The sequence below is a fragment of the Acomys minous genome, assembly GCF_964271855.1.
Source record: "Acomys minous genome assembly, chromosome: 5".
NCBI classification, from domain to species: Eukaryota; Metazoa; Chordata; class Mammalia; order Rodentia; family Muridae; genus Acomys; species Acomys minous.
The window spans coordinates 40020494-40129905 of record NC_140494.1 but is presented as its reverse complement, the minus strand read 5'-3'; the positions used below and the strand labels follow the sequence as shown (position 1 = coordinate 40129905).

The 109412-nt window shown below is 43.0% G+C and overlaps 2 protein-coding genes and 1 long non-coding RNA gene across 4 annotated transcripts; 1 reads left to right on the top strand and 2 right to left on the bottom strand.

Moving 5' to 3' along the window:
* Positions 1-14208: 14208 nt before the first annotated feature.
* ROPN1L (rhophilin associated tail protein 1 like) lies at positions 14209-28343 on the bottom strand. Its single transcript, XM_084783072.1, has 5 exons — positions 28081-28343; positions 21974-22097; positions 20699-20860; positions 16088-16263; positions 14209-14390 (listed from the first exon to the last, which is right to left on the bottom strand). Exons 1-5 carry the CDS (start codon positions 28209-28211, stop codon positions 14327-14329), a joined length of 657 nt encoding a protein of 218 aa, XP_084639198.1. The 5' UTR covers positions 28212-28343; the 3' UTR covers positions 14209-14326.
* A 76-nt stretch (positions 28344-28419) lies between these two features.
* On the top strand, positions 28420-31453 carry LOC311598161. Its single transcript, XR_014779499.1, has 2 exons — positions 28420-28472; positions 29502-31453. It is a non-coding gene; the product is annotated as an uncharacterized lncRNA (long non-coding RNA).
* On the bottom strand, positions 30695-95776 carry MARCHF6 (membrane associated ring-CH-type finger 6). Of its 2 annotated transcripts, none has more exons than XM_084783062.1 (26): positions 95572-95776; positions 77619-77715; positions 76789-76862; positions 73777-73920; positions 71245-71317; positions 69641-69809; positions 67923-68112; positions 65948-66009; positions 65159-65191; positions 63217-63268; positions 61669-61727; positions 59526-59606; positions 59208-59276; positions 59047-59121; positions 57766-57900; positions 56978-57097; positions 56529-56629; positions 54077-54214; positions 51059-51263; positions 49130-49199; positions 45425-45621; positions 42878-43012; positions 41450-41539; positions 39748-39880; positions 37251-37386; positions 30695-34069 (listed from the first exon to the last, which is right to left on the bottom strand). In XM_084783062.1, exons 1-26 carry the CDS (start codon positions 95588-95590, stop codon positions 33979-33981), a joined length of 2748 nt encoding a protein of 915 aa, XP_084639188.1. In that variant the 5' UTR covers positions 95591-95776; the 3' UTR covers positions 30695-33978. The 2 variants fall into 2 exon arrangements, with proteins under 2 accessions (XP_084639188.1, XP_084639189.1); XM_084783063.1 differs by having other exon boundaries at positions 45425-45606.
* Between the last annotated feature and the right edge of the window lie 13636 nt (positions 95777-109412).

Below are 109412 nucleotides of genomic sequence, written 5' to 3'. Positions count from 1 at the left end.
CACGTGGGCGGCTGCGTTGTTCTGTCTCCTGGCAATCAGCTGCATCTGTGTTTCCTTTGCTTCCCCGTGAGCCTGAGAGGCTGTAGTCATAGCAGCTTCGGAAACCCAGAATGTCTGTAACTAATAATATACACAGAGCATCCAAACTCACCTTGAGGCTTTCAAACGAAGTGTCTGCGAACACACCGTGTTGTAGTAAATGTTTGCGGAAGTGTACTTTGACAAAAGCCAGGCTCTGCTACACGATTATATATATTAAAAAAAATGTTTCAGAAGGTGCTGGCTGAAGATGGATCAATGGTTAAGAACAGCTGCTCAAACAACAACAGCAACAACAACAGATGCCTGCTCCTCTCGCAGAGTAGCAGAGTTTTGTTCCTGCCACCCACAGCAGGCAGTTCACAGCCACCTGTAACTCCAGCTCCACGCCCATGTCGCCCTCTGCTGGCCTCCAAGGACAAGTGCACTCATGGCAAGCCCGCACATGCACACATACACAAAATAAAACATTAAAAAATAAATAAATAAATAAATCTAGAAAAGATATTTTCAGAAGTGAAAATCTCCGGGCTATTTCTTTGTATGGAGGCAGAACTAAACTGCTTTCAATGTATCTGCTCACTCTGCTTTTTTTACAGCGAGCATGTGCGTGCTTTACTAAAAATAGTATAATCTGGCAAAGTTTTTTTTTTAAAACAACTTTTAAACCACATTTTCAAAATTTTCTTCAGTATATTTACTACTTAAAAACTTCATTTTTATAAAATGTAAGTGAACTAGTGTCAAATAGGTTATACCAGTTTTGGGGGAACAAAATAAAAACATTCATTCCAGGGCTTACTTTGAAAGCAACCCTAAAGAGAAATATCGCAGCTGGAGGCATCACAGTACCCGACTTCAAATTATATTACAGGGCCACAGGGACAAGGCTAAGATGATACTGGCATTAAAAAACAGGTCAACGAATGGAACAGAAGAGTGGACATTGAAAAGCTATGGCCACCTTCACAGAGGTAGCAAAAACATATAGTGGCAAAAGACACAAGCCATGCTGAAAAAGCTGGATAGCCACAGGCAGAAGAATAAAGCCAAATCTTGGTCTTTCATCCTGTACAAAAGTCAACTCAGAACCCAGGTGGTGGCATGGGCTGTCAATCCCAGAACGTGGGAGGCAGAGACAGGTTGATCTCTGAGTTCAAAACCAGCCTGGTCTACATAGCAAAGTTCCAGGTCAGTCAGAGATAAATAACAATACCTTGTCTCAAAAGGGGAAGAGAGAGAGAGAGAGAGAGAGAGAGAGAGAGAGAGAGAGAGATATGAAAATAAGGGGGGATGAGTTTAAAGTGGACTATGGATCTCACTTTAAAGCCTGAAGAGATAAACTTCAGTGTGCTGGGTCAGCAAGAGCTTATCGGGACCCCCACAGCATGGGAAGTAGCCGTGAGGTTGCCTTGCCTTAAAAGGCTTCTGTACAGCAGAAGAAACAATCAGCAGAGCCCACAGCCCGGGACAGGAGACTCTTCATCAACTAACTGTACACCACACAGACAGCTAATGTGCAGAGCTTAAAACCCCAGCTCAAATAACAAGGAAGCAAATGGGCCAACGCAATAAATGAAGAAATACAAATATCCAGTAACTATTTTCCAAACCTTTCATCATTTCTGGTAGTCAGGACAGAGCAAATTAAAGCTATTTTGGGATACTGCCTAATCCCAGTCAAAATGGCTATTGCCAAGAACAGATCATCAAGAGTCTGACAACGGGCTGGAGAGATGGCTCAGAGGGTGAGAGCACTGGCTGCTCTTCCCAAGGTCCTGAGTTCAATTCCTAGCAACCACATGGTGGCTCACAGCCATCTATAATGAGATCTGGTGCCCTCTTCTGGTGTGCAGGTGTACATGTGAACATAACACTGTATACATAATAAATAAATAAATCTTTTTTAAAAAGAAAAAAAGAAAAAGAAAAGAATCTGACAACAGATAACAGAAGGGTGTGAAGGAAAAGGAACCTTTGTTTACTTCTGGAATGGATGGACATTGGTACAGCTAAAGTGAAAGTCAGCTTTGAGAATGCTCAAAAATTAAAAATAGAACTATCGTTTGACCCCAGCCATTGCACCCCAAGGCATGTACCCAGAGAATTCCATATGACACTGTTAGAGACATTTGTACATTCATGTTTATTGCTGCTCCAGTCATGGCAGCAAGAAAGTGGAACCCGGCAAGGTGGCCATCTACAGTAGATGACGGGAGTGCTGCACATACACACACTGGAATGTCATCCAACTATATACGTTCGGCTATAAAGAACAATGAAGTTATGAAGCATCTGGGGAAAATGAATGGGCCTAGAAAGGATAAAATAAGCAAGGTGGCCTATCCTCAGGAAGAGAAGAACCCCGCGTTCTCCCTCATATGTGGGTCCTAGCCTAGGATGTACATACACAGCTGTGAAAAATGGTACGACTGTGGATACAGTCCAAAGGAGGCCAATGGCGGCACTATTCGACGATGAGTAAGGACGCAGGACTCATGAAGAAAGATAGAAAGTTAACATGTTCTCGTATGTTCTCCACCATACCTGTGTCTCCTCAATGGTAAGCATGTGAGGCCCAAACTCGAACTGATAGCAAGGATCAGAAAACAAACTGGGAAAGGCACAACTCTTTGACATCACAGACCCTGCCCCCAGTGACATGTCTCCTCCAGCAAGTCCATAACTCCTGAACCTATCCAAATAGTGCTATCGACGGGGGACCCAGTACTCAAATGCCCAGACTATGGGGGACATCTCAGTCACACCACCACATCTCCGACAGGCCAGCTGGGCTTTAATGGGTCCTTCTGTTACTGTCATCTGAGTGGACAGCCCTAGGCTTCCAAGACAAGGTACTAAGAAGAAAGAGAAACCACTCAACCTCGCAAGGGGACTCCATGTACCCCCACCCTGGGTTAAGTAGGTTTCTAATGTTATATTTATTCACTGTGTGTATGCTCCCATACTACAGCCTGCGTGTGGAAGTCTGTGCTCTTCTTCTACCACATGGGCTCCAGGGGTTAAACTCAGACTGTCAGGCTTGGTAGCCAGTGCCTTGACCATCTCCCTGGTCCTCACTGAGCTCCTGGGTGACAAGCTATCTGCAGATGCAGCAACAGAGAAAATAATATATTCCCCGGGCACACGCCTCTTCCTTCTGCCAGTCCTTTACCCTGTGACAGCATCTTTATTTTCCTTGAGGCTCCCCTAACTCCCACTGAATAAAAAAGAAGTGATCCTATTTGGAATGAGCACTCTAAGAGGGACCCGTCTGTCTTCTGCAGAGCCCACTGAAGATGAAGGCTGAGTTCACCAGCCCAGTGCTGTGGCTCTGACACGATTTGTGCCCCCAAAGGTACTGGGAAGAAGTAGATATTTGAGGGCTTGTTCTGTAAAATATTTTGGGAGCCTGGACCCTTATGTTTCCCACCCTTGACCCCTCATTCCTATTTCTCCTCCAGTCTCTCCAGGTCCTTCCTGGCTGGCCACATGACCTCCGGCCATGGTGACTTGAATGACCCCTGAAGCTATAAGCCGAAATAAATCTTCACTGCGGTGTGTCAGCGGCATTGCCTCAGCAACCAGAGTCAGAAAACAATCTGTGAGTTGGTCCTGTGGAACCTTCTAGAACAGTCTACTGGCTTCTGTGCATACATGAGTCACGCAGGGGTCTTTCGATGGGCAAATTCTACATTTCTAGTGATCTGGCTCAGGAGTGGTGGTTTGAAATGACGACAATCCTCCACAGTTGATCCCATGGACCAACCTAATTTAGAAAATCCTTCAAAATCTCTTGGTGGTTCTAGACCAAGCCAAGTTAACAATAAAAAGTGAACCACCACAGGCTGTGTTCCCAGAGGAGTCTAGGGATTTTTCTAGAACAGAAAGGTAGCCTGGATAATTTTACCTACAGCTACCTCCAACCTCCTTAACAGTGGGTCTAGAAAAAAATTTTTAATTAATGAAAGAATCTATCAATCAAGATATATGTTTGTGTACTTTGTAGCTCTAGGGGACAATCAAAGAAAACGAAAAACGAAAACTCAGCAGAAGTGGCTACATTTGCTTATGGCTAATTACAGCCAATTCATTCATTTATTTCTCTTGGAGACAGTTGGGAAGCTCTATTTTTAGCACTTTCCCTGCTCAGGCTAGGATGTCTTTCTCTAGTTGGTAATTCTAGCCTCGCCTGCAAGTCGAATCATACATCCACCCTGAGGAATTAGTGTGGGCAGAGGTGAGCACTGGATTACAGTGTCCCCTCGCCTTCTGCAAATTTGTAACCAGCCAGAACCTTGCATATGGCCCCACTTGCAAGTCTTTGCAGGTGTGGTTAAGATGGGGTGATGTGAGTAAGGTGGGCATCCTTACCAGGACTATCTGGCTAAAGATAAAGGCTCTGTGAAGAAGGAGGTGGGGATTTAAGTCATGTATCCACGACACAAAGACGACTAAGGGTCGCCAGAGGCCAGCAGAAGCTGGAAGAATCAGGAAAGGGGAGGTCTTCCTTGTGGCCTTGGAAGGAAGTGTGCTCAGTCAACACCCAATCTGGACTTCCAGTCTCAGTGATGTCTCAAGGCTAAGCCTATGTCTAACCTGAGGTACTCGGGTATGGCTGCCCCAAGAGGCTGAAGCAGAACAGGAACAGCACTGAGGGGCTGAGGGCTCAGAGGGAGCTCCAGAGGCTGTGACTGAGCAGTCACACTGTTCATCGTCCCGGTGCTGACAGCTTCTTCCCCTCTATAGCAGCAGATGCACAGTCATGGCAGAGTCTGTGCGAACTGCAGATAGTCACCAGCTAGACGCAGCTTCCCAGAAGCGGCCTTGTCTCCTCCACTTCCACCAGGCCTTCACAACGCATAGCCATGAAGTCGGCATAAGCCAGGTCTCTGTGGTCGTCCCCAGCCTGGATGGCCAGGCAAGCCACACACTGCTGACCACGCTCTGGAAGAGAATCACCTGGGCAGGCTGATGGAAGGCCCCAGTGATGGGGCACTATGGGCAGCTCCTGTCTGACCAGGGTCCCCTTAGCAGTGGGCTCCCTCTCAGGATTGGTACCGAGAATGTCACAGATGCGTCCTCTTCCTGGAGCAGAGTAGCAGATGCCTTCTGTCATTCGTTTCTAGGAGACTGATCAACTGAGCACCCCATGTCCTCAGGTCCTGTGAGCACCCAGCCAAGCCCAATCCTTTCTTGATGGCTGCACGACTGTTGCCCCGCATTATGCCGTGCACAGTTGTGTTGTTTGGTGTGAATGAGAGGAACAGGATCTAGCTCCCAGGGGAAGGCGTAGAGCCACCAAGATGGCGCCTGGGACCAGCAGTGCTCAGACGTTATTATGTTGGGAGACATCTCTAAAAAGTTAAAGAGCATCCAGGTCAGTTGTATAAAGTTCATGGGGTGGGAGGGAAGTGTAGACAGTGAGCAAACAATGATTTATATATATATTTAAATAACTGAAACGGTGAAGCACAAAGCTTAATTATATATATATGTATATGTATATGTATATGTATATGTATATGTATATGTATATGTATATGTATATATATACATACAGTGTTGAACAATAAAGGTTTTCTTAGATTTGTTTTTATAGTATGTGCATAAGTACTTTGCCTGTTGTGTACACGTGCACTATATAGGCACCAGTGGGTGACCCTGGAGGCCTTGTTCACTTGGAATTGAAGTGACAGATGGTTGTGATCCAGTACATAGGAAGTGGAAACTAAACCCTAGTCCATTGTGAGAGCAGTGAGCACTCTTAACGACTGAGCCATCTCTCCAGCCCCAACAATAAAATTTCACTGGGACATAGTCATGAGAGGGGCATGTGACCTGCAAAGCCTAAACTGTTTCCTGTTTGATGCTCTATAGAGAAAACTCTCTGGACTCTAGCAACCAAATTATCTGACTTTGCATCTCCAATCCACTCCTGACTGGCTTTGTAGCTTTAGATCGGTTGTCCACCACATTCTGCCTCCACTTCCCCAGCTCCAAATGGTCATGATAGTCCTATGTCAAAAATAGTTTTATGAGAATTAGGAAGATTAGCATTTTCAAACTCTAAACATGGTGCTGGAACATTGACATACCATAGACGGTGTATCAGTCAGTTCCTGTAACTGTGACAAAACACCTGAAATAACTAACTTATAAAATAAAAAGGTTTGTTTTGGCTCATGGTTTGGGGGTTCTACTCCATGACTGAGCAGACCTTTTGTTTTTAAGCTTCTGCTGGGGGCCAGAGGGCATCATCCAAGAGCATGAGGCAGAACAAAACTGCTTAATTCAAGCTAGGAACTAAAAGAGACCAAGGATGGGGTTTCACCTCCCCCTCCCCGGGGACTGAAGGGGATACCCAGTGACCTACAGTTTGGTAACGGCTTTGGCTTGGTGGCCCCATCATCTTGTTTTCACATTTTAGAATGAAGACCAATAGAGCTTGGAAAAAAAACTTTCCGTGCTGAAAAGTCGGAAGCGGTGACGAGATGAATAAAACAGTCCCTGTGCATCTGCTCGGGACTACAGAGTTTTCCTCCCACGTAACAAATTAGAAACCATCTGGAACTTGAGAAATCTGAGCTCAGGTTTCCTGAGCCTGTTTGCATATGGAGTGATGTCGGAAAGTTCAGAAAACGATGAGTCAGTTTTGAAGAACTTCTGTGCACCAAGAGGGGAGGCTGCTGGAGGTTTTCCACACGGGGGTTAGGGGTGTCAGGGGAATGAGAGCCTGAAAGGCCTGGAGATTCATAGAGCCCATCAGCTATTCTCTGGATCCATGCTAACGTCTGTCTGCAGGTGTTGCTGGGAGATTATAACACCTGTAAGAGGTGGGGCCTACTGAAGGTCTTAGGTCACTGGGGTATCCGCTTCAGCCCCTGTCGAGTTGAAGCACCATCATCGGTCTCTTTTACTTCCTAGAGGCAACAGACAGCATTTCTGAGTCTGGGTGTCAAGACATGAGTATGTGCTCTTCCTCTTCCAGCTGCTTCCTCTTCCAGCTGCTTCCTCTTCCTGTGTCTTCCTCTTCTGGCTGCTTCCCCTTGCTGTGTCTTCCTCTTCCTGTGTCTTCCTCTTCTAGCTGCTTCCTCTTGCTGTGGACTGCAACCACGGAGAGATAACAGCCCTGGGATGGCAAACAAGAGGATGGAAGTTCCTGCTTCCCTGAAGGACCCGTGGAGCACAGGAGCTCTACCATGAAGAAGCCCTTATCCACGGGTCCTAGAAAGAAAATCAATATTGTGCGCTTCAAGCCATGACATGACATCATTATAGCAGCTTAGCTTTTTGCTGTCTACACAAAGGCCATGTGTTCCTGTGTTCCACTCTCTTCTGCAGACTACAGATGAGGGCAAAGGCTGAGAGGATCCCACTTCCTAAGCCCCATACTTAGTTGTAAAGCCAGCCTCCCCCTGTGAAGACCTGTGCTCTGCCCATTGGAGATGGAGCGGTGTCTCTGAAGCTGTCCGTAGTGTGCTGTCAAGCAGTGTTTTCTCTGTGTGAACCCAGTGAGGAGAAAAGAGCTGCACAGTGAAAGGTTAATACACACTTGGTCTCCATAGGATTTGAACACTTAGCTGCTAAAAGAGAAGAGAATGTTGCTGACTGTATGGATAGATGAAAGGACTAGCCATTCTTGCAAAGACTCAAAATGGAGGCTGGAGGGAGGGAGGAGCCTACAGCCCAGGTTGTGTGGAGAGTCTGAGGATGCAGCTTAGAAATCTGCCCTCCAGGATGCCAGAGAAAGCTGCCCGGGGTACCTCCTGTAAGGTCTTCTGCCACACACACCCCTCCCACCCACCCCCACACCCATGGAGCTCTTTGGGCAGCCTCTGTCCACACAGAGTGGGCATGCCATTTCTGCATACATCTCAAACACAGTTTTATATAGCCAAGGATCAACTTTTGTTCCTTTGCCTACATTTTCTTTAGATGTTTTTAAACTTTTTTTTTTTAGACCAGTGTATGATTCTATTCAAAGTACAAAGCCATGTCTAGCACTGGATCATCAACACAACACAAGGAACAGCACAGTCAAGGTCTCAGAGAAGCAGCTGCTGTTTGGAGGACAGAGGAGGCCATGAAAGCTGTTTGAGACTGCTTGGTGACACTCTTGTGCAGCTCCAGGACCCTGGAGAGGACCTCTCAGTAAGGCAGCCCTAGGAGGGATAAATCTGATGCTTTGTATATACCCTGGTGTTGTTATAGCAATGGAAAAGGACCAATACATCTCCCCCAAGCTTGGTGAATTGTCTTCCATGAAACCTTCCTGTCAAACTCCATCCAAGGGTCCCTCACAGGCAGCCTGCTCTACACACACTTCTGATTGGAAACCAAGAAATTAATGCTTACCCCATCCTGTCACTGTCCCCTTCCCAAAAGCCACATTTCTCTTTACCTCTGATTTTGAAAGGAGGCTCCCTGGGCCTGGAGAGATGGCTCAGGGGTTAAGAGCACCTATTGCTTTTCCAGAGGTCATAAGTTCAATTCCCAGCAGCCACATGGTGGCTCCCAACCATCTATACTGTGATTTGATGCCTTCCTCTGGCCTACAGGTGTACATACAGACAGCACTATATACATAATAATAAATCTAAAAAAAAAATGTAGGCTCCCCAAGTTTATTATAGCCATGCCACCCACATCCCTATTTTAACCAAATGACTTGGACAAGGAGCTAGATCTTTATTCATAAAATGTGGATGATGGAAACCTCTTTCTGAGTGTGAGAACTCAGTGAGATGTACGGCTCTCACTTAACATACGATCTGGCCCATAACAGGTGCTAGCAAAATGCATTTTTCATCCAAGCTCAAGTGCTATCCCAACCCAAAGGCCTTCCCAGCCCCCAGGCTTCCCTGAGCAGCATCTGCCAGGCCCTAGTGTGCACTGTCTTGCCCTCCTGACCATGTCCCTGCTAACTCTACTCTGTGTTGATTGAACATGAGGTTAGGGCTGGGGTGATGGCTGGCTGCAACATGAAACTCTTCTCCATCTGAGTTGAACTGACCCCAACCCAGCACAGAATAGCACAGGACCCCTCCTCCCTCGTGGTGTGCTGGACACAACCACCCTCTACAGATCCCTAGAAGACTGGCATAACATGTCACATCGCTCAATCTAGTTCACCTGTTGGGTCTTTGGATTTCATAGAAAGACAGCAGGATGGGAGATACCAGAAATGCTGGCTAGTGTAGACTAAAGAAGGGCAAATGTGTGGGTGGGCCTGAATCAGGGGCAGATGTCTGTGGTGGTGTGAATAAAAATGCCCCCCCCCCATAGACCCATAGGGAGTGGCACTACTAGGAGGTGTGGCTTTGTTGGAAAAGGTGTGTCATGGGGGCGGCCAGGCTTTGACATCTCAGCAGCTCAAGCCAGCCCTCTTCCTGCTGCCTGCTGATCCAGATGTAGAGCTCCCAGCTCCTTCTCCAGCACCATGTCTGCCTGCCTGCATCCCACCATGATGATAATGGACTAAACCTTTGAAACTGTCAGCCAGCTGCAAACAAATGTTCTTCCTTTAGAAGAGTTGCCATGGTCATGGTGTCTCTTCACAGCAATGAAATCCTGACAAGACTGTGTCCCTGGCCTTCACTGTGGCTTGCCTTTGGTCCATCTTTGGGGAGTCCCTTTGCAATCGAGGGGAGCCAGCTGTGCAGAGAGGGATGGGAATCTGCTTGAAGGGGCACTCTTGAGGCCATTTCAGTCTTCACACACTAAGGCAGAGGATTCAGATGTGCAAGTGTCTCAAGGGCCTTTGGAGATGATTTAGACTCAAGGGGAAAAAAAAAATGACTGACTGCAAAGGACTGAAGGAGCAGAGCCAGTCTGCTCACATGATTAATTTATATATTCATCTCCATTAATTGCTAAATTGAGATAAAAATCTGAGTACATTTGAAAACCATTTGTAAGTCAGATTTTTCTCACTTTACAAGAATTCACAAGTGCACTAGCAAGTGCCAGGAAATAATAGCTGATCAGAGATTACATGATTGGACCGAAATCATTTTGGTAGCAAATGCTTCGGCCTGGGCCCCTCCTCAGCACACACCAGGTGATCTCATATTTCCAGTCATCTTTCTTACATGCCTATAAACATGTAAAAACATGTTTTTAGGCACCTATGAGAGAGAACAAAACCAACTTTTTAAAAAGAGATCAGATAGATAAATGGATGGATAAATGATAAATAAGTAGATAGAAGATGGATGGATGGATGGATAGATATAGATGACAGATAGATAGATAGATGATAGATATTGATAGGTACTCACAAAGAGACAGGCAGTCTGGCAGACAGACAGACAGACAGACAGGCCAGTTACAGAGTTAGATTGAAACCAAAAATTTACTGATTACCACAGCAGGGACAAGGACATCTGAAGTAGATTTTAAAGTAGGTTTAAAGTTCAGCTTGGGCTACAGTAAGACTGCATCCACAGCAGGCCCTGTGGGCATTGTATATCCCCCATGCCTGTGGCTCCAGAGGGGCCTATTTGGTCCTCAGGCCCCTGACAGCCTGCAGAATGCGGCCTCGCCTGGCAAATTCTCATGACTAAAATGGCAAATCTCTAGTGGACCAGGTTGCAAGGTCCTCTGTGAGGTCATAGGCCTGCATAGAGCTCCAGGCTCCTGGAAAGCCACTACAAGGAAGGCTATGTCTTCCTCACCTGGACTCTACTTTCTCATCTTCTAATACCTAACCCCCCCACTCCAGGTCTAAATATATAGCCCAGCGGGTATGAAACTCAGAATCCTCCTGCCTCTGCTTCCAAGAACTGTGAGCACAGGTGTGCACCACCCTCCATCTACCTTCCATGTTTTGCTGCTCAGGCATTTGGAGACCAGTCCCCCATCTTCCAGCACCCCAGCTCCAGGGACCGTATACCCTAGGGACCATCTTGAATCACAGAGCCCACCCAACTCAAACACTCTATCTATCCCTAAGCTTCCTTGGTGTCTCTATCCTGCTCCCATCTTTCCTTCAAGGATGGTCCTGGCTCAAGCCTATTGAGGGCTAGGATGGTCCTGGCTCAAGCCTATTGAGGGCTAGGATGGTCTGGGGTTTCTCCTAAGGCCCTGATGTGTGGAGAAGGAATTGAGAGCAGGAACGTGCTTGGTAAGGCAGTGGGGGCCTGGGGCCAGGGCCCTTGGGGAGCTGTGGTTTGATCCTGAGACCCCCCTACTCTTCCCACCTTAAGGTGCTATGGTCGTCAGTCCCACGGCTGCTGTGTGCTTGGTCTCTTTGCCTTTGAGGCATCCTGTGTTCCCTTTGTGGGACATTGATTTAGCTTCTTGCTGACTTTGTCCCATTGTATAATAGCTCTTGCTGACACACTGTCCCATTTTTTCCTTTCAGGAAATCTGTAAGATGTTGTATTTAATACACTTGCTTGCTTGAGCCATCAGCTTGTGTAAGACCACCTAATCCGAAACGTCCCTGTCTTCTCATCCCCTGACCACCTCTCTCTCTCAGGAACCTGGCACTGGGGAATGGACCACTGGTCCAGATCACAGCTCTCTTCTCCTGTCTTCCATTTCCTCGAGGTCCTTGTGGACCTGTGAGGGTGATGTGACTCCTGTATCTAGAAACTTGTCTCTTCATGCAATTGTTTGCTTTGCTATCTTACCGTCCCTGACTAAAGTTAATTGTGGGTATATTCTTAGTACATTCCCTGAAGCAGAGTCCTTCAGAGAGGAGCCCATTTTAGAAGGAAAGGGAGAAGACAGAGTGGACTGGTGCAGCCAAACGCCATGTCTGTTGGCATGCTGTCAAAGGAATCCCCAAAAGGTGGGGCGTGTGAGAGTTGCAGGGATTCAGGGCTGGAGGAAAAGAGGGAGCTAGCCATTTTTCTGAAAGGTCTAATTAGAGTTGAGGAGCATGGTATATTGGAGGGTAACACCCCCCCTGAGAGGTATGGGTACATCCTGACCCCCAGATCCCATGATTGTGGTCCTTAGGAAAAAGGGTCATAAAGAGATGACTCAGTGGGCATTGTCTCTTTGCCACCAAGTCTATAGCCTGAGTCCCATCCACAGGACCCACATGGTGGAAGGAGAGAACTGACACACGTTTGTCCCTTAATGTACACACACACACACACACACACACACACACACACACACACACACACACACAAACAAGTGTAATAATATTTTTAAAGTGTAATATAATCATTGTTATCCAGATTAGGCACTAACTTCCGTAGCAAGGAAAAACATAGAAAGGGTTCATTGATGAGGTGGGAGGCCCTGGTCACCTGAAGCGGGTCAGCAGCTGAGGACACAAGCATCATCACCTTCCTTCAAGGGGAGCACAGACACAAATAGCTTCATTTTGAACATGGGCCCTCAAATGTGTAAGGATAAATTTCTCTCATTTCCAACCGAAGTATTGAAGGGTCATTTGTTGCAGTAGCCACAGGAGACCAGTAGGGACCAGAAGATGGCCAGGCATGGCTGCTTTTCCATTCTGCTAACAAGTGCGGTTCCCATCCAAAACTACTGAGTGAATTTTAGTCCTTTGTTGATCGCTAACTCCAGGTTTGTCATTTTCTGTTACTTTAACAAAATATCCTGAGCTAGCCTTTTAGAAAAAATGTTTGGTCTCTGTTTGGGGACAGTGGTATCTGGCAGGGGTCCCCTGGCTGCGTCACAGCAAGGTAAAGCAGAGACGCATATACCGCAGTTTCATTTCACGCCTGCCATCCCAGAACCCAGGTAGCCGGTGCAAAAGGATCATGAGTGTGTGACCAGCTTGTGCTATGACAAGTCTAGTCCCTCTGACAAAACCTCTACAAGAAATGACAGTTACAGTAGCCCCAGTGCTCTGAGGAGTAACTGTGCAGCCACTGGTTATTTCTTTCAACTTAACACAAGCAAGCGCGGCCTGGGAAGCATCTCCTCAAGAGATGATGGAATTCAAGATGGCATGTCCATGGGACAGTGTCTTGATTGCATTAACTGATGTGAGAAAAATCCAGCCCAAAAGTGGGCGACAGCGTTGCCTGGGTTTGGGTAGAAAGGAGGACCTGAGTGAGCATGCTCCTGCCTGTTCCCGCTCTGCTTTGACTGGGGATGTGACTGGCTCCTTCAGTTCCATCACCTTGATGTCCTCCCTCTTGAATAGGCCACCAGCACATAGGAACACAGCTCTAGCAGCTGAGGCCATCCTGAACCCACATGCTTGAACCACCTATAAAGCAGAACAAAGCTGGGTTCTTAAAAGACAAACTTTTAAAATGAACTCGCCAGGCTTGCTGAGATGCACACCAGAGGCAGAGGCAGGAGGATGAAAGTGAGTCCCAGGCCATCCAAAGAAACAAAGACGTCCTGTGTCAAAAGAAAATAGACAACCACTCTCAGGGTCCCTACTTTATGACTTGAAGACAGAAACACACTGCTTTATACTGGTTTCCATCAGGGTCATCCCAGCTCAACCTCTGGATTCCTCTCCACTGGAAATCCCTTGGAATTGGGCACTGCATTTCTGACACCCAGGGCTCAGCTTTCCTGTGGCAATGGCTCATTATAGAGTATGAACAAACAAGCCTTGGCAGTTACACTGAGGGACCTGGCCCCTTGGCTTTCTCTCTGGAACATGAGTCATCCAGTCTCAAGTCTCAGGGATGTTTTCCAAAATGTTCGTGAAGGGCCTCATGACTGACCTGACATGGAGCCACAGAGATGGCTGTCCAAGCCTGTGCAAGTATGGAACAATCAGTCCTCTGGGTCAGGGGCTGGTGGCCACATTGGTGGTTCAACATCTACCAAACATAATGTGTCTTTTATTTTACCCAAACCTCACTCTGCTATTTCATGGGCCAGCTCTTGCTAAGTTATGGCTTTTAAAATATACACGTTTTATTCAGATTAGAACATTTTGTCCAGCTGTGAATGCTCTTGTCACAGAAAGCACAACTTCCAGGAGGAGTTTCTGCGTTGGGGAGCCACGTGTCTGTGTGTTCTTGTCCTAGGCAGGAAAAGGACTCTTAACACTTCCCTCCCACTTCCTTCCCTGCTCTCTCTAGACCAGTTTACCAAAGGTGATGATAGTGCCACTGCTACAGCCCATCCAAGACACAGTGAGAAGCAGTAATGAAGTGGCCCTGTGAGCACCTGCCCCGCTAAAGTTCCACAGAGAAGAACTCACACGTCACATGTAAGTGATTAAGACAGCTGTATTTGGTGCCAAGGTTTTCCAAAGCAGGAGTTCGACTTTAAATGTGCTCCTCTCTGTATTAGCGCTCTACTCTTCAGGCCTTCTCTTCAAGGCTTTCTATAGTGACTTTTTTGAAACGAAGAAGTCCGAAAGTCCTATCATGCCATTCTTTCTAGACTCTCTGGGTGGGAAACAGATAAGGACACTGTTAGAAACAATTTGCTTTTTACAGGAGGCCATTTAACTAGCAAGGTTACTTCAAACACTGGGTACTTGTGATGTTTCACAAGAGTACCAGCTCTGAGCAGAACTGCTCTGTTTCCTTGTACAACAATGGATGCTTATTTCCAGGTAAAACATCCCTATGACTCCTTTAATTTCAGCACTCACGAGGCAGAAGCAGAGAGATCGCTCTCTCTCTTTATTGCCCCCCTTCTCTCTCTCCTCTCTCTCTCTCTCTCTCTCTCTCTCTCTCTCTCTCTCTCTCTCTCACTCTCTCACATACATACACACACACACACACACACACACACACACACACACACACACACACACGCCCATGGCTCTCTATGCCTCAACAGCTAAGACAGATCACTGTCCACAGATATAAAGGAGGTATCAAATGTCAGAACCAAGTAGGTAGTGAGTGACTAGATGGATGGGATGTTGGGTGGAGAAATAAATTCCTAATAGGTAGACATATAAGCAATAGCTCCCTCTGTTAGAAAGAAACGGAAGGAAGAAAGAAAAGAAAGAAATGAAGAAAGAAGCCTAATTACAAGTTGATGAGGGAGGAGCAGGAGAGGCAGGCAGCCCAGGCAGCCCGCGCTCAGCTTCTGGGTGCTCACGACATGCTGCCCAGTGTTTGTGCAGTCAAAGAGCACCCACTGAAAGGTTAACGGCTATGCTTAGCCCTAGGCATACGGTTACTTGGGCAGCTTCCTTGAACCACTACAGTTGGGATTCCCAGGTGGGGACAACTGAAGATCTAGTAGGACAAGCTGAGATCTCCCGCTTGGCCATTTAGTGCCCTTACCATCAGCCAGTCCCCTTGCAGTACTAGCCTCTCTCAGTCATGCGCTCTGCCCACCTCCCCACCCTTGCCCTGCTAGCCAGCCACACACAGCAAGTCATAGACCCGTACTTTTATCTCCTGGTCACCACTTGTAGTCTGCCTTCTGTCAACGCTCCTTGGCTGCCATATTTGGCTTTGCTGTCCAGCCCCCCTCTCCTCCACACACCCATGTCCGTGTCATGGAGTCACAGTCCTCCCAGACCGAGATGACCAGAGCTCTTACGTCCACAGAGCACAAGTGAGGAACCATCTCACACGTGGCTGGAGAAAACACCAGAGCTGAGTGAAAAGCACCCGAGGGCCTTCACTCACTCTTTCCATCCTATCAGTGCCAAGAGCAAGAAGATACAGTGTAGAGGTGGCACGTGCCAGTTCCTCAGCTCAAGAAATATGTGGGTAACATGGCATCCAAGGGTTGTGGTCAGGCTGCCCACTGTGGCAGCTAGCCTCTGTTCATGTGTTGGTAGGGGTTAGTTCTATCTATGTCACTTTTTAACAAGCTATCATGAAAACTCTCTGGCGTTCCATGCTAGAATCAAGCTCTTCCTGTGACTGGACACATTTTCTCCAGCTTAAAGTCAAGGAAGATGGCATCTAAGTCCCATCCTGGCTGGCACTGAGAGGACAGGCAGAGAGGCTGCGGCTGCAGCTCTTTTGCTGAAGGTCTCTGACAGGCAGCCTCCCCCACAACATTGCTGGAATCAAGGTGAGCACCTTTGCCTTCCACCAAGAGCAAAGAGGGGTGGGTGACAGAGAGTCTTCAACTGTCAACACACCAGAAAGCCACAGAGTGTTGTACTTACGACTTCTCTCTTAAAGTGGCAAGAAAGGACTCCGTCTCTGAGGCCTGGAGTTCAGGGTCCAGCCCAGACAAGTACTGGTAGATGTAGGCAAAAGTATCAAATGGAACCCGGGCAGGCCCACCATCTGGGTCAGCAGTGAGGATCTCACAGGCGTTCTTCATGGCGGTGTTCAGAGTCTAGACAGGCAACGGGATGAGGATGGAACACACATCAGTCTGAGTCACAGCAGCAACAGAAACACAAGTGTGCTCTGTAGACATTCTTCCGAGTGTGTTCTCCACCTCAGTGAAGATCCAGGTGGATGTGTGACTTCCACAACATAAAGCAAGAAGGAAGCTCTGACCAGGATGTGACAGACTACGCATCGTGAATTCACATGGGATATCAAAATGGGAATACTGCCATAGACAGGAGAAACAGGTCACCCTTAACCATCAACTTCCTCCATGCCGATCTGGGTTTGGAGTCTAGGGCCATTTAACCATGAATTGTAGTCAGTGCAGCCCCACCAGGCCCAGAAGCATCCTCTACGCCACACTGAGGGACACAGAAAAGTGGTGCCCATCAGAGCTGCTCTGAAGAGGGCATGACCAGCAGGACAGATGGCCCTGTGTATCTGCCAACGCCCCTGCTGCTCAGTTTCTAACCTCACTCACACAGAAGGCTTCAGGCTTCTGTCCGGTCCAGGAAAATCTAGCCCTCCTCCTCAATGACCTGTGAACCTCTCTCAGACATGCCTCCTGCTTGGCTCCTCCAAGATGGCAGCCAGCCTCTACAGACACCCCCACCACCTTCCACCTGCATGCTGACTGCCATCCTCAGGACACCCTGGACCTCTCTATGCACAGCAGTTGATGAGTCATGGTCTATCTCATGAGAGCAAGGTTGCTGAGAAGCATTTATGGCCTAGCCACAAACATTTCCAATTCATCCTTGATGAAAAAGAAAAAAAAAAAGGCAAAAGTTTCTACCTTAAAAATATACCGGACTCAAGTTTCTTTTCTTTCTTGTGTATGGAAGCAGTGCGCTGTCTTAGCTAGGGTTTCCACATTGTGATAAAACACCATGACCAAAAGCAACTTGGAGAGGAAAGGGTTTGTTTTGTCTTACACTTTCAAATGTGACAGAAGCCCAGACATTTATTTCTCCAGGAGGTAGGCACTGATGCGAAGGAATGTGGGAAGTGCTCCTTACAGGAGAAAGCTCCACTGCTTTCTCAGGTGCTGTCTTATGTATGGCATGTAAGGAACACCAGTCCAGGGGTGGCACTGCCCACAGTGAGCTGGCCCTCCCATCAATCAAGAAAACACACCACAGGCAAATCTAGTGAGGCCTTTTCTCAGGTGACATTCCCTCTTCCAAAATGACTGTAGTTGTGTTAAGCTGATGTAGCACTAGCCAGCACAAGTCATCAGAATGAGCATCTACTTATCTGTCTTTTGCTACTATCTGGGAGACATCCCAGGGAGCAGATTTAAAGCTGTTTGGGTGATGTGCTGGCTGCCCTTGGTTGTCGACTTGACTACATCTGGAATTAACTGAAACCTAAGCACTTTGTACACCAGAGGGATTTTTTTTTCTTAATTAAATCATCTGAAGTGGGAATAGTGGATTTTAGTCTGGATCTTTTGAGGTGGAAAGGTCTACCTTTAATCTGGACCACTTTCAACTGGAAGCCTATATGAGGTCACGGAAGGGAGCTGGGTCTCTCTTTGCCTGCTTGCTCTTGTTCAAGCTGGCAAGTGTTGTCCTTCACTGACATTGTGGCCTACCTCTTTGGAATTCTATAGTCTACGGAAGGCCAGCTATGACATCTAGCTTTTCAGACTGAACAATTACTGACTGGATTCTTGAACTTCCAATCAGCAGACAGCCATTGTCCTTCTCTTCTTTTAGGTTCTGTTCCCTCAGAGAACCTCAGTTCTTCTGACCATAAATCATGGCTCCTAAGAGAATCTTGAGGGCAGGGCACAAGGATGTTCACTTGGCAGAAGTCAGCAATCACAGAACTTAGAATGGTCTAGGTGCCAGTTCCTCAGCACCTGAAGGGACACGACGTGAGCAGGCAGCAAGCCACCCTTCCCCACTGCTTTATGGCACTTGAACCCCAGCTCATGGTGCCATTTGAGGGGCTTGTGGCAGTTATAGGAGGTGGGAAGTATGCTTCTGAGAGGACTCAGTTTGAGCCCCAAGTCTTAGCTTCCTGGTTCTAGGATGCGTGAGCACTCAGCATCTGCCTTCCTTCCACCAGGAGCCGGCCACCGGAGCCACCATGCCTTCCTTGCCTACCATGTTGGAACAGCATCTCAAGCCATGAGCTAGCATCTGTCTTTGCTCCCTTTACTTGCTTCTTGACACTGGTGTAGCACTGGTATAGCAAAAACATCATAGCAGAAAATGAGAGGTATTCCCCAGTGATGCCTGTTGTGTCCTTAGTACACATCCAGAGTCGGGCCTGCACAGGCAGCTGGGGCACTGTCTGTGTGCTAATGACCATGTGGGAACTGGGGTACCTCCCTGCAAGCACAGCCCACACTAAAACAAAGCTCACTCTCCACACACCGTGGGGTGGGGCAAGGCAGAGCAGACCCCCATAGGGTCCACTGGGAGGAAAGGCCCAGTGCTCCCAACAGAACCAGATCCTGGGCCAGATTCTAGAGCCTATATGGTACCTGGCTCCGGAGAACTGAAGGCAAGCAGCACCGTGAGTGCCAAAAAAGACTTAGGTTAGGGGACAGGAAGGAACTGTTTGTGACCAGTGTGCTTTTTTTATGTAAATTTATTTTCTAACAACAATGTAGTTATGGCAGACGACAAGCTCCATTCTTTACAAACTGGCACCACCTAGTGTTGCTCACTGTACATAGCTTGGACTTGTTTTCATGACCGGCTGAGCCAAAATCATGAGTTACCTGGTTTCCTTTCTCATTGTTAAGATCAAATTTTCACAGCTACTTTTAGAGGCATAAGCTTATCAACATTAACTCCAAAAGTTAGATATTAAATTCTATGCTACGAAGTGGGCTGATTTGAGGGTTCCTAATGAGCCAGTGACAGTCTCTCTAAGAATCACATTGGCTTTGTCTTGAATACCCATTGGGTAGCACAGCCCCTGGGAGGACACTTGCTTCGTAAGTGTCTGGCCCTCAGCACCATGAGCCCAAAGCTGACCACACACCCAAGCATTGCTGGGCATGTGGCCACCAGCCTGACCTCTGCCTTATCCAAAGGCATAAGGCTTCCTCTACTGGAGCCCCCCTGCAACGTATTCACTCACCTGGCCAACCAAGGGCATGCATAAGTTGCAGCAGACAAAGGCACCCAGCAGCGCCACTGGAAATGAACAGATGTTTCAGGAGACAGCTCTATAGCTATCCCATCAGAAAGAGAAAACCAACTAGGATGGTGCGCTTCCTGGAGGCATGCGCGAAAGCACGCACTGAAGGCAAAGGAACAGAGAGCAAAGAGTTGGCAGGCAGGAAGGCTGGCTGGAGAGGGCACGTGCAGCTGGGGCCTTCCTGTCTGTGTTAGTACCCAGGCTTGGCAACTCTATGCACAGTAACGCTTCACAAAGTAAAACTGAGTAAGAAACGTGCACATGGACCAAAGCTAAAGAAAGGAGGGAACAGGGGCGACAGCTCGGTGGTTAAGAGCATGCACTGCCCTTCCACAGGATCTGAGTTAGAAACAAAATTCTCTCTCAAGAGGCTAACAAGTATCCTATTCTGGCCCCTGCAGGCACTTCATTCACGTTTACAACCCGCCCCACGCCCAAAAAAACACAGTTTAAAAACCAATAAAGAATTAGATAAGACCCTTTATAAAGAAAGATGAGTGGGACATTAAGGACTGTGAATTATGTACAGCTATGTCCTCAGGATTGTAAAGACTGAAGGAGCAACCTACAGTGCTTATCCAGACAGCAAGGAAGGCAGCTTCTCCTTTTGGAACCCCCTTTCTTCACTAATGCCATGTCTCCCTTCACTTAATGGCATGCTGGCATGCTGGCATGCTCAGCAGACTCTAGCCTCCCCAGGAAGCTCTGCCCACATCCCTCTCTTCCCCCCACCCCTCCAGCTCTTGCCTAAGTCCCAGGCTCACAAATACCATTCCCCCTCCCCCCAGTGAGGATCACTCAATTAATCATCTTGCGCTCTTATTCCTAAATTGTTGGAGTTATATTGTAATGACAGCAAAGTTACACTGTATCTACTAGTTATTAATACTGGACTGTAGGTCAATTGCGATGGAGTCTTATGTCTCTCCCCACAGATGAAAACTGTTACCAGCTTTTAAAATTATATTGCTCAATAAAAGAACTCACTGGTATATCCCCTTTGAAAACCTAGATAATATTCCAAGCACATGCATGTGTTTCCTCCACTGTTAACATTTTTTGAATTAAGGGGTTTTTTTTGGGGGGAGGGGTTGTTTTTTGTTTTTAATCACATAACCAAAATCTAGAAAAACAACATTGTCTCTGGGGAAAATTTTTTCCAAGAAAAAGCTAATGAGGCAGGTCAAAGTGTTTCCGTAGCTACTGAAACCCAGTCAGACACAATGTCACCGATTATGAAGTAATACCATTATGATGCCATTTGTGGTACATACCCCACCCAGGGCGCTACATCCAAGTGCCAAAAATTTTATCCACTCCATTTTGTCTTCACACGGATCCAGTTCCAGGATATTTCTGAACTTTTCTAATGGCAGGCACAGATTTTTCCACTTCTTCTCAAGATCTGATAATTCCACGTACTGTTTGTGGCTACACTGTTTAGAAAGCACAATATGACACACTCAGAAACTAAGTCAGGGAAACTAGAGTGATGCCTCTGAAGACTTAAACTTCCACCAAGGGACTATCACGAGTGCAGGAGTGAGGGCTGCACTATGTGACCGTGGACCGTGTCCACCCTGAGGATGAAAGTTGGGAATGGACACAGGGCTAGGCAAGGGTGGCTAGATGGATTATAACAACATTTAAAAAGAGACTAGGGGATGGCTCAGTGAAAAAAGTGCTTGCCACTCAAACATCCACCTAAAAAGTTGGGTATGGTAGCCTATACTTCAAAATCTAGGGTCCAGTCCTCAGGGTGTGCTAGCCTGAAGCATCATGCTCTGGGTTTAGTGAGAGGCCTGTCTCAAAACACAAGGTGGAAAGTAGTACAGGGGGTGTGTGAGGTGACTCTTCTGGCAAACACACATACCACACACGTGTACAGGCAGCCGAGCACACTCTCCTTTCTCCTCTCCTCTCCTCTCCTCTTCTCTCTCTCTCTCTCTCTCTCTCTCTCTCTCTCTCTCTCTCTCTCTCTCTCTCTCTCAAGATTTAAGAGGAAAGGAGGGGAGAAGGGGGACAGACAATAAGGAAACTATGCTCTACCCTTGCCTCCTGAAATGATCATGCAGATGTGGAGTATGTGTTTCCTACTGTCCAGAATATTTCCCGTGTAAAACTTTCTTCAAAACTAGAGCAAACGTGCTGACCTGTAATCCTAGCACTCGGGAAGCTGAGGAGGCTCACCTCAAGTTTGAGACGACCCTGGACTGTACACCAAGTTCCTGTCTCTCAAAAAACTATGAAACAAGTTTGTGGTGGTTTGTTGTGCTCTGGTTTACACACACACACACACACACACACACACACACACACACACACACAGTGAGACATAGTGGGGGGGGGCACATGCACCTGTATACACATATATATACGCACATTTATGAAATAAAAGTAAAATCTATACTAATTAGTGGGGTTCTTCCCAAGAAACAAAGTCAGATTTAAACGTGTCACGAAGGCCTGGGCACAAATGGCAGCCATCCCAATGTTGCAAGAGGCACAGCCTGGTAACTGAAGCACAGGCAGTTAAGAGGCTCACCCACCTGCTTGTGCAGCACTTTCAGGAGTCCCTGGGTCAGGCCTGTGTCATTCTTCTGCGTGGCCACAGGCATTTCGATTCTGTCCTTTACAGGAAGTGGGTCTCCTCTGGACAGGGCTGAAAAGTACCTGGAATAAGTGACATCACCAAAGAGCATCAATGCACAGGCAACACCCAAGGCTCGGGGCTGTCTGACAGCCCAGCAGATGTGGTGGGAGCGCCCAAGGCCAGCTGATGACACTGAAGTTCGGAGACCACTGCTGAGCAACGCACTGGACCTTCATTGTGCACTCTGGTTTCTCTGTCTGCAAAACAGACATGCTGATTGCTAGCTGAGGGCTGAGGGTCCTGGGAGCACCAAGTGACAGAGAACTTGGGAGGGGGAGCTAGGAGAACCTCACTGAACTATGCTTGTCTCATTGTTGGTCTCATTGTACCCTTCCTCCAAGAGCTTTGCAAATGTGAACAAAGGGAGCAGAATTTGATGTTGTTGTTACTTTGATTTTAAGAAAATATTTTTTATTATGCACATATATATTTATGTCTGTCTGTCTGTCTTTCTGCCTGTCTGTCTGTCTGTCTGTCTGTCTCTCTCTCTCTCTCTCTCTCTCTGTGTGTGTGTGTGTGTGTGTGTGTGTTACTGAGTGTGGTATGTGCATGTGAGTGCAGGTGTCCATGAATCTAGAGGTGTCAGATGCCCTGGACCTGCAGCCACAGATGGTTGTGAGCTATTCAACTAGGTGCTAGTTCAACTCAGGTTTTTTGGAAAAAGCAAGCAAACATTGTTAATGCTGACCCATATGTCAAGCACTGTTGGGAGATGGTCTGATGTATTTTGATGCTAATTAATAAAAAGTCATCCCACCTGGGCAGGGCAGATGAGAGAGGTGTGGCTGAATTCCCTAGCTGGGCCTACTGATAATACAGATAACTTAGAAACAATAAGTGGCACCCAAGACGAGGCAGGTGTCTACACTCTTAAAAATCATATTTTGTCACAGTCTGAAAGGGGGTAATAGCTCCCAGAGAGCATCCAGGAGCCAGAGCAAAGATAGCCACATATACATGGCCAGTTGGAGAGGCAGAACTAAGAGACTGGCAATTTTATAATCTGGCCTCGGAAGTAGAGTTAACTGCCTAAAACAAAAACAAAAACAAAAACAAAAACAAAAAAACTGCTATGGTCCCTCTGCAAGGCGCCATGAGAGAAGGCTCCTGGGTCTTTTTTGGCTTTGTTTTGGTGTTTATAAATTTGTTTGCAATGTGCTTAGTCATAGTCATGCTTCTCCTTACCCTCTTTAGAAAAAGTTCAGGGTGAAAGGCAGAGAGCCAAGAAATGTGAGACCAAGTTACTAGCAAATAAAAAAGGGAAAGGAACTAAACTCTTCATGGAGTTCATAACGCCTGAAATTCAGAGCTCCTTAGCTCCAAGGTGTTTGTAAAGGCTTTCTGGAAAAAAGCCCACCAGAAAGAGATAACAATAACTAAATTCCGTGGGTTGATGGGCAGGATTTCACTAACTGAAGCCTAAACTGGCACAAATGACCCAAGGCTTAGACTTTTCTGGTTTCCTTGCTTGATCTTTTGCTGAGATTTCTAAAGATTTTGGCTAAATTGAGACAAAATAGTTAAACAGGACATTAATGATACCAGCCCTTAATCCCAACACAATAGAGACAAAAACCAGGCGGAACTCCTGAGTTCGAACTTGGCCTCCACAGGTTTGACCCCCTGCTCATAAAATAAGTTGCTTATAAGAGACTGCTTAAGATTTAAACTGACATTTTTTTTGATACATTCCTTTTTCTTAACAATGAATTATATGTGCTTACTGATCTAAAAGACAGATACATATCAATATAAGGTTTATGTAAAAAAAAAAAAGATAATAAAAATGCTTTTTAAAAGGCCAGCCAATCTCCTTAAAAGGGTAAATCGGTCTAAGAAATATGTTTTGTTGGTCAAAGTAAAGACCAAGGTTGGATGGGAGCTGCATGGCTCCCACACAGAGAAGGGATGCGACAAAACCACCCACAACAAATGTAAAAAGCCAGGTACAAGATACCTACAGCCTAAGAAATATATTTTGTTGGTCAAGATGAGGACCAAGGTTAAAAGGGGAGACAGACATACAAGCTGCTTATGTAGGTACAAGATACCTACAATATACATAAACCCTAAAATAAAATGAGAATTCTATCTGATGGTTATTTAAAGCTTAATGCCTTTTTCTTCTACTCAGGGCAACCAGCTTGTTTCCCAAATGGGAGGCGTTTTCTTGGTTAACATGCAGCGGCCTGACTACATCAGGCACCATAGAGCCTAGAGAAGGACATTTAGAACTATACAATCTTGTTTTGATCCCAATATGATGATAATTGTATGTCCATTGTTAATGGTGATGTTATATTTTGTCTTTTAAAAAGGTCCAAATAAAACAGACCTAAATAAGAGAGAGACTGCTATGTCTATATGAATTCAAACTGCAGAACAAGCAGTTAACTTATATTGCTAATCCCACTACATGGGAATAGCTCTAAGGCTGGCTGAGACATGTGCATCCTGCACACCTAACACATGAATAGTTTTAAAACTGCATAATACTTGCGAGAAACTATATGTTTTCAAAAACAAAAAATAAAAAACACTGACACTGGATCAGACCTGACAGGATTCATTCTTCCAGCATGCTGAGATGCTGACATTGTGCATCTGTCATGTTCCAGCCCCAAGTGCTTTGGTTGCTGTTCCTCATCAGAGAAGGACAGCTTCAAAGAAAGCTGCTGATCCAAACTGGTCCAGCATTTCAGACTGTCCCACACAGGACTAATATTAAGCCTGGAATTTCTCAACATTTAGAGACTGGAACATGAATACTGTTCCCAGCTTGTTTAACAATGTTTAAAAAAAAATTTGGGCCCCTACAGGTATTCTTCTACCCAAATCATCTTAAAGAAACTTTAAGAGAAAGATGCCCCATCTCCCTTACGGGGGGGGGGGGGGGTTGGGTACGGTTTTGGTTGTTTTCTTGGGCTATAGATATATATCATCATTAAAAGGTATGGAGAGACGGGTTGTAAAGAAAGAAAGGGGAGTATAGAGATATGTAGGGATGATAGGACAAAAAGTAGATTATTGAATGTACTCCTCAACCAAAGGCCTTAATTGTCACTCATAAATAAGGTTAATTTTAATTCACTGATATAGAATTTTGTATATTGGTACATTAGTTTAATTTTGATACACTGAAATAGAATTCAAGTTTAATATTATTCTTTACACATTATATTTCTACTCTAATATGAGGTACTGTACACATACATGGTGTGCTTCCAATGCTCTGATAGTGTTATTTTAGACTGTTTGGGATAATTTAGTAATACAAGTCAATTGTTGATCAATTCATGGTCATGTCAAGTATAGGAATATATATGCTAGGTTTAACAGATAGGATCGTACAGATAGATTAGGTAAAATAGTTAGATAAGGTCTTCATAAAGTTCTACAGAATATGGCATTTTTAAATGTTTTTATTATTTTAAGAATTCTGTGACAATAAGACAGGTTAACTCCTGGCAGTACCCAGTCTACCACAAAGAAGTTAATGAGCATCAAAGAGCATCTCCTTGTGGAGATGGCTCTGAATGTGGCAAAACAGCCACTGGACAAAAATGTCCTCATTTCTCCCACAGACAAGATTCTGCCTAAAATGGGCAAGCTTGGATACAGGCAGGGTTGACGGCCAACCTCTACCAAGACAGGGTAAGCAAGTCCTCAATGGTTCCTGTTTCACAAGTATGTCTGTCAGATATACTGGGCCAGAAGGCTGAAGATGATATTCCAGCATTATAGAGTTTTGGGTGGCTATTCAGGCAGTAAACTTTCTCTGTCATTTTTTTTTCATTTTGGAAGCTGTTAACCTGTACTTCCTGTTTACTCAGGCAATTAAATTTATTCCTTCTCAAGTCTCTGATGGGGTTGAAGACCAGTTAGTTTTAAAATTAAACTTAGTTGTTTAGGAATTTAAAAGATACTTTTATGTCTAGATAGATAGTTTTAGGTTGATATATTTGAGCTTTGATAGATATTCAAAACTTTAGATTCACAAAGATAGAACAGATAATATTTCTTCAAAGTTGCCAAATACCTTTTGATCAGATATTATGTGTGTCTTACTTATTGGTTTTTATAATTTTTCATAACTTTACTTACTGTATATTAAAACATGGCCTTTATTTAAACAGAAAGGGGGAACTGTTGGGGGATGGTCTGATGTATTTTGATGCTATTTAATAAAAAGCCATCCCACCTGGGCAGGGCAGATGAGAGAGGTGTGGCCAAATTTTCCAGGCTTAGTGAGAGAAAGGAATCCTAGGAAGAAGAAAAAAAGACCGCCATGAGGAGGAAGGAGAAAGACTCGAGGAGGAAAGGAAGGCAGCCATGGGTTAGATGGAGGAGAAGCACATGGCCAGCATGGATGGAGAATCCAGCCCAGATGAAGAACATTAATAAGTATATGGGATTATGGATGGGAGGTGGCTTGATAGAAATTGGTAGAAGCAGATGGCATAGGATTGGGGCAGGGATCCCATACCTGCCCCACGATGGGAAGTAGTTTAGAGGCCCTGCCCCAGGTTAACTAAGGCAACTTTAAAATATAACGAGTGTCAGTGTCTTGATTGATCGCTATCCGGGCCTACTGATAATACAGATAATTTAAAAACAATACAGCACCTCAGTCCTATGGCTATTTATTCTTTTTTTTTTTTTTACAGCTGCTTTCTGAGGTATTTGACATTAAACACCTCTACATGTTCACTAGGAGGTGGCCTAGGCATACAAAGGTCATCTCTTTTCCATTTTTCTCCATCTTGCCTGGTACTTCTCCCTCAATGGTTCCTTTTTAGGACACTGAAAATGCTTACGCTGGAGTCTAAGAAGGCCCCAGAAATGGCTCAGGGCAACAGTTCAAGAGTAGTCTCCCATCAGATGTGAGAGGGGGTGGGGGTGGGGGGTGCCAGGCAGGGTCTTGGGTCACAGTCGTTGACTTGTAGCCGGGAAAATGGACGTGAAATTAAGTACCAGGGCAGCAGATGTGCATGAGCGTCACCAGAAGCGATCTAAATCTGTCGCATGGGTGGATGTGGATACGGATACTGCAGAGATCAAAAGAAACTCTCTCTCTCCTGCCTACAACGAAGACTTGGCTTCCTCTCTCTGGTTTTGTTACTGATCTGAGGAGGGCAAAGACAGCCCTAAGAGAAAACAGATGCAGAACTGTGGGGCTAAAGGTCAGGGCCCCATTTGCAACACTGTGGCTTAGCAGGATTCACACCTACTTCACAGCTGTTCCTCGTGAACAACAACAACAAATGAATCATTAAGTTCCCGAGTAAGCCCTTCAAGATAACTGTCTCCCAAGTATCATCAAATGGGCCTTGTGCTTGGTATCTGCATGGAAAGTGTCTTTGCACAATTAAGGGCTTTGATGGGGAAATTATACTGAGCCAACTGGATGGCTTCCAAATGTATCACAGGGATCCTCAGGAGAAGGCAGAGAACCCACGAGCTGTAGAAGGGCCATTACAGCGCGGTTCTAATAGCTCAAACTAGTAAGGAAGCAGCTGGCTTCTCCCCATCCGGAGCTGTTGTTTTAGAGTAAAGCCAAGTTGCTAAAATAGCCAAAAGAAACAAGTCCACCTTGGCTTTATAGTTCAGAGAAAGCAAAATTTGGCTAAAAGTAATTATTCTGGTAATTTTAAAAGAAGCAAAGAGCTCTCTTGTAAAACCAAAAGAATGAATGGTAAGATATGGTCTGGTTTTGAAGAGGGCTCATGGTGTGAAGGTTCGCTAGCTGTGAGTTGTGCTGGCTAATTTTCGTGGCTGACAGCTTTTGCACACCTCAATCTCCTAGCGAGGGGCGGCGGGGCGTGCACGAACACTTTGTTCTGGGCGGTTTCGTTTATAAACGTCCCTGTAACTTATTTTTCTAAAACTCAGCGAGGCCAAGCCACTTTTTTTTGCCGGACAGCTGGTGTGTAAGCTTTAGTCTTCAGCCACACTTAGGTGTCTGGACGCGGTAAATCGGGTGAGTTCCGGGGCGAGCCTTACCCCGCCGACCACTGCAGCACGTCCGCCGGCTGCGTGCGGATGGCAGCCTTGGTGAACTGCTTGAGGATGTCGGGCAGCTCCGGGGGGATGTGGATCTGCTGCGCGCAGAACATGGTGTCGGGCAGTGGCATCACTCTAGGCAGTGGCGGCCAGGGACGATCCAGTCGCTGTGCTGCGGTCAGAGCCGCGGGCTCCGCTTCTTACCGGCTCCTCCGCCCGCTCTAGGAACTGAAGCTAACCTCCCTGGGCGCCTGGAGCGCGCGGTTGTGACGTGCGGTATCTAGGCAACCCGAGCTGCACCGGAGCACAGCCTTGGCCAGGAAGGGGCGGACGCCCTTGTGAGTTACCAGGGACGGAGGAGAGCTACAAAACAGCTTGTTTTCCTACAACAGGTAGGTTGAGCCAGCATGGGCCCCAGGAGGTCGCAAGCTGTTGGTGCCCCCAGCTGTGGACCAGGCTCCATTTGGTCCACACGCCAACCATATGAATACACATTTACAAACTTAAAGCAGCTTTGGTAAAAACCACTCAAGTTGATAGAAAAAACAACGCCGGGCGCTAGTGGCGCACGTCTTTAATCCCAGCTCTCGGGACACAGAAGCAGGCAGATCGCTGAGTTCGAGGACAGCCTAGTCTAAGAAGCGAGTCCAGGACAGTCAAGGCTACACAGAGAAACTTTGTCTCAAAACACCAAAAAAAAAACAAAAACAAAAACAAAACAAAACAAAACAAGATCTCTCAGACACTGTTGAGGGCAGTGCTCACATATCTGGGGACTACAGAATTTTCTGATGACTTAGCAATATAATTTGTTCTAAGGTAAAAATTAGTCTTGGTATAAAGAGTAAAACAAAATGTCTAATATGTAGTTTGGTAGATTTAACTATCATTAAAACCTAAATCATGGTCTCCACTCAAAGGAATGCAACACAATCAGGTAAAATCGACATAATTAAAGCTGGATGTGGGTCTGGTACACGTAGTTTAAGCGACTCAGGCTGGGGTTCATTTGAGCTTGGGGTGACCATCTGGGCATCATTTAGTGTTTCAAAGAAGCAGCAAGCCTTCCACACCAGTACCACCAAAAAATTAGACACATGACCCATAAAGCTGAAGACTGTAAAACAATCTGGGTATGGAGGCGCCTGCTCTGTTCTTTTTATTCCTCAGAGGTTTAAATTGACAATTTAATTTTTTTCTTAAATGAATTGTATTTTGCTGTTGTACCTAAAAAAAGAAAATTTGCCTAGCCCATGACAACTTCAAAACAATAAAAACAAAAACCCCGTTTTCCTACAGAAGTTACCATTTGGGGCTTTACTTAGAATTAGTTCATTTTGCTTTTAATTTGTACTTATCTGTGGTATGAATGTTTGCTTTTCATTCTGTACCCAAAATCCAAATACTTCACATTTTTTCAGCATCTATGCACCTTTGCAAAGAATCTGTCTATATATGGGAGTGTCTGCTTTACCAAGCGCACAGACTGTGGCAAGGAACTAGCCTCTTAAGCAAAGAACAAGGGAATGTGATTCCTGAGCAAGAAGCTCTTCCAAGTGTTTCCTAAACAATAAATGAGCAGCCAGCAGAAATTATTATATAGGCAAAGAAAAAGGTACATAAGTGGCTAAGCACTGATGCCCAGGGGCCTGCGCCTTGTTGACTGTTGTGTGGTTTTAAAGGGTGCAGAGCAGCAGGGTGTGTCTGGGTGCAGTTAAGAGACCCCACTGAGGAAGCAGCAAGATCCCAAAAGCCTTCCCTTTGAGTCCTGAGTGCTGGCCCATGCCTCTTATCTTTCCTATCTCTCCCACCTGCTCTCTACTGTGGTCCTTAAAAGGGAGACATCTTCTCTAAGAGGCTAATTCCTCAGTACCCTGACACACTGACTCTCCTAATCACTGTATTTGCAATGAGCGGCTAAGGAGAAGAACCTGTTTGCTTTTCTTTCTTTCTTTCTTTCTCTTTCTTTCTTTCTTTCAAGGGTTTCCTTCCATGTAGTTTCAACTTCACAGATTAAAGATGTCTGTGGTTCAATGAGCATTTCCCCACCACTCCCAAAGTAAGTAACAATGTATTTAATTGAGTGGAGATGAGAAAAATGTTGAAAGCTTTTGGGAGGAAAAAGTGAACCTAGAAATAGAAAAATTAGAAACGACCCCTAAACTCAAAAGATTTTATCACACTAAAAGAGAAAAGCCCATGCAATCCTTTCCTTCGCTGGCAAATGGGCAATGACCTAAAATAGTTTCTGACATGGCTGTATCACAGTCTCCATCCTGAAGAGATGACATGGCGCATGGCATGAGGCTGTAGAAAGTGGGCAGTGTCAGCTAGTGGCACAAGCGGAGAGGCCTCACTCCTTCCAGCTTCAGATAACTTTTTCTTACAACTGTAAACACCTAGATGTATCTGAATTTTATTACTTTCTTTTGAGTTGGGGCCTTTCGGTTGCCCAGGCTAGCCATGAGCTTCTGGGATGCTAGCAATCCTCCTGAATGTTTCCCAGTTAGCTGGGCTACATGCATGTACTACAGTACCAGCCTCATACTTTTCATAAATTAAAAGCAATCTTATATCAAAATAAAAACAAACAAGCCCAAAAAGAAAACGAGGCTACAACTAACATTCACTTTATTCAACTCTGTTCTCTTAACTCAGAAGGCAACAAATGACCACATAAAAAAGGGAGCATTTTTTAATATATACACATAAAATTGATCTGGGTACAGGTGTTTACTGTAGAAAACTGACACCCCACACCACTAAGTGTTCTATTTCACTCCTACAACAGACACCCCTAGGCCTTAGTCACTCATTTCCATCTAAGGTACTATAGGACTGTCATGATTACAAAATGAGGCACTCATACAAACAGACAGGAATGGAAACATACATATACATGTATACTGTCTTATCTTTATATTAATGCCAAAGCTAGTGTTGGAGAGTATTTGAAAGAAGCCCTTACTCATGACAGCTGCTTAAATATTTGACACAGCAGCAATAAGCTGAAAACAAAACATCTGATTGACAGGGCAAATTAAGTGCGTGGATACAGGGCAGTTCAAGCAAAGAACTTAGAGACCCTTCACAAATGAGGTCTTTAGTAACACTTCAGTGGTACCGTATTTTCGTCTTCTCCCTTGATAATTACTGAACAGCTAAGATTCTAGAGGATTGTTTAAACAAGAACTCTGAACATCACAATGTAAAAATGAGGCATCGCAGTACCTAGCCTGATGGTCTCCATCCTGGAGAGGAGAGGAAGGAGCTAATTTGCAGCACCGTGACAAGTGCGAGAGTTCTTGCCTAACGGCACTGGTTCCTGCGCCTGCAAACACAACAGTGTAGAAATGTTCAATGCGTATTTTGTGTTTGTCTTAAAAATTCATCAGTTCAACCTAAATTTAAAAATATACTTTAATGGAGCATTTGTGCAACACAGAAACAACGCACCTAATAGATAAATTCATTAGAGAAAAGTTACTGTTACTTGTGTAAGGGGAAGAACAATCTAAGATTTCACAGTAATAACAATTATACTGAATGTTGAAATAAAAATTATATATTCACCTCTGGAATAGAGATGTCCTATCTCCTCCCCCCCCCCCCCCCGCCCCCAGAGAATAGCAGTGGGGGCTGGGACCATAACTATAACCATGGAACTTTAAGGCTAGCTACATAGAAATTTTACATTGGCATTTTCTTTAGTTTTCATCTAGACTATTAGTACTTTGCATTTAAAAATCAAACCATAATTTGTTAATGAACTACTATACATTTCAAACTGACCATTTGATAACTGATTATGTAAAACTAATCCCAAATGGTGATTTGTCTTCAAATTATAAATAATAAAGCACAAAGGTCTTTCCTAGTAAACTTCCTTGAAGACTGGGTTAGCCCAATTCAAAATGACACAGAACTCTTATCTTTAAATCCCCTCTAAAGACATGCAGCAAACAAGAACATTTTCTGGACTGAGGGTTTTAAACATTTATGATGTTGGTGAATAAACCTGTATGCCACCCTAGCAAGTGTTAGGCACTGGACAAAGCACAGCTGTAAACCCAGGAGGAATTCCTCAGTAAGAGAGCAGAGTTCCCTGCCAGTAAAATGGGGGCAAAGTTTGGTAACCTAGATGGTTTGTATTTGTTCTCAACAAAACATCTAATAAGGGTCACTTAAAATTTCAGAGGATTAATAATTTAACTTTTTGTGGTAGATCCATAAATTCTTTAAAAATTAAAAATGAAACGTAAATAATGTTTTATGCCTAATTCAGCAACATCTTTCTCCTCAAAAGAATAGGTTTTCACAGACATAGTTCGTGACAGGTGGCATTGCATTTTAAAATGCTAATTCTTTATAGAAGGACTATGTCTGAATGAAGGTGGGTTTGCTAGAAGAACCTTAGTTCACACACACAAGGGAAAGGGCTGTTACAAAGTGACAAACAGTGTTAACACTGGGTCCTGTGGCAAGCATTGTTTTTGCTTTTTAAATATAATGCTGCTTTAAAACAAAGTATTTGCTTATCACTTAGTAAATTTTAAAAAGACCAAAAACCAAAACCAAAACCAAAACAAAAACCCTCAGACCTTTCCACCTGCGGGTTTAATACTCCATGGAATTCTCTGTAGTTTAGGACAGCTTCTAGCACTACCTTACAAGACACCTGTACATTAAACACTTGGATGATGTGCAACCATCCTCATCTTTTAAATTTCAAGCGTGAAGCTTTGGCTAGGGACCCAAGCTTCTGAGTATTCAGTTCTCTGAGATCTCACAGCACTTCCCCAAAGCAACTCCTTCCTGTGGTTAAGGCCAACTCAGTCTGCTTCCTTTCAAACAAATAAAACTTGGTTTTATTTGCAGTTTACTGTAAACAAAAAGCTTTGGAAACTGGGATTCACTGGTGTACTCACTGAGCCTCAGCTGCAGCGGCTGCCAGCAAAGCAGGGTGTTCTAATCATCTTCCCTGACAGTCAGCCCCACACCACAGCCCAACACCTCGACCCGTTACAACTGGTATTGTTGGTGATGTTATCCCCTAAGATTTCTTGTCCCGCATGGCACTTTTGGCCACTGCTGACAAAAAGAAACAGAGCTGTATGGAAGGGGAGAGGACTACTGAAAATCTTCATTTGTAGTTTATCTTTCTAAGTACAGACATGCCCCTAACAAGCAGAAAAACCCCAACTCCCAATGCTGAGCACTAGGAATATTAAATTATCAAAATTAAAAATAATTTCCTCATCTAGCACACCATACTATACAATATTACAAACACAGACACATGAAAACAATTGGGCAGTAGAAAATGTACAACAACTTTGGTGTTACATGGAATAACTTCCGAAGACGACTGTCTGTGAGGCACTCTGTCCACGCCCCTTACCACAGACTCCACCGCTCACTTGGCTCCTAGTAAAGACTGACCAGCCAAGGACAGGACACAGTTACCTGGTGAGAACTGCTGGCAACACCATGAAGTGTGCTCCGCAAGAAGTCACTCAAAGTCTTGCCTATGCACTACTGCTCTGTGGCACATTTCCTGTTGAGATCACAGCAGGTCCAAAATAAAGTGACAACTAGATTTAATAAATTAATATACATTTGTTAAAGATGTACAATGCACATTCTGTTTAATCCAAGGTTTTAGGGCGTCGAGGAACTCCTATTTACACATGTACAGATCTCAGACAGCAGTGATGTCGGCAGATGCAGGGAGGAGCAGCAGTGCCAGGATGTGCTGCTCAGAATGCTGAGGACACAAGTCAAGTGCATTTAACTTATAAACACGCTGAGAGATCACAGGGAGAATCTCCAAAGTGACAAGTCCACAAAAAAGGACACAGAAAGGCAAGGAGAAGGTCAAGGAGTTGAGACAGCACTTTATTCTTGGGACGACTGTGGAGGTGGTGTGGATGGACCTTGTTTGCCAGATTTGCGCTCATAGTTCACCAGGCGCTGCCCCACAAGGTACCTAGAATGTAAAAACAGGGTGGTCACTTTGCTGCATGACTCTAGATAGGCTAGAGGGGAGTCCAGGAGGAGCACAAAGGCCAGCACCTTGGAGCAAAGTGGAGCAAGGTCTTCCATTGGGACATGGTCAGTGCTTTGTATTTGTTAGTTGCCTGCCCTACCCCTGACATTCTTACTGTTTACTAGTGGACTTTCAGGTAACCCAAGTAGTGCTATTTATCCTTGCCTCCAAGTTATCCCTGACTGGCTGAAAAAATGCCTATACACCTGGGCAAGGCAGAGTGAGGAGGTGTGGCCAAAGCTGGAAGGCTTCCAGGAGAGGAGGATCTTGGGGCGAGGAGACAAAGACCAGAGAAGGAAGAAGAGCAGGAGCGCCATAGAATAGGAAAGAGCCACGTGGGCCAGGAGGAGAATTCCAAAGTCCCACATGGAAAGAAGTGGCCCAGATGAACAACGTAAGATAGTATTTTGGAATTATACATGGGAAATAGCCCAGTTAGGAGTGATTAAAGTAGATGGCATAAAGTAGATGGCTGGGAGATAATGGAAGGTAGTTTAGGGGGTTAATATCTGCCCAGCCCCAGGTTAAAGTAAGGCTTATTCTAAAACACATAGTTATCTCTGTCTTTTATTAATTGAGAACAGGTTAGATAATACTGCCATAATAATTATAAGTATGTAATAATAAATATATTAGATACTTTAAACTTTCTACAGTAGTATTCTGTAAATTGTGGTCTGTGGGAAGGTGTAGAGCCTGGAGAGTGAACACGATGGCGAATGGTGGAGCCTCTCCTGCAGCCAGGAGGTTACAAGTCCTCATTAGTGCAGGCACAGCAAACAGATGCAGGGGATTCTCTTTTTTCATTTTCATAGGGCTCACATTTTATAAGCACCTAGTGTTGAGACTTTAGGAAGCAGACTACAAATATGTCGGGCAAAGGGCTGAGAAGTAAAAAAAAGCAGGACCTGAAAAGCTCTGGTTCTAGAGCCAAGGAACAGTGGAGGGCAAAGGTGAGGGTGAATCCATGCGAATGAACACAAGGTACTGCTAACATGCTTGGAAGAAGAGGAAAGGCAATGGTAAATAGGGTGGGCGACAGCAGTGAGGTACACGGTATTGAGACTGGAGAACTCCACAAGGAGACAGACATCATGACAGAGAAGCTGCAAAGAGGGCTCACTGAGTACGCAGATGTCCTGGGCACCAAGCCCTGGAGACAGCAGGTGACAAGGCAAAGGGCAGTATGCTGTGAGAGCTGGGCACATGTATGTGGAAGCACCTACTGGAGGCTCCAGTACAGGAGCCTCTGACTTGAGTGGTAAGACTAGTGAGAAGTGGAGTCTGCATGTGATGAGCTGTCAAGGATAGCAGCCTGGGACCTACCTCAGTTTACTTTTTTTCAGTGACACAAGAATGGCAGTGTCATGCCACATGATTATTTTGAGGACAGGTAAGCATACAAAGTCCCTATGACAAGGCTTGATGCAGCTAGCACTGGATCCTCATAGCTACCTTCTAGCCTTGACTTCTGTCTGTCATTTTTCTGTCAGTGCACAAAATCTCAAGATACCTCTCAGCTCTGCTCATGTCACTGTTTACAAGGCTTACACACCTGACTGCTTCTGTAGCCATGATCTCAGGATCTAATCCCTTTCACAGGACTAGCACTTTTCTTCAAGTTAATCATTCCTTACCCCGCTGCTCCCCAACAAAGCAGTGTTTTTTGAATCTGAGAATTTTATAAATCTCGTGATATTTTATAAGAGTATACAGAACCCTACCTAACACACATCATTACATAGATCAGGATATGTCAAGAATGTGGGCAGTAGCATGGCATTGAAAAAGCAAAGAAATAAAAAAAAATATACAGACAAAGTGATGGTAATTTGCCCAAGACCCAAATTGATTCTATGACAGAAAGAAGATTCTGAACTCAGGTGCTACTCTTTCAACCTCCCTCCGTCCGGTATCCATGTCCATGTCCCCTCTCTGCATCCTACAGATCAAACTATGCAAATGGTACACACACAGACAATACATGCTCAAGAGTGCACTGGAGTGGGAAATAAAAAGCAGGAACTAGGAGCCCAAATGTCTTTTCCTCTCTGTGACATGAAAGCAGAAAGGTGGTTACCGGCGGGAGAAGGGGATGACAGAGGGGTAAGAAGGGAAAGAAACAGAAACGATGCTTGAAAATGCTATAATGAAACAGTATTGTGTGCTAATTAAAAAACAGTAAAACTCTTAAGAGACAGGTGGACAGCGGCCCCTGAAGATGACTGGAAAGGGTAAGCACAAGGACAGGTGGGCTCTCAGAATGTGGTGCTGTTAACACCCTGGACATGACAGCTTCCAGGCAAACAGGCACATGCAGTTAGTTATAAACTGGTTTTCTTTGTAAGACATGTAAAAGCAGACAACTCAGACTTCTCTGAAGCCATGGAACTTCCAGTTTTATCCTTTCCCAGAATACCCCTATCCCCAACCAGAAACACTCCATGCACTCAATCTGTTAGCAACCCTGCTGATGCTACATCAACATTTGCCCACTAGATGAGCATTTTTCTCGTATGACTTAGCACACTGAGCACTGCGGTGGTTTGAGTAAAAATGCCCCCACAGGCACCATTAGGAGGTGTGGCTGTGTTGAGGTAGGTGTGGGTTTATTGAAGGAGGTATGCCACTAGGGGGAAGGTTTTGAGGGCTCAGATACTCAAGCCAGGCCAGTGGCTCTTCACTTCCTGCTGCCAGCAGATGGACCTAGAGCTCTCAGATTCCTCTCCAAGGCCATGTCTGCTGCTTTCCTACCACACTTCCCACCATGTCAACAATGACTAAACCTCTCAACTATAAGCCAGCCCCAATTAAGTTTTCCTTATAAGAGTTGCTGTGGTCGCCAGGCATGGTAGTGCACGCCTGTAATCCCAGCACTTGGGAGGCAGAGGCAGGTGGATCTCTGTGAGTTCGAGGCCAGCCTGGTCTACAAAGCGAGTCTAGGACAGCCAAGGCTACACAGAGAAACCCCATCTCAAAAAACAAACAAACAAACAAACAAACAAACAGAGTTACTGTGGTCATGGTGTCTCTTGACAGCAATAAAACCCTAAGACAAACACAAAACCCACAAAATGACCCAACCTTAAGAGTGGCTATATGGACAGAATTCTGGACTTACTTGTCATTTTTAATGTGTTCATAAAGGCGCTTAAACTGGCGGACCTGGAAGGACAGGATTCCCATCAGTACAACGACCATCAGTAAAAATGGGTAAATCCGCCTGTGAACTAAGTTTTGCATCTCCGCGGTAACACCTGAAAACCAAACAAAGACATTTCATTAAAGCGAAAGAAAATGGGCTAATGAGTCTATGGACTAAGAATGAGGTCTGGCCTTTCCCTAGGAAGAGGAGTCTGGGTGCAGGAGAGAAGCCCCCACAAATGCCCTGCTAGACTCACAGACTAACACCTGCTTTTCTCTTCTGTGAACTATGGGAGCACAGGTAGGTACTACAGAAATTTCACCAAATGTAAATATCCTGGATTTCACAAGCAGTCAATGGTGTCATGTATTTCACCTATGCCATCACTGAAATAATTAAATTACCCTGCTTATACAGAGCAGGCAATATGACTCATTGGTACTTGCATAGTCTGTGTGAGGCTTTAAGTTCAAATCCCAGCATTGAAAAACAAAGAACAAACAAACAACTGCGCCAACATAATGAAAGCTCTGATTAGAGGTGGCAATTGGGACAGAGCATGAACAAAGCCCTGGGTTTGATATCCAGCACCACCGCATAATACCAGGCATAACGGAACACACCTAGAACCAGAGTGGTGGTTTCATAGGAATGGCCCCCACAGACTCATGTGTTTCAATGCTTGGCCATAGGGAGTGTCTTTATTAGGAGGTGTGGCCTTGTTGGAGGAAGTGTGTCACTGGAGGCGGGGTTTGTGGTCATATGCTCAAGTTCTGCTCCGTGTGGCAGTCTCTTGCTGCCTGCAAATTACATAGAACTCTCAGCTTCTCCTCCAGCACCCTAAGTGCCTGGACATTGCCAAGCTTCCCATCATGATGCTAATGGACTAAACTTCTGAAACTAAGCTAGCCCCCAATTAAATGATTTCCTTTATAAATGTTGCCTTGGTCATGGTGTCTCATGACAACAAGAAAATCCTAAGACACCCAACAATAGGGAGACACAGGTAGGAGGATCAGTAATTCAGTTACCCTCACCTAAACAGCAAGTTTTAAAGGCAGCCCATGATCCCAAGCACAGACTATAAACAAACATGTATTTACTTTTATAGCACTCAAATGCTTCCATTTCAACTTTGATCTTGTTGAGTTGTAACTCTTCTTTTGAATGTGTTTCAGAGGAAGTAGGAGACTAAGCCTCATGGCTGGTTTACTCCAAATGTCACTCCCCTGTTGTGATGAGACTGCCCTCCAGAGCTCCAATCTTCCTCTCTTAAAATCTACAGTTTGGGGAGGATGCTCAATCTCTAGAACCTCAATTTTCTCACTTTTAAGTTGATAAAATCTTCAAATGTCTTCTAAGACATAGGGGTGGAGAGATGGGACAGACAGTAGAGGACCCGGTTCTGACCCCTGATTCCATAAAAAAAAGTTTGGCATGGTGGTCATGCTTGTAGTAGCATTGCTGCAGAGGCAGAAGCACAGATCCTTGGGGTTCCATGGCTAGCCAGCCTTGCCTAAAGCAAGCTCCAATCCAATGAAATACCTTATTTCAAAATAAGGTGAAAGTACCTTTTTGTTACCTAAGCAATGGTATTTCAAAATGCTCTTAAACACACACACACTGAAAAATAATAAACACTATGTAAAGCACCAAGCTGTGCCAATGAGTGCTGTTATTATTCACTTTACTCATTTACTACCATCACCCTTTTTATTAAACAATTTCCCCAGGCCAGGGTTATTATGCACACCTACAATCCCAGCACTCAGGAGGCAAAGGCAGGTAGATCTCTGTGAGCTTAAGGCCTGCCTGGTCTACCGAGTGAGTTCCAGGACAGTCAAGGCTACACAAAGAAACCCTGTCTTGAAAAAGAAAAACAACTAAAAAGAATTTCCCAAGAGGTACAATAAAATTTATTTTTCCCCTTTTCATTGAGAATGGATCTCAATGTGCAGTGCAAATTGGTCTCAAACTTAAGATCTTCAAGCTTCAGCCTCCCAAGTGCTGGGATTACTAGGCATGCATCCTATGACCTCACAGAGAAATTTCTATTACACATATAAACACATGGAAAGGTTTAGCTGTGGAAATCAAATCGTGATTCTTAATATCTAAACAACCATAATAATATAAAAAAGACAGGATATTCTGAACAGCCAAAATGGCAACAAACTTTAACTTTTTAAAAATCTTAGTGGGTTTTTTGTTTGTTTTTTTAAAAAATGTAATAAAAGTACTTTCTGAGGGGGTTGGAGAGATGGCTCAGCGGTTAAGAGCACTGACTGTTCTTCCAGAGGTCATGAGTTCAATTTCCAGGAACCACACGGTGGCTCACAACCATCCACAATGAGATCTGGTGTCCTCTTCTGACATGCAGCACATGCAGGCATAATACTGTATACATATTATACATATATATATATATATATATAAAAGAACTCTATGAAAGTTCCACACTAGCATCACCCACCTAATAAAGGAACCACGCCAGAAGCTATAACATACGGTACACACAGGGAAAGTAAGAGCACGGAGATCACTGGAGCTGCCAGCTTACGAATGATATAGTGAAGATCGATGTTACGAATGCCATTTGCATAAACCTGGAAGGTTAAAAAGTGCTGGTTAAAGGTGTGGGCCCCTGAATGTTCAGCAGATAAGAGTGATGGCTACCAAGAGCAGCTTGAGTTAGACCCCTGGGACCAACATGACACTAGAGAGAACTGACCCAACTTGTCCTCTGACTTTCTCATTAGTGCTTTGGCACCCAGAAAACCCTAGTTATTTTAGGGGGGAAAAAAAGCTACTATATAGTATTGTGGAAGAAAAAAAAAAAGGATCAAAGTAGGAAACATTGAAAACAGAAAACACTGTTTAACAGAGGGAAAAGACAGACTGTCCTCGTTTTCTTCTCTTGGCTTCACTCACAGCTTCTAGAAGTCAGGGCAAATGTCCAAAGGACTAACAAGCTTAAGTTTCTGAGTACATCTTCATCTAACAGAGTGACCCAAGTGCATATTACTAAGGAGCAGGCATCCCACAGCTTCTCAATCAGCCCTAATTACTGAAATTCTCATTTTCATGTCTCCTTACCCCACCACCCCCGTTCTCAAATATTGCAATAGACAAGGGGATCTCACAAATATCAACATTTCTTAGTTCCTAGCTACAAATAAACCCTATTTCTAGATTTCTTTGAAAAGGTCAGTTTCACCTGGGAGACTTTGCAGTGGAATCTTCCACTTCTGTCTTGAAAGGACATGCGGCCACAGGCACACACAGAGTGGCCTTCTGACTTACTATTTCCTGGCACCACTCTTGGTCTAAGAATCAACAGCTTAAAGGTCTAGGACTTCTCTGAATGACTCCCTCATGTGCACTGGGCAGAGAGAATTACGCCTCTGCTTTCTTTACATCTGGAAAGGGTGGATCTTCATTGCTATGACCTGTAAGATCTTACCTCTCTACCAAGTACTATTCATAGAAATATGAACAGTAAGTTTCACCAGAATGTCTGCAGTGGAAAAACAGCAAGGATCAGCTTGTCTCTACTGTAGACAAAGTTATGGGTATTTTAATTTACTGGCTAGCCTCCAGATGAATTATGAATGACTAACAAAGACCCAAGGTGATGTGAGAAACCAGGATAAGCACCACAGCGCCTTGATAAGTAGTTTTAAGTTGAAGGCAACAGAAAGCAGAACATGTAGGCAAGCACTCAATTTTTCCTTCCTCTCTTTACATAAAAGCAAGGTACAAAAGGTGGTTTACCCTCCTAACCCTTACTAAGAAGAACAAAGGTGAGTGAGAGACAACTTGAACCTTTGTAGGCCTAGAAAGGACCAGAGAAAACAACACTATTAAACTTCATCATGCACTTCCTGCTTCCCCATCCCCCCTCCCGGCTTTCAACAAGAGGGTCTAATGTGATCCAAGCTCTCCCTGAACTTGCTATATAGCTGAGGGTGACCCTGAACACATCATTTTGCTGCCTTCACATCTCAAGTGCTAACACACACACACACACACACACACACACACACACACACACACACACACACAAAGCTATATACCCACACAAATGAAAATAGCTCAGAAAAGTGGAAAAATTCCATTAGCTAAATACAACCACAACCGTTTCTGAGACTCTTTCTCTGAAATTGGCTTCTTACCTGTTCAATGACAGTTTTCAACCACCACTGAGGACCCATAAGAGTTATAGCTGCGATAATTTTGGCATGCAGCACTCCCAGTGCCCAGTCCTGTGGTGAAAGAAAAACCAAGAACATGTAACACATCTTCGGACCTCATAAATAAGTGTAACAGAAAGGCTGTTTAGTGTCGGAACAGACGCTGCCCAGGGCTAGTAACTTAGCTAAACTACTGATGGCTGATGCTGCTGGGAGACAGAGTCAGGTTCTCTTTAACAGCTAAGCCACTGCTGAGTAAAGGTCACACAGCCAAGAGTATCTGGGAAGCACATATTTGATAGACAAAAAAGATTTTTATCCCCAAAGGATGCAAGGTTGGAGGCCAGTTAGGGAAAGGGGAGTGAATCTGGGAAGAGTGGAGGGAAGGAATAAATATGATCAAAATACATTATACAAAACTCTCAAAGGACTAATAAAAAATGAGGGGGGGGGGAGATTAATAAGTAAAGGCTCAGTTTAACAAAATACTCTTGTATCTTTTAGAAACCTACATTATGAAACCTACACCATTTTCTGAAGAAAATATAGCAAAGAAAATGAATGTCATTATTTTAATCAGCCATGCTTGTTGCTTGCCCTATATTATTAGTATAGACTAAGCTAACATGTTGTAATAAGGCATTTTTGGCCTAAAGAAATTATTCCAGCCAGGCAATGGTGGCAAGCACCTTTAATCCCAGCACTTGGGAAGCAGAGACAGGAGGATCTCTCTGAGTTCAAGGACAGCATTGTCTACAGAGTGAGTTCCAGGACAGCCAGAACTACACAGAAGAGCTCTATCTTGAAAACAAACAAAAAAGAAATGATTCCAAAGGCTTGTGTTCAAGGTCAGCCATCTGTGGTTTTCCAGAGCTTGTTCTTGTTCCCAGCTCCAGACTGTTTTCCATCCCTAGTACCACTGAGAGCAGGGTCTTCCTGGTACCTCTCTCCCTTTGGCTAGCCAGTAACTATCCAGCCCTTCCCATTCCATTGGGACATTTTAAACAAGGTACGTCAGACCTCAAGACCCTACTCTGCTTGGAACCCTAAATCCTTACCATGGCATGAAATACCCCTTTCCGGTTTTTTTTTTCTTACTTTTAGTACCCATTTAGGGAGCTAAGGAACAAGTGCATCACATGGCAGATGCGTGGATCAGTTCTCTCATGTGGGTCCCGGATAGCAAGCTCAGAGCAGAGCAATGTTTTAATCCACAAAGTATGCCAAGAAAGGGATTTATGTGGCCTTTACATTTTAAAAGCAAGATAAAGGGCATTATTTCAACAAACTTAACAAGGCTTCCTAAAATAGAAAAACAATCTTCCTAAAACAACTGCATAAAATAAACTGAAACACTCAGGTCCTTTTTCTGACCCCAGAAAAATTGGCAATAATCAGATACACATTTACCTGCCACGGGTAGAAAAGAGGAGTCTGATCAAGAGGGACCCTCAGAGGAGCAACAATAACCAGCTCGAACAGGAGCCCCAGGAGCAGTGGGACCACACCGGCCAGCAGCACAGCAACTATCAAAGTCTTCATTATCTAGTAGGAAAGAAGATACAGAATCACTAGAGCACCTTTCTTTGACACAAATTCTATTCCACCTTCAGGCTTGTTTTCCTCTTTGACCTAATGCCCAACAGGGCAACCATACTATTTTAAATAACTTACACACACTCTTTTTTATGTTACACATTTCAATGGAATTTCTTTTTTTTAATGCCTATGTGACACGTAGGGGTTCACATGTGTGTACATACACACAAAAAGAGGCCAGAGGACAATCTCAACTGTCATCCCCTCGTTTGAGAAAGAGTCTTACCAGCACAGAGCTCATCCATTAAGCTAGACTGGTCAGCAGTGAGGCCCAGCAGCCTCCTGTCTCTATAATCACTGAGATTATAGGAACACATCACCACACCCAGCACGTTATGTGTGGGTCTGGGTCCTCCAGCTTGCTTGGCTGAGTCATGCCCAACCCCATGAAGTCGATTCACATGAACCATGAATGCAGAGCTCAAGCTGTAGCAAAACCTAGTATTGTTATGGATTGTTGCAATAAAAGGCGTTTCCCCTCAAAATGTCATCTATTTTATATACTACAATTAACAAAATGAAGATGATGTTTTCCTCAAAATATCCTTCTCATTACTTGACTTTTATCTACCTACAAAATTCTACCAGTTTGCCAAAACACTGGTCCCACAGCAACCTAGCTCATAAGCTTGCTTGTGAATCCTCAGGTAAACTGGCAGTTCATCTTAGCATCTAGTTAAGTTAATCCATCAAGCCAATCGGAATAGTCTGGCTTTTTGATGAAGAAATGCTGCCATCTGTTCAACACATTAGCAGCTATAGTGTATTAACAATGCATCTTTAGAATTTGAATTAAGTTATAAAATAAGAATAAATTGATACAAAGTAAAAGGAACTATAAAATACTGACAATGAAACCAGTCTTTAAAATGACCTTCGGCTCTGGTGACCTCTTTTTGAGATGCCATCAGTATATGCAACCACTCTACCATGTGACCAAACATGGTATTGATAAAACACACACTACCTCTTTTCATGGCTTTTGTGACGATATAATGAAACTACCACATAAAACTAAACTTAGCTGATTTCTTTTCTTTTTTCTTTTTCTTTTTCTTTTTTTTTTTTAGTTTTTCAAGACAGGGTTTCTCTGTGTGTATCCTGGCTGTCCTGGACTTGCTCTGTAGACCAGGTTGGCCTCAAACTCACAGAGATCCGCCTGTCTCTGCCTCCCAAGTGCTGGGATTAAAGGCGTACGCCACCCCGCCCAGCAACTTAGCTGATTTCTATATTTTGAATATAGTTAAGTGGCTCGTTACCCTGTGGGCTAAGTAGCAATTAACCCCCTCCACTCATAATCTGCAATAAGCCTCTCACTACAGACATGGATGTTTTTTGGTTTTGTTTTTAACCAAGTTACAGCACTTATTCTTTTTGGGTTTTTTCCTTTTTTTTTAAAACAACTCAATTGTTATCCCATCACTTGTATCCTCCTGTTCCTCCCTCCCTCCCGCTTTCACCCTATTCCCCTCCCCTAGGTCTAAGACTGAGGGGGACCTTCTCCCCCACTATATGTTCATAGGCTATCAAGTCTCAACGGATGTTTTCAATACATAATAAATGTACGATGATGGAAAAGTGAAATATGCTAGTCTCATTAGAATACACTACAAATACACAGGTATTACCGAGTTAACACATGGTAACAAACAGTACATGCAAATAATGTTATAAAACATTAAAAATGGTTTCAGTGCTGGATGTGGTGGTGCATGCCTTTACTCCCAGCACTCAGGGAGGCAAAGGCAGGTGGATTGCTGTGAGTTTGAAGCCAGCCTCGTCTACAAAGTCAGTCCAGGACAGCCAAGGTTACAGAGAAACCATGTCTCAAAAAACCAAAAGCAAACAAACAAAAAAATCTGTAATGTGATCTTTAAAAAAATAAATTTTAAATGGTTTCAGCATAAATATAAGAAAAAGAAAAGTACAACTCAGATACAAAACTCAGAGCTGGTTATCCAAATGACTTAGCAGAGGAGTACCCTGCTGTATTCACCAACCCAGACAACAGTATGTACAGGTCATCGTTCCACAATCAGAAAAGAACGCCCTGTATGGAATCAGGGATTTTGAGAATGACTTCCATTACTTGTGCGTTTACATCTCCAAAAGCATTTTCGGCAATTCTTAAGTATTTCATGGTGTCACTTAGCAGCACACTCTCCTGTTAGCTCTCAAGTAAGTCTGGGTACAGAACTATGGTTCTCAAGTGAAACCGAAGGCTACCATCTTAAAAGACTATGCCTTCTGATAAAAAGATAAACTCTGCTGGAAACTAGTGATACAATAAGAAAACAAATGGGAAACAGCTGTTAAAGCATTTACTACCATCAGTAAGATCAATCTACACAAACATACCATGAGGGACCACTCTTTAACCTTCTGGAAAATCACTCTGCGTCCCTGGGGCATCCAGGCCACCAGCACCGTCACGGCCCTTATGGTTAGCCAACACACATAGAGACCACAAGCAGCAGTGTACAGCTCATGGATTTTGGCAGTTCCCGTCCAAAATGACATTAACCATCGGCCAGCAAATACTGAAAATAGAAAGACTGACAAATGAGACATGTGGCTAGGTAAAGAGAACTGTAATCTTGACATTCTATAAATATTTTCACATCCAAATAAACAAAACAACCAACAACTCTTTAGGAAATAGAACTACTTGACTAAGAAAGACCCAAAACACAGGAAGTCAATGAGCTGATTATCCCAGAATTTGCATCCTGATCTGCTGCTATTCCATTTACTAATTTCTTCTGGCTTAGGAAATTATGAGCAATATTGATTTCATTATTAATTATCAACTAAAATTATTATGCTAATAGCATAAGATAGATATTTTCTATTATTTGTGCTGCCAATATTTCATCTAGGAACATTACAAACAAATTGGGTTAATTTTCTTCCAAATGATACTCATTAGCACAGAAAATTCAGCTTTTTAAAATAAAAAGTGGGGGGCCTGGAGAGATGGCTCAGAGGTTAAGAGCACCGTCTGCTCTTCCAGAGGTCCTGAGTTAAATTCCCAGCAACTACATGGTAGCTCACAACCATCTGTAATGAGATCCAGTGCCTTCTTGTGGTGGGAAGGTGCACATGCGGGCAGAACACTGTATAAAAAATAAATAAATCTTTAAAAATAAATAAATAAATAAAATAAAAAATAAAAAAGTGGGTACAATAACTTTTCAAAACACTGCATCGAAGAAAACCATGTAAACTTTCTTTTAGAAACTCAACATCAGGGGGCTGGAGAGATGGCTCAGCTGTTAAGAACACTGGCTGTTCTTCCAGAGGTCATGAGTTCAACTCCCAGCAACCACATGGTGGCTCACAACCATCTATAATGTGATCTGATGTCCTCTTCTGGCGTGCAGGTGTGCATGCAGAAAGAGCACTGCATACATAATAATAAATAAACAAATCTTTAAAAAAAAACTCAACATCAGCTGGGCGTGGTGGTCACGCCTGTAATCCCAGCAATTGGGAAGCAGAGGCAGCTGATCTCTAAGTTCAAGGCCAGCCTGGTCTTCAAAGCAAGTCCAGGCCAAATAATAATAATAATAATAATAATAATAATAATAATAATAATAATAATAATAACAACAACAACAACAACAACAACAACAAAAAATAAAAACAACTCAACATCAACATGGAAAGTAAGGCACAAACTTGAGATGTCCCTAACTAGTTTTTGTGCTTTGTGTTTTGTTGTGAGACAGGATTTCACACTATAGTCCAAAGTGGCTTCAAACTCAAAAGCTATCCTCTTGCCTGAGCACTGGGCTCAAGTGTTTGGATTGTTTGTTTTCTTTTGTTGGTTTTTCAAGATAGGATTTTTCTGTGTAGCCTTGACTGTCCTGGACTCAATTTGTAGATCAGGCTGGCCTTAAACTCACAGAGACCGCCTGCCTCTGCTGGGATTATAGGTGTGCAGAAGACAGGGGTAGCTTTTAACCCATCAGTTAGGTTGAAGCTTAGAGGCAACCTATGGGAAGAAGCAAGGCCCCACTACTACCCTTACGTGTGCACCGTTAAAGCTCTTCTGTAATGAACCGAAATTACTCTTTCTACCATGTTAGACTAGAGAGAAATGTTTAATTAACACTATTCAGTAACAATTAATTATTCATATTACTAAATTGAAGCATAAAAAGTAGTTTCTTCTCTTATTAATTTTTTGTGGCTTTTCTGTTCATTTTTGTGAGAGGGTTTGTGTATCCCTTCCTGTCCTGGAACTCTCACTGTAGACCAGGGTGGCTTCAAACTCCAAGATATTGCCCTTGAGTGCTGGGATTAAAGTGCACCACCACCACCTGGCTTTTTATTAATTTTTAAAAGTTCTGGTAAAAATATGGAAACAGAACATGAAAACCATGAGTATATTCACATTATAGCTAGGCAGTTAGCCAGCTGTGATTTGAGAAGGACGAGGCGCTTCAAGCAAAGTGTTCATGTAGCGTGCTTAGCAAGAGGACACCTGTGTCATACAAATCACCTGTACTCCCCAAGCTCACAGATCATAGAGGAAGAGGGAGTACAAAGTGTCAACCACAGCAACACAGGACCGTCACATTCACAACCCCACAGCAGCTGTTTGCTGGTACAAGATCTCCATAAGATTACGCCAATCAACTTCCAGCATGGAGTCAGAAGTTGTTCATGAGCTCCACCCCTACCCCTAACTCTGGGACTTATGGACAGCTGATGGCTACTAGGGAAAAGTCTGTTTACCTTAAGGGTTGTAGCTCCTGAGAGGCTGGCCACTGTCTACATTGGTTCTCAGCCTTCCTAATGCTGTGACCCTTTAATGTAGCTTTTCACGTTGTGGTGACCCCAACCATAAAATTATTCTGTTGCTACTTCATAACTATAGTTTTGCTAGTGTTATGAATCGTAATTAAATATCTGACATGCAATCCCCAAAGGGGTTGTGACCCACAGGTTGAGTGAGAACTGCTGTTCTAATGGAAGGCCTCACACCCAAAAAGTGCATGGGCAACACCAACTGGGCTAGATTGATTATTAAAACAACAAAAAATATTAAAGTTAACAAAAGGACCCAGTTGGGTATTAAGGAGGTAAAGAGGTATGGGAGGAGTTGGGGGAAGAATCAGTAAAATTCATCTCTTAAATTTTTATTTATTTATTACATATATATTATTCCACATATATACAATAAACTACCTATAGCAAGAATAACCATGCCACAATCAGGAATTACATAAATATTACATTCTTAGTGTTTTGGTTATTTGCATTTGACAGCCTTGAAGATAAAAAAAAAAAAAATCTTAAATTCTCCACGTAGAAATAGCAAACCTTCACCTTTTAAACAAATGAAGGTAAAAATCACAATTTCTTCAAATTAAAAAATGTTTCCTTCCTTCCTTCTTTTTAAGAAACATCACTTTAAAGTAATTTTAATGGCCAAGTGGTGGTGGCAGCACATGCCTTTAATCCTAACACTTAGGAGGCAGGGGCAAGAGGATCTCTATGAATTTGAGGCCAGCCTGGTCTATAGAGTGAGTTCCAGGACAGCTACACAGAGAAACTCTGTCTCCAAAAACAAACAAACAAACAAACAAACAAATAAACAAACAAAAAGAAAGGAAAGAAAAAGAGAAAACCTGTCTTTAAAAAAATTCAATGTAGCGGGCGTGGTGGCACACACCTTTAATCCCAGCACTCGGGAGGCAGAGGCAGGTGGATCAGTGTGAGTTCAAGGCCAGTCTGGTCTACAAAGTAAGTCCAGGACAGTCAAGGCTACACAGAGAGACCCTGTCTCAAAAAACCCAAATTTAATGCCTCAAGCTGTTCTTTCTCAGCTTTATAACTCATGGGACAAATATTTAATACAAATTTAATAATAAAATTATTAAGTTAGTATTTTAATAAAAACAATTACTCAATTCATAATGCAGTGATTAACAACTAAGAGATCAATAGTGTTTGAACTGAACAGTAAGACTATTTCCAGTTTCAACGTGATATAACCTGTTTTGAGAAAAGATTCTTAACATTTAACAGCTGAAAGCTAGGATAAACTCATACCTGGTAAAGTAAGGCAGATGAGGCTGGCAATTAGTAATGTTATGCACATGAAGACAATCAGCAGAAATATCTGCAAGACAGAACAAAGTTCATCAGTGAGTCACATGTCCTCAATGTACTCTGACACTGCTCAAAGAATGCACATAATACTCCCAGTATAAAATCTTGCCGCTGGGAACAGGCCACATCCCAAAGGAAAGAAAGCAAGAGGGGAAGGACGACAGCCTGTGGAAATAAGTGTTCATTTTCACAGGACCACAAAGCAGTGGTGCTGTTCAGTGTTCTCTGTGGTGACAGGGACAGCTTGAGCTACACTGTCCAACACAGCAGGCACAGACCACACGGCTACTGTACTCATGACACATCAAGACTGCAGTATAACAACAGATTTTCAGTTTTACTTTCATTAATCTTAACTGTAAGTACTCATAGCCAGTGGCTGGGAAGCACCAATGGAGACCCCTTTCCTAGGCTGAAAGGCAGCACTGTAGCTCATTTTCTACCTTCTCCACTTTACCCAAGACCAGGGGGCAGAGTTCTTGGTAAGAAAAAACTCAGGTAAGACTGTAGCTCTGCCTGCCAGAAAATCCCTTAGTGATTCTGTTTCTGAAGTGCCTCCGACCCCAGCAAGAGGGCCAAGTGAAGACCAGGGAAAATTAAACAGGTGCTCACCATGAGGTCTGCTTTTAAGATTCTTAAGACAAAGGAACTGAAGGAAGACCTTCTTGTTTTCTTCACCATTGTAAGCAACATTTTCGAGACTAAGCTACTGCATCAGAACAGATGTGTTTTTGAATGGGTCAAGAAGCAGGAAGCACAAAACAGTGCTGTCAACTAGTGCACACATGCTGTTCGAGGCTCTCTACTTGGCCGCTGCCCATCAGAAATGTCACGGACACCCAAGGCATGTTTACATAATGGCTACATATGATCCACAGGTAATCCAAAAATAAGATGATGTCTATTTTTACAGAAAAGAAGCTAAGGATGAGAGGTTTAAATAATCTACCGAAGTTTCAAAATGATCAGACTCACAAACTTAAGCTATTATAAAGAGATCTAAAATGTAACAAATGGCACATGAATGGTACTAGTCATCAGAAGTTTCTGACAAGATTTTGAATCACAGACTGGCTGCTAGCTCCAAGATGATAGAGCAGGCATATTTTAGACAAGCTGGTCTTCAGTTTCATTAGCTATCAACATGAAATGACAGCCCACATCTGGCGAACGCCAGGCCCTCAAGGACACACTGGACATGGTAAGCAAGGGCTAGCCATAACTCAATATACTTAGTTTGTTTTTGGGTTTTTGGTCTGTCAAGACCAGGTTTCTCTGCGTAGCCTGAACTCTCTTTGTAGACCAGGTTGGCCTCCAACTCACAGCAAGTCCCGGGATTAAAGGCATGTGCCACCACCCCAGCCAACTGAATATATTTAGAAGAAATGAAGGACAAGAGAAGTTGTGACAGTCAACACTCTAGGAAATACAGGAGCCAGAGTGGAGAGCCTTGAAGCCGTATGTGCACTACTCCACACTCACTGTACTGTGCTTCAGTGTCTTTGCCCTACTGAGGTGCATTGTTGTTCTGATCCAATAGCTGTGAGTGAAGATTATCAAAGGCAAACAATAACATGTCATTAGTTCCTGACACATGCTGAAATGTTTCTCATCGTGCTAGCCTCCTATTTATGATCGTTTTTTCTCAAACAAGAACAAAAGTTCACAGAATCCTAACCCCACATAGTGCCCATCTCCAAAGTCTACTAAACTTATTTTGAACATTTATGCCGCATAATGAGAGTAATAAGACAGGTTTCTTTCCAGGAACCATAAGTCAAAGCTACACAGCACCTTTTTAACAGCACTAATTCTCAACTAGTGAAAGAAAAAATTAATTCACAGAAAAGTCAAGCTGAATGGACTTACCCTGAGTGGGAAATTTAAAGGCCGGCGGTAAGGCTGAAAGCCAACAGGCCCTCCCTGCTGCAGTATGGCTTGGTGGGCTGCATGCAGACCCTCCCCAGCAGGAACAGCATTGTTGTTGTTGCGCGCAGGCTGGTTATTGTTGACCTGCTGATTTGCACTGTTCTCGTTTTCTTCCTGGTCTCCCAGTAAGTAGGAATGAAGGTCCCTACACAAAAGTTACAGCAGTGAGCCTTGTTTCAGAGTGACAATGACAAGCAAGACTTACTTTCTTAAAGGGTAGAAAATACATGTGGATTCTAGATAGAGCATTACTCCCACTACCTGGATTAAATGCTAGTGCCTGCTTCAAATTAAACCCTTCTACTCCACTGGCTAGCTTGTGGGACACTCCAGAACTTAAACCTATTTTGTTTCTTTACTTAACATCTGGAAAAAGTGATTTAGAGGAAAGCATAGAGGCAGTATTAGGCTTCACAGAGTAAGAACATTTTTCTTCTCTCCTAATGTTTGCTGTATCTCCTGTTCAAGTTACAAATCAATTCAGACAAGAGTGGCCCTAGAGAAAAGGACAGTGTTCAAATGTAAGTCTGCAACCCACAGTAATGTACCACAGTGTACCAAATATTTCACAGGAACCTCCGATCTATAAACTTGATAAATAAGTGCAAATCACTATGGCATTAATCCTGATCATCAACCTGTCAAGATCTACAGTCCTGGACAGTTTCATGTCAACTTGGCACAGGCTACAGTCATCTGGGAAGGGAGAATGACAATTAAGAATATGCCATTACCAGGCTATGGGCAGGCCTGGAGCGCATTTTACTTATTAGTGACTAATGTAGGAGGGCCCATCTGGGTACAGGGTTATAAAAAACAGGACGACAAAGTCATGAGGACTAAGCCAGTAAACAGCATTTCTTTATGGCCTCTGCATCACTTCCTGCCAACAGGTTCTAGCCCTGACATCCCTCAGTGATGTATTGTTACATCAAGTATAAGATGAAATAAATACACCCCTCCCTCCCCCAAGTCGCCTTTAGTTACAGTGTTGTTTCCTCCCCCACCTACCCCCCACCCCCACCCCCGAGGCAGGGCTTCTCTGTGTAGCCTTGGCTGTCTTGGACTCACTTTGTAGACCAGGCTGGCCTCGAACTCACAGTGATCTGCCTGCCTCTGCCTCCCAAGTGTTGGGATTCAAGGTGTGCGCCACCACCACCCAGCCCTCACACACACACATATATATTTAATTAATTTATTCAGATTACAACTCAATTGTTATTCCATCACTTGTATGCTCCCGCTTTCACCCTGTTCCCCTCCCCTAGGTCTAAGACTGAGGGAGACCTCCTTCCCCACTATAGGGTCATAGGCTATCAAGTCTCATCTTGGTAGCCTGCTTATTCTTTCTTTGAGTGACATCAGGCCTCTCCACCAAGGGGAGGTGGTCAAATATGGGGCACCAGAGTTCATTCCCCACTTTCCACATTAACTGTGGAGAATGTCCTGTCTATAGGCTAGATCAGAATAGGGGTTCGATGTTTACTACTTGCATTGTCCTTGGTTAGTGCAATAATTTGAGCAGAGTCCCCTGGGCCCTGAACCACCCATCGTGACATTCTTCTTGTAGGTTTCTAGGACCCTCTGGATCCTCTATTTCCCCATCTCCTATATTTATCTTACCTAGACTAGAGTCCCAGTAGGATGTCCTCACATCCATCCCAATCTCCTGGTAAGTGAAGACTTTCGTGGGACATGCCTTTTGGGCTAATGCCCAATCATAAGTGAGTATATACCACGTGAGTCTTTCTGCTTCTGGGTTAACTCACTCAGTATGATCACAGTGTATTTTAACAGCAATAGAAACACTAACTAGGACACAAACCTAGGACACAGGCCTCTGGAATGCCAGTGAAGGAATATCCACATTAGGCTAAGGTGGGAAGACCCATCCTAAAAATTCCCCCAGCAGGCCAGGGAGGGATCCTGGACAGAATAAACTGGGTAAGTGGCCTGTACATCAGCCTCTCCTGCTCCCTCTTCCCTCCTCTCCCTCTCACCCTGCTTCCAGAATACAAATTTAAAGTGACTGAAGCCTCAAGCACCTGACGCAAAGACTTCCCTTCCACAATGTAAGTAAAAATAAACACTCCCTTAAGCTGCTTCTGTTGGGTATTTTATCACAGCAACACAAAAAATATTTAGTAACAAACAATAAATCAAACCTCAGCAAAGTTTCTTTGCCTGGTTAGAATCCCTAAAAAGGTAAGTTAGCCTGTCTTTAAATGCAGGACATTTTTTAACTTTTAGGCTAATGTGTCTTGATGATACTGTCACATTCCCATAAGCACACCATAGTCTAACTGTACTGACCTGACCCCAACACTCTGTTTGTCACATGTAACAATACAAAAGAAGGTGCATCAGTGAGCCTGCACAAGAAGGACAGTGCGTACATACCCTCCTTGAAAGGGTAACCTGCAGACAGTTCTCAACTGCTTCCTACTAAAACTAGGGTTTTCTGAGAGTTTTTATTTATATATGTATGCATCTCTGTATGCCACGTGTGTTGTAAGTGCCCACAGAGCCAGCAAAGGTGTCAAGTCCCCACAACTGGACTCACAGGCCACTGTAAGTACCCTGGCATTGGTACTGGACAATGGTGTGGGTCCTCAAAAGAACAGCAAGCACTCGTACTGCTAAGCTGCAACTCCAGCCTCCGAAGTGAGCTTTTACAGAGTGGAACACAGAACACGTTTCTTTCAGGAAGGCTACAAAATAAGATGGGCCACGGAGGCACACGCCTGTATGCTCAACACTAAGAAGTCCAAGGCAGAAGACTCTAGGGTTGAGGACAGCTTGAGTAAGACTGTGTCACAATAAAAATAAAATACGGGGCTGGTATAGCATTCGTACCATAAGGTCCTGGCTTCAGTCCCCAGGATCAGGAAAAGGGAAAAAGGAAAGGTTATAGGCACAGAAAGCACTGATGCCCAGAGAGTCTGCTGCCATACTCACAGCAAGTATCCAGCAGTGACAGTCCACGCACGCACAAGCCCCTTCAGCCACTGCCTCGTGTGTCCCTGTTCCAGCAATGCTGGCAAAACAACCTGCAGCAGGAGCAGCTCAAGGGACAGTTCACTCACGGGAGCATCACTACAATAGTTACAAAGAGCCAGGTTTACAACATAATATAAAACATCTAATCAGATTAAACAAACCTCCAAAGCCAAATGAACTTGTCTTTATTGCCTTTTCTCCTTTTCTCTCTCTAAGTCCATGAGGCTATCCTCCTAAACCCCTGAAACTGTTCCTGGTCCCTTGGTGTCCACTAATTCCTTGATGCTCACGTGCATCGTGTGTTACAGTGTGTTACAGAGCTGCCCACCCTCCCAACTGCTTCCAAACCAGCTGTTTCCCCTGTGCCTCTCCAAGTCTAGAAACACGAGGGTCCCATGTTTTGTCATTCCTCAGCTAAGCTTATTCTTTGTGTGACTGTGACTCCTCTGGCTTAAATACCACCTTCATCTACTACTGACATTTCTTCCCTGACTCCTAACTTGTGTATTGACAGTGACACTCAGTGCCTTACACTGGTGTACACTATTCCACTTAAGGTCAAGTATCTATCTATCTATCTATCTATCTATCTATCTATCTATCTATCTATCTATCTATCTATTTATTTATGAGGCAGGGTTTCTCTGTGTAGCCTTGGCTGTCCTGGACTCACTTTGTAGACCAGGCTGGCCTCGAACTCACAGTGATCTACCTGCCTCTGTCTCTCAAATGCTGTGAATAAAGGCGTGCGCCACCACCGGCTGGCCTCCACCAAACTATTAATACTGCTCTTCCCACTATCACATACACCTCAATACATGTTACTCTATACTCTCCCATGCTAAGAACAGCATTTCTGATTTCTTGACTTCCTTCATGATAACTCACACCAAACTGCTAGACTCCTCTGCACTCTTAACAATATTATCAATCCTTATTGCCTCTTAGCTGCTATTGCTACCTCCTGCATCTATACCACTCCCGTCTGCACTAGGATCATCACACTATCTTCATGCTTCTAACTTGATCGCTCTCACTCTATCTCTGATCACCAAGGAGCCAGAGTGACCCTCATAGCCTTCTACAAGCTACCCAACTCTCTTGACCAAAAGTCCAAGTGCCTATGACAGCCTCCAAACTCAAAGAAGAGCTTTCAATAACTTAACGGATTTCACAGCCAACTACTTTGCTTTCTCCTTTTTCTTAGCCAAACTACTCTGTCAAACAGACCTAGGTGTTACTGTGCCCGCTGATCCACATGGACAGCATGCCCTTCCCCACCTCCTTTTAGGGCTTTCCTTACTGTCACCTCAGTCTTTATCAGTTACTACTTGTAAATCAGAACTTCATTCTGGACACTCTCTATTCTTTTCACTCCTTTCTTTTCCCTGGACCAATAAAGATTATCATGCATAGTATACATTTTATCGATATTAAAACTTTATCTTCTTGCCCATAAATGTAACCTCTACTATGGAGAAACTACTAACAACTTTGTTTGTTTGTTTGTTTGTTTTTCAAGGCATGGTTTCTCTGTGTAGCCTTGGTTGTCCTAGACTCACTTTGCAGAGCAGGCTGACCTTGAAATCAGAGATCCGCCTGCCTCTGCCTCCCTGAATGCTGGGACTATAAGGCATGCACCAGTGTGTCCTGTTAACTAACAAATTTTTAACAGAGGAATAATACAATCAACTTTCAGAGAATCTAAAGCCGGCAGGGAAAAAGGTAGGATATAAATGGAGAGTAAAGGGAAATGGAAACTACTGAATAGTAAAATGAGCTGGTTTGGTGTAAGGTCCTAAAGACTGGAACTGACAAGACAGAAGTAAATTTGAGAATTTGAGGTAAGCTATGGAGTAATAAAGTCACTGAAAAGTTTAAAACCAAAAAGAGCTGAAAGCCTCAAGTATTAGTTTTAGTACAAAGTAAATGGTGTATATAAAGAAAAATCAATGCTACTAATTTTCATTAAGTGTGGGGGATAAAGTTCTAACAAATGTAATAAGCTATCCTTTGGGGGGAGCTAGGTGGTGGAGGTGCACGCCTTGATTCCAGCACTTTGAAGGCAAGGCACACAGATCTCTGGGTTCCAGGCCAGCCTGCTCTACAGAATGAGTTCCAAGACAGCCAGGGCTACACAGAGACACCCTGTCTTGGAGAGTATTGGGTGTGGGTGTTGACTACTAACACATTATGTAATTGAAAGTATGGCAAAATGGAACCACCACATAAAATGTTTAATGTAATTTGAATATTAAATGCCCAACAGTGATACATCATTTCATCTCTTCTAGGTTTAAAACTTAGCCCATAGGGTTGGGGATGCTGCTCAGTGGTACAGCACATGCTTAGCATGCTAGGTACCGAGTTTAATCCCCAAACCACGAAAATAACAACAAAACATCCGTACCTGTAGAGCATGACATTGTAGGGGAGAAAATTAGGCAAAAGACTCTTAATTATTCGTATAGGAAGCCAGAGCATCAGAAGCACAATGGAGCCAAAGACAATCTGTAGTAAGAAACAGGGCACAACTATACTGTGAATCCGGCAAACTACTTGGGAAGTATATTCCATGGGCTTAGGTAAATACAGTCAGTATGCTCTCCCAGCCCTCCCAATCTAAAAGAATACAAACAACAAAAAAACACTGTAAGAAACTAAAGGTAAATTAAGGTAGCATGCTTTAATTTTTTTGTTTTTATTTTTTGAGACAGGGTTTCTCTGTGTAGCCTTGGCTGTCCTGAACTCAGTTTGTAGACCAGGCTGGCCTCAAACTCACAGAGATACACATGCCTCTGCCTCCCCAAGTACTAGGCTTTGATTTTTCATTAAAAAAAAAAAAAAAGGCTTGCTCACCACTGACAAAATAAATCTTCGGAGATGTCTATAGATGGGCAAGTGGATCATTTCCTGTACTGGATTAAAATCTGGATCATTCAAATTCCTTAGAAACCATAAGACTCCAGGCCGAAGTACCTGAAAACATTATTTCAAGTGTAATATATACTCAACCTCTTTATGCTGTGCATATGAGAATTAATAGAAAAATAAGATGCTAATATTAGTCTAGCACCTAAAATTCAGCAGAGAATAGGAATTGTGCCTTTGTATCTCAGGTATTACCCCAGCAGACATCATAGAGTCTGGAGCTAGATGTACACTTAAGGAAATATTAATCTTCTCTCATTTTTAAACCAGTTAAAACAGGATATTTGAAGGTACCTATCTGACAAATGGCACGGGATCATAAAGAATCCTCATTGTTACTCTGTATTTCAAGTGTCCCTAAATATTTCAATATTTTCAATTCTATAGAACTTCTCTTGGAGATGAAGACTAAGACAAATTTACTATCACAACCACTTTTAGGAGTTTATAACAGAAGGCAAATATGTGTATCAAGTAAGAACTTTGATTTTTAATTAGCCTTGATCATTTTTTAAACTATAATTGTCATTTTTTGATATAAATAAATATTCATTTAAAGTAATCAAACCAAACTCTACTATTAGTTATTCCCCCCTTAAAACAGTAGAGAATATGGTTTAGTTAGGAAAGCATCCTAGCCTTTGAGGGATGACTGGTGGTCAAAGCAAAGCCCTTCTCAAAAACACATAGCATCTACACTGCCCTGTAGGACCTACCTCTCTCAGTAGCAGGATGAAGGAGGCAAAGTAAAACACATACACCATTCCCACCAACCAGTGCAGAAACATCGTAGTCCCTGGAGCCGACTGAAAGCTCAGCTCTCGATCTTTCAGAGTAGCATCAAACATTTCCTGAGCCAAAACAGAACATTGTCAGAGATCTGTGCCACCTACATTTGCAACGCTTAGTACTTCCACCATTAAGAAGTCAGGTCATGAAACGTACATAATGTCAGTGGTTTTGGCTTTCAGGTCTCTTAGTGCCAGGTCACAGTGCCACAGAACTATGTAAGAATATGTAACACTTTAAAGTTCTCAAGCATGGACAGGCAAGGAGACTAAACCTGAGTTTCATCCCTGGGACTCACATGGGAGAGAGAACAGACTCCTGCAAGCTGTCCTCTCAGCACCACACGTGTAAATACTCAAAATAAATAAAGCATACACAACTAGTTTCACTAGTTTGTTTCCCTTCTTTTTCTGTGATGGAGTCTCACACATCTCAGGCCAGCACAGGAATCGCTATGCAGCTGAAGAGAACATGAAGTTCTGAGCCTCCTGGCTCCCCCTCCTCAGGGCTTCAACTACAGCACATGCTATCACTTAGCTCATCTGGGACTGGGAATTGAACCGAGGACTTCACTCATCCTAGGCAAGCATTCTACCAACTAACTTATGTTTCAGCCTTTACTACTAAAAGCTACTCTTTTTAACTTTATAAAACCCTAAGCTGGACGTGGTGGCACACTCCTTTAATCCCAACATTCCAGGAGGCAGAAGGAGGCGATCTCTGTGACTTCAAGGTCAGCCTGGTCTACAAAGTGAGTTCTGTACAGCCAAGGCTACACAGAGAAACTCTGCCTGGGTGGTGGTGTGTGTGTGTGGGGGGGGGGGGGATCTTGATCTCTTAGCTATAGGTCTACATTTACAAAATTATGAATAATAATAAACAAAAGCAGCTTTTCTTCATATATTTTGAAATATCAAAACTGAGAACCATTAAAATTTAGTGTCATAGTTTTAAAAGCAGGCCACCATTACTATAAAATTTAAGAGGAAAAAATGAGTAACAAAATTCTCCAATAGTTATGAAAGCTCCAATCAAAATACTCTGACATTCGAATACATGTAAGATACAAAAAATTAGCATTCAAGACAAAATTTAGACTCAATAGTGTTATAAGTAAATAATCAAAAATACCTTCCTATAAAAGTAATGTTTTCTAAAGACAGTCTGAAGCTTTGAAATGCAATTATGACATTGGGTGTTCAACTCACCAGAGAACAGATATCCAGCCACCAGCCACAAATGAGAGGGAACACTCCAATTTCTACCACAACTAACAAAGAGACCTTAATTGAATAGAAATAAAGTTCATCAGTACCAATCAAATGGAGGAGGGCAAACCACCTTTAGCTTTACTTTACAAACTGATTACCTTAACCACAATATAGCAGACTCCCAACAAACGACGGGACTTATGAAATTTAACAAGAGTTGCCAAGGCCTGCAGTATTTTAGTCAAGGAAAAACTGAACACTTTCGAGTATGAGACAGGAAACTCTTCAGATTACACAGGATGTAATGACAAACAAATTTCATTTACTTCAAATTTGGTCCACACTCATCCCTTCGGAAACACTAAGTTTATGATGATATGGTGGGGTGCGGGGTAGGGGGAAGCAGCTCTTGTTGTTAGTGAGAACTCTTTGGTATGAATGACACTGTACCTCCCAGCTGGTTCATTAAAGGATACATGACAAATTATCAGTGTTATTGCTAAAAGTATATATCCAACAATTGTTGTGATTAGACCTTCAAAATGAGATGCTTGGACCTGAAAACAAAACAAACAAGTAAAATAAAACTTTCCCACATGGTTGATAAGGCAGGTTTCTATTGTAGTAAGTGATCTGAATGATAGAAAGTAAACTTTGCTTTGTTTTTCATGATAGGGTTTCTCTGTGTACCCTGGCCGTCCTAGAACTCTCTGTAAACCAGCCTGGCTTCAAACTCAGAAGAGCTCCACCTGCTTCTGCCTTCTGAGTGCTAGGATTAAAGGTGTGCATCAACACTGCCCAGCACAATAGAAACTAAACTATTAGTTCAACATATTTATAATTTAAAACCTGAAATCTCCTTTTACAACATCTACAAACAAGACTCTCTCATATATATATAGACTGCTAAATATTACTGAAGATTGAAGAAATATTAAATAACATTTTATCCAAAGGATCAAAATAACATGAAATTTCCCAATAAGACCACAATCCTAACAGCTAGCCCTTAATCTCACAAAGGTGCATTTGGCAAGGGCTGACCGATAAAGCAGCAGCACACCGCCCATGTTACCCACTCAGCTTGTAACAGCCTGACCACATCATCTCATACTCTTAGAAATAACTGTTTAAGTTCCTCTGACTCTTTAAAATTCTTCTAGAGACTTGCAGAAAGTAGAAGTTTGGAGAATGGCAAACATTTTTCATTTGTATCTTCTCAGTCCCTGAGTTATGGTAGTAAGCAGCAGCAATTCACAAAACTAGTATCTGCTGAAACCTTCTCAGCCTTCCGGTTCTCACCATCAACTGCTAAGAGGTGTCAGAGCAGTAGCCAATAATGGAGCCTTCCCAACAGTGACCTCAGACTCTCTCACTCAAAGAGAACAAGAGAGCCCAGTCAGCGCTTCCTTAGAAGAGAAATCTCCACAGAGCCCAAAAAGGTAGTCATACTCCACAGATCTTTGGGACCTCCGGCTATGGTAGTCCCTTAGTACAGAAGGCAGTCTTGTTTACGAGCAAAGCTATTGCCATCTAATTGCTATCAGAATCAGACATGCACAATAAAACTCTTCACTGCTAAGGGGACACCATCTTACTAGAGTGTTTCTCTACACTATGAAAATGTTTTAGGAAAAAGGTATTAAGAATCTATCCATCGAGGCCAACCTGGTCTACAAAGCAAGTTCCAGGACAGCCAGGGCCACACACACAGAAACCTTGTCTCAATAACACCCCTCCCTGCCCATCCCCCTCCCCCAACAATCTATCCAAATATTCACCTACTCTTAGGAAATACAAAATGTAAAACATAAGCAAATTCTTTAGCAAACACTGTAATCCATTACCCCAAGACACTCTTCTATTGCTTTTTTAAATTACATAAATATGCTGATACTTTTCAAAACTCACTACAGACAACCTAAGGAAAGGCAGAGGGGGACACACAAGTTCATCAAGCAAAGGAAAACGGAAAAGCAGCCTGTGAGGAAGCTCTTCAGGTGTGCCTAACGGCCACCACTCTGTGAGGTTCTGTACCACCCCTGTAGTGATTAGCAATACGACATACTACTACTTCCTGAGCCACTGATCAGCTTTAAACAAAAGGAACAAGACTGCACTGGCTAACTGTTCCTTTGTACAAGATACCCCAAGAAATGAATTCTTGAAAATATTCCTTAGAGGCTAAAGAGATAGCTGAGCAATTCAGAGAACTGGTTTCTCTACCAGAGGACCCAGGCTCAATTTCCAACCCACTTGGCAGCTCCCAACTGTCTCTAACTCCAATTCCAGGTGATCTGACACCCTTATACAGACATACACACAGGCAAAACACCAGTGCACATGAAATAAAGAAATTTAAAAATAAAGAAAATATTCCTTAGTGGGCTGGAGACATAGCTCAGCAGTTAAGAGTACAGGTTGCTCTAGCAGAGACCCAAGCTCAAGTCTCAGCAACAGTTCTCATAACCATCCATAATTTTTGTTCCAGGGATCCAACAAGACTCATGTAGTGCATATACATCCCAGCAAAACACTTATACACATAAAATATTCCCTAGAAAATAACGAACTTGGTGATAATTAACAGAAGTAAATTTCAGAAAGTATTATACTCACATGCTCCTCAAACCCCAAACCAACAAGGGAGAAATGACCGATGTGATAAGGACAAAATGCTGAAAGGGAGGAGAAAACTTTTCATTAGAACAATAAGCACACTTAACATAATCTCCTCTAAAGGAGCCAGGACTTCTTTGAGCAATGGGAAGTCTAGGAGGAAAACTAAAACTGTTCCTGGGACAGTCTCTGAGAATGAAACATATAGGTCTAATAGGACCCTGTCAAAAGGACACATGAACCATACTGAAGAGGTGTCACTGTCATTTTTAAAGAGATGATTTGAGCACTGAAAATTGAAAACAAATACTCAATGACAAAAATTGATGGGAACACACATCCCATGACCTTTTGATACTCAAAGCTCAGAACCATCACAAAAGAGAAAACAGCAACATCAACAGAAATGTTTTGTGTCTAGGAACCAGCTAACATACAAGTTCTTTACTCAGAACCAACGACTAAAAGGACAGCCTTGGTCATGTCTGGTGTCTTCTGAGACCCACCCTCAGACTAACTTGACTGCTCCTGCAGAAAAGCTAGCTAAAAATTATCTTTAAATTGCCTGAATTTGAAAATAGGTACTGGATAGAAAAATGATGGCCCACTATAATAAGATACTAAAATATCACTTCACAGATTACTTTTTTTTTTTTAAGACAGTTTCTCTGTGTAGCTCTGGCTGTTCTAGAACTCACTTTGTAGACCAGGCTGGCCTCATGAGGTTCGCCTCTGCCTCTGCCTCCTGAGTGCTGGGATTAAAGACATGTACCACCACCACTCAGCTTTTTTTTCTCCCTACCACAGATTAGTTGGTATAAAGAGAAAATGAAAAGGTTAGGGAACAATGGATAGTATCACATACCTCCTATGTCACATTAAAAGTCAAAATGTGCACCCTTGTCACAGATGTATTGAAACCAACCTAACCAGGCCCTTAATCTCACTTCCAATATGAAAAACATTAGGTAGACAGAGGATGAGGATAGAGGACATGAAGAAAGTAGTTGCATGTGCATCAACACGTCCAAGTTCTAACAGTAGAGTAGAAGTAAAGAGAGTATTTCAACTTCCCAGTAATATGTGCACATTATTAGGACTACTATTCAAACAAACCAACTCTAAAACGCCATTTAAGGGAACAACTTACAGATCATAAATATGCTTGATTATTAGGAAACAGTAAATGAATCCTACTAAGATTTAGATGTAAAGATACTATAGCTAAATCAGAAAATACAATTAAACTTTTCTATTAAAATTCTTATACTTTTCTTTTCCCAAAGCCTATCTAGCCAAATTTCAGTTTGTTCTTAACACGTTATCTTTTTTCTATGGTAACAACAAATAGCATAGCAGATAAATAGGGCAGAAGAGGATTCTGCCACTAAGTAAACATCAGAGCCTGTACTAAGGTCTGGCTCCTAAGTCTACAATATATGTTCTCGAATATTCCCAAAGTCCAAATAACACAAAAAGCTGCAACAAGAGTCCCAGAAAGCCCAACTTTATGATACCACAAAAACTCGAAGCATAGGTACAACTTACCAAAAACAAGAATGAACAATGTATTTAAAGACACCACCCAAAACACGTGCTCCTACAGGAGAAAGCATTAGTGTCAATGATAATCACAAGTTTAATTGAACAACTTCTTTCAACTGGCCATAGCTAAGACCTGAAACTACTATGACTGATATATTTTCAATAAATTTTTTTAAAGATAGGAACTTTTTTTTAAAAAAAGAGTTGTTTATTATTTTACAGTATTCTGCCTGCACATGTGCCTGCAGGCCAGAAGAGGACATTAGATCTCATTACAGATGTTTATGAGCCCTCATGTGGTTGCTACGAATTGAACTCAGCAGACAGTGCTCTTAACCTCTGAGCCATCTCTCCAGCCCCCGATATTTTTAACTTTTCACTTCTCATTAGACACCTTATGAAAATAGGACTAATAAAACAGGAAGTTCATTTTACATGCAGAAAATAAATCAGTTTATAAATTTCCTTTTCAAAACTAAAACTAATAGTCCATCACAAATTACACTAATTTTTATAAATAGTGAAATAATATTTCACTTAAATCAAATGACAATACATAATGTCAAATGCAGAGTGCTCTTCCCATTAGCCAATTCATTTTATGGGCCTCAGCGAGTCCACTGCCACTTAATATCCCCTCCCTTCACCCCAGCAATCGGTAGATGAAATCTTCTCAGGTCTCTGGATTCTCCATGTGGTGTCCTGACTGCTTTCTCAGAAACACTCTCTCACATAGCCACCTGGTCCACCGCTTCCTGCAGCCATGTCATACACACATTAGCCACATTTTAGGCTAACAAATCATCTGGACCCACCCTGTTATCTAACATCAAGGCAAGTGAGCACCCCAGGGTGGGGCTGGATGAAATGGCCCAAGTTCTTTTCAGAAAAATCTGTTTGGGTTCCCTGGTCCTCCACAAATAAAGCAGCGAAAAAGGTGATGAGCTGTCCACAAAGAATGACTGACACATTCTTATTATGGAAGCTCAATTTTTTTAGTTTCTCTGCCTTAATAGCTACGAAATTCTGCCTTTCTCAACATCTTCCATGCTTCAATCTCTTATCATCTCTGAAGATAGACTTTTCTCTAAGAAAGACTTGACAATCTCCTGTGTTACTGTGTCATGTTGCAGTTTGTCATTGGGTCTCATTTCATATCTCTAACTAAGCTTTAAAATACTGTTGTAAGCAGAATCCTGTTTTACTCACCCCTACCTCTGATTCTCCTAGAACTGTATAAGCAATGAAGTCAAGCTGTAGCTTTTGGGGTGCTGAGATGGCTCATTGGGTAAAAAAGCTTGTGAGTCTGATCCCAGTTCCCACACTGGAAGGAGATAGCAGACTCTGGCCTCCACAAACACAGTCATTTTTTTTTTTAAATTAAAAATTAAAAGCCATAAAATAAAAAATGAAGATATAAGCTTTATTCCTACAGCTGACTTTCCAGATCAGACTATGGCTCCAGTCTGTGGAATAGACAATCTGCTTCGCTCTCAGTAGTGCAGGCAATAAGCATACAAGACCCAACTTTTTTTTTTTTTTAGTTTTCGAGACAGGTTTCTCTGTGTAGCCTTGTCTGTCCTGGACTCACTTTGTAGACCAGACTGGCCTCGAACTCACAGCGATTCGCCTGTCTCTGCCTCCTGAGTGCTGGGATTAAAGGCGTGTGCTACCACACCCGGCACAAGACCCAACTTTAATCATCAAGTTCTTTTAACTACTATTAACTGTGAACTTTTTTTTTCTTCAACTTTTTAGTAACTTTGTTTTAAAATAATATTCCCTTTAAATATTTTAAGTACTGTCAACACATACAATATACTTTCAAATATGAAATAATCAAAAGCCAAAGGTTATTTTGACTCTTAGCACACTTCATGAATTTGAAGTTACTGAATAACAAAAACAAATAATTCATAATTCTATCAACAATACGTCCACTTACCAGAAAAACTAGTGATCCATCAAGTCCAAGCATCTAAAATAAAAAATAACAAGCCTTAATTTAAGATGCAATAGGACACTTTCTTTTCTTATAGAAAGATTGCTTTCCTGTCAGTATCATTAAACACAGTTTACTTTCTAACCCTATCATTCCCAGAATGTTTGGGGAAAAAAAACTCTGTGTATTCAAGTTATTACACTCTGAGTCTCCTTTTACCCTGAGTCATATGGAAAATACCCTCCAGGAATGTTCCATTTTGAGCCAGCAGGGATGACTGCCCCTGACACTAGGAAGCAAAGGCAGCTACTGAGACAGAGAGTGAGTCTATGCCAGAGAGCAGGTGGGATCAGTGAGAGAGTGCTGGCATAGCATGCTGAGGCCAAGGATTTGTATGCCCAACACTGCAAAAAGGAAAATACCCATTCTGAGTTTAATCATTGCACTAAATAGAACTAGTCATGACCTCACTATACAATTACTTACTTTTCATCAAGAAGAGTATGGAAATCCTGTTTAAATTTAAGTTTTTACTTAATTTTTCCCAAGTCCACAATTTTAGGTCTAACTGCCTCCATGGAGAAAAGTTTGTACTAAAGGTAGATAAACAGACCTGTCTGTCATTATCTTTACCACATATTGTACATCACTTGATTTTCAATAGAAATTAAATCCTAGTTAAATGCTTTCATCAAATGTAACTATGAAATCTGTATTTTAGCTAAACATGCCAAACTTCAAAATAGACCTGAGGGTTAGAAGACAAGGACAGGTGACAATGAAAGCTCTTACCCTTTCCCAAGTAAGCTCTTCTGCAGCCCGGTCCCACTCTAAAGCATTCCAGTTCATGTCATCTGAAAGTGCAATTGCAGAATCAAGATTACTCACAGATACTAAACTATAGCCAATAAATGCCAATTTTAATAACAATCTGTTGAGAAGCTGAGACACATTTAATGCTGTAAGTCCTACATATAAATACACAATTCTAAATAAGTAGTAACATATGAAATAATAATCCTAGACTGTGACACGTGCTAAAAATGGAAATAAATGGGATTATGTGAAAGACAAACTTAATAGCTGTGGGTCAGAAATGAATCCGGTAGATCTGAGAAAAAGAAGAAAGCCAAGAGGTTAACCTTCCTAATGAATTACTAAGTTAAAAAAAGATAAAAGCATAAAACTCAGAGGCTGGCTAGTGGTTAAGAATTCTGCTGTTCTAATAGGCCCAAGCTTAGAGCCTAGCACCACTCATATCAGTGGCTCTAAACTACTTGGAACGCCAGCTCTAGGGTATCACCCTCTTCTGGCCTCAATGGGAACTACACACATAAACTCAAACCACACAGACATATACATACACACACAATTAGAAATAAATATATACATTTAAAACTTAAGAGCTGGGTCATGCAAAAAAGCCTGTGATTCTACCACTCAGAAGGCTGAGGCAGATGAACTACAACTTCTGGGCCAGCCTGAACTATACAGGAAGACCCAGTCTCAGCAGAAAAAAGTATGAAAAGCAAGCAGGGTTTAAATGGCAAATGAGGAAGAGTGTGCAGTCTGGGCTATGCTATACTCTTCAGTGCGGTGGGGAAAGCAGCTAAGCACTTAAATAAAAGCACAAGAGTTCTGTGAACACCAGACAGGCCAGCAACAGGAAACAGAGACTACTAAGAGCTGGTGAAGAGACAGCAGGTGACCGCCACACATGAGAACAGCAGCAGCAAATGATGTTTCCTCAGTCTCTGATCTTTCCCTGGGGAAGCCTATTGCTCCCCATTATGAATTGTTTCTTCTTTTCTTTCAGGACTCAGCTCAAAAGCCACTTATTCTGAGCTTCCTGGGAAACCTTATTTAAAACAAGTATTATCAGACAGGCAATGGTGGCACACACCTTTAATCTCATCACTCAGGAGGCAGAGGTAGGGAGATATCTGTGAGTTCGAGGCCAGCTTGGCCTAGAAAGTGAGTCCAGGACAGCCAAGGCTACACAGAGAAACCCTGTCTCAAAAAATACAACAAAAGAAAACAAATGTATCTTCATAGCAACCCATACACACTTAACACAGCATGTATCTTCTACTTGTCCCTAGAGTAGAGCCTCCCAAGAAGGAAGGGCCTGAAATTTCAATCACAACTGTATATTTGGTCTCAAGTGACTGGTACCATCAACACAGACACTAGCAAAGTGGACTCAACACTAACAGAAGAGGACAGGCTGTGACAAGTGAAGGCAGCTTGTGGGTCTTGTTTTGTACTCCGGAGTTCCCACTGGTAGAAAATGAAAAAATGGTTTCCAGATATGGTGCCTGGCGTGCACTGTACACTTTACTTCTTTTTTCATTTGAAAAGTGCAGTAATTCCATGGAGGCAGAAAGAGAAAAACAATCAGCTAATTCTATGCCAACTTCATTCCTCAAATGTAGACCTGGTCACACTTAACCAATTTTTACCAACCATCTAATTTGAAGGAAGGAAGGAAGGAAGGAAGGGAGGGAGGGAGGGAGGGAGGGAGGGAGGGAGGGAGGGAAGGAAGGATGGTCCTCTGTAAAGGACTGTAATGCACAATATGTTGCCTGTTTCATAGCATGCTTATGCACATGTATATTCATAAATGATAGCATGTCAAAACAGAAACAGGTCATGCATAGAACTTGAACACATTATAAAACATAAAAACATTACTCTTGGTCTTCAGTGCACACTAAGAATGACTGGCAACTCTGAAGAGTGAGTAAGGGCACAAAGCAGCCATTACCTTGGGCCCCATTGTTGGCATCAGCAGCATCTTCCACACCCGCATCATCTTCCTCCTCATTGTCTTCCTCCTCCTCTTCTGCTTGACCATCCTGGGCATCAGGGTTCTCGCCCAAAACTGCATTCTCACCTGCTGGGTTAGCTGGCTGATCAGCAGCAGCATTTTCTGCACCATTTCCTCCTGCAGGCGCCTAAAATGAGAGAAAAGTCCAGGAATTCACCTACTTAGTTCAGTTTTACTCTAGTTCCAAATCATATGTTATCCAACAAGAAAAACAAAACCAGCAAACAAAGACATCCCACTAAAATTAAAAAAGGAGTATGTTTCAGAGTCATCTCTTTTAAATGTATTTCATTCAGGACCAACTTGGTATATAAAATCATTAACTCACTTTTTAATGTACACTTTCAGAAAGCACTAAAGGGGTGGGGAGGTGGTTTCTGTGGGCAAAGCACTAGCCATACAAGTGAGGTCTGAACTTTAGATTCCTAAATCCAATATGGAGAAGGAAGGTGGAGATAGGAGAACCCCTGCAAGCTAATGGACCAGCTAGCAGAGAAACTAAGACCCTGTCTCCAATAAGGTAGACATGTACCAAAGACTGTCCTCAGACCTTCACATGCACACCATGGTTCATGCACAACTGCAGTTCTGCTTGTGAACATGGATACACATACAGGGGGAAAATGCAATATAAAATATGGGCTTATAAAACTGGCCATCTTAAAAACATCGTTCCATAATCTTTTAGAAATATGACAAGTATGTCTAACTCAGAGATAAAAACTTTTTTGGGTTTTTTGAGATAGGGTTTCTCTGTGTAGCCTTGGCTGTCCTGAACTCGCTTTGTAGACCAGGCTGGCCTCAAACTCACAGAGATCCACCTGCCTCTGCCTCCCAAGCGCTGGGATTAACAATTTTTTTTAAAATGTATATGTATATTGGCTGGGCAGTGGTGGAGCACACCTTTGACTCTTTGATCCCAGCACTCAGGGGGCAGAGGCAGGTGGATCTTTGTGAGCTGGAGGCCAGCCTGGTCTACAGAGTAACTTCCAGAGGAGGGAGGGAGAAAGGGAGAGGGCCCAAGTTAAACTGCTAAGCTGCTGACCCAAGCAAAGAAAACAGAAGAGTATTTTAGTATTCCCTGTAACACTGTTCCTGAAGCATTCCTTTGTGGGAAGGATTGTAAACTTTGTCACCGGTGAAAGCAGTCTCGGTGGGCTTTGCCCTCGGACACACCACGGATACTCCCTGAGATTAACCTTGAGATAGACTGGGTGGAGCCATCCTGGGCCTGGAACACTCCACCTGGATTATTGTGTTTCTAATTGACCCTGGCCCTTGCACGTAAGAGACAGACAGGCAAAGAGGACGAAAGGAGCAGCAGATTCAGACCGAGCTCGAGGGAACAGGCTGGACCAGCACGCAGGCCAGAGACACCTAGGGACCTGTCCCATGGAACGCATACCGGAAGGTTCACTATTGTTTCCCTTTAGCCGTTTTTCCCCTCTTGTGTAAAATAGTTGGGTTGTATAATAAAGTTTAATAATTAAGAAACAGAGCCAACATTCCTTCCCACGTCCACAGTCTTCTTGTTCCCCCAAACTTTCTCATTGTCCTCTTCTACAGCATGAGCACATTTATAAGGGTTTGTCACAGAGGCTGAGAAAGATTTCATGGACTACACATGTAAGATACATTTCAGGTGACCGGCTTACCTCATTTTGGTGGTGTCCAGCGGCATTGAAGGGTGGAGCAGCATGCTCCAGCCAGATTGGTGCTCCCCCATGGACTATCTGCTCTCGTAACCACACCAGGCTGATGAATGCACAAAGTGTGCATGTCACCACAAAACAGCCCTGCAAGCAATCTGCCAACAAATTTTCCCTATTTAAAAAAAAAAAGTAATAATCACACACAATTAACTCCAAAGAACATTTGTAAAAACAACTAGAAAAATAAATCTTAATTTTTCAGTAAAGTGCAGTTGCTTCAAAAAGATTATTTATAATGATGTTGAAACTATCTTGTAAGCTAATATGTACATCTATGTTCCTCTACTATATTACTATATACTTATATAGATATAAAATATATCAAAATGTACAGCTTTTAACTATTCATCCTTTTTTTAAAAAGATTTATTTATTATTATGTATACAGTTCTCTGCATGTACACCTGCAGGCCAGAAGAGTGCATCAGATCACATTACAGATGGTTGTGAGCCACCATGTGGTTGCTAGGAATTGAACTCAGGACATCCGGAAGAGCAGTCAGTGCTCTTAACCTCTGAGCCATCTCTCCAGCCCTGACAAGTTTTTAATGTGGTTTAAGAATAACATTTTAAAATTATGCTCATCTGTGGAAGGATGGTAGGCTTTGCCCCTTGGAAACACCACTGATACCCCACTGAGATGGACATTGTGACAGACAGGAGCCATCCCGGGTCTGGAATTCAGGAAGCAAACTGGGGACTCCGGTCGAGCTATTGTGTTTCTAATTGAACATCGAACAGGAGCAGAGACCAGGGATTGCGACCAAGAGGGTGCAGATTGCTTCTATGGGGAGAGGACCAGCGTGCAGGTCCTAAGACACCTAGGGATCCATCCGGTTGAACCGATACCCCGAAGGTTCATTCTTGTTCTCCTTAACCACTTTCCCCTCCTGTATAGGATAGCTGGGTTGTATAATAAAGTCTAATTGTTAAGAAACAGAGCCAACACTCATCATACAACTCCAGTATAATTCAACTCCAACTGCATAAAATATCTTAGTTTTACATGTCCTGCCGAAAGATTCCTTAAATTCTTCTGTTTTAAAAGAAACAGGACCCACACATTCCAACAGTAGCTACAACTGTTAGAAAACAAAACAAAACAAAACAAGGCCAGGCAGTGGTGGCGCACACCTTTAATCCCAGCACTCAGGAGGAAGTGGCAGGTGGATCTCTGTGAGTTTGAGGCCAGCCTGGTTTAAGAATGAGTACCAGGACAGCCAAGGCTATGTAGAAAAAGCCTGTCTCTCAAAAAAAGAAAAAAAAAATGGTGTTCTTAGATAAATCTTTAATTAATAAGAATAAATACATGAGCCAGGCATAGTGGCACACACTTTGATCCCAGTACTCGGGAGGCAGGGTCAGGCAAATCTCTGTGAGATCGAGGACCGAATGGTCTACAGAGCAAGTTTCCCAGAACAGCCAGGGATGTTATACCACAGAGAAACACTACCTCAAAAAAACCAAAACAAACAAAAAGAATAAATACATGAGAAAATAAATACCATTTACAATGCCCAAACTTCACCCTCACAGTCAATACTCACGTTGACAGCATGTCTAGTGGCAGTGTCAGTAGTGAGCTCACGGAGCCAGTAAACAAGCACTTGTAGATGCGGCCTGAAAACAGGGGAACAACGGCACAGTCACAACTAGCAGCACATACTCACAGCTGCTCAAGGAAGGAAGAGGTAAAGTGGACTCCACAGACACCAATAAAATAAGTGTCCTTAGTCTTTGCAGAGTCTCACCGGGTTTTAGTTTTTGTTGTTTTTGTTTGTTTACAGGAGGGTTGTCTGGGTGCTCACACCCACATACCATGGTGTGAGTGTGGAAGTTAGAAGACAACTTTCCAGGGGTAACACTCAGAGGCTCATGTGGCAAACAGTAAAGCAAACAGTACGTTCTGCATGCCAGGATTGGCTGGTCTCTGCAGAGTGAGGATTGAAACTAGGCCTCATGCTTACTAGACAAGAGCTCTACACTGAGCTATATTCCTCAGCTCTAGGTACTGTATGTACACTTGTTTTTATTGTTTGAGTTTAGATGTTGGGGAGGGGTAAATTACTTATCTAGATCATAACATGAAATTATTTTTAAAACTAGAACTACAAAATTCAGTAACCATTCATAAAGCAAAAGACTTCAGTTTGGAAACCCAAATCTGAACTATGAAGCTTCTTCAGCAGCACAGTGTGTAACTCAATGACACCTTTAGGGACCAGTGAGATGGTGTATCCCAGCAGCCTCAGCTCAACCCCAGAACCCATGTTATCGCTACAGGGAGACAAGCAGTCCCCAAAGCTATTGTGACCTTTTTCACACCATGGCACAGGAGTGCACACACACCAAAAATATTGTCTTTAAAAGACTTTTTTAAAAAAAGTTTCAGAAGGTCTCAAAGAATAGCTTATGGCTTTGGAGGAAAAACTGCAAGCATAAAAGAATTCACTGTTATCCCTTACCCTTTTATTCAGGAAAGGTAGAATGAGAAAGGCAGAATTCTAGAGAGAATGAGTTAGCAAGACCACAGCTTTAGAAATAGACTAAGGAAAATGTGAGGTTTCCTTCAGAACACTTCTTGTACATTATTAGTTTAAGTATTGTCCTTAGTCTAATAATGGAAATTACTGACATACCTACATAAAAGAAAGCAAATATGCTTACAGTAAGTAAAACAAACCAAATGTCAACCAACAGGAAAATGGGCCAAACAGCATTAGAGCTCCTTAAAAATCTGGCATGTACTGGAAAGATGGATAGGGCACATGGTTAAAACGAAGCCTGTAGGAGTATGTATTATATGCTGCAACTTGAATGTAATGTACATGTTTGTATGCAAAAAGACAGAAGCAAGCTTCTTACAGAGAACATAAGCATCCACCTGTGCTTGACTGCGTCACCTGCTGGTTTTAGAGGGACATGTTGTCTTCTACTATAACTGAATGTTTCGCTCCTTTTTTTCTTATTCTCTATGTAGACCAAGCTGCTCTCAAACTTGGGATCCTCCTGCTTCAGACTCCAGAGTGTACGATTATGGGTGTGTACATCTAAAAGTTTAAGGTGTGAACTTTCTGAACATTTACATTTAGTTAGTGTCTGTATTTTGTTCTTCCAACTGAGTCTATTTGGAGGGCTGAAAAATTTACACTTAAAAACTGTCATATCTGGAAGGTGCCAGTGTCTCATAGCATTCAACAAGCTGATTTTACATCTGATTTCCTCTACTTTGTAGGACAATCTAGGAGCACAATATCACTATACACTTATCACCATCAGCACCCTACCTGGCTCTGGAAAATTTGAATTGTTTAGGTTTGTGGTTTCCTTCTTTATTATGCTTTGTTCTCTAAGAAGTTATCAGCTCCTTACCACCGTAAGTTTGCTTGTAGAGCAACTTGTTAGGTAGTTATTAAAACTGCCAGTTGTAGCTCCCGTCTGTCCTTGTATATCTCATAACTGAACTACTTTGTCCCCCAGAATTACATTGTAGTGGACTTACTGGCTCTATCTAGCTCACCAAATCACTCTCTGTCAGTGCTTATTCTGCTACTTTGTGTGCGATCTTTATCTTCATAGGTAGTCAAGCTAGTTTTACTGAAGAAGACATGAGGATATAAATTACATGTATTTAAAACCATTGCTTATTTAAAGTCCACAGAATCTATCTATATACTCTGTCATTCATGTATTATCAATATTGATCCATGTTAAGAAAAACACTCTTCCTTCCTCCACAAACGACTTAGTGAAAATGTCCCCCCCCCCTTGTCTTTTTGTTTTGTTTTGTTTTGTTTTGAGACAGGGTTTCTCTCTAAAGCCCTCACTATCCTGGAACTCACTCTGTAAACCAGGCTGGCCTCGAACTCAGAGATCCACCTGCTTCCGCCTCCCAAGTGCGGGATTAAGTGTGTGCCACCACCACCCAGCTTATGAAGATGTTTTCTAAACAAGGCTTTCCTAATATATGATATTATACATCAAATAATTAAATGTCATTCACAGTACTATGAACACTATTAACATAGTAAGCAGTTATGAAACGTTTAAATAACTCCAGAAAAAGCACGAATACTCACATGCTGTAAGAGGAACAACTCCCAACCATGCAAAGGCAACAAGTGTGTAATGAAACCAGTATCGTATTGCAGTGCCAATACTTGTAACCAGTCCAGCAAATATGTCTTGGATTGGTAGCCGTGAAGGCATATCTGGAGAATAAACTATAAGAGGAAGAAAATACTCAGAATTTCATAAGGACTTTTAAGTGATTTCTTTCATAAATACAAAGTAGAGACATTGTGCTTAAGTATTCTTTCTATAAACTACTGAATTTCAAATTACAATAATATTACATTTATACAAGCCATTTATTTATCCAAACCATAACTAAAATATAAAAATGAACAACACCAAAAAAGATGACTAAGCAGAGAAAAAGTACCAATAAGAAAAAAATCTATGCCCCCGGCTCACAGCCTTTAACCTCAAGCAGTATTAGGTGACACATATGTAACCAGCAAGCCATATAAAGATCTGGCTTCTCAAACTATAAAGGGTCAAGTAAAGGAAACAAGAGCAAACAGAAATCTGAAGGTGTGCTTTCAGAATCTCCTGGATGGCCTGTGCCAGTCACTTCACGTGGGACAACAGCTCAGCCTTAGCCAACTCTCCCCCATCTCTAACATCTTACTCTTAATTTTCAAATGATAAACTCAGACATCTTTGCAAAATGTAAATAGATGTGGTTCAAGAATACTTCCACATTAAAAAAATAATATCTTTGTCAGAACTATTTCCATTAAAAACTGCTATTTATAGCAGGGTAAGGTGGTGCATACCTTTGATCCCAACACTATGGGAGGCAGAGACAGGTAGATCGCTGTGAGTTTGAGGCCAGCCTGGTCTACAAAGCGAGTCCAGGGCAGCCAAGGATACATAGAGAAACAACAAACAAACAAACAAAAAACCCAAAACTGGTATTTATTAAAAAGCTCTACTCCAGATAATACCCATTGTCATTCAAGTTCAAATGAGATCCAAAGAATTCAAAACAAGGAAATGTTATATAAAATCAATGATCTAAAATTATAAAACTGTGCTGGGGAAGGAGAAAATATGTAAAACTAGACTAACAAAAAGACAATGCTGGGGTATATCTTAGATGCAGAATCCTTGCTTTGCATAGATAACACAGTAAGTTTAATCCTTAGCAGCCAAATAAATAAATAAATAAAAAGAAAGAAAACATTTAAGAGTAGCACCACAAACTATTCACCTACAAACAAGGAATAAGCAACAACAAAGGGCAGGTCTGTACACACCACAGATCACCCAGCCATCAGGACACTTAGTGTGATGGACAGTAGAGCTACTTTGAAGGTCTACAGGAAACACTACATGAATGTCAGGAAAAAAAGTAAGCCTACAAAGTGAGTTTGTATTGGTCTTGAAGTAAAAGTCCACAGGATAGTAGTTTTATATACATTTTCACAAGTAGTAATGAGCTTATACACCAGAGAAAATTAAAGACTATAAAAGAATACAGGTGATATTTTTGCTGTCAATGAATATTTAAAATACAATAACTATTTTTTAAAGCTTTATTTATTGATATGTATACAGTGTTTTTACCTGCATGTACACCTGCATACCAGGGGAGGGGACACTGGATCTCATTATAGATGGTTGTGAGCCACCGTGTAGTAGCTGGGAATTTAACTCAGGTCCTTTGGAAGAACAGTCAGTGCTCTTAACCTCTGAGCCATCTCTCCAGCCCACAAAAACTTTAATTACCCATGCTTGCGAGATATCAAGTAAAACTAACAATAAGCTACAGTATGTGTACTGAGCAGCATAAGTCTAACAAAAGTAAAATACTAAAAAAACAGGTGCAATGTACTAGGATCCCAGCATGAAAAACTGTGCTTCAAAGTAATTTGCCTTCTGTCCTATTCATTTGATATGAAAGTATTAATCAACAGGCACAAATATTATAATTAAAATTTTAGACACCTAAAGAGTATTTCCTGAAGCCTTACAAAACACGGGCTTAAAAGTTTGTTTCCTGGCACTGGAAAGACAGCATGCAAGCATGAAAACCAGAGTTAGGATCTCCAACATCCACGCAGAGCTGGGCAGGCACAAAAACCATAGCCTGCCTGTAATTCCAGGGCTCAAAAGGTGGGACAGCAGATCTCAGGACAATCTGGCTAGCCAGCCTTGTTGAGGTGAGGACTTGTGAGTTCAAATGAGAATCAACAATATATAAGGTAGAAGGGAAGAAAAAAAACCACAAACACCTCCAGTAGGGCATGGTGGCACATGCCTTTAACCCCACAAAAGCAGGTGGGTCTCAGTCAGTTCCAGGAAGCCAGGATGGTTACACAGAGAAACCGGCTCAAAAAAGAAGTACACCCCATATCCATCTCTGGCACACACAAGGGCATACATGTGTACACACTTTCCCCTACACACACACATGCACCCATACAATCAAATACACACACATTTTTAAAAGTTGGTTTCAAAAAGAGGGAAAAAGTGCTCTTAGACATACTCCTTACGACTACTACGTAATCTCACAGCTTTAACTCAGAAGAGAATTCAAACGCATAACAGCACCAGATGCTAATGAATCAACGCATCACTGTAAGAAATTAGTGACACATACTGAAAATATACAGATACAATTAAAACTGACAGGATTTCTTTTTAAAAGGACAACTATTAAAAACTTAAAATATAGTAAAAACTGAGAGCACAGATAAAATGAGGTAGGGCATGAGTTAAAAAGCAAGTACAACTAAATGATGGGCAATCACAAGCACTCACTACACCTCTGTGTGCACTTAACCTCGCCTGTGACTAAGCAAAAACACAAAGAAAAAAGAAAACAGCCTACAAACATTCATGGGTTTTACATTAAAAGATGACAATTTTAAAAATATCCTTCTGAGTGGAACAGGTTTTTTTCTATTACCAAAGACAATGAAGTTAAGGATTATTGCTTTCAAACTCTTTAAACACTTCATGTTGTTGCCAGAAAAAAACAGAAAGAAAACTGTAGTAAAAATGTCAAATGAACTTACTTGGTGTGAAAGCAAATCTGTGCTTGCATAATTCACAGTATTCTTTTCGACTGTGTTTCAACCACTGAACTAAGCTGTAATTACAAATGCATTCATGAATACAGTGTTTAAAACAAAGCAACATTAGGGTTTCAGTGAAAGCTCACGTTTTTATTAAAATTTTTGTATTATAGAACTTTTGTAGTTTTCAACATTTCAAATACAAAATATTTAGCTTTTTATATGTGTCTTCTAAGAGTATAAAACTTTAAAACAGCTAAATATAAACCAGTGTGCATTATATTAATAAAAAGATTTAATTAACCTAAATTCTAATCTCTTCAGAGCTCGATGAATACTGAATAATACTAAATAATCCAGGGTCGGCATCAGTTTTGATGCTGGCCTCTCAATGCTCATAGCTAATAGTCAGTCTGAATTCCCACTCTGCCCCTGGCAAGCTATGTCATTCCACCTGCCTATGCTCTATTTCTTCAGCCATATAATGCTGCAGACTTTTCTTGCATGAGTGAGGTAAGATGTATAAGCACAGAGGACAGTTCTTGGCACAGAGAACTTAATAATTGTAAGCTATAATTATGTCACTCAAAAATCCCCATGAGCAGAACAAGTTCTTCATGCTAGAAATAAATAATGGTTATCATTAGCTTACCTACAATATAGCAAAATAATATGCCTGGAATTAACCATGAATAATCCCTTTTCAAACTTTAAATTTTTATACAAAACTTAAAAATAATGCATTATGGACAAGTTTACTGAAATGATCATTCTTATTACAGAGATGACAAAAATGAATTTAAGATTTTACAATTTTCCAAATGACTTACCATTCTTGATGAATAAATTTAATACTGCCAGTACATACACAAGGATGATAAAGAGGTTTCTCTGGTGTTCCTTCTGACCGACACACTCTACATATGTCTGAAAACAAAGGAGAAAGTTGAGATTACCTTTGGTTATGACTTATACAACATGACCAACAAAACAAGACTATTTTGTGCTAAAGGTAAAATCTATCATATTAATAAGATGGAGACATAAAAACTCTGAATCTAAGCACATTCCTTCAAAAATGCATTAAGATGAGCTGTTCCTTGCAAAGTTCTGTAAACGAAAGTAAAAATAACAAAAACAATGCAAGCTACCTACACTTGCATTGTCTTATAGAAAACAATCAAGTAGAATCAGTCACCTAGCCATAAAATTAGTGTCCCAACAGTGTAACTTTAAAGAGTCTAAATCCAGTCCTAAAGGTATAAGCACCACAAAAACACGAGAGGGAAGGAAAAACAGGAACAAAATATAACGACATACATGAAAATGCCAGCATGAAGCTCACTGCTTTGTATGCCAACCTAAAAATTATTTTAAAAATAAAAAAATTTTTTAAATTTTTTTCAGAAAGCTAGAAAGATGGATGGCTCAGTAGTTAAGGGAACTGGCTGCTATTCCAGAGACTTGGGTTGATTCCTAGCACCCACGTGGTGGCTCACAACTGTCTGTAACTCCAGTTTCAAGGGACCAGACATTCTCTTCTGACCTCCGCAAGCACTGCATGTGCACAGTGCATGCGGACAAAATACCCATACACATAAAAAAGTAAGTATAATTTAAAAAATAATATTATACAAAATCATGTCTTCCCTTGCCTCCCCTGCAATAAAGGACACCAGAAACAGGTGTGTGTGTACACACATTTAGGATTTGAGAAAGGTACCTCAGGGCTTTGCAGACTCCTACTAAAGAAGGAGAACTGGAAGCTTCTTTAAGCATAAGCTACAGGCAGCCCAGGGCTGAAGAGTCAGCAACTATGGAAAGCACTCCCTGCCCTGGCTCCCAAAGGCTCTGGGCACACACATCTCTTGCCCTCCCATCTGCTGTGGCCAGCAAGCACCATGGAGGAAAACCTCAAAGATCTTTTGTGCTCTGTTCTTGCTCATTTCTCCTAAAAGCTCCTCTGCCTGCCACATACTGAATGTTGACTCTTGCTATTACTTAAGTCTGTCTTCTCAGCCATCCCTCACAGCCAAGTGCCAATTAATCCCAAGGGCAATGTTACCGTGCAAAAGGGACAAAGACACACTTGCTTCTTACTGGCTCACTCAATGGAGAATAGCAGCAACTCTGATTTCTGCTTCACTAATGAACTTAGAGGGTCCATGGTATCCTCTGGATCAGAAGCAACACAAGCTGAGCACTAGGGTGAACAGTCCTCGACACTTGGCATCATTACAGACTTTCTGGGGACACCAAATACTCAGGAAAACCTAACTGATCATTACACTACTCTCCTGGTTACCAAGCAACCAGACAAGTCTCTTCATCAAAATGGAAAAGTCACAGTCTCCTGGCCACAGAAGAGCTCTCACAGCTCAGTCTGTGCTTGGGTTCAGTGAGGTTGCACTCACTTCCCTATTTCCTGTTTAGAGTTAGTAATATGCAAGGCCCTGCCTTCCTTGGATAGTAGTTTAGCAAGACCCCTCTGTGAAATGAACCAAGATTTCCCCATCAACTGGACTTCAGGTTAGTCATTGCCACAGCAGGCACTGCAACCAACACATAAAGGTGACTAGGCCATGGATGCTTGCAGCTGATCTAGGTTATTTACAAGTCTCAGAGCACTGGCATTGTGGATGCAGATGAGCTGTAAAATTACCAGTTATCCAGGCAGGAAATCAATGCTGCCCAATGTCCTACACATCACCACCATACTGAGTACTGACACAGGCATTCATTAGTGTATCTCAACCAAGTAAAGAGGATGGTATGAGCTAATACAATTGATCAGCACCAGATATGGGATCCTGTATCAACACCTCCTTTGAGAATGCGCTGTAGGAACATGATTCAAAGAAAGACAGCAGTAACAAAGCCAGGCTCACATGAATGGGGGTTGCTACATCACCCTCCCTCCAGGGAGGGACATGGTAACTGGTCAGCTACCAAGTATGGATTGGAAAAGAGCAAAAATGGAACTTAATGGGTACACTGTGGCCAGCAAGAGACAAGGACAAGAGTCAGTGATAAAACAGATGGACATAGGTGATTGGTCCAAGGCAACTCAGCTCCGTATGAGCTGAGAAAGTTGCGCTGAGACCAAGGCATAGGCAAACTCCAGAGCGCTGTGTGTAAGAGGAGCCTGAGAACAAGAGGACTGAGGTACAAAGATCTCCTTAGAGAGCCCAATACACTGATTTTTCAGAAGGCTTCCTTCCTTCTCAGAGACAAACCAGCAAGCACTATGTCATGCACAGACAACTAACTTAAACTCAAGCCCCAGAGCTCTGTTTAACACTAATGTGCAGCAGAGAACATGGATCCTTGGAGTACCTTCCTTATTCTGGGCCTGAAAGGTCAGAATTACCTTCTCGCAATCCTGAGGCGTCTCCTTCACTCACTGAGGACCCAGGTCACAGGGGGTTTGTCTTTCTGTCCATTTCTCTTTCTCTCTTTTTTCTTTTTTCCTTTTAAGACAGGATCTCACTATGTAGCAGGGTGACCTTAAACTCAGTTCTCTCCTGTGACAGTCTCCACATGCTTGGATGATAGACACAGATCACCACAGCTTACAGTAGACTTTGTGGGGTTTTGTTGTTAGGTTGTTTTTTGTTTTTGTTTTTGTGTTTTGCTTTTGTTTTTTCAAGGCAGGGTTTCTCTGTTTTAGCCCTGCCTGTCCTGGTACTAGCTCTGTAGACCAGGCTGGCCTCAAACTCACAGAGATCCACCAGCCTCTGCCTCCCTAGTGCTGGGATTAAAGGCGCATGCCTGGCCTATCCTGGGTTCTGTAGCTGATTTGAAAAAAAAAAAATCCAGCTGTTGTTCTATTAAACTACAGACATTAGAAACAACTGTAAATATAAACCAGACTGGTGGCACTCACCTTTAATCCCAGCACTTGAGAGGTAGAAGCCAAGTCGATCTCTGTATTCGAGGACAACCTGGTCTACATAGAGAGGTCCAGGAGAGTCAGGGCTACATAGAGGGACCCTGACTCAAAAAAAAAAAAAAAACAAACAAAAAAAAAAAAAACCAGAAACTGGAATATAAAAAAATCCACTCTTCTCATCAATTTGGGGGATTTGGAATATATACTTCTATGAAAAAGAATATATACAGGACCACAATAAATATGCTATTTAAGTGACATTTAAAGTGGTTCCATTTTATTTTCTAATGTAACAAATAAAGCTCTTACAGGTCTTTAAGAGTGTAAACATATGTTAAAACACCCAAAATCAGCTGGGCATTGTGTTGTATGCCTTTAATCCCAACACTCGGGAGGCAGAGGCAGGCAGATCTCTGTGAGTTCAAGGCCAGCCTGGTCTACAAATCAGGACAATCAGGACTACAAGAGAAATCCTGTCTTGAAAAACAAAAACAAAAAAAAACCCTCAAAAGTCTGAGAGCCAGCTCAAGAGGTAAAAACAAAACACACATCTGACAACTGGAATGTGACCTCCTGACCACATGTAAAAAGCTACATGCAGTGGCCTACTTCTGCAATCTCAGCACCTGTGTAGTGAGATGGGTGGTGGGGACAGGAGAGCTGCCTGCTCTTACAAAGGTCTTGAGTTCAAGCCAGCACCCACATGGTGGCTAATAACCGTCCATAATGAGATGTGGTGCCCTCTTCTGACATGCAGGCAGAACACTGTATATGTAATAAATAAAAACACTTTCTAAAAAAAGATTTATGTTTATGAATTTTGCCTACATTATACATGTATGTGTGCCATGTGTATGCCTGATGCCCAGGAGATCGGAATAGCAGAGTCAGATCCCCTTAACTGGAGTCAAGGATGGTGGAGAGCACCCTGTGGGTGCTGATAACCAAAATACATGTCCTCTGGGAAAGCAGCAAGTGCTCTTAACCACTGAGCCAACTCTCCAGCCATTCTGTTATGCTATTAAAAAAACAAAACAAAGAACACTCAAGGTTCAAGAGACCTTTCAAGAATGTATTGTGTGTGCAAGTGTGTGTGCATGCGCTATGGGTCTCCTACGTATAGAGAAGAGAACTTGCAACAGTCAGGTCTCCCCTTCCATCATGTGGATCCCAGAAATTGGATCCAGGTTATCAGCTTTGGTGCCAACTGCCTTTACCTGCTGTGTCATCTCACCTGCCTTTCATGGTACTTCTAAAAATAAATCCAAATAGATGTTTTATTATTCTCAAGGCCTATTTTAAGAAATTAACTCCCTTTTCGTGAAGAGCAGGGGAGTGCTGCTACTGTTTTGAAATAAAGCATCATGCAACCCAGGCAAACTTCAACTTCACTACATAATAGAGAGTGTCCTTGAATTGATCTTCTTTCTTCTACCTCCTGAGTCCTTTATACCCTTTTTCATATAAATATTATCCACTTATGTAAGCATGTGTGTTTACGCAGAGGTACTCAAAGACCAGAAGAGGGCATTATATCTCTTGGAGAAGGAGTAATGTGATTGTGAACTGCTCAAAGTGGGTTCTAGTCCTCTGAAAGAGCAACAAGGACTCTTAACCACTAGTCATCTTTCCAGCCCCATTACCTAACTTTTAACTACTATTTACCATCTATTCTGCCAATTTTATTATACTTTCCCACTTGTGCAGCATATTTTCCTATAGTGAAATACATTGCTGAATATAGTCTAAAAAATAACTAGATAGTACAGCAACTAATCACAAAGATTTATTACTAGCCAAACTGGACATTCCCAAATACTGTACCAAGTTCCCCATTTTCTGAAAATTATGTCTGACTTCTTTGTTCCCCTTTCTTCTTGCAATCTTCCTATGAGTATAAAAAGCATATGCGTGTATATGATGCATGTGTGTGTAAGCATAGCAGCCAAAGGAATACCTCAGGTATTGGTTCATCTACCTTGAGAGAGGTAGATGTTGCATACGCCAGACTAACTAGTGCACAGTCTTCTGGGTATTCTCCTGTCTCATATCCTGTCTTGCCACAGAAGCAATGGCATTAAGCATGCTATTGTGCTTGGCTTTACTTGGGTTCTGGGCATCTGGACTCAGGACTTCACACTTACATGGCAAGCAGTTTGCCTACTGAGACATCTCTCCAGTGCTGTTTTGTAGAGAATCTCTTATGTACTGTATGGAACCATCACCTGTCAATAAAAAGCTGATGGCCTATTAGCTGAGGCAGGAAATAAGAGGTGGGAGTTCCAGGAGAGAAAGTGATGAACTCTGGGATAGAGAGAAGCAGGCAACTCACCCCAGACTCTGAGAAAGACAAGACACACGAAACTGAGGAAAGGTAACCAGCCATGTAGCATACACATAGAATAGAATCCATGTAGCACACATAGAATAGAATGAACAGGTAATAAATAAGTAATGAGCTAGTCGGGGAATGAGCCAAAGCTTATGGCCTACATGCTTATTCATAAATAATAAAATCTCAGAGTCATTATTTTGGGAACTGAGCACAGGAGGGAAAACCCACAGTTACACTGCTTTTTCTTCCCTTTGAAAAGTACGTATGTAAGATGACCTGAAGATCTCCCAGTTCTCCTGTCAGTGATAAATGTGATGATTTCTGAATTTACTGTCATGACTAATAGATTATTTTATAGAAGTCAGACTTAGAGAAGTTATGAGAAGAAACTGCAGAAAATTCAGTACACCATTATCTCCTTAATGTCTTACTAGGATTTGTTATACCTTCCTTAATTTAATAACCCAATATTGATACATTACCACTGAAGTCCACTGCTGGTTCAGAATCTTTTATCTAATGTTCCTTTCGTGCACACTCCATACACACTCAATTGTCATGTCTCCTTAGGTTTCTTTTAGATTTTGGAAGTGTCTCACTTTTTCTGATTTTGATGACCTTGACTTAAAAACTATTGATGGAGGCTACTGTTCAATGCCCTATACTGGAAACTGTCTCATTCCTCATTGATTTGGAGGAGATCACAAAGGCACACTGCCATTCTTATCGCATCCTATCCAGATTATACAGCAGTAACATGATCCAAACAATGCTGGCCTTGTTTCTTCAGAGGAAATAAACTTTTATTACCCGCCAGTAAAATGTTTACAATTAGTAGCTCCAATCATAATAGGCAAATATTAAAAATATATGACTAAAAACATTGCTTTGGATGTCTACAGTTAGCCTACATAAGCAAAAAGATGTTCATGCTATATAAATTGTAATATATGAGATATGGTTCTTTTAAAACTGTATGTGCACACAGAAAAATGTAGATTAACTAAAGACAGCAGGAACAGCAGGAATAAAAAAATAAACATATTCTACTACTAAAAAGCAACAGCCTAAGAAAGAAAATGTGAAGATTGGAGCTGTCGTAATTGGTTAGAAGAGAAGGTAGCTAGAGGGGATAGAGGACATCAAGGAAACAAGGCTGTCTAAATACAGCATGATGGATGCACATAGGAACTCACAGAGACTGTGGCGGCAGGCACAGGGCCTGCATACGTCTGAACTAGATGGAGTCCTAGAGTTCAGAGACATGGACACACACCCCATCCCTAACGCAGAAGCTAGCTACAACTGATAACCACTTGCAAATAAAAAAATAAGTTTTCTCCAAGGGAGTCTTACTGGGGAAACAAAACACTCTTAAGGGGAGGTCTCATGGCCAGCAGTGCCAATACAAAATTAATTCAATAGCATCTTTGGAGGGTTTCTGTGTGTGAAATAATTGTGTTGGGGTTGCCCCCCCCCCCAGCCCTTACTTGTCCTTTGCATGTTTTCATGGGATTCCTGTGTGTGCAAACATGTATCTCTCTGCATTTATACATGTTTCCTGTGTTTTTTTGGGGGGTGTCTTTTTCATCTGTTTGTTTTTCCCATTCTGGTTTTACATTATTTTATTATTATTCCTTAGATGCCTGTTTGTTTTTCTAAGGAAAGACAGAAAGAGTGTGGATCCGGAAGTGAGGGGAGGTGGGAACTGGGAGGAGTTGGGAAAGGAGAAACTGTAGTCAGAATATATTGTATTTAAAAATATTTTTCAATAAAAGAAAAATGGCTATTTTGTTTCTCAAAGTAGCTAACATTTTTGCTATTTTACAATTATAACAATAAAATGTTTTAACTACTCAAATTCTATTTTTAAACATTCAGTTTTGCTGGGTATTGTAGCATAAAAATCCTAGCACTTGGGAGGGGGAGGTAAGAGGAATGAGTTCACAGTCATCCTCATCCCCACAGAAACCCCAAGGCCTTTTAAGCCCCATGACACCCGGTCTCTCATCCCCAAACTCTTTGTCTGTGAAATGCTATCCTTTTTTTTTTTTTTTTTAATGTGGATTTGGGAATCAGGCCTCAGACACCCTTGAAAATCGCAACCCTCAGGCCCACAAGCAGCTCCACTGGTAAGGCATTTGTGTTAGAAGCATGAGCCTGACCAGCTGAGTCCAAGCCACAAAGCCACATAAAGGTGAAGGGCAAGAATTGACTCTACAGACCTGTGCTCTGACTCCACATCCACTCACCCCACATACAATAATACACATTAAAACTCTGAATCCCTGTGTCCCCAAGTTTATTTTCTTACCTTTCCAGGTTGCTAACCATACACACATACTTTCCTGCTATTCTTGGGAGCCTGAAAACTACATTTTCTGGCTTCCTAAAAGACTAACCCTGTGTTAAGATTCTATCTATAAGGCGCACTTCAGAAAACAGAATGAGGGAAAGAAAGAAACACTGTATACTTCTGATTCTAACAATCAGCAGAGACAATTTGCAGGTATAGGGCTCAAACCTGTGACAGAGGTTGGAGGGATTCTGCCAGTCCCTTAGGGAAAAGGTTCAGCAGCAGAAGCAATAGCTAGCTACCCCTTCACCACCTAAGCTCCACCACACCCCTTTCTTTTTTCAGTCCAATTTTGTCAGTAAAGGGTGCTGGTGGGCATTGGAGAGGAAGGGGTTGCCTCCTTCCTCCGCTGCATGGTCAGTGGGTTTAATGATCATTTTCCCACAGGCCTACCAATGAAGACCAGAGCCACTTCAGACCTTACAAGGGCACACAGGGGAAGACTTGGTTTGGTTAGTCATCTTACAAGATCACTTTAGCCACCCTATTTAGAATGTCACAAATACAATGTAACTTTCTTTAAGTATAGTATACGTTATATACACCATGAAGTTAAATCACAAAGTATGCAAAAGTTATTTACAGTTGAACACCATGATCACTACTTTTAGAATATCATCATCATCCCAAGAAGAAACATGTAACTAACAGCAGTTCTATCAGGCCATTCCACTTCAAGCAACCACTTACCTACTTCCTCTCAGCAGGGATGTGTCTACTAGAGACAGTCCATACAAAGTGGATCACATAAAGTGTGGTCTTTTGCAACTGGCTTTCTTCACTTAGCATAATGTTCATGAAATCCATCCCAGGTGCCCCTTGTTTCTAAAGTACTGGTGAATAATGGCCACTCACACACAGGACACATTTATCTATCAAATGATGGCATGTTTGTCTCCACTGCTTGCCTATTGTAAATAAAGCTGCTAATACGATTCATTTTTGTGTAAGGACCTCCTTTGAATTCTACCAGGTATATACCTAGAACAGAGCTGCCTGAATTATATAGTTACTCAGTACCTTTGTGAAAACCTAGCAAAGCCATCCAGTATCCTTCTTTGGAGTTCAAGTTTCAAAATAGCCCAAGACCACACAAAACTCCTAGTTAGTTTTTCAACCGAATCTAACATTCTTTTTTTTTTAATATTTTATTAATTTTAATTTGTGTGCATTGGTCTGAGGGTGTCAGATCTTGGAGTTGTGGCGGCCATGTGGGTGCTGGGAATTGAACCCAGGTACTATGGAAGAGCAGGCAGTGCTCTTAACCACTGAGTCATCTCTCCAGCCCTAACATTCTTTTTAAATTAACCTTAGCTTACTGAAAGGGCATGGTTCCAAGTTCATTTTCCTATCGATATTCAGTTATTCCAGCATCATTTTAGAAAAAACAAAACAAAACTATACTTCCTCTATGGGATTGCTTTTGCATTTTTGACAAAAACCAACTCCCCATGTGCATTTTACAATACCAGACCAACAGGTTCTTTAAACAAACAAACAAACAAACAAACAAACAAGCTTCAGATTTACTGACTTCATGTTTATGGGTGTTTTCCTGCATTTATGTTTGTTTAACACATGCATGCCTGGTGTCCTCAGGGGATAGAAGAGGGAGTCAGATTCCCAGGAATTGGAGTTATGGATGGCTATGAATCACCAAGTGGGTGCTGGGAAATGAAGTGGGTCCTCTGCAAGAGTGGCAAGTGCTCTTAATCTCTGAGTCACTCCCCAGCCTTAAAGCTTTTAATTAAAAACAACAACAAAAAATTTTTTAATTTAAAAACTGACATTTCAGATACATTATCATTTGTTAAGTTTTGACATAATAACAAACACACAAAACTATCTGAAAATACTCTTGCCTTTTCATTTCCCAATTTTCATTTAACCAAAACATGTAAATCAAGTAAATGCAAAAACCAAATGAATATTTAAATCTTCTAAAAATCCACACATAAGACATATTTAAAGATTTAAAATAATAGCAGATTTTACAGTCAAGATTTTCACCTTGGGGAAATATAGCTATAATAAAGTTATTTTTGTTAGCATGTACTGAGCTTACTATTTTTAAGTTTTATCTATTTTATGTGTATGTACATACACCACCTACATGACTGGTGCCTCAAGAATGAGAAAAGGGCATTGGATTCCCTGCACCTGGAGTTACAGGCAGTTGTGAGCCACCGTGTGAGTGCTAGGAATTGACCCTAGGTCCCCTGCCAGAACAGTAAGAGCTCTTAACTGCTAAGGCTTCTCTCCAGCTCCAACATCATTACTTTTAAATACTCTTAAAACCCGCCCCCAAAAGACAAGGTTTCTCTGTGTGGCCTTAGACTCGATTTGTAGATCAGGCTGGCCTCGAACACTCAAGAGATCCACCTGCAGCTGCCTCCCCAAATGCTGGGATTACAGGTACGCGACGGTACGCAACACAGCATACAGCTAAATACTTTTAACTTTTAAAAGTTGTTTATCAAAGCTGTTGAGACAGCTCAGCAGGTAAGGACACTTGCTGCCAAACCTGACTCCTGAGTTTGATGCCAGAAACCCACATGGTAGAAGTAAGGAACCAACTCCCCTAAACGGTCTTCTGATCTCCACACTCAAGCCTATGTGTGCACACACAGAATAAATATAATCAAAGTTTTAAAAGACTGATCTTCCTTTCTAACAGGTTAAGTATCTATATATACAACTCACAATACACTAAGTGTTGTCGTGCCTCAATTTTAAGAGTTCAAAGAAAGCCAAATGTGGTTCCAGCACTTCATACACTGGCACAGAACTGCAGGTATGAAGATAACCCACGACACAGAAGTTGTTCAAGGACAAATAAAGACCCAGATTCAAGTCAGACTAAATAAATAATCCATGTAGAGTATAAAGGGGTCCTGAAAGTTAACTTAGAACCACTCCTGTGCATCAACCATCATCTGTATTACTTTTCTCGTCAAAGTGACAGAAAAAATACCTGACAGAAGCAAGGTAGGGGAGACTAATTTTGACTCACTAAAGTGGCAGGGCTCTTCTGTGTAACCTGCAGTGAGACTTGTTACATCCCAGAGGAAGCAGAGAGCTCACACCCAAAGGACGAGCTCTGCTGACAATCCTCCAGACCCACTGCCCCCTAACCCACTTTCCTCCAGTGAGGTCCCACCTCCAAAAGGTGTCACAATCTCCCAAACAACACCCTCATCATGTACATTAGCCTATAAGGGCCATTCCTGAACAGACTAAGTATGACAACCTTCAAAATGTGACATTCAATATAATGCCTCTAGGCACTACACAATGAGAAAAGAAAAAAGGAAGTTTATTTCCTAGTTAGCAAAGGTCCTAAGTACACAGTAGGTATTCAATATTCAGTAAATAGAGACAAATTTTCTAAAGGCAAGGTGTCTCCAAACCCATCTCACACATGTTCTTGCAGAACTGCACATCCATCAAAAGATGAGTTTCAATGGGTGCAAATTGTACTTTACCAACCTATTTTCATCTTTACAGAATACACCATCAAGTAGAAGTAAAGGGAGGTCAGAAAAATAAGAAAGGCTGCAATGCTGCAAGGGAATGCTTCTTTGTCTTCTGAGCCTTCAAGAACTGAGCATGCCTACCCCGCCCCTCACACCAGAAAAACTCAGGTGTGAGCACATTTGAGGTAATTAAGTTGTTGTTAGTGTGGGACCTGAGCAGTACGACTGTTCTTGTAAGAGGAAGCTGAGGGGCTGGAGAGATGGCTCAGGGGTTAAGAGCACCATCTGCTCTTCTAGAGGTCCTGAGTTCAATTCCCATCAACCACATGGCTCATAACCATCTATAACGAGATTTGGTGCCCTTTTCTGGCGGGCAGGCACACATGCAGACAGAACATTGTATACATAATAAATAAATAAATCTTTGGAGAAAAAAATAGAAAAGTCTGGGACACAGATCCATGCAGACGGAAAAGGTGTTCACACAGAGGGAATAAGACAACCATCCTCAAGTCCAGGGAAGCACATCCCTCAGAGGACAACACCTGTCAACACCTGGATCCAAAGATTCTTTCCTACACGGCTATGCTCAGTTAACACCAATCTATGGGACGCTTCCCACTGTTGGTTCATACTACTACTCTAGAAATCATTTCCTCTTAACTCCACCTTAGTAGGCTATCAATTATACTGATCTGTTTTATGCACAATCCATTTTCACTACCTTAATTTAAACTTCATAGCCCACTAAAATACTTCTTACTCCCTTTTAAGATCTCACTCTTCATTACACTAAAATTGAGTTATCTTCATGCCCTTACAGAAACAAAAACAAAAAAGTTAGTCTAGTTTGAAAGAAATGGGATGGAGATAACTAAAACAGTGTCTGGGTAGCACAGCATTCATGGCAGTATTTCAACCCCAGGCACTCCAGTTTACCCATCTAACAGGAATGTTTTGGGGTGCTGGCCAGCTCAAGACAGACAATGTCAGTCACGGTGTTTCCTTCCATCATTCTGCTTCTTGGATCGAAGGGAGCTAGTCATACTCTAGCTCCCAGAAATTTGGGGGCTAGTAGCAAAAAAAGTCTACATAGGGAAAGTAGCCAGTAACAGTGGCAAGAAAATTTGTATGTCACCTCTGCTTTAGTTAGAGGGAACTGTTCTAGAGCTCCTCCCTCCTAGTAGGGCCATGGAAGGCCCCACACTGATGCCCCTCTGAACTTCTCGTAGACAGCCACCCCCAAATGTCCTCATGATGTACCTTTTCTCCCCCAGCCCATTCAGTCTCCAGTGGCATGCCTTGCTAGCAGTTTCTTCAGATTCCAAGCATGCTTGTACCTTACAAACTATTCCTGCTCTATCCACCAAACATTCTATGTCCTCTGTTAAGTCTTCTGCTGTCAAAACTGTAGGCTCTGTCCTCACACTTGCTGCTTTGCACAGCACATAACCTTCTATGTATGCCTTATGTACGCCTCGTATTTTATTTTATGTTTGTTCCCATTTTTTAAATTTATTTTATTTTATTTATTTATTTATTTATTTATTTATTTATTTTGGTCTTTTGAGACAGGGTTTCTCTGCGTAGCCTTGGCTGTCCTGGTCTCACTTTGTAGATCAGGCTGGCCTCCAACTCACAGCAATCCACCTGCCTCTGCTTCTGCCTCTAAAGTGCTGGGATTGAAGGTGTGCACTGCCACTCCTGGCTCGAGGTTCCCCATTCTTCATGTACCAAATTAGCTACATTTTAAGCTCTATGAAAAAATAATTCTCTACTTTGTTTCCTTAATTTGAGCATACAAACTGTCTGAATTGAAAGGCATGTTCATTAAATATGCCAGGTAAATGCAAGCTCACTTAGTTCATGAATGCAGGCATTTTTGGGTCACAAGTCTGTGGTTAGGATGATGCAGGCATGTCTGGAAACATGTAAGACCTGTTTCTAAAATGTTCTAAAAAAGGAAGCTAGCTGTCTGACTCTGACATCTGCCCATCCTTCTAACGCATTTCTCCTAAGTAAACTTAAATTGCTCCAAGCTTAGGCCATAATGTTAAACGATGTGATCAACTGCAATACATTTCAGCTTCATACTTTTTAAATGAGTATTTTCCAGGGCCAGGCAAGGTGGTGACCCTATTGATCCCAGCCAGCACTTGGGACACAGGTTGATCTCTACGAGTTTAAGGCCAGCCCTGGCCTACATAGTGAGTTCTAGATAGACAGATAGATGGATGATATTTGATAGATGAGTAAATAAATAAATAAATAAAAAGAAAAAAAATCTTCCATCCTAAAACACAAGATAAAACTCCAATACCCCACAAAATTCCTGATTAAAAATTTGTGTTATGTTCACTAGTGAGAGAATGTTTTACGTATCCATCACTGGGTTGAAATGTAAGCATCTAATGCAGCAAAATACTTAATATTTTTATGAGAGCTTCAGACATGAGCTCTTGATTGCAATGTCTACTCCAACACTGCAACATTTTTCCTTTAAGAAAAAAAGAGTATCTTGAAGCATAGTATATAATTTTTTCCCCTGAAATTGAAAAGTCTCAGTGCACTGCAGGATTAGACTCCTGACCCATAAAATGAAGAGACTGGATGCCTAGGGTCTCCTCTGGCTCAGAACTTTACAGATCTGGTGCCAGCAGTTTACATAACACACCTGTACCCATACAAAATATACACAAATGAGTCATCTACCAAATACAAGAATAAATCACAAACTTGCTGACTTGACAAAAATATAATTCAATACACTTAGCACTTTAGCAATCTTTAAAATTTGCTAATTATTTACTATAAACAGGCACAAATTATAAAATGAATGCTTTACTGCAAATACATTCTGAACATTAATTATAGTATTGTAGATAGTCTACCAGAAGACTGTAACACCCTATTTTTAAGAGTCACATTCTAAGCTGGGCATTTGTGAGGCAGAGGAAGGTGGATTTCTCTAAGTCTGAGGCCATCCTGGTCTACAAAAAGAGTTCCAGGACAGCCAAGGTTACAAAGTGAAACCCTGTCTGGAAAGACAAGCAAACAAAAAAGTCACATTGTTTCTGTGGTGGATTTTTTACTAGCAATCATTTTTCAGAGGATATTTAATTAAAAATTTTTAAAAAAGTGTTTTCCTAAGTAGAAGATAAATTAACAGATATTTAAGAAAGATGTGTTTTGTTTTTCTTTCATGTATTTGTGTTGGCACACAGGGGGTGGAGGTAGGCTTCAGAGGCCAGGACAATGTGTTGGATTCCTTAGAGGGGGCATTAATAGCAGTTGTGAGCCACCTGACACAGGTGCTAGGAAGTAAACTGAGGTCACCTGCAAGAATATGAAAGAATAAAAATGAATGCACTTAAAAATTTTTTTCTTAATGTAATAGGTATTTTGCCTGCATGTATGTCTGCAGCACATGCATACCTGGTGAGACCTTGGAGGCCAGAACAGAGCAATGGATTCCCTGGAGTTACGAACAGTTGTGATCTGACATGTGGGGCACTGGGAATATATCTCAGGTCCTCTGGAAGAACAGCTAGTGACCTTAAGTTGTGAGCCATCTTTCCGGCCTATAGTATGCATACATATTAACATATTTAATGGAGCTGGCTCAACAGGTAAAGGTGATTGCTACTAAATCTAACAACCTGAGTTTGGTACCCAGGACCCAGATGGTTGAAGTAGAGACTGGATTAGAGAACCAACTCCCATTGCTTGTCTTCTAAACTCTCTATAACTGCGTCACGCAATGGGCACCCTACACACACACACACACACACACACACACACACACACACAGTCTAAATAAATGTGGTAAAAGAATTTAATCTGCTTTCTTTTAAGTCATACTTTCCAAACACAAAAACCAACAAACACCTGTTTCTTTTGTAATCAAGAGAAACGAACTGCATTTCTTTAATCTAGGAAATAATCTACAGGAGCTGGACAGATGGCTCAGTGGGCTATTCTGGCAGAGGACTTGAGTTTAGTTCCCAGCACGCACAAGGAAGCTTACAGCCATTCATAACTCCAGTTCCAGAGAACCCAATGCCCTCTCTCTGGCTTCCAGGGCACATGGTGCACATACATATGTGCATTCAGTCAAAACGCTCGTATACTTAAAAAAATAAATCTTAAAAAAAAATCCTGTAGGTAAGTGAGCAAGTAGAACAATTGTTTACAAGCTTTTTGCCACCTTCATTTATATTTGTCATGAAATGATCACTTCCAGTGTTATTTCAAGTCAAATTTAAGTTGTGAAATTTTGAAAAAGACTTCCAATTAAAACCTTTATAAAAGTGGACATGAGAACTATTAATATTTGCTTTCATATGCCTGGATGGATGGCTCATCCTGTAACGGTGCCTGGTGAGCTGAGTTCAACTCTTGGAACACATTTGGTGGAAGGACTTTCACTGGTTGTCCTCTGACCTCCATATACATACAAATAAATAAATATCAAAATTCACTTCTACACGCACGCAACAGTTGAAAATTAAGGTCTGGTCAATTTGTATTAACAAGTAAATTGTATTGAAATGGCAAAAAAAACAAGTACTCTCACTCAGGAACACACTTATAAATAACTATATTCGGGTTTGACATGAATGTAAACCTTTCTTTCTCCTGCCATTTACTATCTGAGAGACCTTGGGCAAGTTGCTCATTGAAACTAACCTTTAGCTCCTTCACCTGTACAAGGGCAGGTTGCTGCCTTCCTAAACATGTTGACAGGATTGAGATATAACACAGTGGGTAATAAAGGGAAAGCAAACAGTGACTCCTAAGTATTAGTAACTTTGAGTACAATATCCAAATCGATTTAAAAAGTCACATATTTCTCCCAATATAAAAAAGTACCCTTAGGCACTAGAATACCATTTCCTTCATGACAGCACAGATACTCTCAGTTTCTCAATTCCTGAGCTACTGTAACTGTGGCCACACTATAAGTCTATGCAAGTACTAAGTGCCCAGGTGGAAACAATAACATGCCTGTACAAAGCAAGGAATACACCCGCCTTCCTAGATGTACTCCTTAAAACTTGAAGGAAAGGAGAGATGGCTCAGCAGGTAAGAACACTTGTTCTTACAGAGGACCAGGGTCTGAGTCCCAGCACCCACATAGTAGTTTACAACTGACACGGGAGCAAAAAGCAAACTTCAATTAAAGCCAGTCATGGTAGTGCAAAAGACTAAAGCAAACCAATAGGGAGAACCATTCTCAAAAGACAAAACAGAAAAGACAAGGCCTGAATCTAAAATTATGTTAAACCTACAGCTATCTACACTTACACATAAGATCAACCTGTGTGGTTGTTAATCGTCAACAGTTTCATTTCACTCTTACCCAAAGTGGTCTGCAATGACAACTAGATTCACCCACTGCATACAATAACCACATTGTAGCCTAGCGACTTGGCATCGACAAGCAATGAAAATAGAGTCAACTTTCTGGTACTGCCTGTGTGAACTTTAAACAAGCTATTAAAATAAGCCTAAATGTCCACAGCCATGAAACAATACGGCTCCACCCCCCAGGGCTGTCTGAACCATACCTTTTTTTTTTTTTTTTTTAATAAGGAACAACTTCTTTAAAATCAAGTTTTATCAACTCATCACATTGACATCAAACTAATGACTTCAATATAATGCTTGGTGATTCAATTGCATCTAAACTCGCCAAAATAAACCACTAGGGTGAAAAGGCACTCATTCGACCAAAAATATATCCAAAGAGTATCCGCACGGGTAAGTACACGATCAACAATTTCCTCTACAGACTCACTAATAACATCAGTGACTCTAAAAACATTAACCTGCTTTTAAAAACCCCTGCCACGCTGAGGGAAACATCTGCTTTCTATACTCATGCGGCTGTTTTCATTGCGTGTTCTCTGCTTATTCAAAACAACTACATCCCAAATACACGCTCACAAACAAAACAAGCAAAGTCTTGCTAGCTGGTGGCGAGGACTTCAAAGAGACCTACATACTAGCTTCGGTTCTCTTGTAGTGTCCAGGGGCCCTCCGCTCGGTCAGTGCACTGAGGCCAGGCGAGCGAGCAGAGGGCAAGGTTTTACAACGGGGGTCAGTTCAGTCCACTCGGCAGGCATCGCCTGACGTTGTGTTTTCCGCGAAGTTTCAAAGTCAACAAAGAAGTTTTGTGGCAAAGAAGTAGGGCCTGCAGCACGACCAACCAACAGACCCGAACACAGGAGAAGAAGAAGAAAAAAAAGAGTGGGGGAGGGGAGTGGAAAACGCCCCCGAACTTCGCACCGCGGCCCCCTTCTCCGCGGACCGAGGGGACGGCGGAGGCCCAGATCCTCCGCACCGTCAAGTCCCCGCACCCCGACATCTCAGGCACCTTATGGTCTCCGGCACCCTACCACCAGGCACCCCCCCGTGTCTCAGACACCTCACGTCCCGACACCCCATGTCTCTCCGACACCCCACGTCCCGGCACCCCACGTCACGGACACCGAAGTCCCGGCACTCCGGTGACCCCCAGTCGAAAGCTGGGTCGTCGCCCGCGGGAACCGGCGGGGGGCGCGCAGAGGGTCACCTTCCGATCCGAGCCCGCTGGAGGGCCCGCTCGACCCGCGCGCCCGCCGGCCGGCCGAGCAAACTGTCCCCCCGGGAGCCGCCGCGAGCGACTCGGCCCGACTGGAGCGCGGGCGCCGCTGCAAGGGCGCGGGTGCCGCCGCCTCACCTTCCTCCGCGGTGTCCATCTTGTCTGGGGGGCGGCGGTGACGCAGCCGCGAGGCGCCCGCGACCCGGCAGAGCCTTCGGGCCCGAAGGGAAAGGCGGGAGGGAGGAAGGGGAGAGGAAGAGGACGCGGGCCGGGCAGGTGCGTGTGCTCAGGTGCGAGACGAAGCCAGACGCGGACTAGGGGGGGGAGAGGGACAGCGGCTGACAGAAAGCGAGCGCCGGGGAGGGGGAGGGGCGCGCGGCCGAGAGACAGGCCTGGGCGGGGCGCGCGGCGGAAAAGGCGGGGCGCTGAAGCTCCGGACGTCACTTCCGGCGCGTTCTCTCGCTCGCGGCAGGCGACGAGGACGGCCTGGTGGCGAAGGCTGCGCGGGATGGGGGCGTGAACTCGCGGAGGTGCGGCGTGATCCAGGACAAAGGAGCGCGGAGCGGCGGGAACGAGCCCTGCGAGCTGGGCGCGCGCCGGGACGGGCGGGACAAAGGCCCCAGCGTGGGCTACTCGACCGTGACTCCCAGAGCCACGCAGAATCGGCTTCGGAATAAGCATTGTGGTTCCGCACCGGAGTGGCTCTGAGCCACGTTTTAAAGAAGTACAAAAGCATCCTACAGTGTATACAAACAACCACGCAGGTTATCAAAATTTCTCCTGGGGAGGCTTATGCAATGAATTGGAAAGACCACTTTTTCACAGCTGAAATCTGAAATTGAATCTACCTCTAAGGGAAATTGGTACAGATGTCGACACAATTAGGGACGCTTACCTGACCAGAACTAAATTGCTGATGAAAGAATGATGAAAGACTGAGCTCCGCTCGCATCAGTAGGACACCTCACATAATCATCAGCGTTTTCTCTAAATGAATAAGATAGTACAGATAAGCAAAGAAGTCTTTCCAACCTCGATGCTTAAATATGCGCGTGAAGGAAAAAAGAGTCAAGAAGCCGAACTCTCCCGGTCTTTGTGAGCAAGCATTGGAAAGACCCTTCTTTTGGTCCTCATCTAAGTATGAAAAGGAGCCCTTCAAAATGACAGCAACCCTTAAATAAAGTCATTGATTTGCCTGTCTTTTGTATTACTTGAGGCAGACTCTTAGTGCTGCAGTAGTGGACACCTACTGTTTGCAAAAGCTGACCTTGTGAATTGAGCTGCCATTGGGTAAAGACTATCTCAAAAAAACGGAGTCATATTCGAAGGCAGCTCTTTCCCCAGTCCTACGCTTCCCGCACGATTCCAGTAAGAACTCGCTTAGTGTTTAGGCCAATAGCAGCATACTTTGAGCTCGGCGAGACCAGGAACACAAAACCAGAATTGAAGCCTGCTAGATAGCGTGGGAGGAAGGATCCCGGGAGAGAAGGTTTCGCTGAAGGAAGTGTTAATAGTATCCAGGGCAGGTATGTAAACCTGTTGGCCGCGGGTGATGGAAGGTGGTGGCGTGGAGGGCTTTCTCCTCTCGGTTTTCTTATTTTTCTCTTGGGAATGCAAGGGAAAGTTGACTTTTCACCAGGTCTCCCTTCCACATAGCGATAAGCTGTGCAGCTAATTCCCTTTTTCTGGTTTAGCTTTTAGGTGAGATGTAAGTAAGAGGGTAATAGTTGTTCTGTCCCTACTGTGTGCCAGGCACTCTTTACAACAAGTGTCCAATGGACACTTAACTACTTTTAGTAGTTTAGGCCAAAAGCAGGACAGTTGTCTTAGTTTGAACGTCAGTGTAGGGCTGTGCTGGGCCACAGGGCTCTAGAACCAGAGTCTCTGCCCCATCCTCAGTTTTCTATGCACATTGGGTTCATCATGTCCAGCCAGCTTCCTCCCCATGGCTGGATACAAGGCCACTGATAATTCTCAGCCTTAAAGCATCAGCCTTACTGTTAAACAAGAACACTAGGCTCTCTATTCCCAAGTTTAAAACTCCCAGAGAAAAACAGTGTATCCAGGAAATTGCCAGTGCCTGAACGTAATGACTGTGCTGCAGCAGTAGGGCCTGTAACAGTAGGGACACACACATAAACACCACAGCCATATTGGTGTGGAAATACACTGTTTCCTGGGCTCTGAGGAAAATTTACTAACGCTGGTGTAAGAGGATGTTGTAGTCTGAAAACACCTTGTTCTAAGGTCTATTGTAATTAAAAGTTTGACCTGGGGGATGGGGGGGGGGCGGGCTGCGGTGGCTAGAGAGATGGCTTGGTGGTTAAGACGGCTAGCTGCTCTAGAGGACCTGAGTTCGATTCCCAGCACCCACATGGCAGCTCACAACTGTCTGTAACTCCTGTTCCAGGGGATCCTGACACCCTCACACAGACATATATGCAGTCAAAACATCAATATACACGAAATAAAAATAAAGCAATTACTAAAAAATTTTTGGCCTGGAGGTGTCACTCTCGGAAAGTGCTGGAAACTTTTGGAGGTGGGGCCTAACATCAGGTACCTAAGTCATTGGGGTGTACCATTGGAAGACAGTCCCTGTGTTTGCCTTTGAGAGTTCACACACACTCACACACACACACACACACACACACACACACACACACACACACACGCCGAAGTTTAGCCCCAAGCAGACTCTCAGCTCCTAATTCCACATCCCCTTCCTTTGCCATATCCCACACAGCGTGGGGCAACAGGAATGAAGGAAGGGCAGATGTCAGACAAAAGAGCTGGGATCCTGCGGGCCATGCTCACACTCATGGACTGCCATCACTAGGCCACAATCCAGAACCTCCTCATGTTGACTATTAACAGCGAGGGGGAGGAATTAGCTAGTTCTGGTAGGAGCCTCTGTAGCAGAACAGTCATCTGGAAGAAGAGGCTATAGTTACTAGTTTTTGCACACAGTAGTCAATTGTCTGTAAACATAGTGGGACCAGAGGAAGGCTTTGCCACACCTCAGAGCCTTACTGACAGGAAAGCTTTGTCAGTTCCCATGGGTGAGAAACATTGGGGTCCTTGACATAGCAGTGCCTATAACATCATGGTCTGGTGCGTTGTATTTGATTATTAATGACTTTGCTTCCCCAGATCTGCTTGCTGCCTCTTATGAGCAGACTATCATGTACCCCAGGGCTGAATAAATGTCTACACACCTGGGCAGGGCAGAAATGAGGTAGGCGTGGCCAAAGTTCTCAGGCTTTGAGGGAGAAGGCTCTTGGAGAGACAGGTGGAGGAAAAAGAAGGAAAGCCACCATGGGATAGGTAAAAACCCACATGGGCTGGGGAAAATGAACTCTGAGGATGGCGTGGAGAGCAGTGGCCTGGACAAAGAGCATGCACAAGTATTTACAGAGATATTGGATGGGACGTGGCCCAGATAGCAATGATTAAAGCAATTGGATGTGGGACTGAAAGATAATAAGGCAGATTAGGGAGTTAATACTGCCCAGCCCCAGGTGAAATAAGGCTTATTTTAAATACAGCAGGTGTCTGTGTCTTCTATTTGATATGGTAGTGGTTTAATAATAACTGCCATAATAATTATAAGCTTGTAATAATAAAAATTAATAGCCTGTGTGTTTTCTGCAACATGTGCCCATGTCAATAATACACATTTACTCAGGACTTTATTCACTCCTTACTCCCCACACCCCAGTCACCACGAGATCCTTATCAGACATGACATTAGGCAGGACACCATGGTCTTGAACCTACAAAACTGAGCTAAGTGAGCCTCTTTTCCCTCTCCTCGCCACCCCCCCACCCGGGACATGGCCTCACTAGCCGTGGCCAGCCCACAGCTACATTTTCTTTGTTAGCAGCTGTGTCAGGTATTTTGATATGGAATAAGAGGATGACTCAGAGAGGATGTGGGAGGATACAGTATAATTTTTTTGAGCATGAACTATAACAATAGCAAGCAAATAATAACAGTAATTAACCAAAGTTCCTATTATGTCCAGTGAATATCAATAGCAATTCTGTAAATACATCCGTGTCACAGTTGAGACATCAGATTCTCAACAGGTGACTAACACAAAGGAAAAAAGGAAGCGATGTTAAGCCACAGGTCTGTCTGAGTCTAGGGTTCTATAGTTTAAACCTCATTGGTTTAGCTTTAGCAACCTCTTACTGCCATTTAAATCCTCAATTCCTTACTTTTTTACTATGAGCTTAAGTGTGTATCAAGCCTGTGGCCTTGCAACAGTTGCACAGAACTCTCCTGAAGAAGCATAGGTCAAGTAACTGGGCCAAGAGCCTTACCACAACCTTGATATCATCAACAGTAAGAGATTACTGAGGGCAATTTAAGGTGCTATCTTAAAATTAAATTCTTTTCTTCCCATTTGAACTTATCGTCTTATTTTCCTCTTCCCTTCTCACCTTCCTTTATTCCTGACTTACCTCCCTTTCTAGCGTTCCTGTCATTTGTCTTCCTTGAAGTGCGTCCCAAAAGCAAGGTGGACAAGAAAGGTATGCAGGTAACATATCTTATACTGAACAATGAAAGATGTTCATAGTAAAGAGCAGGACAGTGGTGGCACACTTTAATCCCTGTAGAGGCAGGAATTTCTCTGTGAGTTCGAGGCCAGCCTGGTCTACCAGGAGAGTTCCAGGATAGCTAAGGCTATTAAACAGAGAAACCCTGTCTCAAAAAACAAACAAACAAAAAAAGGAGTAGAGAGGGTCAGATTTACCAATAATAGAGAAAATGCAAATATGAAAAGAGGGAGGACTAGAAATGTTCCTGAAAAATTAAATCCAAGAGTCACTACTGGCATTCACTGCAGTTCAAACTCAGCCACTAGTAATCAGTAATCTCAGGCAATGAATTTGGTAGAAACAAGCTTGGACCCAAGCATAGTGGCACACACTGTGGGAGACAGAGGCAAGTAGATGTCTGAGTTTGAGACCAGCTTCATCTATATAGTGAGTTCGAGACCATTCAGGACTACAAAGTGCATTCCTGGAAAAAGAGAGGAGAGAGGAGAATAGAAGAGGAGAGAGAGAGAGAGAGAGAGAGAGAGAGAGAGAGAGAGGAGAGAGAGAACGAACGAGTGCTTTGACTGCTAGGTGTCTAAGCCCCTGGCAAGAGTAAACATGAGTTCTTTCTGGAAGTATGTACCTATGCTAATATGTACCTTGTGAGTTCATTTGTAGAGATTGAGGGCTAGTTGTGTATGTGTGTATGCACATGTATATAAGCATGTGTAAGCATGTATATAAACTATAAGAATAAGAAGTAACAGAACAGATAGTAGAAACCACCTCCGCTGGCCTCCCTCCCACCCCTGGAAAGGCAGAGTCTCACCCAGGCTGAATTTACATGCCTCCCAGCACACAGTGTTAGGTATCTACCAAGGTCTCTTCAGTTCACCTGGTTCAGTTTGCATGCCCTGATGATATATGCAGACTTCTGATGCCTTCTTCAGTTCATGGTTCTAACAATATGTGCTATTTAAAATTCCTTATCTAGGGCTGGAGAAATGGCTCAGTGGTTAAGGGTACCTCCTGCTCTCCCAGAGGTCCTGAGTTCAATTCCCAGCAACCACATGGTGGCTCACAACCATCTATGATGTTATCTGATGCCCTCTTCTGCAGATAAAACACTCATATACAATAAATGAATTTAAAATAAAATTCCTTATCCGGCCGGGCTGTGGTGGTGCACACAGTTAATCCCAGCACTTGGGAAGCAGAAGCAAGCAGGTGGCTCTCTGTGAGTTCATGGTCAGCCTGGTCTACAGAGAACGTTCCAGGACAGCCAGGGCTACATGGGGAAACCCTGTCTCAAAAAACCAAAAATAAAATAAAGTAAATAAAATTCCTTTATCTGTAGTCCAGAAGCTCAAAACTCTCTTAAGAATTATCTGTGTTAGTTAAGATTTCTATTGCTATGATAAAACACCAAGGCTACAGCAAATAATAGAGGGAAGTGTTCACTTGGGTTCTAGAGGGATAGGAGCACATCACTATCATGGCAGGGAGCACGACAGCCATGACACTGGAGCAGTAGCTGAGAGCTCACACTCCAACACACAAATAGGGACCAGAGAGAGCTAACTCAAAATAGCACCAATTTTTTTGTTGTTTGTTTTTTTTTTTTTTGAAAGCTCGGTGGTGTACTTTCTCTAGCACAGCTATAATTCCTAATCCTCCCCAACTAGTCACCAACTGGGGACCAAATATTCAAATGCCTGAGATGCTAGTTTGTTTGTTTTCTTTCTTTCTTTTTTTGTTTTGTTTTGTTTTTCGAGACAGGGTTTCTCTTGTAGTCCTGGCCTCACTTTGTAGACCAGGCTGGCCTCGAACTCACAGAGATCCATCTGCCTGCCTCTGCCTCCCAGAGTGCTGGGATTACAGGTGTGCACGCACCACCAGGTACAGCTTAGTTTGTTTTCAAGACAGAGCTTCTCAATTGTAGCTTTGCCTATTCTGGACTTGCTTTGTAGAGCAGGCTGGCCTCGAACTCACAGAGGTCTGCAGACCTTACAGACTTGGCCTAAACGTACCCGACCCAAAGCCTGAAAGTAATGGGGACATCTCATCACTCTTGCAAAGTCCTACCATGGTAATAACATGGGGGCCGAAAAGAAAGGCTCTTGAGGCCTGAGATCCGGGCCATGAGCACCGAGGCCCTGTGAGTCCTGCCCAACTCTCCACATCTGGTTCCTAACCATCCTGTCTTGTTAGAGGAGGGGACCTCGCCTTTACCATCAGAAGAGCGTTCCTCCTCCCTACAAGTGTTCAGCTCACGGCTTCATCCACTTTCCCACAAGCCTCCATGTAGGATAGCCCTCAAGCTTCCTCTATCCTCTGCCACACGCCCCACTTCTTTGTTCATTGGATTGTGAGCACCCCTCTCTAGAGCTCTCCAACCTCTGGGTATTCCCTGAGAAACTGCTTATATAATAAACAGACACAGGGGCCAGCCTGTTTGTAACAGTAGAAGTCTGTCCCCGAGTCTGCAGCAGCCATCTGGGAAGCCATGGTCCTCCTCTGCAGCAGTGAGCCCGGCTCAGTATGTCAGGATTTACTCTGCAACACTGGCTCCCTATGTGTCTGCAGCTGCTGCCCCTCCTACTTCAGGACCAGTCAAAGGCAGATATGCTCCTGCTCCAGTCAATGGGATGCTCTGACTCCACTTAGCACCCCCTGTACTTCATCCACACTGACAGCCTCTACCAGGTCTCCTTGCTACCCACCCCAGCCTTCCTTTCCCCATGCCCCACCCCCAATTACAAAGATTTCTTTCACTCTTCTGCTTGCCTTTATTCTCTGCCATACACAAATGGCAGTAGTGGATTCCTTTTCCACACAGTAGCCTCTGCTTGTTCTTGTTTGGGGAGCCTTTGTTTATTTTTACCTAATTTTAGTGGCTAGTTCTGAGGTCTCGTGCTTGGTATCTTGCCCACACAGACCTTCTGATGCCCTCCTCCACTTTCTATGAGGGCTCTTCACCAGCCTCCAGTCTGCCTCATTTCAGCAGGGCGCCCAAGAACCAGCCCTTCCCCGCAGTGACTCATCAGTTTGTTCATTGTGTCAGAGGAGACTCCAGTCACTGTTGGACACCCACAGAGCCTCATTTTAGCCCTGGTGCTAAGGGAAGCAGTTGCCATAGTGATAGATGCAGCAGCCAGCTCTCTGCAGAGTAGCTGGCTTCAGCCAGCCCATGCCAGGAGGGGCCAAGCCCTCTGCTGATCTGTGTTGTTCCATGTGCCAGCCCATCCCCCACCTGTGAGAGTACAAGGGGAACAGAGAGTAGGAGTCTTCCACCTCTGCCATTCTTAGAGACTTGATTTAGCACACTCTCGACGTCGCTTCTTAATGGTTGGCCTCACTGGGTTGTGCAGCGTAAACTGTGTTGCTCAGCAACGAAATAACAAGGTAAATGAATGTGTATGCATACCTCTTTATTTTTTTTCCCCCAAGAGAGTGTGGATCTAAGCGCTCCGTGTTAAGATGCAGGTAGGGCAATCTAAGCCTTCTCAAAGGAAGGTTAACAACAAGAACAGAGAAAGTGCACAGTGTGCTGCACATCTTGATAAAGTACAACCAACATTCAAGTCCAGATAGAGAAACGGAGCATCTCTATTTCTCTAGAGTCCCCAAGGAGTTCCCTCCTACTTCCTTTGTACCCACCTCTCAATATGGATATGATGTCTTTATCACCCTGCTCCTCCACTTGGTTTGCAACTCACATAGCTACAATGAGACTGCAGACATTTTGTATCTGACTTAACTCATGGACCCTAAGAGAGGGATACCCCATGCCTTTGCAGTATCGTGTGTGTGTGTGTGTGTGTGTGTGTGTGTGTGTGTGTGTGTGTTCAGATTGCTGAGCACAGTATCGTGTGTGTGTGTGTGTGTGTGTGTGTGTGTGTGTGTGTGTGTGTGTTCAGATTGCTGAGCACAGCTCCCGCCACCCTAGCCACAAGACTATCCCATCCCATTCAGTACTTGGTCCTCTTCTACATTTAAAATAATTTCCGGTTTAACAAAAACATTGCAGCCTGTAGTACAAATTCTCACAGACATTTTACCCATAGTCACCAAATGTTTTTTTTTTTTTGCCACATTTTCTGTATCAATGTTTCTCTCAGTATCTGTATAGTGTATCAATTCATTTTAAAACTATTTGAGGGCTGGAGAAATGGCTCAGTTGGTTAAGAGCACTGGCTGCTCTTCCAGAGGTCCTGAGTTCAATTCCCAACAACTACATGGTGGCTCACAACTATCTATAAAAGAATCTGGTTCCCTTTTCTGGTGTGCATGAAAACAGAGCACTTGTATACATAAAATAAATAAATAAAAACTATTTGAGAGATGATAAATACATGGGCTTACCCCTAAATATTTCAATGTATATGCATATCTTTAAGGGTTATTTTGTTTTTAATTATGTAGTGACAGGGGTTTGTACATGTGAGTGAGGTGCCCACAGGGGCCAGAAGTGTTTGACCTCCCTGGATCTGGAGTTGTGGGTTGTGAGATGTTCAGTGTGGGTGCTGGAAACTGAACTTAGCTTCTCTGCAACAGTAGTATTTAGCTGTTGAGCAAGCCCCCACTATGTGTGTGTGTAGTTTTTATTTATTTTGTTTGAATGTGGGAGTGGTGGGGCCACAGCTCACAGGTGAGGGTCAGAGGACAACTTGTAGGAGTTGTCTCTCTCCTTTCACCGCATAGGTCCTAGAAATCAAACTCCAGCTGTCAGGCTTGGCAACAAGTGTTTTTACCTGCTAAGCCATCTCACCAGCCGTTTTGTTTTGTTTTAAACAGAATCTCGCTATTTAGCTATGGCGATCCTGGAACTCACCATATAGAGCAGGCTAGCCTTGAACTCCCATCAAATGCTGAGATTACTGGCTTGAAGCCCTTCTTCAGCAGCAGAGAGCAACAGAGAGGGAATCCAGTTACTAGAGTCTGATTTGCTGGCACCAAAAATCTGAAATCAGCTCCTTAAGTCTTGGAGACCATGGACCTGGGAGCATGGCAGTGATGCAGGTCCTGGCCTCTACAGGCTTTGCCCAGTCAGGGACCTTTAGTGGCCCCAGGAGCCTTCTCTGATCAACCTGCTACCCCACCACAGAGAAGAGAAAAGAGGAAGCGTGGAGTGAAGGGGAGGTGATGGAGGAAGAGCCTGGAGCTTTCTCCCTGGATGCTCTCCGGACATTGACAATAAGTGACAAGCACTCATAGGCCGCATTGGTTCTGACCCGCTCTTCCCTAAAAGTGTACAGTTTGGTGGTTTAGTTTGCTCCTTTAGTTTACAGCTTTGACCACAATCCATCTTTAACCATTTTTCTCTCTGCAGGAAGAAAGCCATCCGCACCCACTCCTCTGCTCCAGCCACTCATAGCTGTTAATCTGCTTTCTCACTACAGATTAGACTGTTTCAGATAGTGTGCTGGTTTCAATGAGAATGCCCCGCCCCCAGGCTCATATTTGTAGGCCCCCAGCTTGGAACTGTTTGGGAAGGATTAGGAGGTGTGGCTTTGTTGTAGGAGGTGTGTCACTGAAGGTGGGCTTGGAGGGTTCAAAAGCCCACACCAGGCTCAGTTTCTCTCTGTCTCTCTCTCTCCCCCCTTCTCTCTTACCTCCCCCCTCCCCTGCTTCCTGCTTGTGGCTTAGGTGTAAGCTCTCAGCTACAGTTCCTGCACCATGCCTGTCTCCTGCCAAGCTCCATACCATGATGACCATAGACTCATACTCTGAAACTGTAAGCAAGCCTCCAGTGAAATGCTTTCTCTCTTTTCTTTTTTTTAAAAAAAGATTTTATTTATTATGTATACAATGTTGTGTCTGCATGTACACCTGAACGTGAGGAGAACTGCTACTTGGTATTGGCCTGAAAGGGTTAACTGAGGATTCTGGGGAAGAGCTCAGGGGCTGCCCCTCCTGGAAGGGTTGGGTGGCTCTGGCTCTGCTCCCAGAAGTCTTGGCAGTAACTCCTTGAGAACTTCTTGATAAAGTTAAAACAGTTATTGGTTCAAGGTGAGGGAAGGCTTATAGTTATCTTCTTTCTTGTTCGTGAAATTTTCTCCCTTGACTGATTCCCAGAACGTGTTTAGTCTAATAGGTATGAGAACCAAGTTTGTTATTGGTAATATTAATGAATAACTAATGTTACGTGCCAAGCCAGAATATGCTACTTTAGAATAGTATAAAAGCTGTACTTAAGAAATAAACCATTGCTATTTGCCACCGGAGCAATAGTCCGCCCGTTTCTTAAGGCTACTTGCCACCAGAGCAGTAGTCCGCCTGTTCAAGGCTACTTGCCATCAGAGCAGTAGTCCGCCTGTACTCAAGATGTTCGCGGAGCTGGTCTCCGTCATGAACGCCAGAAGAGGGCACCAGATCTCATAATAGATGGTTGTGAGCCACCATGTGGTTGCTAGGAATTGAACTCAGGACCTCTGTAAGAGCAGCCAGTGCTCTTAACCACTGAGCCATCTCTCCAGCCCATAATTGTTTCTTTTATAAGTTGCCTTGGTTGTGGTGTCTCTTCACAGCAATAGAAAAGGAACTAAGACAGATAGCATGTGATCTTTCATATCTAGCTCTTTTATGTAACATGCTTTCAAGGTCCACCCATGGTATAGCACGAATCCACACATTATTCCTTTCTACTACCACATCATATCCCACTGTATTAACATGCCCCATTCTGTGCATGTCACACTCAAGTACTGAACACTCAGACGGTGCCTATGTTTCTACTACTATGACCAGTGCTGCTGTGGACTGTCAAATTGTGTGGATATATGCTTGACTTTATACTTCAAAGCAAAAGTATTGAAGGCAAATGGTAACTAATTTTGAGGGACTATCCAAACCTAATTGGATTTTGGGAAGAGAGAACAATTTGAAAAGCAAACAAAGGTATGAGAAGGCTCAGCAGGTTAAGGTGCCTGCTGCCAAATCTGATGACCTAAGATTGATCCCCAGCGTCCATGTGGTAGAAGAGAAAACCAACTTCCACAAGTTCCTGCATGCTCTGGCCATGACATGCACCAATGCACGTACACACACACACACACACACACACCACATACACCTGCACACACATCACACGTACCACACACACACATACCCACACACATACATACACATCACAGAAGCCACACATACACACACCATACACATACACACACACCACATATGCACACACCACACACACATAACACACACACTCACACACACATCATACATATCATACACACCACATGCACACATACATGAACACGCATACATATACATTACACAAACCACACACACACTACATACCACACATCATACACATATACACATATGCACACATGCACACACACAAACACACACACACACACACACCATACAAGTGTACATACACACTGAATAAAATAAAATATAACCTAACAGAAAACAGCAGCATGATAACTTCCCTCCAGGGGATTTAAGGAGAGCCTCTCTACAGACATAACAGAACACAAGAAAGAGGGGATACAGATGAAGAGCACCTATGTGGGTGGGAGACAGACACCCCACCTTGCAGCCATAACCCATGCCAGATGTTTGGCTGAGAAGCGAGAAATCCACAGGGGCTCCCAGGAGAGGCCAGCTCTTCCTGGGGATCTGCCAGGTGGGTTGGGGGGAGCTTAGCAGCTGAGCTAATATTTGCCTCTGCCTCTAAAAGAGTCTGTGTTGGCAGCAAGTCAGAAAAGAGCCTTCTGGGACAGAAGACCAAATTTAATTAAAACTAAGTCCTGTCTGAGTATTTGATGCCTTTGGCAGAAGAGAAAAGGCAGAGGGCAAACTGAGGCACGAAGTTCATGACACACCGGGGAGTTTAGACATGAACCTTACATGCCCCAGAGGCCCTGGGTGCAGGTGGTCTTAGAGGTGGAGAGGCAAGGAGCCTGAGGTGGAAGTCTCACTGGAGGCTGCTTTCAGGAAGATGAGGAAGGGAAGGAAGTAAATGTAGAACAGAAGAGGGTAGTGGATGACAAGGACAGACACTGGTTCAGTATGCTTTCATTTTCATTTTCCAGAAAAAAAAAAAACAAGCTGGTATAAAGTTCCCAGCTCTTGGGACATGTATTGTCCCTAATTTGTTATATTTGCAGTGTTAAAATTCCCTGTGGGCTCGTGTGTTTGAAAACTCGGTCTCTAGCTAATGGCACTATTTTGGAAGGTTGTGGAAACTTTAGAAGGAAGGTAGCCTTTAGCGGCTGTAACTGCATCACTTCTCTTCCTGCTCTACCCTAAGTGCCACCACCCAGCAGGCTGCTCCGGAGCCTTCCCCTCCAGGAAGAACTCTATTCTCTCAAACTGTGAGCCAACACAAACCCTTTCTTCCTCACGTTGCCTGGTCTGGTAACTTGATGCCATGGTGGCTTTACCAGTCCGGTGAGTTAGAGTGCCAAGCTACATTCAGGAGGAGACTCAGAGTTTGGTCGGAAAGGAAGAGTGATTACCACCCGCCTTGCTCAGCGCTGCCCAAGAGGGCCCCTTCTACAACATACCCCTCAGCTCAGCGGATGCCTGGCAGTGTGCTTGCCAAACCTCCAGGTTCTGCACTGACAGCCAATGGCACCTCAGCTTCAGCTGCTATGGGGACAAAAGCTGTGTGCCTCTGGTCTCTTTTTCTTCCTCCTTTCCTCCTTTCTCTCTCATGTTCCTTTGCTCTGTTTACTTGTCGGTAAGTATTAGCCACTCTCCACCTGCCCAAAGTTCCGGAGAGACTGGCTGCTTTCAAAGTGGTGTCACATCTCCTCTGACATTCAGGCCTTAGTCTCAGGCAAAGGATCTGGGTTCTAGAAAGAGGCGCTGGCTCAAAAAGTCCTCCCATGGATGGATATGGCTAAAATTGTTGCACTTGGACTATAGAATGGCAGGCCAGCGAAACAAAACTCCAAAACCCTGATTGTGTTCTCTATTTTCATTAAATATTCTTGAGGGTCAAGTTCATGGCCAAAGAGAACTGACAGTACAAAGGCTTTGAAGGGAGGAAGGTCGGCACGGGTGAGCTGTTGCACGCGCTGGCTGTTGGTTTCCTAACTGTGGTATTTCTGCATGGCGCCTTCTTCCAGGGATTTCTTGGAGTGAGCTCAGGCTGCAGAGGAGATTGGAAACCAGTATGGAGTTTTGGTTTGGCAGGGCTTGGCAGGGCACAGGGATGTATGTGAGAGGGTCAGTCTGAGCAGTGTGTACAAAGATCATGCAGCTCTTTCTCCGTGACACCCACCAGGGACTTGCAGTAGCTGAGCTCCAGTGAACAAGGAAATTCAAGTTTGACCACATCCTTTTCGGAATTGGATCCTTTCATTTGTTCTACAACATTGGGCAACGTGTAGACATCAGGAAACCAAAGAGAGTGGACCCACAATTACATAATAGTTATACATTTTAAAATAGTGAATAGATTCTGTGGT

Coding starts and splice junctions, on each gene's coding strand:
- ROPN1L (XM_084783072.1), bottom strand. CDS start 28,211: ATGCCACTGCCCGACACCATGTTCTGCGCGCAGCAGATCCACATCCCC. Junction 16,264..20,698: donor GATGTAGCGCCCTGGGTGGG/GTATGTACCACA, acceptor TTGCCTGTCTAG/ACTCTGAACACCGCCATGAA. Junction 14,391..16,087: donor GCCACTTTAAGAGAGAAGTC/GTAAGTACAACA, acceptor TTTCCCACCCAG/AGAGTCTAGAAAGAATGGCA.
- MARCHF6 (XM_084783062.1), bottom strand. Junction 63,269..65,158: donor ATGGATCACTAGTTTTTCTG/GTAAGTGGACGT, acceptor TTTCTCCTGTAG/GAGCACGTGTTTTGGGTGGT. Junction 39,881..41,449: donor TGAAAACTGTCATTGAACAG/GTAAGAAGCCAA, acceptor TTAACCTTCCAG/GTTTATGCAAATGGCATTCG.